The 108,729-nt window shown below is 38.7% G+C and overlaps 1 protein-coding gene across 5 annotated transcripts; it reads right to left on the bottom strand.

Annotated features, from left to right (window-relative positions):
• Window positions 1–3,274: 3,274 nt before the first annotated feature.
• Window positions 3,275–94,247, bottom strand: STK39 (serine/threonine kinase 39). 5 transcript variants are annotated; one of them, XM_032114427.1, is made up of 17 exons: window positions 93,892–94,247; window positions 74,237–74,349; window positions 69,159–69,267; window positions 67,693–67,834; window positions 65,457–65,512; window positions 63,716–63,825; window positions 63,516–63,617; window positions 63,194–63,327; window positions 59,854–59,902; window positions 59,682–59,747; window positions 42,287–42,409; window positions 42,130–42,162; window positions 40,095–40,162; window positions 23,807–23,859; window positions 21,893–21,961; window positions 8,819–8,883; window positions 3,275–4,781 (listed from the first exon to the last, which is right to left on the bottom strand). In XM_032114427.1, the coding sequence occupies exons 1-17, from the start codon at window positions 93,920–93,922 to the stop codon at window positions 4,707–4,709; spliced, it is 1,398 nt and encodes a 465-aa protein (XP_031970318.1). In that variant the 5' UTR covers window positions 93,923–94,247; the 3' UTR covers window positions 3,275–4,706. The 5 variants fall into 5 exon arrangements, with proteins under 5 accessions (XP_031970318.1, XP_031970316.1, XP_031970320.1 ...); XM_032114425.1 differs by lacking the exon at window positions 93,892–94,247 and adding an exon at window positions 93,372–93,628; XM_032114429.1 differs by lacking the exon at window positions 93,892–94,247 and adding an exon at window positions 73,303–73,423 and having other exon boundaries at window positions 74,237–74,322.
• Window positions 94,248–108,729: the final 14,482 nt, after the last annotated feature.

Raw genomic sequence — 108,729 nt, 5'->3', positions numbered from 1 at the left:
TGAGTTTGATTCAACGTCTCAGATGAACACAACTATGAAAGCAGCTTGATAAGCATCAATCTAAATCATAAAACGGCTATAAAACCACATTTTTATGTACACTGCAATGTTACTCTTAGTCATTGAGGGAAAATTAATAACTAAAATGTCACAATGCTCAACTAACGTGCCTGGATATTTCATCAGCTGGGCCACTGTGCAATAAATGCAAGGAAACCAGACTTTGTTGGAGTTTTCGTGGTTTGAGTAAACCTAGCTGTTCATTAGCAGAGCTCATGCACAAGGAACTCAAAGATGTAGGCTCCTGATGCTTTTCCAACTTCTCATTTTAAAATAATTAGCATTCTTTGTGCATGCACATGCATGAGTACATTGCAAGAGAGCAGAAAGGCTGCCCACTTGATGCAGCAGAAAAACCAAAAACAATTGATGAATGAAGTTCTATCACAATTGATTCAGAGAAAAAAATAGACCAACTGCTATTTCTTATCAACAAGGTCTCTCTTTTTTTTTTTTTTTTGCTGCTTTGATAAAATGAGGGAGGATAAGGTGGGAACAGGCGACAACATCCTCTGCTCCCTGCTAAACAGAAATCAGCATTTTCAATGCACTCAATTAGCAGTGTTTTAGGTCTGTGTCAGATTACTCATCAGAGCTAATTGATTTCAGGCACAGGCCAATCTCACCATCCAACATCATTATGCAGAGGTAGGTTGTGAAAAGGAAAACAAATCTCTGATTAACGAAAAGCATGAGGGGGAGGCACACAGCATTCCCTCTAAGAGAAATAACAGTGTTTAAAAACATTTTGAAGGGATGCCTCACAATCAAATTTCATAGCACTGCTCTCAAAGCTCCAAAATTGGAGATATGACATTGGACCAAGCTATGTGAAAAGGCACACATCTTTCACGTCAGGAGAGAACACAGGCGAGAGAAAATTCAATTATGTTTCCTGACTTATTTCCCTGCTCCCCCCCTTCCACTCCCACTCACAAAGTGTGTTCTAGGGCAATAGAGGAAATTGTGATAGTACATAGATAACATTTTAGAAAACAAAGATACTTACCTAGCTAGCTGAACTGCAGTTTGAATGCACAACTCTGTACATGTTGATGGGAATATCTGAGGTCAGCACTTGTCAGAAGAAAGAGATGTGTGCTCCTGTTCTCTTGGCACAAAAAGCATATGTTGCCAGCATAGGAAACAGCTTTCCTGGCCTAACGCCCACGCTGGAGTCCCACGAGATAAAAGGCTGGAAATGTCCCTTCTCTCCCACTCCTTTACACATGCAGTTAGTCTCCAGACCTGGTTCTGTGCTGAGCTAAATTCTATGTTTATATTCATCCTAACACTTTGAAACTAATAAATGCAGAACTGTGTTTTGACTGACTTTCATCTCAGTCCACAGAGCTACTTTCAGCAAGCTAAAGCACAGCAAGCTGGCATGGCTGGCTCCATGGACACTGAGATTAATCAGCCCACAGAGCCTGCAAGTGCCCAGATGCAGGCACTGGCATATAATCATCATACAGATGATTTTATTTTTAGCAGCATCTAATTAAGCCCTATTTTCCTGGCGTTAGAGACAGCTATATGGTAGCTCACCTGTTCCAGCTTCACCTCACTAATTCGAGACCTTTTCTTTCAAACAAGGCAGGTGCTGTAGCTAGCTACATCAGCACCACAACTATTTTGGATCAAGTCATGTCACACATATAAGAACTTTACCCAGCTCCTTAACACTGTTCACATAAATGTGAACACATGAATAGCTGCTAGATTTCTCCCTTATTATTCAACAGAGGATGTGTATATAATATAAAGGAAGCAAACTATTACATTTGGCATTTACTTCTATCATAGCTTGCTCACTGTTTTCTACTGCAATCTACTATATATTTTCACCTTTTTTTAACCTGTATGTACTGAGAGTATAACCTACTTATAAACTTCATTTTAACACACTAAAGCTTTAATTACCCTTTCTTTCTACCTTTTAAAAAATTAATTTTGCTCACATTGCATTTATCCACAATATCTTAGCAGTAAGAACAACAAGAAAAAAGTTTTAAAACCCAACACAGCTGTGGTAAGTAACAGCGCCACAAAAATTTGCTGCCTCACTGAATCACAGAAAGCATCACCGTGTTTCTGCATCAGACCACAAGTGAGCAACAACTGTTACCACTTTATCTTGGTACAATACTGCTGACTGCATCAGTTAAAGCATTACATTCTTTATTTAGATACCTCCTGCAGCCCCAACCAGCACAGCAGATGAGCACTCTTGACAGTTGCTACTCATACCCCAACACTTTTTCCCCAGCTTCTGGGGAGATGTATAGCGAGTCCAACGTGATTTTCATCCAAACACACGTTCTATATATATTCCACTTCTTTTTCTAGATCAGTGAAAACAAAAAGCTTCCCTTTTCATTCACTTCTTTGCCAGAAAAAGTATTGCTCCAGCTAACTATTTTGCAGGTGGATTAGTAAATAACGGTGCAATACTTACAGAAATGTACATTAAAACATATAAAAATAATCCAATAGCAAGGCTCAGAATTTAACTCCTCCCGGTCCTGCTCAGCAGCCACTCCATCGCAGCACTGTAGGTTATCACCTGGGTCACTGGGAGGTGCACGTTTAAGGTACCTTTTTTATTTCCTCACACTCCCACACGAAGGTGAATGACCAGTTGCCAGCTTGCAGCCCGCCCCGAGCCTGCACAGCCGAGGCTGCCCAGAGGCCGAACCCCCGCCGGGGCCAGCCCCTGCCCGCCGCCCGGCACCCCCTGCCACGGCCAGCACGGTGCCCGGAGACACGGTGCCCAGGCCCCTGGGGAAAAGTTCACTTACCGCTGTTGTTCGCCAGCCGCACGGCTGCCAAAACCCAACCCAGTACCAAGGCTCGCCCACCAAGAGCTCTGCGGCCACCAATCGCCCCAAGAGGCCTGACCAGCCCCAAGGCGTCTCACCTGGGCCGCGGACCCCACCCCGGGCCCTCCCGCTCTCTGCCCACACAAACCGGCAGCGCACAGGGCCGGCCGCGGGAAAACCATTGATTTCTTGAAGTAACACCTTGGGAGCCTTAAAAATGGCTTCTGCAAAGCCCTAGAAAGCAAGGAGCCAAAGCAACCCTCTGCCCCGAGGGAGTAAGCAGCATTTCCTCTCCTCCTTCCCAGCTGCTGCTCCCAAACTAAGTAAGGGCACCAACCTTTTGTAATAACAACACTGTAATCCACTCAGAGCATGGAAATTGAAAATACAAATCAGTTTGTGCAATACATCTTTATTTTAGTTTTATTTTTTTAACCTTTGCAGTCATCTTGGAGTAATCATCATGTAAACAGTAGGATAGGATGGGATTACATTGAGTTGTATGCAAATAGTTCTAGAACACCTCAATGATTATGACAAGGCATTATAAATAACTTCTCTTAATAATATATATTTGCCATTTTCAGTACATTAAAGAGCTGCCACTTATCTAGGATTAACTAGGAAGTAGTTTAAATTGTAACCTCTGAGAAACACATCTCCACATGTGAAAGTCTTTCTAAAGTTCCCTAGCTCCGTAACATCTATGTCACAGGTTAGGCAGAGGACTACTTGGGTCAAAGTGTTTTCTTTGTAACAGACTTTTACTTGATCATTGCACAAAGCCCTATTATTTTCACTCCACCTTGGTATTTTGCAGAACTTTAAATAAAGCTTTAGTTCCATTCTTCAAGTTTTTATTCACCTGTATGAAACCAGTTTCTATCATTAAGGGTAAGTCAGATCAGAGATGGACACAGTAGGCTTTCTACCTTAACAACAACAGTTCACAGTAGCTCTAGCTCATAGACTCCCCAATAAAGCATAGTCAAAATACTCTTAACACCTTTGCTACTGTATATCCCCTCCTTGCCCAGGTAACTAGATATATTTTTATATATTGTACCATATGTATGGTACTTCTAGAAAATGGAGATTATTTATATAAGCAGCCTCAGGCACATTCTTAAAACATTAATATCTGCAAGGCACCTCCCACTCCCTTGACAATCAGTTTGTGGACTGTTGTTTTTTTTTTTTACACACAACCAACAAAAGCTTGCTAATGCCAAATCAAATAATTTCAAGAAACCCCTAGAAGTTACCAAATACTTCAAAGACGTATCTGAAACTTTTTAAAATAGTGGGAGCTTAACTGCAAATAGCACATAATCAAGTCAAATAATTTTCTTATTACTAGTATGTGTAATGCATAAATATATGAAAAATAAAATTCACAGTCATTTTTAAAACTAGAATTCAAGTTTGGCTAATAATTCTAAACTTTTATATGTATGTTAATTTCTAAATGTAACAGAACAGAGGCAGTATTATCAACCACAAGTACAGGTAAAATAGTATCACTCAAAGTCTATGAAAGAAGTAAGCTTGATAGAAAATTCCTTTTATAACCAATAAATACAGCCACCTGAGTGCATTTCCACAGGCTTTTCACTTACGGGGAATCCAAATCAGCTGCTAAGAGACATTTAGGAGCATTTTGAAAGTTAACAGCAGCGGTGTAGCTGTGGGCTTTGCTTGTTCTGACTTTGTGAATTGCTAGATAATGAAGCAGAACTCAGTGTGTGGTGCATTAATTTTCCTTTGCATCTAAGCTGGCGTTTTCGCAATCTCACAATTCGGCTTGGGGTCAAGGGACAGACATCAGCTGACACTTAACTGAGCAAAACCAATCAGTTTCACTTCATCGGGAATCTCAGTGCCATCACAGCCAGAGGCCTGCAAGTACAAACAGAAATGTTTAGTATTATCACGCTACAAAGCACCAGGATATAAAGTTTCCCCATCTCGCCCAGTCAGCAAACAGCTTGGTTGAAGGAAAGCTTCAGACTGCTTCATGTAGCCTCTGTCAGTGTCAACCAGTTGCATCCTTAATTTTAGCAAACTCTTGTAGTCAATATTAAAAATTACAGAAAAGAATACTGGAAAATGGACACTGAAATACCCAAATTCTTTAAGCCAAACTTTCCAGACTGGAGCCAAATTTCCTTTTTCATGGGAGTAAATGGTTTTCACTCATGAAAAACAACTAATATACATGTACAGAATCCACTTTTTACCACTGTGCTGTACAGAGAAAATGTCTCATGAGTCCAGCCAGCAAGTTAGTTTGGAATACCAACCAGCTGAATTTTTAAACAAGAAATTGAAGCAGTCTATGAAGAGTAAATACTAATATTTGCAAAAGGACAGCTCCCTCCTGACAGTGCAATCTAGTAACGTACAGTTTAGATTCTTCAGTAAAGCCTATCACAATACAAACTGGCACAAGTGATCAGTTAATTTTTCATATGTAACAGTAAGAATATAAAACCACTTTGCTCAGGACTAAACTATTACTTTAGGTCTGTTTTAGAAAAAATATGCTGGAGGCAAAATATTTTTATGTTTTGATTTTTAAACACAAAATTGGCATCTGTAGGACAAAGTGACTACCTTTTAAATAAAGGTATTTATACATTTTTATCTGCATGTTAGATAAGACAAAATATTAATATAATTGGATTAGAAGTGTGTAACACTTACTTACTTATGACAGATGCCTTCAGATTCTTTCACGTATCACAAAATATCCCCAACAGAACAATTGGTTCACCCTAGAAAAATCTTTTGATCCTTTTTTGCATTAATAGCAGCTGAACCCTTCAACAGAACTGGTTCATGAACATGCACTATAAGGTAAAGAGCTTTCAGACTGTGCATACAAGGTGCACCAAGTGACATAATCCATTGAATTTTCATGACAAGAAATAAACTATGTTGACACCTGTGGAATTATTACATTAGGCTAGTCCTTCAAATTTACTCTGAGCAGACACAGACAACAGAAGATCTCTCTTCAGATAGTATTTCACAGCTCTTATTCCACAGAAGTAGCAAGTTAAAGGTCTGAGATCATCACTCTTGGTAACTATTCAGATATCTGAATGGTTCTTGGATTGGGAATTTACCAAATAAATGCAGTTTGAATTTTGCACTTAAACTTTAATGCTAAAAAGTGCTAATACTACTAACACTGTTCTACACTCTAGCTAGCTATCAATCTCTTCAAAACCATGCTAAGTAACATATCTCGATGCATATAGATTTTTAAATGTCTTCCTTATCAGTATTATATTTTATCTATTTAATGCACCTGGAATCTATTAACTTAGATTTTGTGCTTAGCATAAATACAAATACTATAAACAAACTGCAACATAAAAGTATTCAGTACAGACTGAACACACTCTCTCATTAATGGGTTTTTTCCCCACCCTTTTTGATAAGCAGTCCTTACACAAAATGCACATTATGCTGTGCAATAATTTTGTGTTTCCTTGAGTGTTACCAAGAGTATTTGTATATTAAAGCAGCCTCCTTCCCAAAGTGTGGACAGCTGGCTCCTACAGGAAGTTTTCATTCTGTGTTAGCCAAGACAACTAGGGGATATTTAACACTATATATGTTTCTGCAGAATGACCTCTTTGTAAGATCAAAGATACACTCTTTAAAAAATATGCAAGAGGGGGAATCCAACCCCTGCCATCCAGGCATCTCACTTTAAAAATTTTGTTTATTATTTCAATAATAATTAAATACAAAAATAGTTAAGATATAAACTGTTCCTTTTCGCCCCCAAATATGAACGTTCTTGCTGTGGGAATAGAAATATTATATAGCAGCAAAATACCAGCAATAGCAGCCTTTAAGCAGTGAGATACTAACCAGACTCCATGTCCAGAAATACTAGCAACTAATCCTAGACTAGGGAATACTTTTCAATTGAATTTTCTGAATAGATATAGGATTAGCTACATTTAGACCTTTAATCCTCATTAAATATTTACCAATAAAATGTGTTTTAATCAACTCGTATACAAGCGCTCTCAGATTCAATGAGATCTTGCTAAGAAGTAACAAGACCCAGTATTGCATACCAAGATATAAGAGAGTTCTCATAGGCAACAATTCATTCAGCAACTTCACTACACAATACAGAAATAGGCAGAAGCAGAACATATATCAAATTAATCCAAGGATAAAAATAAATTAGGATACTTCTTGTTACGGTCTTTCCCCATAAAATAAGAACTAGTGCAGGAAACCTAGGTCAAAAGTATCAGGAAGAAACTAAGGTTAAAAATTAACTTCCAGAATTGCTACCTATCCAGTGGAACTTACCTACAGCAGGGACATTGATTTTGGATTGTCTGCTAGTTCTGATTATGGTAAGGAGCAGGATGATAGCAGCATTCACTCACTGGAATCTGAAATACTACGTTACATTGACTGGACCCCAGCAATAAATCCAACTGAATCACCAAAAAACAGAAAAAAATATCCCAACCTAAATTTTCAAGTGGATTTGTTTTCAACATATACAACCCAGATACTATGGGATATTACATTGTGGAATCACAAGCCTCTATTTTAAGTGTGGGATCGAGAAACCCAGACTTCTGCAGAGCCTCTGGAGTATCTGTTATCTAAATGCTCTTGGTCAGATGCCATTTACTACACAATAAAGCCAAGTCAGATGTTAAGGCAGCAAGAGCACAGATCAGCTGCAATAAGAAAAGCATCAGCCTTTAAGCTATATTTATAACAAAGGCCAGAGAAACAAAAGAATTTGAGTTACATGTCTTTATTTTCCTACCCCAACCACTTCTCACAAGGAATGTGGAAGTTCTGGGGATTCTACTGGACTGTAGGGGAAAAATGAGTTCAAATGAGTCAGCTAAAACTCATCACATCTGTATAAAGAATGACATGGGAAGAACAGTCCTGAATTAACACATCATTATCAACTAGGTCTAAAAATGGCTCTCTACAGCCCATCTGAAGCAGCTGCTTTTATAAACAAAGCTGTGATTCTAGAGACCCACTTATCTAACAGACATTCAGTCTAGTCTCTCATGTGTGACTGAGTCACTCTCAGCAAAAGGTGCTGAAAACTAATTGCTATTTGCATACCTAATAATTCAATAGCTTCAGGTATATAAATTTTTCAGCTTCATTTTAGCAAGAAATAAAAACAAACAGCACATCAATTCTGACTCAAGTTTTTGCAATGTAAATTTATTAATATTAAATTAAATCTATCATGCTACAATCAAAGTTGATGAAAATTCAGGACCCGTGGTCCAGGGCACAAAATGCAGCACAGTAAAGAGTCCCAAGCCCAAAGCCACGGTCTGATGACATACATACAGAAGATAGAAAGAGGTGGGGAGGGAAAAACAGTAATGAAATACAGTGGGAGAAAGATCAGCTCGCAGGTGGGGATGGTCAACTGAAAGAAGGTTGAAAAGAAGAACTAAGGAGAAGCAAGCAGTGGAGAAGGTGACCCGCATGCAAGAAAAATGGTGGCAGGGGTTGTAAAAAATGGGATTGGAACAATATGTCCATTAACAGAGGACACTTCAGCCAGGGTAGAGCTAAGGGGGTGGGGGTGAAGGAGTGTTAACCTAGCAATTACAGTTTTCTCTGCTTTACTTGTTTCTGCTATTCTTCCCAGGGGCTTTCTTGCTGCAGTTTCTCACCTAAACCTCAGACTGCCTCAGAACTCATGTGACTGAACCTCCTTCCCCATGCAGTTATGGAGCTGTCCTTTCAAAACAGAGTTTAATCTTTTTGTCTAATACACAGCAGTTTCCATCACCTTACCTGTCAACACATTTATTCAACAAAATAGCTGTAAATGACATAGAACCCAGACTCTATGTGAATATTGTGATAATTTATTTGTTTCTTCCATTGATGCTTTTACCTACCAACTTAAAAGTCAATGTTTTCAAGGCCTTTGGATCATCTACTATCTTCTGTAAGTTAGCAGCAACTGTAAAAGAAAGACACAAAAATATGATTTCAAAAAAATTGCATTCAACTTGACATCAAGCCTTTTCTTGAATCTTCCACTTAATTCTACATACATACATGTCTGTAAATTACCACTTGAATCATTTAATCACTCTCTAGCTGCTGTTTCAGAGGGAAGTTGGGCTGCCATAAATCCTGCTTCCTTTCTTTCGCAGTCACCGATATTTTGTGACTATGTGAACTGATTCAGGGGGAAAATCTGCCTGAAAACCAAATGACAGAAAAAAACCCTACTAATTTTCAGTTGAGTCTATTCCATAAACAGTTAACAATCACACAAATGCAAGTGCAAGGAAGATGGGAGAATCACACAGCCAAGGATAAGGTGATGGCTGGCATGATTTATATCACGTTTCTGCTATAGCCAGGGTCACAATCTGCACAAGTTTCTAGCAGGAGGCTGAGCTCACTGTCCCCTCTAACTGGCTTTATGCATGTGTTTCTGTCCCGTTTTTGGGCTGGCATCAACACTGACACAGACTCTTGGTGAAATGTTACAGCGCACTAGCAGGAAAAAAAAAAAGAGTTAAAACATAATTATGAGTGTGATAAAAAAAGAGATGATCTTCAAACTACTCTCTTAGCAAACATGATCAAGATTTCTGAAGTAACAGCAATAAACACTTGATGAAAAAACTGAATGAACAGAGCCTGAGCATCCAGAAAAGGAAGCTCTATGCTGTAACAGAAATAGCAGGAAGGAAACAATTTACTCTTTGAAAACAGAGGAGGAGAATGCAGGAAATTAATAAACACTTTTTCTATCAAAACACCTAAGTTACATTTTTAATTGGTCTGTTTTAACAATACTGCTACCATTAATCTTGACCAAAAAAAAAAAGTATGGCTGCTTTCAGCTTTGTATGTTTACGGAACCGGCTCCCCAGCTTTGCACAGTCATAGATCCTGGACTAACTCAGACCAAATCATAAAGGGCCTTTGTTCAAGACTGATGTATGAGCACAAGATGTCATCAACAGGATATGAGCATGAGACAAATATTTCACACCTGGCAGAGCTGTTTAAACAAGATTATAAAAAGGAAACGAACAGGTATTAAGTAGCAGACATTTCTTAGTACACTGAATAGGTGAGTACCATAAAGCAGAGCAGCAAGAAAGTAGATGCTGCCCATAAATAACTCTCTCCACATAGTTCATACGGTGGAAGATACACACCAAACATTTGCATGTTCAATGTCCTACTGCTACAAACTTAGGTTTCTGCTTCCTCCATCTTCTAACATTCTGATGACAACATTTTCACTCCCACTGTGCCTGATCATGCACGATCCACTGTGTAATAACAGAAATTCACCTCACAGGGGAAGTACAGTATCTAGCAAGGGAATTTAGAGAAGTAAACAATTAGGCTAATCTACCACTGTTAAATGCAAATCAATTTTCTGTGGGTCTCATTTTCTTTATACAACTAAAATAGCATCAAGGATGTTTTATACACTTGTAATAAACTTAACCAGAGATGAAAGGGTGTTTGAAACTGAAGATGGGACTTAAAAGCAAACATAAGGTACATTTTGTAGAGAACACTTTTTATAAAGAAAAAAATTAACCTTCACAGTTAAATGAACTCAACTACAGGCACTATAATAGAAATTCTTTCCATTTTTAAGCTTCATAATCTTCATTCTAGCCATTACAAACGGTTTTTATTTTAATCACACAATTCACTTCCACAATCTTTTAAGTCAATTTTATTACAGTACCTCCTACCTGATAAAATACATGCAAATAATTATGCTAAAAATAATGCTTTTCATTACAATTAACACTTAGAACCTCATATGTAGGCAAAAAGGAACATTCAGCCTCATAGCTCCTGAAGCCAGGATAGAATAGCTTCGATTTTTGATGTCTTAAAAATCTGTAAATACAATCATGCACTCAAGAGCAGCTCAGCTCTGGCTTATCCAAATCTCTGTAAAAGGTATCTTAAAAAAAAAAAAAAAAAAGAACAAATTCTCTAGCTAGTGTTAGCTGGCTTCACTGAAATGAGGACAGTGCTACAAAACCAGATAGGCATTGGGTCCTAAATCCCAAGATTTCTAACTTCACCTAAATAAAATGTTACAAAAATATGAGCTTCAAGTGCATGTGTATCTTCAGGAGGGGCAGCCTTTTTAATTTAATGCTGAACAGCTGTGGAACAACTAAGGCAAGTCAGTGTGCTGCTGGGCTATTCCCCCCGAGAGCAAAACCCTCCAGCCGCCCTAAGGCAGCTACTGGCAAAGGTATTATTACTGCATTTGCAAACAGCAGCCCATGATCAGCAAGTGTTTTAATGAACTAGCATACAGTGGGGTAAGTGGCATCAGGGATGTCACAAGTCGTACTGAAGTCTTGAAAAGCTCTGACCCTTCAGGCTGATTGATTCTTTACCAGTGAAGAGATTAAAAATTTCCAAGTAAAAATAGCAAAATTAAACTTCCAATATATGTAAATATTTAATGCTTTGTTGTTGTTGTTACCTACACAGTATAATAGAAATTAGTGGTATTTTGGATGGTTATCATTCCTCAAGAAAGCCAAGAACAGTGTACAGTAAAAGGCTACAGGGGACACAGTTTTATTTACTCACTTGTCTTTTAATACAACCCTAATTCAGAATTAGTGGTCACTTCAGGCAAGTAAAAAAACCCAATTAAGTGGAACTATTAGGCTTTATTGATTAAAATCTCCTCCAGCTACTGGATTTAGGCTCTTTTCATTCGGGAAAATTATTTATTAGGCCAAGACTCACTAACCCCCCTAGTACAGTTCATGTGCAAAGTTCTAATTTGGCTTAAATAAGACAAATGAGACTAAAGTTTCTAGATGCAGGTGAACCCAATTACATCTGCAAACAATAGAGAGGAAAATAACCATCCCATTCTCACCACCTTTCCCCACCCTGCAGTCCCAACAATTCTTGTATTGCAAGTCAGTGAACAAAGTCAATTTAATACAGTAACACTCTCCCTAAAGTGAAAAGGAGTTTCACCCTAGGACTTTCTAGACAGGCAGGAATTGTTTTCTCCACAGATACTTAAATTATTTGGAAACGTGAAGAGCATTGTAAAATATATGTCTCTAAGTCTACTTTACACCTTATCTCTAAGTTAAGTATACTGCAGTTCCTATTGACAAAGCCATTTTTCTTTGAAGTACTCTGAAGTCATGTCTTGGATGTTGTACTTGTGAAATTCATAGATTAGCTCGCCCGCAAGAAGCACTAATTGATAATTAAAATCCTGTTGGGAATTCACTGTTTCTACAAGACCTGTATATACTATACTCAACTTTATTTTGCAGAATGTTTCTCAATATGTTATGGCCATGCACCTATAAAAGTCAGAAGAAGAAACATGAACAAGAAAAAATTAAGCGGTGATGGAAAAATCTTTGCCAGCAGTAACCTCAGGTAAATATACTTCAAATCATGCCTTGAAGCAAAAGCTCTCTTCAAACGTTAGCAGCAGGTAGCATTAGCACAAGGGGCTTTTTGTTGTTTACAACAATAAATGAGGTGCTGTTCGCTTTCTTCAGAAGGCTTCTGAAGGACATATAATCAACCTACACACCACAAATCATTCCAGGTTCTTTTGCAGGTTTTGCTCACTGACAAATGGTTGTGCCATTCTGACAAATAAGTGCCTGCACTTGCAGAACATGCAATAGGATAAAAGGTCAAACCCAGCATATAAATATACGCAACACAGGCTGCGAATTACAGATGGAATAAATAAAAAAACTCCACATAACTAGAGGCTTTGGCATGTATATAACAGAAGTTACTCTTTGCTATATGACAATTTTGGCCAACCACATAAATTACAGTTTTTAAATGACTTATCGATATAAGGTAACAGAACAGAAAAAGGCCACCTTTAAGGTCTTACAAATGTAAGAGAGTAACCATACTTCAGGCAGTCTCTAATAGCTGTTCTGCTCCTGTGATGTGACAAAGCTCTCTCTCTGGTTACTTAAAATTCTTAACACAGCATGAAACTTAACCCTAATGGCTTCTGAAGAAGGAGAACTTCTGGAAAAGTTAAAATTAATGAGACAGTAAATAAAGCTATATGAAATACAGTTAAACTATTTCCAGTACAATGCCTACCCAGCCAACTAAGCCAGAGCCATCTGGCATAAACACAGACACAAGCAGAATCTAAAGCTTGAGACGATATTTCTGGGGTGCTCTCAAAAGAATAATGATTCATCTGCTTTTCCATTTTGCAAAGAATGGATGGGCAACCTCAGAAATAGCTCATGAATTCATGCTTAGGTTCAGTAGTTTGCAAAGCTATTGCATATTGTAATCCTGAAATTCAGATATGAGGAAAGGGAAGCATTATTCAGGCACAAAATTACTGTCACCAAAAAAAGGAGAAAAATTATAACCTCTGAGAAAATGAAAAATATTTTTAATAAGTTAAAAGTGAAATATTTTTTATGTAGTCCAAAACTCAGTCTATAAAAAATAGCTACCTTCAACTGCTCCCTACTTCATCAACAGTATGGCTGTTAGAGACAAGCTCAAACCTCCACAGATTTATTGGCTTTCCTGCTGATTGTTTCAAATATTACCTCTTCCCCAACAGGAGGCAGTTATTTTACCATTTTCATCTGATACACAGAGCTCACCATAATTAACTGCCTTGGGAGTCTTCTGGTTTGAGGATTAATGCTGTATTCTCCTGTATGGGTCTTAGGAAGCGGGGTGCCTGAGTAGCAGGATATACTTTTCAGTGGAATTATCACTCCTGAAAATTCAGCTACTGGTAGGGTTTTCCTCCAAAAGGCTGAATTTATTATGCATGCTCTTGAGGCCATTTCACATATTGCAAGAGGTTCACTGCAATCTATGCATTCATTTATATTTCATACTACATAGTGGTTTTCATGCATTTGCAAGTTCAGAACCAAGTCAAAACTAAGTTTTAAAACCTAGCTAGTATTGGATTATAGTATATTATGCAAACAATGAAAACAATCAGTGTTTAGAGCTTTTGGTAACAATTCCTCCAGATCTCTGTCTTGTTATTATGTAATAGCTCACAAACTGTCTGCCTGAAAGATTAAATGGCTCTTCAAAGAGAGATCAAAAAGGTCACTTAAGTGTAATGTGATTCCATTAGTTCAACCATTCAGGATGCTAGTAAAAAAATCCCTTCTGTTTATGTTGTTTGAGAACAACAGCAAGAGAAATATTAAAGCATTTGAAGATCTGTGGTAGCTAACCAGCAAGTGTTTATTGCTAGAGAACTACAAGGACCCAGACATGATTCAGATAAGTAAGAAATAAAAGAAAACAGAAAGATCAACAGCAAACCTGGCTTCTCTTCTGAGGAAGCTATTGGACACTGATACGGCAGAAGCATTAAAAACATTTAGGAATGTATTATTCATGAAGAGGCTGTCATTAGAAATTTATCAAAGGAAGATTAGGGCTCACAAATTTGTCTGATTTCTCAAAGTGTGGTGCTGAATCAGTAGATATAGATAGAAGACAGTGGATATTATCTCCATTTAAACATTTGATACTATGATAATTTCCAACAGCTCAATTTGCAGCCTCACAATCAGAAAACAGATTAAAGAGGGCAGGTACAGGATGACAGAAGACCAAAGCAGTTCTACATTGAAAGGAACACTGAGAGACTGAAAATGGTCTCCTACAGCATCCTAGTGAACAGGGATTCTAGAGAACAATTTCAACCTGCGCCTTCCACAGTTTAAAGTAATTATTAACACCACTTGAGCTGTGTGGTTCATGAGTTCTGAGCCCCAATACTGTATTAATTCCTTATTCTATACAGACAACCTAGGTTTAGGCTCATTCATGTCATTTTAGACATTAAGGACATTAACCAGCATTTGGCACCAGGCTATCTTGTTAGAAAAGGAAAAAAAAAAAAAAAAAGAGAGACTTGGTTGGGACCAAAGCGTTAGTAACTAACCATTACCCTAGGTTATTCAAAAGCATGGCAGAGACATCAGAGTCACATATTCCTGATCGACTTCTAATCACAAATAAAGACTTTAAATACTTAGCCTTGCTCAAACTGGAAAAAAAAAAAGACCCCAACACCTTGACAAAATAATAGCAGACGTCAAACATCTTCATATTAAGACCCATTAATATGGAGTATTGATATCCAAGGGTCACAGGCAAAAACTGGAAAACTGAGGACTGATAAAGTAATACACAAGTTGTAATTTTTCTCTGGTAACTGATGGAAAAATTTGCACCCAACAGAAGCAGTGTATTTTATGAGACAGAAGTACTGTATCCAAATAGAAGGTGAAATAAGTTAGTGCTGGAAATCTACCTATTTCAATTCCAAAACCACATTATTAAGCTCCTGAATTCTCAATTACTTAGTATGGATAGCTGATCCCAAGGTAACATTTTACATTCTACAATCTGTGAGAAGAGGGGGGAAAAAAAAAGGAAAAGACCAAAACTGTTATAATTGGTTTTATTGATAAATTAAAATATTAATACTGCTGGAAAATTGTACCTTTTCCCAGAAACTTATGAAAAAAAAAAGTGGTTGATATTTCAAATTGATTTTTTCTTCCCCCAGAGGATGTGAAAAATGCTTAGGCAAACCACTGCATGTTTAAAACAAACTAAAAGGATAAGTAAACAAAGTAAAAGGATATTCTACTTATCCATTATAAAAGGATAAATAGAATATATTTAGATAATTAAATACTTATCTATTTCAGACCTTGATTCTTCATGTGCCTAATGGAATAGATTATTTAGGAAGGTGAGGAATGAGTACATACATATTTCATCATTTCCCCTTCATTTTGATGATCCTGAGCATTCTAAACCTCAGTCTATTCTCAAATGAACATTTAAAATAAAAATTTAGACCTGCTGCCCAACACTGCTAGTAGGGCTATTTAACAAGCCTGAAATATTACAGTAAACTGTGCTCTTGCATTCTCTATACAAAAGAATTAGTATTTCATTTGCAAAAATGAAAAAATCATTTCCCTGTAACTGAATGTAGAAATCAAGTGCTGGTCTTCAGACACAGGTTTTGACAACAGTTTGATAATCATCTAGATACTGAAGACAGCTCTAACAAGTATCTTCATCACACTGGATTAGATCTGAAATATATAGATATAGGTCTATGCAGAAATAAGGCAGGTCATATTCTGCTATGCATATTATTACTTTGTAATCTCCTCTCCCTATCAGATCTTCACAAGTCCTCCTGTCCCAAGTTCAGCTATGAATTATAGATAATGTTCTGACAAAACTATTAAGAAGATGAAATAGCAGCCAGGCTACTTCAATACCTTGTATCTGAAACTTGAAACAAGGAGAATATATTTAGAAAAGACTCCCTGATGTGATGGAGTTAGGTTCTGAAATAAAATACATCTAGTTTGAAGAACCTCAATAAATCCTTATTTTGACATACTAACCACTGGCAGAGAAGTGAATGCCAAGGAAATAAAGAACAGCAAGTAAATTACTACTGAAAACAGGAACATTACATATATTGCTGCTTTTGCAATTCCTGGTTCAAATTCACAACTGGGTTTTTTTTGTTTTCTTCTTAACTAGAAAGGGAAATCCTTGAAACTTTTATTCAGATCTATGAAGGGCAGGAGACACACTCCAAGCCAAAGAGTTTATCACTTACTGTATCAGGCAAAACACAAACTAATCTCACTAATAACCAGACAGATTTATTCCTCATTTACACAGTTAAGTAGGAAGCAGTGGACTGTGTGTTGAAAAAAGGAACTTTCTTTGAAGGTGCTTTCCAATTATACCTTTTTTTTCTTTAAAATAACTAAAAATTATTACTTGCTTTATCATGGCTGTCAGACAGGAACATTCACTGTGACACACGAACACACATATATGTATGTGTGAAGAATAATTTGCACACCTGGGAGAATTTATAGTATACATATTTATAGTTCTGCCATAACCCCAGCAACAGTGATTATTCACCTAACACAATTTTTTTTTTAACCTTCAACCTTTAAGTTTCCACCACACTGAAAATTCATCACGGTGGGATGAATTTGACTTCTGTGAAACCTGCCAGCTTCACACAATACACTTCCTCAAGTGCACCCAACACTTAAAGTCTAAAATAACTTAGGTGCAATTAGACACAAAACTTCATTAGCTGCAGGTGCAGCTCAGGCTTCCAGAGCTCCTGGCAGTCTCATCATTATGAGTCACCCTTCAGTGCATTAGCTCTAAATGAGCCAGATGTGTTGAAATATTTAAGTCCTTATTTAAACCCCGGGGATTTTAGAGATATTCTTCCACTTACAATGCATTTGCATGTCTTTCTAAAGAGATACTGAGTTATGTACACATGTTGAAGGCACGTAAGTTTCTACAAAACGCCTTAAAACAGAGTCAGGTTTTCATTAAATCTGTATGTTTTCTTTCTGGATAATATACTAAAATTAAACACAAAGTATTTTGTCTATCTAATTTAGTTGAAATTAATTGGTAAGAATTTTCTCATTACAAAGTTTATGGGTACATTGAGCTTTGGAATAAATAAAAATGTGATACACTTAACTAAAAATTCAGTTATTTCACTCCATTTGAGCCACACAAAAAAACCCCAAAACTTCTAAAAAATTTCCTAAATATTACAAAAATCAGTGCACCTCAAAATATTACTGATATTAAATGACAAACCTAAGGTGCCTTCAAATGGTAGTGCTATTCCAGTTACCCACCCATACTGCTCTTTGAGCACATAAATATATGCAGTGTTTTCCACTCATGCAGCTCTATCCCATTTACTAATTACAGTAAGATGAGTTGGAATTAGTTGAACAAAAGCCATCACTTCACTCAGTTTCAGATGACTAATCTAACAAGCCAAAGTAAAACTAGGTATCAGCAGATGCAGAGCAGAACCTAGGAAAGCAAAGGATATTTACTGTGTAAGTCCATGGCTTTTCTAGGAATGTAGATTATCAGTGCCACTATAAGGCAACTGTACTAACAAACTGGGCTTGTGCTTTTTCACTGGTACAGCATCATACTGTTAAGACAGTCAGCTGTTTCAATGCTTTAATGCTTTCAAATGCTTTAATACTGTGATTAATTGGTAACTATATATTACTGCTATATTATGTTTTATATATATTACTTACTGTTTAACAACCCTTGAAATAATGCTATTCTGGATTTGGTCAGATGCATGTTCTCTGAACTCGTGGTCAATAACTTATCCACAGCCATGTTGGGCTTTCTTTGTAATTCTAGATGCCAATTTAAGTTCTGTTTACTTACCAAAGTAAACTCTATCAAACTATTATGACATCTACTGTATTCACACTTCTAAGAAAATATTCAAGATGTTGATGAAAAAGCTTGATACGTTTAAAATATAACCTCACTACAAAATACAGTCTATTGGGTTTTCAGCTGGTTCTTCTAAACACATTAGGCCTTTCAGCAGGAAGCATTTCCTCTGGTTACTAAGTGGGTATCTCCAACATCAAAGACTTTTAGCAGAAGTTAATGTCAGATGTATTTAAAAGTGAAGGTACATCTTCCATGATGCTCAACATTTTCAGAGATACTTCCTTGACAAAAACATCTTTTAAAAGCTACATTAATATAGTAGAGGGCAAATGCACATTTCTTGATGGCATGGATATCAAGGGTTTTATTTAAGCAGTATTCAGGAAGGGAGGAGGGTGGTGGTTTTATATATACTGCAATTTAATAATTGTAAATACACCTTCAGGTTCTGAAATTTAAGCAAGGACTCCAGAAAATTAACTGTAGTCTAAGGCTTCATTGTAATTATATGCACATTATATATACCAGTGGAGTAGGACTGTAACTATGTGATTTTCAACAGAATTGACTGCTGATATGAGTTTTCCTTATGGTATCAAAAATATAATGAAGCATTACCCAATGAATGTTTACCAGATAATATACACATATTGCATACACACAGAGACACATTATCTCAAAGTGAATTTTGAAAATATTCCGGATCTGATTTAATATAGATATTTCAGTACTGCATAAAAATACCTCATCAGCAAGACACCACTGTCTCCAAGGCTTATTCCCCTCTGCAAACACAAACTCTAGTCTGCTTTTAAACAAATGCTCTGTGCTGATTCCCTTGATCCGTGGACCTTCTGTGAAACAATGCTAAAGGAAAAGAAACCAGCCAATCAGACCAAAACTAAACATGCAAGCTGGGATTTTTGCTTCTCTGCAGAACAGGTAGCTGAACTTAAAGTACATCAGAAAGGAAATCTTCCTGGGAAGCCTGTGTTAAGTGAAGCAAATCCAGCAACACTCAAAAGGTGAAGCATGTTGATGCTTAGCAGTGAATTCTATAGAACTTTACATGTCAGTTGTTAAATTCTATACACTAACAATTTCAGCTCACATATGCCATGGCCATACTTTCCCAACAGCTTTTGCTGACCCCTATTTAAGTATCCTTTCAGAAGATCAGCTATTATGCTGACAAATTGTTGAGTTCAACAAAAATAGGTATTTTCACCTTCCTCTTTTGTCTGAGTCTCTACATGTTTCAACATCCATGAAAAGAATCTACAGGAACAACTTTTATGAGACAGTCTCAGAACTTTGTTTTCATTCAGGTTACAGAGGCTGAATTTCTGCCTGAATCAGCTGAAAAATGAAAGGTAATTTATCATCTGCTTTCAATCTGGAAACTAATGGAATCAGTTCTTCTGGTGAAGAAGGTTAACCAAGTTCTTCTATACTATTCCCTTCATCCTATATAGGAAGATTTTAAACCTTATCATTTTGGGTGAACGAGGTGCTAACATAATTTTACACAGAAAATTAGTTTTGTAAGCAGATTTGCATTTTAAGCACCATCTGCTCTCTTATATGACCTCTGGCTTTAAACTGAAACACTTCTTAAGATTGCACTGTTACAGTGAAATATTCTAACAAAATACAACTTTAATTTTTTACTTAATTAAAAGCAAAATCACACTTTGCAGAACTCTTCTTTCAATAAAATATGAAATTTTAAGTAATTTTCTAGGAAGGTAACAATGTCCAAACATACTTGAAAACCTCACAGGTGAAGCAGACACAAGATTATAATACAAATTCATTCAAGAATTTGTGCCTGTGGAGCTTGAGGTAAGCTACATCATAAAAATCCCACCATAGAAACTAAAAAAAGATTAATATAAACTAAATATAAATTAGTGAAATTAAATATAAGTTGATTCATTTCATTATATACAAGAAATTTTATTTCCTTATACTTTCTAGTACCACAATAAAAAAATAAAACATGAAAGTACAGAAGGAACCATCATAATCCTAAAAATCAAAGTCTGATGCAATTCAAAACAGGGACTAAGCAAGAAAGTAAACTTTTATCACTAACTGGACAGTGTCTCTAACCAAGCCTGCTAGGGAAAAGCTTGTTTAAATATTTGTGCTTCTTCAAGGGCCAAAGTCCTATCACTATGGGATGGGACTTTGTCACATGAAGGACATCTATTTTCATTTGCCTTTCTCCCATCATGCACCCTGCAATATGATAAGAAATCCCATTCACGCTGCCATTTCCACAGAAGTACTGCCACGTTGCATTGAAAGAGAACTTTGTAGCAAAGGGAAAATGAAGAAAGGAAAAGATTTCTCACTGGGTCCCAGGAGGACTTGCACTGTAGCAAGTCACCAGCTCTGACTCAGAATGCCACCTGACTGCCCAGGCAGGTGGGATAGCCAACAAATAACAATTCTTTTGTTAGCCAGAATTTTTTTTTTTTTTCCTAAGTGAAAATTCTACCAAAAATATTTTCAGCGGTGTGGTAATGACATTTTTCATACTGGATGTTTAAAGAACAAACTAAGGCCAAGCAACTGCTCTGCCTGAACCCTTAAAATAACAGTGCAGCAGAAGTGACTTTGAGAGTGCCTACAGCCTGTACCATCTGCAAGCCTCCCTAAAATACTTTTTCTTTAGAAATAAAGGTAAAAGATTAGATAGGAATTTTATTTCTTAGATCAGCTAGAATCTATCTGGATTCTGATCATCCAAAAGCAAAAAGTACTGGCTTCTCTCAGAAGGAGTATAACTACAAATGCAGAGAGAGTGTATTTTAGATAATCTTCCAGGCAAGTCATGAACTTCCGGAGTTGTAAAACACTCTCCATACCACTGAGGAGTTTAGTAAGGAAATCTTAACGTACTGGTAAGAATTTTTTTGCCACAACACAAAAACTGACTTGCTTGTATTTCTCAATTCAGTACTCCCTCACCTAGCATATATTATCCCCCTCTGATTTTGGTGACTATACATCTACTGGTCTTGAGCATCCAGAAGAAAGGAAGACGGTACAGAGAAATAAGCACCTCCAAATTAATCATCCTTATGAGGCACTGAATTTCAAGTAAAAGAAAATAATAAAACATTACTAAGCATGGAAAAGAAAAATAAAGAAGTATTTTTCAGCTACCAGAAAACATTTCTGATTGCACTTATTTTTTTTTAACACAGAAATAACAACACTAGGTGCAATTTCCATAGGTCCTGAACAGTCTTGCTCCTCCTCCTATGAACCCAAACAGAAGACTTACTAACTTCAGAGCTGCCAAAGCAGACTTTGCAAAATCCTACTGACAAATCATTTTATTATTGAACAAAAAAATGAAGCTGTCACAAAAATGATCAATCATAGAATTTCAACAATCCTTCAGGACAACTATTTTATATTACCCCTCTCAAACCACTGAAGAGATCTGACTTCCTAAAGCAATCCTTGGACTGGTATCAAAATTGCCTTGTTGATTGAACTATGCATACATGAAAGCAAAATTAGAACAAAAAAGATTTTCTGAAAACCACTATCAGAGAAAACATTTTTTTCACATCCATTTAACACAAACTTGTCACAAGAGCATAATTGCAAACAAAAATGTAATTTACCTATAACTACATCATGGCCATCAACCAGGCCTGCAGAGAACAGTTCCTGAGAAACGCCATCTGCTGTGTCTGTCCAAAAGGTGAAAGGAATAAGTGTAAGAGCCCACAAAAACAACAAGAAGTATCAGTCATCCAATGCAATTTATCAAAAAATGTATTTTAATTCCATCCAAAACACCCATGGAGGCAGGATTTAATTCCTTTAATTAGGAGGAAAAAAGATAATTATCTTATCAGCGTCTGCACAGCAAATCGCACAAGGTAATGACTTGATTCATTGCAAATCCCCTACAGACCTCTCCTGGCCACCAGCATTTCTCCTCTGTTATCTAGCTGCATACTTGTACACATTTTACAAGTTCAGTATTTTCACAACCAAGAAAATAAATAAAGCTTTAGTGTGGTTTTCACTGTTTTCTTTATGCCCTCCATTGTTCTGCATATCTAGACAGAGACATGCTGAATATGCTTTCTTGTTTGTTACAAGTGGGGTAAAGGAGTTATATGAACAGTCATTATTTTGAGATCTAGGTTTTAAATAGCTTTTAAGTATTATGACTCAGGAAATTCAAAGCTTTGGACTGATTTTCTACTAACTGCTGTACCTGAGTGGGTTAATTCCTAAGTCCCTGTGACTAGTACTTTCCCTGGATAAAGACCTTAGAAGGCTTAGATGTAAGTAGGTAGGAACAAGCCTAAATTCTATCTAGGTCTCAACTGTAATGTGGCCCCAACACCAAACATCCTAACGGAGCTCATGCTTTGAGGCAGTTACATGAAGCTGCATCATTTCCTCAAGAAACACAGAGGTGAAAAGCAAGGTAGCTGAGCCAGATGTGGTTTCCGGAGGTGAGAAACACAGCTGCCTTCTGGCTGCCTCAGTGACTGACTACAGAACAGTCCTGGTACATCCTCTTATTGTTTGAGCAAGTAAGAATACTCAAATGGCTTATGTAACTGCTTCCCAACCAACTCTTTTGGCAAACCAAGATGTTCTGCTCCCAGTTAAGTAACAGGCCTCTTTTGTTATTACTCATTGCCAAAATCAACGAGAAGGGCAGGTAGATGACACAGAATATATCCATGCACAGAACTACTGCACATCAAAGATACTATGATTTACTGTGAAAGAAATACCTCTTCCAATCTGGATTTATTTTTAGGTGAAAGCTCTTTGAAGACTATTCTAAATAAAGTGAATACTGACTTCTAAAGAATATGAAATAGGTTCATAGTTCAAAGGGCTGCAATTTACCAAGGACGATAGCTTATTACTCAAAATATTAGCCTTCTGTGCATTTTATCCCAGTAATACTTGGTTTTCTTCAAACAAAGGCAACTGTACAAGTCCTTACAACTCTTAGCACTGGAAAGCCTACAGTTCTACAAGTATGCAGTAGAGTTTAAAATTTCAGTACCAGAATTTCTTTCTGGTGATAATACTAAAGCTAGAGATACAGCTCAACTTTCAGTTGAAGACAGCATTTGAGAAATGGTGTGCATTTTATATTCGTTAATAGACCTTCTTTTATTATAAAAGGGAAAGCAACTAAAATATTACCACCATCACCACACACACCTTTATGGCTACTGTATTCTATTTCCTACGATGTTTTCCAAATGTGAAAATGGAAATATTTCTAGGCAAGATCTTATATACCATATAGATCATTTCAATAAGACATGAAATCGATAAAAGTATACTGTGAATAAAGTCTTCTAATGTATGTATTATGCAACCTTGTCACTAGAATTTACATGCATTTGCAATTCTTACTCCACTGAGGTTCAATATAAAGCTCTGCACAGTAGGAAACATTCCAGAGAGGCAGTCTGCATTAACCATAAGCAGTAATCCATTTCTGAAATACCTTTTTAAGCAGTAAGAGAATAATTCAGTTACAGGAGCCTTACCTCTGCCTGGAGTAAACTCAAACCGTATGTCATTAAGTTCTTTCCTGGAGTTCCTGAAAAACAGTCAGTGCATACATTAAAATGTAATGAAGAACAGAACAACTATTCAGTTCCTACATCCAAAGAATACATCTGGCATTGAAAACCACATTTTTGTAGCGCGTATTTCCTTGAAAATACTGCTCTCCCAAAGCACCCAGACTGGAAAGACTGCATTGCATTTTCATGGCAGTATTTTGGGGAAACTAGCAGAAAAATATGCTTGAGTTGAAAATGCGTACGGTAACATAAAGGAAAAAATTAAGTCCTCTGATAGTTTCATCTTCAAAAGACACTCTGCCTATTGACTGTAATAGTTCAACACAGTTTGAGTCATGTGTACCTTTTCCTCCAAGAGCAACAGAAGATTCACTTGGACTTAAAGCTCCCTATCTGAGCTAACATTTATACAAAGATGTTTAAGAGACAAAGTATCCAGCAAATGTTAGCTGCTGAAAAGCAGCGGTGATGCACAGTTGATGCCTGAAGTGGCCACCTAAAAACAGAGACTAGACAAAAATAAGGGAATAAAGGCAGGTATTTATTTGAAGGGCCTTCAAAGGTTCACCCTGGGGAGTCCAGAGGCTACTGCCAGGATGGACCCCAAGATGGACCGCAGGTCATGAGTTCTTCACACTTTTATGTTTGGTTCATTTGCATAGCAGGGTTAATTCTCCAAGTAAAGCTTCAATTAATGATGTAATTTCCCCAAGCTTGCCCCCCCTTTAGAGGCTTTTGGTTTATACTTTTGGGGCCTAGGATGGTCTGAGTGTCCTCGGAGAGGAGGCCTGGAGAGGCTTTGTTATGTGTAACCAGCACGAGAGAGCAGAAATTAACAGGCTACAAGGAACTTCAGAGTTACACACTAGGCAGTACAGGATTTGAAAAATACGAAAGTTAAAACCTAAGGCATCAAGTGTTTATAAAACCATCTCAAAATGAGTAAATTCTTTCACTGACCACCCTTGTCTCATCAGTGCGGTTCTACCTACACATAAAATGAACAGTAAAATGTTAAATCCCAAGGTTTCCTGTCTTCCTGGTTGCCACAAAGAGTGTTTTAACCAGTTCAGTGTGTGACACAGTCATAAGGGAGTTAATACCAATATTAAAGAATTCCTTTAGAGCCTCATACTGTGCCCCAAGCCTCCATTCCTCGCATGTTTACAGCTTCAGGTTTAGTTAATAATTTCTACCATCAACAAAGCATTAGCCTCTGCAAAACAGACGTCCATCTCATTTTTGGAAATGGCAAGTCAACTGAGCACAGGGAGGAACCTAATTGCCTTAGCCTGCTCTTTTTCTAATGAATAGCTCAATCCACTTGAAATGCTAATAGCAACAGAATTTTGCAGTTCATTATTCTTCTTCTCAGCAAGGAAACTGTATGCAAGCTCATATTTCAGCATACCAGGCCATGAAGTCTTGCTGTGGGAAAACTAAATCCAATAGGCAGGCATATTCAGCTGTGACTTACAGCTGTTATTGCTTGCTAAGTACTTCTAAGAATATTATAGAGCCAAAACCAGCAACATGCAGAAACACAAAACCCAAAATGATTGGCAACACAGACAACAGCAAGATAGCAAACCCTGAAAAATGAGTATGCCACATGCAGTGCTTTAAATGAAAAGTACTCACTCACTGAATCTACTAAATGCTTCAAAGCTGAAGGAGTTTTGGGTTCCCAAAATTCTACTCTAAATAAAGAACTATAGGAATTTAAGATCACTAACACAAAGCTGCAAATAATGAAGCTAGCCAGGTACAGATTTACAAGGCTCATTTACTTCTGCTGTAGAAGTCTGCTGCCATTACATGGAATATTGCACTGTCTATTTTTGTTCAACAGAGAATTAGTATGAACCTCAGTCTTTCCCCCTTTCTCTCTGTCCTAGAAAAACATGGATAGCTTTCTGTTAAAACAAACAATAACAACAAAAAAGAATAATATTAAAAAAAAATCAACTTAAGACCCATCTCCAAGTTCCCTTTTGACAAAAACTTGTTTTCCAAGAAAAAAGGAAAAATGCACAGAAATGTAGCATTATTCTTAAATAAGAAATGTCCTGACTGAATGTGAGATGAAATTCAAATATTCATTTCCGGCACATGCTTTGGAAGAAACAAATCAAGCGAATAAAAACTTTCGCACCTTTGCAGAGGTAAACAAAGTAAGACCCAGATGATCTTTAAGGTCCCTTCCAACCCAAACCATTCTGATTCTGTGACCAAGAAACCTAATACATTAGGTTCCCCAATGATATCTTTCCACAGACCTCCCATAAGTAGAACATCTACCATATAAAAAGGCACTAAGTAATTACAAACTCTTATGAAAATTACCAGCTTTTCACAGCTCTATGAAAGATGAGCTGCTCCTGATACACTCTTTCCTCCAGCTGGCTGCACACAGGGTGTATGTTACTTTGTCTCCAAATTCCAAACTATCCCAAATAAAAAGTTAAGAAGTCAAATCAGTTTATTTTAGTCAAGGTGAAAATTCAATAAAGTTTGATATGTACTCAGCAATCCAACTTTGCTATTGAGAATTGTTACACTGAACTATTTTGAACTTAGGATACTGCTGCTTTCTCTATAATGGTATACAACTATTCAGGAAAGCAAAACAATGGCAGTTTGGCAAGATTAATTTGCTAGAAGCCTGTAAGTGCTTTTGCTTCTTATTCCATTACCTTCCAGACATTTATTGATTTCCATAAATTATGTATCCCATTATATAATCCACCAAATAGAAGATGCACTTGAGTTCTCCCCTAAAAGCTCCTCATGCTCTTTTCCAGCCTTTAGACACTTTTCTGGTTCTAGTTAATGTCACTGTAGCTGCAAATTAGTTTGCTAGTTCCCTTGGTGACAACCGTTTGGATTTGTTGATTTATTTGTAAACAGAGTTTCCAAGCAGCGTTTCATTTGTTCCTTTTTTTTTTTACTTACATCCATTACACTCTTATCATGCAGCAGCACACAAACTTTATTTCTGCTATCTAGAAATAGGATTGGAAGAAAGGCACTTAGTATCTTTGTGATTAATAATTTTATCTTCTTCATCATTTCTTAATGGTTCCTATTTTCTCAAATGCGTTTGTGAAGAAGTTATTTCTATTTTAAAATGCCAACTCAGACCTCTTCACCATTTCTTATAATACCTCTTATGTGCTTCTAGCTCCGTGCCATTACAGACTAATATACCTTGATTATCATGGATAAAACCAGCCCATCCCTCATCTCTTTTTAGAAGTAGTAAATTTTAAGTACTTTTGTGCATTTTATTACACTGAAAGTTGCTTTTCATTATGCACTCACCTCCAAAGGGAAGAATTCCAAATGTTTGAGTAAGGATGACACCAAAGCACACCATGCTAAGACATTCTGGCAGCCATCTTTCTGGCAAAGTAATTTCAGAATCTAGAACTTCTCACTTTGTGAAAGCATGTTCTGCAACTCATCATAATTATTTTGTTTACATCAGGACCACCTGATGTGCACACCAAGACTGCTAGGTCTGATTTTCAAGGGAATAATGCTTCCTCAAGGAACTCGAAAAAGCACAAGGGCCACCCGCTTAGCCCCCCACCTACAAACTTTGGCAATCCTGTCATTAGGATGTAAGAGGAAGATATTTGTTTTGAAGGAAGTTATTTGCAAAACAATGCTAATATTTACCAAAATCAGGATTGGAGAATAAAAAATTATGCAGCTGTTCAGATTGACATGGTTGTACTGACAAAATCATAAGACATGAAAGAGATTCCAGGCATTCACACTTAAAAATAAAGCCTTCAAATAATTACCTAATGATAGCATAATTCCTGCTACAGTCAATTATCTGTGTTCCACATGACTGACAAAAGATCTGTGTTGTTGAATTAAAAGAGAAAATTGTTTGTGTAATGATACAACTGTAAATTAGAGCCATTAAATGTCATTATTTCTTTTATCCTTAAAAGCAGAATGTCCGTCATGTAAGTGCAATTCAAGAAATGAGATATCTTGGAATTAAACTTTAGGACTAAATCATGCTGGCATACTTTGATTATGTATCAGGCAGTAGATTTCCATTTTTTTTTATTACCTTTTTTACCCTCACAAATTTATCCACCATTTCTTATGCAGAGTTATCTAAAACATCAGCTTCTATTTCTGTCTTGGGGTGACTTATTTGGTGTACTTATTTAGTGTAGTGGTTTGGCCCAAAATACTCATTACTGCTTATCTTCCGTGAGATAAGAATTAGGAGAAACGCAAAGCAGGCACAAAACTTGAAAGAATATAAAGAAGTTTATTAACAGACTTAAAAGAAAAAAAAATTGTACCACACCTTCAGAACTCTTCTCCTCCCCCCACCTTTCTCCCTTCTCCCACTGAAAATGTAAAAAGACAACCCTTGAGATGTTCAGTCTGTTTACCACTTCCATAATAACCTTGTTCAATCCATTTAGGAAGAGGAGTCTCTCTTGTCCATGCTATGAAAACATTATCACAACGAGACAGCCGCCCAGGTTGGTTCTCTGCTCGCATGTGAGTCCCTTCCCCCCTGACTTGCAGCTTTTCCCACAACTGCTTTCGAGGGTCCACTCGAAGTTTTTTGGGGTACAATTTTAACGTTGAGCCGTTCAGAAATAAAAGTTCTCTTTACCCAGCTCTGGGAACATTTAATCTCTAAGAACTGAGGTTTTCTCCTTTCCCATTTGGAGCAAAAGTCCTCATCGCTTCCACCTCTCCCTGTTAAAACTTCTCATCAAATTACAGCTGCATCAGCATCTGCCTATCTCAGCACAGGTGCTTTTGCTCACAAGTACAAGTTGAACACTCCACCCCCCCATGCCTTCATGAAATTACAATGGGTACTCTGATATATCATAGCTTTACAACAGAATTTCAGCTTTAAGCATCTCCTCTTTCTCCTCCCTCAGGTTTTCAGCTCTTCACAGCACTAAAAGGGTTAATCTCACCTCGGCCTTGCAGCTGGAATTTTGTTCATCACTGTTGGTCACATGACCTCTGCTGGACAGCAGCAGAATCTTGGCCGCACTGGAGAGGGGGAGCTGCCCATCTGCCCACAGCAGGGCTGTGGTGGGTTCCGCAGGTGGAACAGGGCCCATCGGCTCCAGGATGGCCGTGGCCCGGCCTGGCCTGGCCCGAGCAGGGCCTGGGCTGGGCCCGCTGGCCCCCGCCCGGGGCCCACAGCCACCTGTCCCAGCACGGGAAGTGAGACAGAGCAAGTCTGCCTCAGGGTTTCTATTCTTAAGTGTGCATCACAGAGGCGGTCACAACTTTTAGTGGCTTAAAGAATTGTCCATATTCAAACTGGCCAGCTGATAGGTTCTGTCAGGTCACAGGGGAGCTGTAAGCACCCCTTTCCAAGAACATCACTTACAGGACTATGCTTGGCTAACCCATGACAATTTCACACAAGCTTCAGCATCTTCCAGAGCCCTCAGGGACAGTCTGTACTCCTGGACGAGATGCATCCTACCATAGCTAAGTAACTGTATATTGTTCCTTCCCAATGTAAGAAAAATATTCTCAGACAAGGTAAACCAAAAGAAGTGCATGTGTGCATGTGTGTAAGAACACTTTTTGTCTCTGAATTGCTTGCCTCATTTTCAGACTTCAGCTACTCAGTCATCACATGTGGTTTCCAAAGACTGATGTATGGAGCTAATTGTCCAGGAATACAGGTACTGACAGAATGTTAACCACCACAGCTGACTCATTAGTGGAAGAGACAACAGCAGAATGCAGAATATCTATTCTTTTCTAGAACCAGAAATAAGCTCATCTTTAACCAAAACAGTAGGACTTTATTATGAAAAGCACCGTAACAGTGGTGCCACATGGCACCTTTTATCAGTCAGCCTTTCCCCTCCTCATACTCCTAATAAGTCCCATTCCCACCAGGACAGAATTTTCCCCACCACCAGGGGCTAATGACACTGGCCAAGTCTAAGTCAGTGTGCTTTAACAAAACACACACACACATCACAATTATCTCACTTACATAAAATTTCAGCCCCACAGATGCTCCTACCATCTAAAATTTGAGTTGCATTGAAACTACCATGGAAGCAAACTAAGTTAGAATGGAAAAAACAGGGCAGCATAGCCTAAGGAGCAAGGGCAAGCAGTCTGGCATTTGCAGTATCTCACTGCAGTTGTTGTTGTAATTAAAACCACAGAAAAATTCACATTACTTGTTTATTCAGACTGCAGAGAAAGCAGAAGTTCACATCAACATGAAGTGGAATAATCAGAGTTGTAGGTGGGTTGTACATCCTAGAGCTGTACTCATCCAATTTTCATCTACATCTCTGGGGCAAGATCTTCGTGCATACAACAAAAGAAAAATAATTGAGGGGGGGAAAGTGCAGAAGACTGGGGCTTGCAGGTTTGTTTAAAAAAAATTTTACTCACATTTTTTTTCTTGCTGGAAAAAATGCTGGAGAGACAAATGTTATTTGGCCTCACCAAATGTCACTCAAATTCAAAAGGTCATCTGCCTTCTCTCAATAACGTGTCACCCATTTTTTCCTTCCACTTGCTTAAGGCAGAAAGCACAAGATAAACACAGCTCCCCATGTAGCCTTGTTTTCATAGTGTTAGCTTATTTCACAAGTGTTGTATTTTTTATTAAAAGCAGAATTTTAAGTATTAAATACCTGTACTGATCATCTGTAGTATCTGTTTCTTATCTCGGTTTTGATTAATTAAAACTTTATTTCAACTTTATTTACAGAACATAGTTAATAGACTCACAACAGTGAAATACAAACTGACACTTTATTTTCAATATTATAAAGAGAATGAGGGAATAAAATTTTAGAAAGTAAACATATCCATTCACCCCATATTCAAGGTTTAACCAGGTTTCATTTTTCTATACATTTATGCTCCCTGCCTTACAATTTTCTTATGCTTCAGCTGTGGTAATTTAGCTATTGATCTAGGACAGAGCAAGTGAGAATCCTCTCCTACCTCAACAGAAATCACAGCTCACTTCTTTCCTGCCCCTGCCTCCTTTTTTTTTTCCTTGACTTCTGAAGTCATGGTACTATGCACACAGATGAACCAAAGGAGGAATAAGAGGAAGTCTGTTTATTAATGTAATTTTGTGAATCAGAACTTGAAGGCTCCTGTGAGATCATATAAACACAACAGAACAGAGCATTTGTAAAGAAGCATTAGCCTCCTGAGGATTCGCCACATGCTTATGTAAACCCCTTTTTTTTTAACACTTTCATGCTCAGTTGTCATTTACTAATCAATATCCAGGCTTCTCCATTACAAATTACCATACTATCAAGAGCAGATCATGCCTGTTCAGCACTGTGGAGATGGTTCTTCTCAACTTACTTTTAATTACTTCAGGTCAATTCTAAATTAAATGAAAAGGCATCGCTGCTAACTTTTGGTAAGAGCAAAAGAGATGTTTGAATTCTCTTCTACTTCCAGATTGCCACCAAGAAGAATGGGACTAAAATCTCCCTCTGTATTAATAAAATGTGGTCCCAAAATAAACAGTTATTTGAAGTCCATTAAAACCTTACCATTTACTTCAGTGGTAAATAAAAAAATTTCTGGAAAAACTCCATGCATGAGTTTACAACCTAGCCCCCTTTATATATATTACTGGAAGAAGGAAATATGTTTAGTATACGATGTTTCAAGATCAAGGTATAGGACTCAGCAGCTAAATACACAAAAAAATGCTCACATGATTAAATGCTTTCTTGTCAATTGCCTTGATGACTACTATTTAGTCATCACATGATCTTGGCTAAAAAGCAGATCCCTGAGATGATGCAAACACTTGTTAACCAGTACACATCAAGAAGTAACAGCAACACTAACAGCAAAGCACAGCCATATGATGCTTTCAAGAGTGGAAAACAGCCAGTGTCAAAATGAAACACTGTCATTTGGCTGTTAAGCTGCTGGAATGAGATAGCAGCTACCTGTTAAAGATTTACTATCTGTATGGCACTTACCACACAGAAAAGGCAAGTGTACATTAAAAAATCAGCCACCAAGGGAATTGTTATGGTCACAATCAGATCAGCCAGGAACACTGTCCAAGGCAGCTGACAGCTCCTCCCTCAGGAAAGGTCCTTACAGCACTTCTATCCATAGCTAATAGGTCCAAATTGCTTAAGGCTCAAAAGAAACTAGGGTGCTTTCAGTCTAGTAGAAATGGATGGGGATAGGAAACTGAAACTAAGAAAATGTGTGACAGAAGAAACACAAGAGAACTGATACGCACAAGTCTGCAAAACTATGTTTAACATTTTAAAAGTGACATACATAAGTCCTTTCTCTCAATCCACTGGTTTACAGCCCCAAGTCTACATATCATGACAAAGAAGTGTTAGAACTAGAGACATTTTAGATATATCTATATCCAAATATGCTTCTTCTCTTTTTCTGCAGTTGCTGATGCCAGAGGCTAAATCAGAACATTAAAAGCCCTTCAATTTTTTGACTTGCTATGTTCGTTTCCAGCTAAGTCAAGCAGCAAATTCTGAAACAATATTTTTTGCCTCAGTTATCAGTGACTCATTTCACTGCACAGACAGTGAAAAGCAGTATTCACTTGCATCATCTTTTTTGAGGTTCACACTTCCTACATGCTCTCATGCATCAGCAGGTGGGAATAACTTTGGGGAAGAGCTATCAAGATTTTTTGCAGCAGAGATGGCATTATTGATCATAAGTTTTTTCCTCTGAAATTATTCCTGAAGTAGCATAGAAGTTTTTTTAAGAGCAGTGGTAAAGATTTAACTTCTGAAAAGCATCAGTTTTTAACAAGTACTTGAAATACAAGGAAGGGCAGTACACAGTTATACTTAGAATTTATTAATGTGGTAAAATCTCAATGCTTGGTAGAAACCAGAAGTGATCTAAAACAGTCTTTTCCCTAGAAAGAACTGGAATTAAGTACAGATAACATCAGTAATGTTAAAAAATAATCACCTGGAAGTATTCTGAGAGAGAATTTCATAACAGAGAGGACAACATGCACATGATTTGATCACTTTGTTAAACATTACAGCGCATAGTGGTTATAGTTGCCTTTCTGGATTTGCCTATAATTTAACTTATCCACTCCGAGTGTATCTCTGAAAGATCTCTGTATTTCTTGGTACCAAATATTATTGATCAGTGCACAGTTTAAGGAAGTCAAACCTGTATTAGCTGCATGGCTGAAGTGGTACACCATCTGCCTGACTGATAAGAAATACCAGAGCAACTCAGAGATTAAGCACGCAAAGCTTTGCTTTGTATGCTTCTGCATGCCTGGTGCACAAGAAGAGGGATTATAACCTGTTATTCCAGTGAAAAATTCTTCAAGTAAAGCGCTGAAAAATAGCCACAATGCTTGAAGCAAAATTTCAGTTCCTTAAATCAGAAAGCGTGAAAGGCCAATCATTGCCAGGAGGCTGAGGGTGTTTCAGAATAGAGCCCTACAAAAGTGATTTTATTTATGAAAACAAGACAAAAGACTTACAACAAGTTCTACAGGTATATGGAGTTTTTATATAGAACCTTTTAAGTCCCCAGTGCACAAAACAGGCTTTGAGGGGAAGGCACAGAGAAACTTTTTACTTTATCCAAATCGAAGAAAATTTTATACATGTTGAATCAGAAACTCCCTGGATGGGTGCATCCTTTTAATGCCACTGGCTCAGACTTTTACAGTCCTGATGACCTATCAGTATATTACCATCAGAACCAAAGGAGACTTGTAGGTAAACCAGAAAGACATCTGAGCCACCATAAAAATGATAACAACCTGCATATCATCCATCTAAAAGTCATGGATCCTGACTAGCTTAACAAAAAGAGTGGGAGGCATGGAAAGAAGTCTAAGCTTTGTTGTAAAATCTTCAAAGGTTTCATCTGGTTATCCTGCCAAACTTGATCTTTCCAGCAAATCAGCTTCACCAGCAAAGCCTGCTCCTATGTTAAATCCTTGTCACGCCTGTATCCCAGTGCACCTCCTGTGGCCGTCCACTGGACACACTAGAGGAGCAGTGACAAATGCCTTGTGGGGCAAAACAGAATAAATAAAATGAGTTCAGTTAAAATTTTGCCTTCCCCTCAAAACTATCAGAAGTCACAAACAAACCAACCAAAACCTGGCTGCTTTACAGCGACCCAGTACAGTCCCAGAACACGCCTACCAGTGGAAAGACAGAGAACCACACCACTAAGTGGGAACAGAAAAAATTGTTTCAAATGGTTCCAGCCCTGCCCAATGTACAGCACCACATTCACAGGCATCTCTAGAGCAGATGGATGAAGATGGAAGATGTAGAGGGATTCCTCGTGGAACAGGGGCATATGATACCCCAGGACAGTCTGGGCACCCCAGGGCTGCTGCAGAAGCACCCCTGAAGGGGCCTCAGGCTGCAGATAGGCCAGAAAGACACCTGGCTGCAGGCAGCCTTGAACAGCCTTGGGAAAAGCTACACGCTGGTCGGCTCCCCCGCTGCTTAGAGGCTGTCCCGTGGGAATAGGGCGTGAAGCTTTGTAAAGTAGATAAAAGTGAGTGTAAGTAAACAATAAAGGGAGCACGATGCTCAAATCGTATCGGTGTTCGTATCGTGACTCCAGCCGGCTCCCCTGCACTCGGAACCCGGAATCCCCCCCCGCTAAAGGAAGAGTGTGGTCTCTCAAGGTAAAAGAAGTGTTTTAAAAAGTATTAGAAAAATGTCTAATTAGAATGGAATTTTGAATTATCAAAATGCAAACCCTATTACAGTCGACAAGTAATGTACATGCCATTAATAATACAAATAAAATTACTTTTAATACTGAGGTCAATTCAAGCTTTAAATTGTTTCCTTTAACATAAAGAAGGTTGGGGGTGGTACTTAGGCTTCATTGTTATTTTTTGTTTCTCCTCCTTTTTTTTTCTTTTGTACATAGTACAATAAAATTTCAGAATGGAATAAAAAGCTCTAGCCATTTTAAAATTTCAGTATCAGCAACATCCCCAAATGCAATTCCTGCATAATTTACAACCACAGCTGTGCAGGTTAAAAGCCTAATTCCTTTTCATCTAAATATTTAGACATGCTAATCTTCATAACCTAAATTTAATAAGCAAAAAAAATATATTGATTCCTTAGCTCAATAATTATAAATTTTACATACAAGAATTGTTTTGATAAACAAATATACCATTTCTTTATTAAAGAAGTGATGGTATAGCAATTGCATACAGGATAATCTAGGTCATAATTAAAATAAGTTTTTCAAATTTTACTTTATTTTCAATAAAAACACAGCAAGGCATAAAAACATGCTTAAGTAGTGAATAATAAATACATAATTTATCATTTTTAAAAAGCAAGCTTTGAAGGAAATAATAGATGTAAAAACAAAAGGCAGGATTAGAATCAATAGTTTAATCAAGGGTTCTGGCTTATTGATTTCAGTCATGATTTAATCATGGTTATACAGGCTATTTAAATGAAATCTCCATGCTGTGAAAATAAAATTCAGTTCAGTAGCCACATCCCACACCTCCCTGATTCCCAGGACAAACCCTTAGAGGTGATGGCAAAATAAAGCTCAATACTGTAATTACAGGTACATTTATTTCAAGAATCCTACAAATGGTTTTGTTCATGATGTTTTTTACTGGATCAATTCCCAGACTACAGAGAAGTTTTGTTACTTTACAGCAGTAAATCTACTCCACAGCTGGGAGTTTGTTTGTGGATTTTGTCATTAAATATACTTGATAAAAGAAGCCACTATAATAGCAAAAATGTTGAGAAATACCTATTCTTGGTGAAAGATACACACCAGCCCCACTTCTTACAAAAGAGACTGAAATGATGGAAGTTTTTGCTTAAGAAAACAAAACTAGAAGGATAAAAAAATAGTAATAATAATAAAAAAATTCATTGAGAACTTTGACTTATGGTACTAAGCCAATTATCAAACTCATCCTGCTCCTAGCCAGAACAGATTTTGGGGTTAGCTTGTTTATAGTTTTTAAAGGTTTATTCCTATAAATGCAAGCCTCAAACTTACGTACAAACTTAAGCTCTAATAGGTACCTCCAGCCAAGTACATTTTTCCTATGATTTACATGTAATTAATTTTGTAAGAAAGAGGTCAAAAAACCAGGCCAGTACAAAAGCAGGAAGATCAGCACTTGAGCTCCTGCTCAGACTAGTGAGCAATACCTCATCATCTGTGTTCTGGTACACACAGGAAATCACATTTGACTCAAGTCCTAACAACTCCCCTGCTGCAGTGCTGAACAGGCAACCACCTGCTACCAGCTACTCCTTGGACTCGTGTGTGCCCAGATCCCCAGAAGGTGTATTTCTCATCAAATGCCACACAGTTTCCAGCTACATTAGCAGAAGAAATGTTTTCTATGAAATACACACACAAACATTTGTATGTAAATAACAGAGTGACATTACAGGCAATTCTGCTTTAGCATTTTCTCTACACTTCATTTAAAATAAGCAAAACCAGAAATATTCCATTTGCCAGTAAAACATTTCCATCTTCCCCTTTTATTCTTCCATAGGCTTAATTCATCTAGTGTGCAGGAACTGTATTAATTTAGATCCTGGGACATTCCAAATTACTGTCAATAAATTATCTTCCTGTCACAAGAGTTAATTTAACCATCTTAGATTGCTTCAGATAATTTGCAATTCTTAACTATTAACCATTAATAAGTCTCCTACTTTAACATGAAATATCTCTGTTATTAATCCAAGTAGTCAAATCCTCTAATACTGACTTTCCTAAATCTGTAACGGCAACAGTTTGGTGGTTAGATTGGAAACTTCAAATCAAGGGTGGTAATTCCTCCCCATTTCCTTTCCCTGGTGCTGTGAACAGTCTTGTTGGAGGACTAAATCACAGACAATTGCCTTCAGCTCCTCTTTGCAGAGCTCCTGCCAGGGTCTGCTGCCAAGACACGCGGTGTGCACAGCCTTACCGGAAAAAATGTGGATTACAGATTTCATTCCTCCCTACTCTCAAATACCACTTCCTCCTGAGGCTGAGGATACAGAAGTATCAGCACCTCAATGTAACAATCGCTCTGTCTGGGTCAGAGTTACATGCTGTGGCACTAGATCAAGCCAGTGAGAACCAGTATTTTCAATTCACCGCAAAATTCAAGGACAGTCTCTTAACTACGCTTGAGCTTTAAAACACTAATGGCCTGTATTAAGCATTTAATACTAGAGCCTTTCAAGAGCTTTGCATGGAATTACCTAAAACATACTGCTGATAATTTCCCTTCTGGGGCAATGTACTCTAAGACACAATAGTGCAAAAGATAGAAAATAAATTGGAAATTGCTGTCTCCAGCTGATGAAGTAACCCTGACAGTAGAGAATTTTTTAACAAGTTAGTTCACACTGAGAAAACTATGAAAACAGAAAGGTATTAAATACAAGTTAAGGACAGATGAATCAGTTAGTCTGGATGGTTTTCAACTTGAGTAAGGGAGTTAAATACCACCACTTGTATAAAGAGTACCATGGGATTCTTTAAAGATTATTTCAGACTGTGAGTTGTGCTTCTGATCCACAACAAGGCATTTGCAGTAACAGAGGATGGTGTTAATTTAGCACTGAATTACTGAGTGAGTCCAAGACTGCTCTGATTGGGAAAAAAAATAACAGAACCTGACTATCCAGGTGAAGAATTACTTAAATGTAATTGTTTCTTCTGCCAGAATTCCTCCTTTGTGCAAGTAATTTTTAATTTTTATGGGTACTATCAACCTTGTTCTGGAACATACTGCTAGGAAAAAAAGCAATCATCTGAAATGTGATGGGCTGTCATAGTGTAGCCTCACTGTAGAAGAGGAAAAAAGAGCAAAGCAGAGGAGCACTTTCTTCCTGCCCAGCCCCCACCACCTCTTGTTACTTTTTAAGGTTGCCCATCTCTCTACCTTTTGCCATGTCCCAAATCCCCAGGCACTACTCTTTAAACCTTATGGTCCCTACTCATGAGCCTCATATTAAGTTGTTTCTGCCCAAAAAGCTCTAAATGTTCGCATCAACTTCCGTGACAAAGTCTCAACAGTGCAGAGGGTCAACAGTGAAGAGGAAGTACAACTCCAACAGTGCTATCAAAGGTACCTTGCTAAAGACAATATATATAGTCAGACAGTGGCTGCCCTGAGCTTTGGTGAATGTTCCATAACCAAAATAACTCTTGCCTTTACATTTAAAGAAATTCTGAATACTAGCTCTGAATCTACACTGCTGAGCAGAGAGAGCTTGTAGACCTCATGGTCAAATAAGCCCTTCGCAAAGTGCCAACCAAAAGAAAAGTGCGGTACCTAGTGCAGCCCACAGCCCCACCCTCCCCGCAAACACACACACAGAGCTCAGGTGCCAGCTCTGACCCTACTCACATGCTCAGGCTGCCATCAGAAGCAAAGCCTGTGCAAAGATTTCTAACCCTGCCCACCTCCTACCACTGAGACAGGACATAGCCAGAGCTTACATTGGACAGAGGTTGGCACCATAGAGCATTCCTCCCTCAAAAGCAGGACAGTTAAATTAACCAAACTCTACAAATTACACATCAGATTTTTGTTTTTTTCAAGACACTGCCAACAGTGTTCACAGGCTCCAGAGTGTATCTGCTTTTCAAGACTATTTTTTTCTGTTTAAAGGAAAGTTTCTGATTCCTAAAACTGAAATTCTTGTTTCTTCCCCCTCTACCAATAATCACCTAAACGTTCAAAAGAAATTAATCTAGTTACTACAGCTTTGCTTCTAGGGAGTGGGAATCTTTTCCACCCGGGAATTAAAGAGTATCCTTAAAAAGAACAAAAGTTCATTGTGGAAATGGAAACTCAAGTCTCCCAGGATCAGTCCTCCTTCACTCCTGGCTTAAAAGCTGCAGAAAACTGAAAGGACAATCACAGATGTTTCACTATACTTGCAGGTCTAAAATGTCTGCCCTCTGAATATGCCAACACTGCAAATAACTGAGTAGAAGCTAATCACTCTCTGGGTTTCATGATAATTTATAAATACCCAAAGCACCTCGCTGGTACATCCACATAGCAGTACAAATTGGTCTGTTTGTAAATGGTTTCAGCTACCTGTCAGCAGAAAGATGAAAAAGAATATTGATAGCATAACTGGGCAGTTATGTAAATTGGACAACTAAAATGATCCCAAATAATCTCTAAGTCTTCCCTATCCCCACAACAAAATTCATTAATCCTCCCTTCTGTAAATAACCTTCGGCAGCCATGCAATTTTTTTGCAGCTGTCTCTAGAAAAGTAGTCAAAGAAAAGGGAAGAAAACAGATTTTGAAAGTTGGCACTCATTCTGTGTAATTGGTTTTTTTTCTGATTTACTAACACTTGAAACCAGGACACTGACAATTTTTGATGTTACTGTTTTAAAGCTATTTGTTATGCATAAATCTGCTATTTGTTTCTAACATACTGGTTGTAATTTTCTAATTATTTCTGACTTCTTAGCTTTTTATTAGCATAAATAATATTTAACTTTTCTCCATAGCAATAATTAGGAATTTATAACCCCTTATAGATATCCTGTCAACACAAACTGGATGTAAGCAAGTCTTAAAGTGAGTGGTAGTAAGTTTTTTAAGAAAAAACATTAAAAAGCTATCATACACATAAAAAGCTATGAAAGTTTCATATGAAAAAATAGTTTTATCCAAGAACTAGACTGTATAATTAAGCAATTCAAATCTTAGTTAGAAACTGATTTTAATTAAAGGTAATCTGACTCATTTTAACTAAGTAAAAATTTAAGTCCGACAACATATTTGTACCCATTTTCTAAAATGCCCATCACTTCTCCATACTGGCTGATCAAACTTGCCAGTGAAAAACATTTTAAGTAGGCAACTCGTAATACAGCTATGGTTTATTTCTGTCAGAGGCTGACTGCTGAAGTGTGAAAGAAACTCATTAAAAACTTCTCACTGTGATTCTACATTATAAGGAAAAAAAAAGAAAGAAAATACTTAATGAAGGGTACACTTCGCCTGAAGACACATTCATATTCTGCTTTTCATTTTATACTATTTCAGTAAACAAAAGACAGCTATTACTCTCAGAAACACTATTCATACTGGCCATACTGGGAGATTATGCACTTCAACACTGACTCTATGTTAATATTATGAAAGTAATGACGGAAATCAAGATAATACAGCTAAATAAATAGAAGGATCTCTTACCTTAATCTTAAGACAAGATTCACCGCACATGGAACTTCACTATATTCCTCACTAACAGCAGGCTGAGACTATTAGAGGAAAAAGCAAAAAGTCTTGTAAAGGATGCCAAAGGAAAAAAAAAAATCACAAAAAACTTTCCATGCTAACAGTCTGAAGTTAGCACAGAATATTTAACACATTCTCTAACTCTCAGGAACCCTTTAAACACTTTCAGTACACAGTCTAAAATACAGCTGATACCAGTAAAACTCCCATATTTCAATTACAGACAAACAAGTAATAAATAAGGCCTGCATTAGAGCACTGAGTGTAAGAGCTTATAATCCACCTTGCATCGAAGCAACAATTACCTATTAAATAATATGCACACAGAGAGAATTCCAAACTGCTACTCACATTATTTTTGTGTAACAGTTTTGGTTGTTAAGGAAGTCATCCATCTACCCATATTCAAGGAACTAGCAGCGTATCATAGCAGGTATCACAGCTCAGAGGATGTCTTTCACAGAGAAAAATCAGGAACACTGATAATCTTTCACATTACCACTCCTCCCTCACACTGCAATATCCTCCCCAGCTCACAACTAAAATCTGTATGAAGCCTCAAGCAAAAGTGTATTCTACATACAGAATGCACCAGGCTCCTCTACCCTACTATGATTTCATACCCAACTTGGCATATTGTCACCACTCACAGAACAGCCTGTTCCGAGGTTACAAAGGGTTCAAAAGCCCTCCCAAAATAAAGACTTGCATCACAAATTTCATTTGACATTTCATTTTTTTCAACAGTTTTCCATATCAAAGCTATTAAAAAGTTACACAAGATCCGTATTTTATATTCTGTGTTTTCAGCAAACATTAATGAATATTTGGAAAATTATTTTTCACAATCACTAAAATAAGAGAAGGATTTTTTCTGCTTCAATTAAATTCCTTGCATTCACATAAGCTACTTTATACTATATTATTTCTGCATCTTCAACAGACATGTTATGTCAGTGTATAGGAATGTGCATCCCAAAGACCCAAGAGGCACACACCAACAGTGACAAGATGCACTAGTCTTACTTCCAAGTCATCTTCTAGAGCATTTCAGATAAAAATCAACAGAAGACTTCAAGCAGAGGATTTTTTCTCCTTCATAAATTAAGCAACTTTTTTTATTATGAGTTACCTATATAAACTGAGGCACAAGCAGTAGAACTCTCAACATCTAAGACAGAAAGACTGTGTGGTAAAAGCCTTTCCTTGTACCCAACTTACATAAGGTAGCTCAGATGCTGAAGAACTGTGTAAATTAGGTCTGCAATGGAGAGACTGGGGTCATCAGAGGAGCTAACAGGACCAAATCCAGCAGGAAGCTGCTAGGCTTTTAGAAGATTTCTCTGACACCAACGAAAATCTGAGAATCTAAAACTACAGGTGAAGTGGCAAGGGTCACCCACCCAAAGAAAAGACATTTTTAAAGACCATTTAGTCTGTAAGCCATAATCCTATTAAACAATTGTTTATAGCAGTGATGCTTCCCACACTCAGCACAGGGCCATGAAATTATATATAGTATTTTATTCTTCTGAATTAAATCTAATATGCTTCAGTACTGAACTATTTTAATGTGTATGGAAGGAAATATTTTAATTATAAGCTACGTGTCATGATACAGATCCTAAGAAGAAAAAATTATTTGGAGATGTTCTGGCTACTCCAATGCAGCCTGCATTACCCTGACAGACAGCAATTAGTGTGATCCAGTTATGAAGATTCATTTAAAACAGCCAAACTACCTATCTTCATTAATTCTCCTGGGCACAAACATAACATGATTTTTAAATTCCTATCCATCTTATCCACTGTGTGCTGAAGTTCATTGTTACAGGCACAATGGCATACAGCTCTATCCTCACAAGCACCTGCTATACAAGGCTGCAGAACAACACTTGCACCTCAATTCACATTTTTAACAGCAGACATGAAAAAGAAATCCCTTCACTCAAACGCTTGGAAGAAAAAAAATTGATAAAGACATTTTTACCTCTGTGTTCTCCTCCTCTTTCAGTCTTCGTGACTGGAAAACAAACACAGTGAGATATGAGCTATGCAGCTTTATGCAACAAAGATCCAGAAATACTAACAATTAACAGAAAGAATATCTTACAGAGTATAAATGTCTTGGCACAAACAGAAAGTACCTTTTCCTGAGAAATAGCAGCTTTGCCTTCCTCACTCTTCTCATCCATTTCATCATCACTCCATTCCCAGTCCCCATCTTCTGTTTTATGGAGGTGACCACTGGAACCTGGCACTCGTCTGACCTACCAAAATATTGTTTACCATTACACAGATACCTTTAGTCTATATTGGTGTTCTGGTTAATCAGCAATTATTTGCTATTTTTATTCTATGTGCTTTCATTAATTTGCTGCAGGAGCCACTAACATTCTAATATCTGACCTCCTTAAGCCAGTGGGAATAGCTAAGCTATAGAAAATTCATATAGGGCAACAGGCTTGGATATATTTTACTACCACTTAGGAACAAGCTCAAGTAGATGACAACTGCTCGCTGCTTGAAAGGAAAGGAAGCTATTCAAGGAAGCAGAAGTTACACAGACAAGGTTGCTCTTGGGACGCAAGTCTCAAAAATGTGATTGCTCTGCTAAAAAAGCTTTAAAACATGTAGAGGTTTTAAGAATACCTTAACAGCAAAGTTATCCTTATGAAAAAAAAACAGCACCGGCTGTATGCAGCCTGAGGTAGGCAGGCATGCATCACACCAGACTAGCTGGGCCAACTCTTGTAGATAAACAGACCAATGAGGCATCATAGGACTATCCTGCAGCTAAATCTGAAAATCAAATACTCTTACGGTGCCACATTGCTCTTTTTCAGAGCTGGACAACACGCTTGTTTTTCCCCAGATCATGTTTAGCCCACAACCATTCATCCAATAACTCTTCCCACACCTATGCATTTTGAGACCCTTGAGATGTCTGGAAGCACAGCACAATAACCAGCAGCCCCGACGGTGTTCAGATTAGAATCAGTTTCTCTAAATATTTCACATCACTGAACCAACATACAGTTCCCACTGCAGAATTTCAAATCCTTGTACGGGTAAGCTCCACAGTGCTATAATTTTGTAAAGCTTAAAGGATTTCCTCCTGCTTTTCAAATTTAAGAAAGGAAAAGAAGTTATTTCAGAAAACTGCCTGTACATTGGTAAGAGAATAAAAGGAACAAAACATTCACAGCACACAAAAGAAAGAGCTAATTTGGCAGAAAAGCTGTTTCAGGCCAAAGACAACTAATGGAGAAGATATCAGTAAAAATAACTTTAAAAAATAACTAACTAGATGGTCTTAGCACAAAATTGCATATCCTGTTTACCAGTACCCACAGCATTATACAACTGCCTGGTTCAACTTTGGTTTTGCAGATTCCCATGTGTGGTGTTTTGATGTCTTGCATAGTATGAACACTGATCAGCTTGCTTCTACATACTGTTGGTTGGTGGCAGTGATGGAAAACACAAAAGAGGGGAAAAACCTAAATATAAAAATCAAATTTGTGACTATAAAAATTACGGTGTTTTTCAACATAATGAAACTTAAAAGAAAGACTAAACTGGTATTAGCACTGCTCTAAACCCCTCTGGTTTGCTGCATACCATAACGCGCAGAGAGATGCAGCATGTGACAAATTCCAGCTGCTTCTAAATCCCTTCAGGTACCATATCAGCAAGATGCATGGCATGAAAATAATATAGAACACTTCAAGTCTGAGACGATGAACTTCCAAGGAAACTGTAATGCAGGCATTAATACAATTTTTCCAAAGCAGATTTTCATAGAGAGCTGGGTACTTAGCTATTTCTGTACTGACTTTGGGCCAAGCACACTTTGGAGCTGGCTGGCCTGACACCACAAGAGCATCAGTGATAGGAGCCTTCTTTCAAAACCTTGTCCATACACAAAAAGGTATCTTGATGTCTGTCTGGACTCTTTTCCACTCTTCTCTCCTTCACTTCCCAAACACCCACCTGCTCCTCTCCCTTCCCTTCTGCACATGTAAGACTAAACCAGAGGAAAGGGTGAAGTTTCCAGAGCCTCACCGCACTTCTGTATTTCCTTCAGCCTTTATGATATTTCTCCCTTACATTTCTTCCCTGTACAACCAAATTAGAGTGCCCTACTCAGTTTCTCCATATTTTGTTCTCATTTGTAACTGAGAAGAGGGGAAACCTATGCAGGACACTGGGGGAATACCTTACTCCATCTCTTGATGGACAAATTCTGCACTATTTTCCCCGTTTCCCATACCAAGCTCCTATTGCACCAATTTTAGCCTAGCTGCCTCCAAGCTTTGTAGAAGAAGCTTGTGTGTGTTTGGGAGGAAGGACCAGGCAGACATCAAAGGAAGCAGAAGCACAGCAATTCTTTACTCAGCTGCAATCAGCCCAGGCACAATCAGTGGGCTCTTACTGTCTACATCATCAGGGATCAGTACAGACACGAGGTAATCTAGCAGGCAATGTGCCTGCTGCTTGTGGATGTAATTTATTATCCTTCAAGGACTGAGGCAGGCTTTTGTTTAACAGCACAGACATCTCCCAAATGGCTCTACACAAACCTAGGAGAGGACATCATCCACAACTAAACACATGCTTTTCCAGCACAATAGGATATATTGGTTTACAGACACATTCAAACACTGCATCGTGCACTAATCAATGTATCTTTCTGCTTCCATTTTCAGTTGTTTTGAAGACTTATTCTACACAGAATGATTTTAATGGGCCTTAATGATGCTTGTATCATTTGCAGAGAGTTCTAGTACAAAACTTTACTGATGAAGATGGAATGCATTTCAAGTTTTTAAATAGACCGCCTTTAAATAAACAATAAACAAATGGCTCAAGGACAAGAAATGTAGTACAAAGCAAAATACCGTGTTAAATCAAAGTATTTCCTTGAGAGGTTTCTGAAAGCAAAAAAACAATTTTACTGGTAGTCTGTTTCAATCAGACTGATTTCCACCAGCACACATTCACAGGAAAGAAATTGTAATTTCAGCTAGAGCAAAGTACCCAACCTATTCAACTCTCAAAAATATGAAGTTGCTGTCTACAAAGGTTTTTTTAATTGGTGTGCGTGTTTAACACTTGCATCGCTTGGTGAACTAATTTGCACAATTTTTTGACTAACAAGCCTGGCTTTGCTCACTCAGTTCTGGTTAAAGCCACATAGAATCAGTTAGATATGGAGGGCATGTACCCTCCCTAGGTGAAGGAAAGAGCACAAGTGGCACACCACGCCTGCAAATAAATTGTCTCTTTGTTCATCGTAAACATCTAACTCTAGTATCAGATATTGGATGGAAATATATGTAATTTATATAACATATTAAATTTCTGTTCTGGCTATCATTTGAGATACTGCTAGCAGACTGATACCACAGGCAGCATGCTTGCGTATCACTCCAATAATTACAGCATTAAGTCAATTGAGAATGTTCTATATATTTTTACTGATACCCTGCGCTACAGATCTTCCATTTTACAGAGAGAAATAAAGCCACAAACAAATGAAGCTATTTATATAAGGGCAAAAAGCAAATCCAGACAGAGCATGGAACCAAAACAAACTTCTTGTGTATCTACAAAAATAAGAAGCAAGTTAGTTTAAATTTTACATTGCATGCAGTAGCCATACAAATGCAATTTCCCCATCACTTTCAGTCAAAACACACAACATCAGTAATTCCTTATGCTAAAAATTGTGTATCTCTCAGGAAGTATTTCAGAGGGAAAGGAAAACAAATTAAAACACGCTCAATTCTAATTTGGGTTTTACTGATTAAAATTTTAAATGATCCTTCCAAAATAGGAACTAAACTGAATCATAACTTTAGCTAATAAAAAAAAACAATGAAAGTTCAGTTTTACAAGACAAATTAACACATATTAGAAAACAGATTTCACGTAAGTCAAAAGACACCAGAGAATAAAAAATTAATTTGAATGACTGGCAGTTAAGCTACAGCCAACACAAAAGCAGCTCAGAGCATTGTAATGTAGCAGTTTCTAGGAGGAAAAGCTTAATAAGCCACTGCAACATTACCCCAGCTGCAGAAGAAATACATTATGAACATCAGTTAAAACAGAGAGTGCTTGGACAAATCAGTGCGTCACTATAATGGAAGTAGCAGTATCGTTGTATATGTTGTTCCTGGTTAAAGCTTACTGCAGAACACAATACAGTCACAAATATTTAAGTATAAATTAAGCTGCTGACAGAACTATTTGTCCCCACTCTTTTAAAGCAGGATACAGACAATTTAACATTCCCTGCCAATACTACCATGCACTAGCTTTCCAGGAGAATGTGTGTTTACAGATGAACTCAGCAGCTGTAAATCCCACCCAATGAAGGTCAGCCCTAATCACCCTAACACAGAGAGAACTCCATTAGCAGAATGCAGAAGCTGCCCACATTTCCCAAGGCTTGATGAAAAGAAGGCTACAACACAGGGAAGCAAAACATAAATTGTTGTCCTCTAGGCACTGAATGCTCGCTGTATGTAGATGTTAGAGACTGGGATAAGAAGAATCTATTATTCATTACTGATTCTTTAGCTGCTGCACTCTCTTTACAAATTTATTTTTGTTATGTGACAGCGAAGAGAATGAACACTTTCTGAACATTAAGAATTTTCTACTTCCTTATTCACAACTGCTCAAAACAGCAAAGAACTGGGCCCACTTACAGTTTTATTATTTTATTTCAGTGTCTAAATTTAATAAATAAATTAAAGGATACACTGTGGGATACCAATGCGTACACATAAAGCATTACTGCATTTCATACATGGTACAGCACATGATCTTAGACTACATTACAAATCCATTCTGTCAGTAAGAGCAATATTATACATCCACTGTATTTTTTCTCATTCTGCAGGAAGATGACTGAACTAGTAACATTGATTTTCCCACTATCTAAATTATTTAAGGTATTCTTATTGAACCTCTGGAAACTGAATATTTGCGATGGAGTCCTGGATAAATTTAAACCAGCATTTTTAAACTTTATTCCACAGAAAGAGAATGGTGACCTGAAAGCATGGGAAGTAAGATGCATTTGTGTAAGCAAAACTGATGGCACTAATAAACATTAGTATTGAGTATCGTGGAAGATGCCTTGCCACCCTCCATATACAGGTAACATAGAGCCCAAATTTAATTTGTTCCTAAACTCCTGGAGAGCAGCAAATGTGTATATTCCACACACTTGAAGAGCATCTGCAAAAGTCTTTGTGGAACCCTGACACTGCTTCCTATTAGTTTCTAACTAGAGAATAATCAGTGCTGTTGTTTGTTTTTTGCATTTGTGTATCTCTACAGAGGGCAATCTGTACTTTTTTATTTTTTAAACACATATTCTTCCAGAAATACTGCAGCTTAGCTTTATCTGGAGATAGAGTTGTCTTTTATTTTACCAGGGATGCCCTTCAGCTACATATGCCAGTACAGTAGTCAAGATACAACCAATCCCACATGCCCCTGAGAGCAGTAATGACAAGGTGGTTATTTAAAAACCTCATCTTTTTAATTTTCTGAGTCTGTCCTCATAAAAGCTTAAATTTGACTTTCAAGCAGAAAAAAAGAAAGACCAGTCAACTGATGCTGTATACCTTCACCTCACGCTGGTTCTTATAGGAGACTGGACTCCCACTGTTACAGAATCCCAGAAGATCTTATAGAACAAATATACTTTTCAAAGTATGAATATTTACTTGGTAATTGATAAGGTGAGGGTTTTTGCATAGCCAGTGCTCCCCCTTTTTTTTTTTTTTTTTAATCACAGGTTACAGAAGCTTCACTTCTCATACAACTTCATGAGAAGTATTTATAAAACCAGTTCCCATGCCAGTTCCATGCTAGTGATTTTACAGAAAGAACAATGATGAGGAATAGGACATTACTGAACAATTTAGGTTTTAGCACCACACTTTGCTCTGTATATTATTCTCTCAAAAAAATCCCTAGACCAGTTCCTTCCATACACAGCTTAAGCCTATAGAGCAAACAGATTTTTATAATTTTTACCTTTCACCATCTTGCAAACTTTTCCTGAATGTTTCCTAAGACAAAAAAGCAAATTTCAATCTCCACCCCTATGCATTTATTTTTATTCCAACGCAACAAAAAAAATCTGCCTATCATTGTGTATCCAATCATGGCACAAGCGTTTTGCTTAAAACAGTTACATCTTTAATCACAGCTTACCACCTGAGGTTAAAGGCATGAAGTCACTTTATACAATACATATGTAAGCAAAAGAACACTGTTCTTTTTGTATAAGAACACCTGCAATGTTATCACATTTTTGCAAAAAAAACAAAAAAAACAAAAAAAAAACAAAAAAAACCCCTGAGGTCCAAGACGGCTCATGAATTCCCACATGTTTACATCATCCTTTGTTGAAGAGTTGAAGCACTACCTCAGGAGAGGAGGTCCACATCCAAGCCAGTCTCACAGGTCAGGTGACTATCCTAACCCCTTCACTGCTGACTGTTCTTAAACTCCTCTGAATTCATTATATTGTGAAGTCTTATTTTTATTCTGATGGAAGCCACAAAACTTCTGCAAACCTGAATGTGTTTTATGCATTCAAACCCTTGTTTTTTCTCACCACAATTTAGGGAGGCTATCATTATTAATGGGATGTACCACTACCTTTGTAAAAAACACTCTGGCATTTCTGCTTCGTAGAACTCAAAAGGTGTTAAGATATCACAGTAATTTGGTGTTAGTGTCCCCTCCTCTTAAACCATTCTGCATGCTGCAAATATCATCATGGAAAAAAAACTTAGTCTTCCTTCGCTTTTCCTCCTACTTGGAGAAAAAGTTAGACAGAACTTGCAGTGTTTCATACTCATACGCAGAAACTACTGGAATACTCCCTAGAGGAATCAATTACACTGTCATCTTAAAGTCAAGAAATGTAAGATCATTGTATCTTTCTTCATGAAAGATTACTGAATACAGGAGTCTGATAATTCTGCATTGAACAGGACTTCTTCAGCTTTCTACTGGTTCTGGAAGAGCACCCTTTTTAAGGGATAACACAGCAGAATTCAACAAAAAATAGAACTCTGTTTAAAAAAAAAGACCCTTTGCTTTAAATATTTATGGTACAGGTTTGTTTTTATAAGCCAAACAGTATCATGCTTGCGTGATGACAAGTGTGACACCCAAGGGCACGGCCATCAATTGAGAAGACTGCCACGAAATCTTACCTACACTCCCAAGCGGAGCTATCAGTGAGAGGAAAACAAAGCCATTATCAGCTGAAGAGAGAGGGGATGAGGGAGCACATTCCTGCACCTCTAGAGGAAATGACAAGAAAAGTACCAGTGAATGTAGCAGTGTACCAAGTCCTCACCCACTCTGGGGGATTCCTTGTCCAACACCCTCCCCCTTTCCACTCTTCACCAATTCTTCTACTGCTGGGACAACGCTGCTTAGAGACAGCAAGATGTAGTGGCTCAAAGTAAGACACTATTTTGTTACCAAAACATCTTGTTTACAAGTGCATGTATTCCCTGAACTCCTAATTCTGCTTTCCTTAAACATGAGGTTTTACCTAAATACTGCAACATATTTATTATCTCTGCTTTCAGCCTGAGTCCAAAACTGGACTCTGATTTTGCTTTGAGAAATTGCAGTTTTGCTGAAATTCCAGCCACATGGGAAATGTGCAAATTTAGTAACTCAGTATGATTTTTGGTTTTCAGACATTATTTCTCCACTTATTAGTTCCACTACATAAACTTCATTACTGAATGTTATTAGCTGCAAATAATGCTTTCATTCACATTTTAACAATAGTCCTTTCAGGCATGAACATGCACCTGTGCTGAGGAGGATGTTTTCAATTAATTCTGCAGAGGAGATACATTGCTCCACAAAAGTATCACTTCACCTCAAACACAAGGAATCCCAAATGGCTATCAGGCATGACCCGACAGCTAATTCACACATGCCGAGCAAGGCTCTTTTCTATCCTCTTTCTTTTCCCTGCCTGCTTCCCTCCACCCTTCCAATCAAATTAAGGTGTCAAAGCCAAGAGGATACTGGCAAGAATCAAAAAAAAGCAAATCAAAGATACAGCAAATTGGTGAAGTAACTTAGTACTCTGAAAGATGATGAAGAAAGATCCAGATCTTCAGAGCTTTCTTTTCTGGCTGCTTAGATGAATGCACATCATGACGGTGAATCACTACTAGAAGACTTGCCACTAGAGGGATCACTAGATCCACCTTCATAATCATCATTTTCCAATTCCACCATGCTTTTCTACCATTCAAACTGCTTACTTTCTTAAAATAACCGGAGGTGAAAAAAAAAAGAAGACAAATACAGCCTCATGTAGAGCTTTCATTATTCAGTAGCAGAAACTGTTGGGGTCTCTCCCCCGCCGTGTAGCCCTGGGAGAGGGGCCCTGAGGGCACAGACACGGGGCTTCCCTGCCCCTGCTCAGCCTCGTTCCCATGGGTTGGTTTGTGCTCCCTGCGCGGGCAGAAGGACCCTTGGTCCCGTGACTGGAACAGTTCCTCAGCAGAGCCCCGGCCATGCGGCTGGAGAAATAAACATCTCTGAAACATCTAGCAAGAATCTGTCTGTCCATATATATTTCCTTTCCACGGGACTCCTGGTTTGATATATGCGTGTTGCAGGATCCCCACTGCAACAAATGGTGGAGAATGCGGGCAGAACGATCCCCGATCCCTAAGCGACTGATTTGTGTGAGTAAACCCTGGAAACTTTGGATTCCTCTTCTTGGTTTTGCTTTGCTATTCCATATCTAAACTATGGAGGAACCGTGGGAAGACTCTTGGCTCTCAGAGCCGCATATGGACATTTATCTTAAACTTAAAATGATTCTTGAACAACGATTTGTAAATTTTAGCTTGATTCAAGCTCAAAAAGAACTGAAACACTTCCTGGCATGGTTGTTTAAGAACTTTTTCTATGTTTCTTGGGATTTAATTCTTACCAAGGGCTTTTGGAAAACCGTTTGGACACAGTTAATACTGGAGTCAAAATATATGCCGATGGAAGAATATTTTCGTGAATATTATTTAGTTACTGAGACTGTTGAGCAATGTCAGCTGTGTCCTGGCGAAGGGAAGCCTGGCGCAGGGACTGTGCGGCCCAGGCCACGTGCACCGAGCGCTCTCCGAGCAGCAGCGAGGCAGTTCCCGCGCGTGGGCGGAGCCACGCGAGCCGCAGTGTCGGTGGTGGAGCGAGGAGCGGCGGGACCCGGCGGTGCCTGCCCGGTCCTGTGCAGCGCGTGGTGGAGCGAGCCCCGTGAACGCCCGACCGAGAGGGGCGGTGCGCGGGCGGCGGCGGGCGGCAGCGGCGGTGGAGCGGAGCCGCGCCGAACCGAAACACGCGCTGGAGCAGGGCGCGGGGGGGTCATCGCTCGGGGGCCCGGCCGAGACGTGGGTGCAGCGCCCGGCATTGGCAGCGAAGCTGCGACCAGAGGAGGCGACGCACGGAGAACTGAGTGGCGCGGCCCGGCCCGGCCCGCGCAGCCCCGAACGCGACCCCGGGAAGAGCGCGCAGGCACCAGCAGCCCCGACAATTCCAACACGGGAGCGACCGAAGGAGAGAGCAAAGACGCAGCGAGACAGAAAACAGCAGCCACTCGGAAAAAGGAAAAGATCATAGAAACTAAGATCTTAGGGATAGTAAAATGGTATAATGTTAAGCAAAATTATGGTTTTATAACAAGGTGTGACAACCAGCAAGACATATTCGTGCATAGAACTGCTATTAAAAAGAATAACCCTGAAAAATGCATCCCAAGCTTGGGAGATGGAGAGGTGGTGGAATTTAATATTGTACTAGGGAGAAAAGGGTTACAAGCATCGCAGGTCACTGGGCCTGATGGTGTTCCTGTAAAAGGCAGTATATATGCAAAAAATCGTAGTCATGTTAGACAGTATCTCCATTGTAAGCCCCCCTACAGTTTCCCTTTCCTAATCCCACCTTTCCCTTTTACCCTATGTCCTATTACCCCCAGTGTATTCCCAATCCGTTTTTTCATCCATGGTTTCCCTCACAAAACCATGCTTTTGCCAGTTGTTTCCCCAAAAATCCCTTTCCAATGCCGAGTGGGGGATGAAAAGGGGGAGGGAAGAAGTTAAACCCTCTCCTGCCTCAGTTTCCCCACAAAGCATGCTCAGAGAATTCTGTCTCCCTTCTGTCAGCCCTAAGATGTTCCAGAGAATCTGTTTGGACATTTAAAGACTCAGGAGGGTGGCTTGTTTTGTTCTGAAACTGTTCTTGTTATGTTTATCCAGTTGTTTCATTCTCCTTTTATTAAAATAAAACGGGTGAGGTGTTGGGGTCTCTCCCCCGCCGTGTAGCCCTGGGAGAGGGGCCCTGAGGGCACAGACACGGGGCTTCCCTGTCCCTGCTCAGCCTCGTTCCCATTGGTTGGTTTGTGTTCCCTGCGCGGGCAGAAGGACCCTTGGTCCCGTGACTGGAACAGTTCCTCAGCAGAGCCCCGGCCATGCGGCTGGAGAAATAAACATCTCTGAAACATCTAGCAAGAATCTGTCTGTCCATATATATTTCCTTTCCACGGGACTCCTGGTTTGATATATGCGTGTTGCAGGATCCCCACTGCAACAAGAAACCTCTTATTATAAGGTAGATTTCACTGTCAGCATTAGAGATACATTAAAAAGTATTTAGGAAAACAATCTATTACTGTAGAATTCAAAGAAGAAATTATTATGACTTTCACTTACTTTCAAACTCATAGGCTTGAACGCACCATTTCAAGGTGAAATTCTAATTTCTACCCTTTTCTATTTTTTCCAAGGTTTCCATTTGCTTATGTACATAACAGAAATTACTGTAATACACATTCTGCATTCCACACAGATTTTAAAGAGAAGTGAATTTATTCAAGACAATTTTAGAAATACTACAGTGATCAAATTAAAACTTGAGTATAGTTCTCCAAAAAAAGTTATAAATTAACATGAAAATAATTAACAGATCTGCCATTTTTATAAAATCCAATTTTCTAAAACCCCAGTGTTTCTATTTAGCCAGTTATCAAGAAGCAGCATGCATTCAACCAGCCTACAGCATTTAAAACTCCAGAGCTAGAGACAGACTCCCAGCCTGTGACTCCAGACACAGCTCAGGCAGGATGGATCCCGCGGGCTGCAGAGCACTGGCTGTGGCTGCCCTCTGCTGCCAGTAAATCCCACACAGCCCTGCTGGGATGTGCATCCCTGACACTCACTTTCTCTTCACATACTGTCTGACTTTAGCTGCAGATGGACTGCTGGAATAACCTTCTCATGGAGCTGTTTTTCAGAGCTAAACAGAAACGAACTATTACTGTTCCAGCCCTTCCTTCTGCTCTGCTGGCCTTAATCTACTTGTTCTGGTTAAAACCTTGAACTTTTCAGCTCCAGCCATAATTTTAACTCCTTGAGCCTAGAGCACTTTTCAACTAAATTAATTCCCCTATAATATCACTGGGTAACACCACCTCAAGGATGTCCTGCTACCTTCCTTGCAGCTCTCCCCAGGAGCTTACAAGAATATCACCAGTATCAAGCTCGAGCGCAGGGGAAAACGAGTGTCAAAACAAATGACACATAATTTGTTTTGGTACTGAATTTCTGAAACCTTTACAAGGTCTAACCAGGAAAACATAGTTACTTTACACTTTCTTCAGATGCTTGAGCCTGGGCTCTTTTTGTTTTTAACTTCCCCCCCCCCCCCTTTTTTTTTTTTAAACTATGAGGGCTAAATATTTAGTTTCTCCACATAAAAGCAAAAATTCTCACATACCTATTCCATCAGTCTTTAAGCAAGTGGCAACAGGTGGGAATGCTGCTTCTGAGCCACCTTGCTTTTAGAGAATCCTCTTTGTAATTCATCTGCCTGCATGACTTTCCTAGCAAACTTCCCAAAAAAATACAAAATTACAAGTAATACACATGCTCCCAGAACTCCTTGTTACCTTTATGAACAAAGACAGGCAGAAGGGATGTCTTTTCCAGAAAGGAAACCCCATGGCACTAAGGTGACCCAAGCTAGCCAGCTGTTTCTGCCTGCATTGACACAGTATTGATTTGGCCTATAAACTGGGAAAGTTATTAAATAACAACTAATTCCATTAAGACACTTTCACTTAGGGAGCTAATCCAAATCGAAGAAATGCTTTCTGGTATTGGATGTCATGCGAATGAAATGTTTGAGGTTTAATTTCTCAGAAGGTAAACAGGTAAAACCAGCACCTTCCTGCACATTTTCAGCGACAGAAAACCAAATCCTTACAAAACAGGCCAATAAAATAGGATTATCTTCTGCTTACTTGAAAGGTGTTCTTCCTGATCAAAGACTATCACCAGCATCATACACACCCGGACTTCCTTTATCCTGTCTTAATTCTTTAATCACGAGTCCTTCAACAGCACTTTTAAGAAATCCTCCTCCAGTTCTGCAAGTTTCAACAGCTTCGATAAATACTAAATACTTAAAGCTACTGGTCTAATCAGAGAAGTTCTCATTATACTCCAACCCCACATCAGTCCAAGTTCAAGATGGTTTTGAACAAGCCAACAGGTCATATACACAACATTAGCTAAGGAGCAGATCAGTGCAGTTACACAAGAGACAGGGACTCACTGCAAAAATGAATTCTGAAGTGGAACCGTAACAGCCCATGGACTGGAACACACCTTCCAATAGAGAACGGGGCTATGTTTTAACAACTAAGATGAATCATGTCCGAGCTTTTAAACTCTGCCATAATAAGTAATCCAAGTTATTTCAGATGTGCATATGGATATCTGAAATACAAAGGCACTCAACTAAGCCATGGGCTGTTTCAAAGCTCACCTATTCTGTAACAATTAGATCCATTTGAGAAGGCACAAAATCCAGCCTCACAAACAACCACACCAATAGTAAAAGCACCCTGTGAAAGAAAAGATGGACAAACCCATATACTGCATGAAGTTCCTTGCATCTAATGGCACAACTACATGCTGGCAAAAACACTAACCTATCTTCTTCCTTTATTTGAAACGTTAAAATAAAGCTGGTGCAACTGCATGTTTCTGCCCCTTAAAACACTTTCCAATTCTACTACCCACTAATGCCGGCACTGCATTCTGATTATGTGAATTTCTGTCAAATTTACATTTTCAGAAAAAATGCTTTCATTAAATTTCCCTTCCAACAACTTCTTGAAAATAAAAAAATCACCTGACGTGTTGGGGTCTCCCTCCCCACCATGTGGTCCTGGGAGAGTGGCCCTGGGGGGGAGACACGGGGTTTCCCTACTCCCTGCTCAGCCTCGTTCCCCATTGGTTGTTTTGTGCTCCCCCGTGTGGGCAAGGGCCCTCGGGTCCCAGGATTGAGCAGTTCCTTGGCAGAGCCCCGGCCATGCGGCTGGAGGAATAAACATCTCTCTGAAATCAAGAGATCGGTCCATAGATATTTCTTTTCCACAGGCCTCGTTGTCTGATACACGTGTTGCAGTATCCCCACTGTAACAGACATTGTCTGAGTGGCAATTTTTCCTTTTTTTTTCAGTAATATTCAACCATATAAACACAGTTCCACTATTTATATTTTTAAATTTGTAGCAATGTTCTGGATAAACTGAACAATTAATCCTCTGCAATGGAGGGCCCTCCCTCACACAAAGCCTTGCCAAACACATATTTATAGTTCAGCTGCTGCTTTCCAGAAAAAGGGTTCCAGTATAGCACGTGTGTTATACGTTAACATTATTTAAATAAGCTTTTTTTTACGTGCGAAGAAAAATTAATATACAATTATATTAACAATCTGAGCTCAAGATCATGTTGCTCTTTGTTTTTCAACTCAGCTGGAGTCCAGCTGTACCAACATACATCACTGGTAGGATGTATCTACCAGATGAAATCCATTACTGAAGCAAGGAAATGTTGCACTAGTGTATCTTGCTGAGATGCAATCATGCTGTTATAGCTGTCCAGGAAATCTGTGATATAATGATATTTTTCTCATTAAATGCACGGGACTGATGATTTCTTATATAATGAAACATGACCATCACCTTAAAATAGCTGTACTGAGGAGCTAGAATTCCAACCCATCCATAAGGGCATTTTTAGTGAAGTATAATAAAAACTGGTATCACTCACATTAATCATCATTTCATGCTGTCACAGGTTTTTCCCTCTAATGTAAAACTCTCAGCTATAAAAAAAGCTTTTATTCAGAGCACAATGCAATACCACCATTCCAAAAATAGAATTTAAGCCCAATTATTGCTTAGGTGTTTTTCTTTACTAGCAGCACTTCAGACAGCAATAAAATGAAATGCAGATACATGTTTTTCCCTGTTGACTTTGTAGAAGTGGCAGTCATGCAGGAGATTTTAAAAATTAAAAAAATAGGATTATAAAACCATAAAATTGACCCAGGGCCTTTAGGCATATAGAGTACTTACAGTTATAATTAATTTTTTAGTGTGACAAGATTTGAAAACTGACGGTAGAACTCTAAAAGCTGTTTCAAATTTCAAATTGCTCTATTCCAATACAGCAATCCTAATCACAAATGGAACAACTTAGTGTTCAGTTCAAATTAAAACTGCTTCAGCACGTGTTAATAAATAGTATATGTAAACTCTTGGTGAGCTGTTTTATGCCAGCAGTGCACACGGCTCTCATCCAAGCAGGACAGGGCAGGCTGCTCTGCCACCACACCATCTAACCAGGCAGAGGCACGGGCTGTCAGGGCTCCTACATTTATATCCATGACAAAAGTGTGGCTTCAGAGCACGTCCCTGCTTACCAAACCACACTGAGCTTGGACCATTCATCACAGCCTTCTCCCCAGCTCTTCTTGACACCAGCAATGCTCCCACAGGTGAGCAGTCTCATTAGTGAAATCCACAATTGCCAGTAAGAAGTTGCACGGTGTAACACTCACTCCTGTGGGTCAGCACCAATATACATCTAACCAGGTCCTGCACAGGAAGAGGCAGGACATGCTCCTCCTGGATGAGTGGGTCAGCATTATCCTTGATTACTAGGCTAGGGCAAGCAAGAAGGACATCATTTAAAATTTAGCAGAATCAAAAGCAAATGAAAAAATGGAACAGGGGGAACATGTGCACAAACAGCTTACAATTCTAATGTCAGAGTATTTTAAACACACAGTGAAGACATTGCTTAATTATCAAATTGGGGCTTAAAGCAGGCCACATCTTTACAGCACCAAATGTTCTCCTCACACATACAAGACCCGTGGACCTGCTCTTAGGATTTCACAAACAGACCCAAACTCACATTTAGAAAAAAATAGTCAACTATAAACTTTAAAGGCAGAAGCAAAACATGGGAACACTGTGTCAAGAGAGAAGAATTTAGAGTTAAAACTAAACTGAGGGAGGAGTTCTGGGCAACAAGGCAAAGCAATTATACAAGTGGTAAATGGAAGAAAAATTAGATTACCAGAGGGCAGATCTGACATCTGTACTAGCAGTGGTGCTACAGATCATTAGTCATAGGCATTTTACACCAAGTGCTACAGAAGATAATTTAAGCAGTGATGACACCAGCTCCTTCCTATCTATTGCCCCAGTGACATTAGTTTTTCAATTACAGGGGTTACCTCTTCCAAGAGCAACCTCTTAGACATTTTACATGTTAATGTTTAAGCAACCAAACTCGACTTACACAAGCTTTTTAAACAAAACCCCAGAGTTTTATTATTAAAGTACATTTATATTTTATGGTGTCTTAAAACAGCAGCTACATGCAAAGTTCTAACAAGTCAATTAAACTTTAAATCCCCAATGAATTTTAATATTGTGTTCTTCTAAAATATAAATAATTTAGCATTTTCAGTAGATAAAAACCAAATACTTCTTCCATTTATGATGTAATTAAAGACATATTAATTTGTCTCCACCACTGTATAGCTTTGATTTCTTAAAATTCACACCTCTTTCAAATTAAAAAGAACTGTCAAAAAAGTCATTCAGAAAATTATTTCTGGTGGTGTACAGGAGGCTATCATACATTCCCTTCACAATTCCAAGTGCTATGTTATCCAAATAAATAAGTATACCTGCGTGCATGCAGAAGTTAACACACAGTATCTAAAGCTGACCCGAGGATACAGCTGGGACACGAAACCTCAGGAGCCACACACTCTGGCAGAAGCCTGGCTGGTACCAGCACATGCTTAAATCACTCCTGCACACCAGAGGTGTAAACTGAAAACCAGAGCATGGTTTTCTCCAGCTGGATCATTTTTTACGTGGGCATTGCTGCCACCACACGGCCAAACCCTGAACTCCTCCTCCGCCTCTCGCAGGGGCGAACCTGCTCAGCACAAGAGCCCTGCCACAAACCCTCTCAGTACCCCTTCCTTCTCCAGCCTCTTAGAGCCCACCGTCAACAAGTTTCCAAAATTCGAAGGAACTTGGAGCACTCAGATCTTGCTGTCTCTTCCAAGTATGAGCCAGCAGCTGTCAGAACATTTCAGTGTTGTAGAATTACGCCAAACTAATACTCCCAAAGACAACAGAAAATCGTACAAGTGATGGTCCGGGTAGCTGCAGCCTAACTGATGTGCCAACAAAGGCTCAAACACCTCCTTTGCTGAAATACCCTCCTCAAAATATCCCCCCAGAAAGCCTGCTTTTAGAAGGCTGGATTCAGCATACTACTCTGTCACCTGCAGAGGCTCAGGAGTCTCCGAGCAGGTACCTCATACTGAAGAGACATGGTGTGTGAAATCACGACAGAAAAGAAAAAGGGAGTTCCATAATTTTTCACACACAACAAACAGGAGTCTACATTCATTCCTGTTTCTTAGCTCTTCTGAACTGCTTCATATTTAAAGGTTTTACAATACTTACCTGTTAGGAGTTAAGATTTTTGTATTCTGCTGCACATGACTTGGTAAGCTCATTTATACAAGTGACAAAGGCACCACAGAAATACCAGCATATGCCACAGCTGTGGGTTTAATTCTGTCACCCATGGACTAAGGCTCCACTGGTCTGAAAAATTCAGCAGCACTCCTGCGAAGTTTCGACCTGACTTTTTGGGAATAATATTTGAAACAATCCAAAGAACCAGGCAGTTGTCAATAAATACCATTTATAGTATCTTCACCCTTTCTCTAGGTGATCAATGAAGATATGAATTCTGCAGTTTATGAACCTATATGTTTGCAGGCCACCTTTTTTCCCCACAACTACTTCACCTGCAGCTTTCTAAGAGGAAGTGAGAAAAAAATCGTATCAAGTATGACGAACGTCATGTATCATTTTGACAAGGCCAGAAAGGAGGTCAAAATGCCTCAGGGCTTCCTAGAGAAAGCAAGGCTGCAGAAAACATTCATTCAACATTCACTATCTCTGAATATTACATTAAAAGAATGGCTTAGTCAGCCAACTAAAAATGTAAGGCAATTGAGGAGTCCTTGCTTTCTCCTCCACACCAGTCAAGAATAATATGTGAATGCACTCACCTTTTTTGCTCTTTGTGCTATATTGGGTGTTCTAGTGAGAAGCTTTTCAATCAGGTATTCTCTATTCTGCAAAACCAACATTTGTTAAATTAAAAATCATTACAAGGAAAGAAGAAATTTCACATAGATTTTAAGGCAGAGCAAAATTTACTCATAGGGTTAAACGTTTTACCTTGGCTTTCTGGAAAAATTTGCATTTTAATAGTTCTGCTGCTGTGGGCCTGAAAGATCAATAATAAATTAGAACAGAAAACAAAGACCCCTCTCAATGAATACAGTACAAGACGTTAGTTAAACGGTACGTCTCTAATACTTTTGAATTAGTACTGTATGAATGGGGAATGAATGATCATAGCTACAGAATTAATTCACACGAACTCACTTACCACACATGAAAAAAATTAAGCCTCTCTATGGCAAAAATACCAAAAGAGAGAGGAAAAAAGTCTCTTAAGCTGTCAATTTCCCCCCCTTTTTTGTTCAACACAAATGCATTTAACCTTTAAAAAAAACAAATAAGATAAACAAAAAAAAACCCACAAAAAAAGTCAGGTATTGTTTTCTTCCCCAAATGACTCTACAAATACAACTAAAACTTTGCTCCACAGCAATAAAAGCATAATTACATTTTCCAAACAGCAGCATCAGTACCTCCTATGGGCATTCTTTTACTTGACTGATGTCAGCAGGTATTCACAACAAACTATACTGACACTATTAACATGATGCATAAACCAAAGAGGGTCATCAGGATCATCTTCCACTCAAACACACAAATACAAATCAAAGCAACAGCTGTAAGGTAAAAACTGGCACACTTCATTTTTACTTTCAGTTCTGTTTAAGTCTGTTTCAGCATTACCAAGAGATAACCACAATCTCACAGCTACCAAAGTGATTCCAACAGCAGGTTTTGTCTCCCTAGCTGCAGGGATCCAAAAAGCTACTTATTTAGCCAAAGCCAGACTCTGGTACTGAAGCAGACTCTGGAGAGAAAGCAATGCATCTCTTGGAATGAGGTAAAATCATCCATCATTTCCATTAGGAGCCCATACCACCATCCAGGACTAATTTTGACATAGCTAAATTTAGGGAAGTCAAAATCTTCAAGATTCATAATTTCTAAATAAGCAGATGCAACATCTGCTCTAGTTTTCCATTTGAATTCCAGCAAGAGATTGAATATAGCACAAACAAGGTAAGACACTGAGAAAACTTCCATTTGGAAAAATCTCAATCTCTAACAACCCCCAAAATCTGACCTAGTTTATTTCTTCAAGGACAGATCTGAAAAGTAAGTGAGCAGAAGAGGAGTAGTAAATAGTCTGTACATATATATCAGCTCACTCCTGCAAGAAATAATGAAACAACTCTTGACATTAACAAAAAGAATTCAATTTAGACACAGACAGTAGGTTCCATAGAGCATGTATTTTTCTTCACCTCCAAAGTACCAAGCTCTACAATAAAGGAGTTCTGATTAGTGGTTCTGTGGAGACCACCAGGCTCAGTAGTAATTCAGACATGTATCTTGGATGAGCAAAAAGGAAGGGAAACTATTAAAAAGAAAAATCAGCTTCTCTGTCAAAGTTTTAAAGTTCTCAAAGTACAGTACCATCACATCTCATAACATGGCTATGCACACTTAAAAGCTACATTTTAGTAAAGTTTTATCCAAACTAGTGTTCTCCATTCCTCTACCATTAATTATGCCAGACACTTCTGAACTGGTCTGGACATGCTTTCTGGCCCTGTTTTTCCACACAAGCTGTGGCAATGAATTGCAGCTGAGGACTGTGAGCAGCATCCTTGGCACTGGAGAGAAACACCCACACACAAATCCCCAAAAGAAAAACATCATAGTCTCAGACAACAGCAGTGCAATGCCAGTCCTAGAATTTGCCACAAAGAGCAAGGACTTCTCCCACAACTGACATGACAGCTACTGGAGGGATCTCTGTGCAAAATTACATCCTGGCTTGTGAGAAATGTGAAAAATAGTGATGATCCCCTCCATATAAAAATAATTGCTCTATACCAGTACAGAGTAACTGGCACACACATCTAAGCATCTATCTGCTAGCCTAATTGTTCCATTCAAGGCAATCCTGAGTATGAATATATTGCATGTGTTTTAATAAATGTATAAACTCAAATAAGTACCTTAAAAACTAATGTTTCAACACTGATGCCTTTACTGCACATCAGGTAACTCAGCATCATGTATTCAAGGAGACAAGAAAAACTCCTTTTATTTACTTCTCATTACGTCATACCAATTTAATCTTGCCCTGAAAATTGCTGGATAATGGAAACTAAAAGAAGCTTGATTATCAAGAGCTTGATTATCCATTATTATTATTATTCATTCCTATGTGTAAGCAGCCAAACTGCAATACTAAGCTTAAAAGCATCAGGACTTGCTACTAAGACCAACAAGGGTAAAGGGTTTGGGAATCTGAAAGCAGTAAACAAATGATCTTCGAGTGAAATAAAAATTTTCAAGTATTTAAAGAATAAAGATGTTGCCACAATCTTTTTTCTTAATTATACTGGTTCTTCAGCATTCCTGCTGTCACTTTTTCAATTTGGCTCCCTACAACCACATCCTGGACTTAGGCTAGTATTACCTCAGGAAGTATACACCATAAACGACACATACAATCAGGATTGCTCTCTCAGAAAAATCTTTCCCCAGAAATACTCTGAAACTCTAGAAAACAGTGATATACTAAATACCTTAGGAATTAATGTTAATTAGAATGTGCTTCCTAGAACTCTTCAGAAAAAAAAGCCTAAAAAAATGGGTCTGCATAAAAATGAATAAATAAATTAATCACTCAGGGAACTTGGGACCTCAACAATGGTTTTAGAATAGATGTTTAATACTTTCGTCATCTTGGCTATTCAAAAAACATAGCAAGAAAGAACAAACAGCAAAGATACCATGACATGCAATTCCCTACATAAGCATGAGAAAAACCCAACAAGCTTGAAGGCCCTAACTTTACAGTAAAAAAAATAAACACATCTTAGTAAGTAATTTTCTCTGGAAATATCCCAGTTAAAAGCAACAATAAGTTGATGTCACAAAATGAGAAAAATTAACATAAAATTATTTATTTTTAATTTCTTTTAAAGGCCAAGAGAATGATATATTTGGTTACCAACAGTTCTGCTGATCAATCTGAACAGTCTTGTTAGACTTGTGCACAGTATCAAGATTTATATCTTGCTTCAGATGAGAAATTAAGATGTAGAGCAAGGACTTTTGTTTGATCGGAGTTCAGTTCAATACTGTGTTTAAGTATAAACATATTAAGTTAACAATCAGAAGAAGTAAACTTAAAGAACAGTTAAGAGGCAATTTCTTCTCCTCAGATGGAGGTGACTGAAGGCTGCCATTTACAAAATTCAAATCACACATTTAAAGATTATGTCTTAACTGTAACTTAAAAGTAGTCCGTATATTTTTAAAAATAATTCCATTTTACATGGCAATAGTGACCTACCTTTTGGAAGGATCTTTTTGAAGGCATAACGAGATTAGTTTTCTAAAGGATTTGCCATACTTTTTCATCATCTCCTTGTCCTCTACACCTGTCTCTAAAGTGGGAGGGTCATTTTGAAGCGTTAGCATTAACACCTAAAATAAACCCAAAAATGAGGTGTGAGCAAAAGCAATCTGAAATGTAGAAATTAGAAGAGAAAAAATACTACACAGAATACATCTATTTAGATACCCTAAGTTGCTATTGAAAATGAAGTAGTACTAACTACTAGCAGCATTAATAATACAGCTAACAGCATTAAGTAATACAAAGTGACTGTTACTTTCATAGGAGGGTATTTGTGATAAGGTGCTGCTCCTGTTGCTAACTCAATGGCTGTTATCCCAAAACTCCACATATCGGCCTTGAAGTCATAACCTCGCACCTGAAACAGAATCAGAAGGGAAAACCAAGGTGGTAATGTCTCAAGTTCCAAAATTAAAAGACAAAATGTTTTAAATTTTTTATTGGCATTAGAAATACCTGCTCCATTACTTCAGGTGCCATCCAACAGGGAGTACCAACAAATGTTTTTCTTACTTTGTTACGAGTAACATCACCTCCAGTTGCTAAAAATGCACTAACACCAAAATCTGGGAAAGAGGAGGAAAGTTGAAATCTGTTAAACTACCAATAACAAAGCAAAAGTTTTACATTTTAGAAATTAAGTCAGCTCCTAAAGGTATACTTATAGAAACTCTCCATTGTAGAGCTGACCTTTGCTGCACAACAAACTGTTCATGAAATCCTATGGAATAGATGGTATAGTTTTATCACCTCACAAAAACATCCTCGAGTTTAACCTCTCAGTATGTGCCTTCCTGAATAAGGTTGCAAAGGACTCCAGTACATCTGTCACTTAAGGTTTTCAAATATGCACTTTGTGCCAAGGTTTGTATCTGCTGTTGTTCAAACACAAGGAGCTTCTTCTGCATAGCAACTAAATATGAACATGATTTGAACAAGAGGGAACATAGTATGTAATTTAAATTCTTACAGGAATTTGACAAGTCAAAGACAATCAGCAAAGTCATCAATAATATGTATTTAATAGTAGATCAGGACATGAATAGCTTTTTCCAAATTCTAAAATAGAAGGGGGGGAAAAAAAAGCTCAGTGTTCTGGTAACTCATTACTACATCAGCAATGGCTGTAGGGGAGAGGTAGGTGTGTAACTGGAAGAAAAAGCAGGTTCCCAATGTATGCAGAAATACTGTCAATTTTTAATGGAGCTTTATGTATTTTCAACTGTACTATTTACAATCCAGTTATACTGATACAGAGTAGTTTACTATAGACTTCAATTTATTTCCTACTGCTTTCCTATTGTTACTTGATTTTAAGGCTGAATAAAAAAGCCCTCCAGTAACTACAGAAAAATGTAGTTTTATCATTATTTGACACTGGCATATTAAAGCCCTTAAAATACATGTTTACATGGTACTTTGAAAGCATCATTTATACAAAAATTACAAGTTCTGTCTACAGTCATTTTTATTAGCGAGGGCTTTCAGTGCTCTGTCACCCACTATAGACTGTGGAAGGCCTGGCACTGTGCTGGGGGAACAGGCAGGTATCACCACCTGCTCCCTCTGTTTTCCAGATAATCTGATACCATTCTGAGAGATGGGATATGAGCCTTGCTCTTAGGAGGCCAAATAATCTTATTCTTACAGACTACAGCTCAAGAAGCACATTAAGGCACTCACAGGACACTGAAGATGCTAAACTGCATCCAACAGACAGCACTGCCAGACAAATGGCAGATATGCCAAAAATAATTCCCAGCGAGATATATCTCATGCATCTCAGTGACTAGTTAACTTATAGTCAAAGTCCTTATGAAGGACAGTATACACAGATTGTTGGATCCCCAAGAACTATTACAACTACTTGCAGAAAAAAAAATGAAATCAACAGAAATATCAGTTTCTACTATTTGCAAGCTGTTTAAAGTTCATGGGTGGATCACATGGAAACACTAAGAGGACATCAGAAAGTTCCCTTATATATTTGATGGGACACAGAGAAATACTGAATAATTTCTGAGTCAAGTATCATTAATCAAGAATCCTGAAATCTGAAACTGGGTAACTTGTGGCTACAGCACCCCAAAAGGAATAGTTAAAAGCCAACAGAAAAACTTCTGCCTTTGATATCAGTTGGTCCAGCTTGCAACTACCTTTTTCTTTTATTTATCCATTACTCTACCACCAACATTACCTGCTATTTGTACAGAGCCATCCTCACCCAGAAGAATGTTGCCAGCCTTCAAATCTCTACAATGTACAAACAGGGGTTAGCATGAAAGTGCATACTGCACATTTTATGCAAACAAATAAATACTGTACACTTGAATAGTTTCAAAAGACAGCATATTCAGATTTAAACCAGAAAAAGGAAGCTGAAGCACAAAATATAACTGAATAACATTAAAACAGAATGCAGAACTCAAACTCACAAACTTTCAGGTATAAAAAGACCAGAATTCAGCTTTAGCATAAAATGAGCAGAATTCAGGGATGGTTTTTAAGAAAATAGGTATTTAGGTCCAAAGTCTGTTTTACCACCTTTTACAAATATATTCTCACAAACTGAAAGCTTCCAGAGCTTTAAACGAAGAAGTAATGCTTTTTCACATCCAAGTGCACCACTAATAAAGAAGAAAGTTGAAAAAAAATTCTCCTCTTTGATCTCTTCAGAGAAGAGACCTATCTTCAAGAAAGGTAAATGCACTGTACATTTCTACCCAATTAAGCTGTTAAAGCTCAGGAATCGCAGCCATATTTTGCTATAGGGTATAGTGATGAAATGTTACTTGGCATTGAATGTGTTCAAAATTTAGTATGTGCTTAAGAGTTAACAATATCCATTTAACACACTCTTCACATGTAATGTTCAGAAGAAAACTTTGTGGTTGTTTTGGTTTGGTTTGTTTGGTTTTTTTTAATAGAAACATGTACCCTATTCTTAATGCACATTTTAATACTGTCATACAGAATCTATCATAACAAGACTTGAGAAAATTAATCTTTCCAAGTTTTATTGAATTTGCATTACTACTGAAAGGTAACATAACCTGTTTCCTCATATATAAATACAAGATACATATATATATAAGCATATAAAAAAGAATGTACTGAAACAACAGAACAAGATCCCTGAATAATTCTGAAAACATCTCCAACTAACAAATGCCACCTGACACAGTATTCCGTGAACTGTACCACAGCATTCACCCATAATGTACATAGGAAGTTGAAGGCACAGTTTTCAACTTCAACAGGACTTCTGCCCAGTTTAAAAAAGGAGAAATCTCAGATGTATCATACAGATCTCTCTTTTTATCTTAAGGTACTTTAAGAATAGACAAGGGGAATTCACAAATCTGACCTCAAAGAGTCCTTGTTATCCTTAAAATCTCATGAATGTGCCCTTCACAACAACATCATCTTAACAGAATACTGTGAATTAAGATCTGAGGCAGATCTTTGGAATTCCAGACCAGAAGTCAAAATAACTGTACTTTATTTATCCATTTATCTCAATTTTCTCTCTGCAAAAGGAGGAAACAGCTCTTGCTTTACATCAGTGACAGTTCGTTTATGAGATATAAGAAGTACACATAAAAAACAGTTACTGTGCTACATCTGTACCACCTCCATTCTGAGAGTCCTATCTGCAGCAAACCTGGTTTTAGGATAAAAGAAACAGAGCTTGAAACAGCTTGAAACAGAGAATCCACTGCTGGCACATTCCTTAGAAGAAAAATTCACCTCAATAAAATTAATAGGAAGGTCAGAACACACTTCCAACAATGAAACAGTGGGAACAACCTCTGGGTTCCTACAGTAGATATGTACAGACCACCCCAAGGGATCTGCACAATTTACATGGAGGAAGTCAGTGGAGAGAGAATATACAGAAGACAGCAATCATTAGATGCATATACACTAAGATGCAGTTCCACAGTACCAATCCCAGCTCCACATGTGGCCATAAAAAAAGGTCTGTAGAGTTGTGATAGATATTTACTGACTACCAGGAAAAAAAATCATTTCGCATTTTGACAGGAGTCCCCAAGCACCCAAGATTACAGGTTTACTGTGCAACACAATAACCAAGTCACAAAACATATCCCATAAACTAGAAGCAGATTAGGTAGCTGGAGCACCAGCAGGAACAGGACTACAGACCACAGTTCTGGCATGCTTATCACAGCACAAATCTATCCAAACTAGAAAAGAGAGATAGGATAAAGACCCAGGCAAATAGTAAATACTAGTGACAAACTGCAACCAAGATTACAGCATCTGCTCAAGCACTTGATAATTCCTGATTACACTTACGGTATGTGAAAGAGGCAATACAACTTGCTTAGCCAAGCCACTGCAGCTGACCAGAATCAACAAGCTACAGTCAGTTTTGAAAATGCTTTTCACTATGTATATGCTCCTACCTGTGAATTTGCCCATTCCTGTGTAGATAGTCTAAGCCCTCCAAAACTTCTTTAAGAATTGTTGCTATTATGGGTTCTTCAAGCACACCATTTTTGTGCTCTCCTCTGTTGACAATATACTTTATTATATCAAGCATTGAACCTGTATTACAGATCCAGGAAAGAAAAAAAGTATATACAAAGCATTATCACATCAGATTCTTTAGAAAGCTGTATTTCTTCATCCTTTCTACACTACTGCAATTTAAATCTTTGCATGTATGTGTAAATGCTTCATGTAACTAGCTCTTAGAATAAAGCACACCACTAACCCATCCAAACGAGATACAGAGCACTGCTTTTTGTCAAAAATACTGAAACACTTAATGATCCATTAGAAAGATCTGCTAACAGCTTGCCAAGCAACCACTTATTAAAAATTCAGGAGTACCCCATATTTGAACAGATATGTACTGCAAAGATCTTGGTTTATTATCCAGTTTAGATTACGGTTCATGTGTTCACGATGTAAACACGCAGCTGCAGGTTTGGAAGGAGACAAATGCAAACAAATGATAACATTCCCAGTGACACACAGTTTGACATTGAACTTCAGTTATTATACATTTCAAGGCATTTAATGGAAGCATTTTGTTTTTATCCAGGCATTATTCAACAGCTCACAGTACATTTCTGTCATGAATCACTAGTTTCTCTCACGCTCTGGGCTCGCTATTGCTTGAACTGACCAATTCAACCAAATGCGACACAAGTGTTACGAGCACTTCCCATCCTTGTTTTCCAGCATCATAGTGAAGCAGCCTGCTGCCATCAAGACTAATCTTGAACAACATCGTGTAACAACCAGGACCATCACACCTTATTTTGGAGCCTCTCTTTTCTAAACTACAAGCACATTAAGCTCAGCCCCCTTTTTCCCTCTTCCAGAACTAAATAAGAATTTTATACCATTAACCATCATCATAAAAAAATGCAATGAGTGTTTGGTTAGCTTAAGCAATAAAAAGGATGCAATACGTGTAATACTTGGCCCAGGATGAATCTTGCTTGAATAAGGAATGAGTAATACTCACTATGAAATCAGAAATATATGCATTTTTATAAAAATACAGGGGATCCTAGAGAAACTCCATAAAATATCAGATTGACAGAATTGACTTAATTCCAATCAGTTTTCCCTATACAGCCTTAATAGAGAATTTTGATATACTGATTCTGAATGAAAATTTAATTCTGTTTATGTAACTACTGTATTTCAGTAATTCTTAGCCTGTCCTATGAATACAGATATACAAACTTTGTAAAGTTGCACATTCCTGCTTAACATGCCTACATCTCGAGATTCATCCTATGTAGTGTCTACCCCTTCTCATTAGTTAGTTTAGATCAATGAACTCAAAGGTAATACATTAGGGAAAAAATCCTACAATTGCCTTGCATCTAAACAAGTAAAACCAGTAACTTACCCCCGCTTAATAGCTTCATAACCAGCCAAAGTTCATCCTTCACCACAAAAGATGTGTAATAGGTCACCACATTAGGGTGATTGCACTGACTCATTGCTTGAATTTCTTTCTGTAAGAAATACAAAGCCCAACACAACAGAGCCAGCTATCAGTTTTGCTAATATAAAGTTTAATTTCCAAAGTGAAATACTGTAACAGAACTAAAGTATGTACAGAGTATGCACCAAGGCATTAAAACATTTTAATTTACCTAAAGATCTGCATGCAAGAAAAAGCATTATTGCTAAGAACACGAGGGAAGTTTGGCCAGGAGATTCAGGCATAGCTACACCACTTTTCTTCTGAGAACAGCAAAGAAATTACTGACTGTTAAAGTCTCAAATTCACAGTAAGCAATGAAGAATGAGTAGTGTCCAAGAGCTGACAGTGTGGGTACAGACTGGACAACAAAATGCAAGGCAAGATCAAAATCTACTGCATTTTCTGTTGAAAGGGGATATGAGAAGTACCATGGGAACAGGTAGGAAAGGAGGAAGGAAGCTGTCGGACAAAGGACACAGCACCTGTGGCTCAGCTACTGTGAGATGGACAGGTGGACACAGAGCCGTGCAATCAAACAGAAGTGGAGAAAAAGCAGTATTACAGACCAAAAGTCATAGGAAACAATTGACTAGAGGAACACACAGTCACCAACAGATGCACAACGTGGCACTACCAAGTAACACCATCTATGACATGCCACAGCTGTACACATTAAGAATGACTGCCTTGTATCTGTTAATTCAAGCAGAGTCCTTTTTGTATTCACTCTTTCACATAATTGCTCTGCAACACCTTTCCAGCCGCTCTCATTCTTCTGCCAATCCTTTACACAGAAGCATGAGGCCTCTTCTGTACCAGAGGGTTTGGCCTCAGACCAACTTAAGCTGCCACAACCATACTTCTCCCTGAAGAAGAGGCCCAATCCATCCCCGGTGCTAGAGGACATGCTCCTGGAGGGTGAGCCAGTGCAGAAGCCACTCCAGGTAAAAACAACTCTTCCTCCTCTCCTCCCTCCCTGAAAAGCAACTGCTTTGAGATGGACTGTGTTTCTCTCTGACTCAACAGCACTTGGGCAAGTTAGGCACCAAGCAGATCCCGCTTAGGTTAATTAAAGCTGCCACAAATGCCATTTTCAACTTTCAACCTCATTTTAGCAATGATCTGAAAGAGGTTTTTTGTTATTTGCAATGCACTGAAAATCACAGCTGATTTCTAATAAAAAGTTAATTATATGTATTAAAGACTGGGATTTAATCTCATGGTGCTTGTTGGTATTGAAGTCAGGCTGTACTCTGACACACATTTCAGCTTGTTCTGTTGTCCAAAGTTGTCCTCCTCAGACAACTTCTGAACCCTGAACTACAGAAAGAAGAATGCCTGGATAATAAGTCAATGAGCCTGAATATTAAGAGCAATTTTTGAGACAGGTCCCCCTCATCCCCCAGAAGACAGTAGGTGGAAAACAGAAGACAGACACGTGGGGCACATTTCCCTATCCCAGAAGACACGTCATCTTAAACATAAGACAAATTACCACCTCAGGTTCTTAATTCAGCCTCCCATTCCAAACCTTAACTGTAACTCTCCCACTCCTGGTTACTATTTAATTTCTTACACTGTTTTATTATTTTTCTATGCTGGTAATACAACAGTGACTCAAAAAGTCCACCTGACACCACTGGGCAAAAATGCACCTCATCTATTTTTCTCAGACATTAATAATGCAGAAATATAACTAATTGACTGAGATAAGATTCACTATCTTTAACTGTAAAGTGCTTTGAATATTTTACCTCCCTGCATCAACTCATGGGCAACAACTGAGCTACCACAGTAACCATGGCCAAAGGCACCTTGTGTCTCAGCTTTCATGACTTTTTTTTCCAAAGAGTCTTTGCAAAACAAAAATAAACAAACAGAAAGTATCTCATGAGAGATAAGGGATGAAATTTTAGTCAGGAAAGAATTAATTTCAGACTTGCAGTTCTAGAAAGCTCCTATCACAAACAGAAGAGTAAGCCTCCACAGACTTCTGTTATTTGCCTGTGGCCCGTGATATGCACAGATGAGAGAGAAAAGCATTCACTTAAAATACATTTCCAGGGAAACAGCTTGCAGCGGAACATCCAGGAGAACATGCTGGAGCCTTCTTCACATTCATGTCACCATAGACATTCAACAGCAGCAAAGTAACAGCAATGTAAGTCTCTTCCTCATCCCTCTCTTCTCCCTGGCTTGCACAAGCACAGGCGTCTGTGTGCTGCACCAGGAAAAATGCTCAGGTTAAAAGCTAACCTCTTTCAGCCAGGTTATTCCTGATCCAGTTTCACTGAGCAGCTGCATAAAAATGTCTTTCAGCCTAAGGGCAGGTGGGTGACACAGTTAATAAGCAACTGCGAGACAGCTCCTTCCCATGCTCAGCCGCAGCACCCAGGCCGGGCCCAGCTCCCGGTGACCAGGCAGGTGCCACCGCCCTGCGGGTGCCTCCCCAAGGCCTCCTCCACCTGGGTACGGCCCCTCACGGGCCAAGGGCTCCTCCAGAGATCCTGCCGCCAAGGGCAACCCAGAGCAGAAACACAAACAGCCCAGAAAATCTGTTCAATCAAACAGCCATTCTACAGAACATTCTTCAGATTGTAGTCTTGAGTTTTTGATTGTTTTAGAACACTGGAGGTAAAGGAATGGGGAAGATACCCAGTCAGGACAGTACTAAGGACCGGACTTCTTCCTTCGCTCAAGGGGTTAAGTTACACTTAGGTTACAATAGTGAGAACACAGGACATTGCAGGAAACAGAGTATCGAATTTCAGGAGTTTGGCAGTTTGTGTAACCTCAGTAATATTTAAACTCCCTCCCACACTGCCTTTCTATTTTAATTGACACTGGCCCAAATCCTAGGTATGCTTACATGGGCACCAGGCTTGATGCATTTCCACTTCTCTGAAGGCCACACAGCTGAGAATTTAAGAAGGGCGCCTGTGCACAGTATTCATAAGCACTCAGCACCAGCCTTTTAAAAACCAACATGTTCAGAGAGTTTTAGAACATCCCTGTGCCAATAAAAACTGTTTCATCAGAAAAATAAGTGATTAAAAACTGATTAGACTCAAAATTTTTAGACTCAAATTCTGCCAAAAATGCAAGAACATTCTAAGTACTATCAACTGAAATGAAAATGTTAGTACAGTTGTAACAAGAGTTTTGAAGGTCAATTACGCCTTTTTCCAGAAAAAGTCTCTATTTTTCAAGCAAAATTTTAAAGTTTCTCTAATAGAACTGAGTCATAAGTATACTGAGCCTCACAGAAAAAAGTTAATTATGTATGTATAATGCATGCACATATGTGTACGCGCTTCTTTAGGTCTCCTAATCAGGAACCAGGAAAACCAGATTTCATGTTCAGATCAAAACAGGTCAACAAAAGAAACAAAAAATCTGAGCACAGAAAAGCAGAAATTGACTTATGCTAAAAAATAAAAAAGATGATATGGACAGTTGTCTTTGTACCAAAAGAAAGCAATATAGGACCAAAAATTCAAGACCTACTGCCTCGTTTGACAGACAGTGGAGACATGTCAACAGTAAAGACACTCAAGCACTTGGGAAGGTAACTTTTTACAAGCTGGTAATTAACTGCAACCATTTCTCCAGACCGCATGAATTTCTCTTGCAGATTTTTGGCAGTTTTGTCTGGCTTTGCTTGTTCGCTTGTAACATTTTAATTCTTAATTCCCAGTATAAGATCAAATTCTAACCAAAAAGATCCAATTTTGACCATTTTATGTTACAATTATTAGTATTTATCTTTTTATAGAAATGTTCTTTGGGGACTGTAGCTGTTAATACATCATGCACCATCTCACCTTGGGCTGTTCTCTTTTAAAGACAGTTCAGAATTTATCTTTTGAGTTTTCAGTTGACAGAATCCTCACTACCTCAGAAGTAACTTCCACTACCACAGTCCTCGTAAAAAGCACAACAATGTCACATACAAGCTGTCACATAAACTGAAGGCGAATGCCATCAATCACCAGGGGAAGAGCATTTTGGGTCCTCCACTGTAAAAAAGCCATTTTATCTGAAGAAACTGGACGGACCATACCCTCTGTATCAAATTCAAGATAGCTTTTGCACTGGCAATTCCCTGCTGAGGAGATCATTTCCTTCAGAGGCAGGAATTTCTGCATTAGAAAAAGCCCACAGTCTCTAGGCAGTAGTATAACCTGTGGAACAGAAGAAAGTGTTCTCACTTTTAGAATGGTTTTGTGTCCTTCAAATCTTGTTATGCTGCCTATATATAAACACGCATTAGTCTCATAAGCACCTAACTAGGAGCATTAGAAAGCAATAGGTTTTGGGGTTTAACAGTTCTTTGTGACTTTGTCTGGATTGCCATAACCAGTGCAGAGGAAAAACTCCTGTGGTTCCTTTACAAATGGCCTCTTACAGGTCCCTTTCTTCTCTGATCAGTGGCCCAAACAAGTAACATTCTTCAAACATTCTTGTTATGGCCTATCGGATGAATGTGTGTTATTAGCTTTAACAAAAGTTTCCTTGTGTAGATGGCAGTGTAGCCATTCCTCCTTTTCTCCTTAAAAGTTATCATTACGAAATGATCCAACATGTTTTGGTGCTTTAGATATTTTAAGGAGACCTACTAAATTTTACCTTCATATTTTTAATCAGTGTTTAACCAAAGGAAAATATATCTTTCCTCAGTATTAAAAAAAGACAGACAACCAGACAGTAATTTCTTATAAATTGAGCTTCCAGAAAACAAGAGTTTAGGATCTTCCCACAGTTATCCCAAGTTGATTATCCCAAGATTCAAGTTTGCACATCTCATTTTTTTGACCTTAGAAAATATACATTAGAAAATTGTATCTTTAGGCAATGGTGTAAGTCTTTCAGATCATTTCCAAATCCTTCTGTCACATCCTACATAAAATTCTAACCTCACTCTTGGACCAAGCAAAAAACAAAGTCAAAGCAGAAGGTAAGTTTCCATGTAACATACTGCCCCCTGATTTACTTACAAGTAATTCATCCATACTGGTTTGGCATTTTTCTAAGTTGATCCTCTTTATTGCTACACGTTCTTGCCTGGGTTTGCACAGCGCTGCCTGGACAACTGCTGTAGCACCGCTACCTGAAAAAGGGCAGAAAAGGAACAGTCTTAATGTAATAGGAGCTAAACCAGCGACCAGCGTAAGAAGCCCATACTGACAAAGAACTTCAAATCTGCTGCTTATCCTTTTTCAGTGCTTTCCCCACATGCATATCTTTCCACTAGCAAGACACCTTCCACACTAGTCAGATGGAAAAGAAAAACCTGAAAGTTTCTTTTCCATCCTCCATAAAAAATTCCAAAGTCAACAACTTACTTATCAAGACATAACCACCACCTCAACGCATTTCATAGTTTGGGAACCATTACACTTCCGTCTTTTGATACACCTGTTTTAATCAAGAACATGACCTGCATGATTGATACAATTTAAAGTGTTACACGGAGAGGTGGGTACTGTGCTTTATCCAATATTATTTCTATCTGTTCTTTCAGGTCAGTCCCTGTTTAACCAGGCTTTTTGTTCCCCTATCCAATGAACAGAAAAAAATCAGTAAACTGTACGTGCCAAATCTTCTACAGTTCCACCAGTGTTCCTGCTCATTCATCATGGCTAGAGTAACACTCTACAAAGAGCATGCTGATTCTTGTGAAGAGCACAAGTATCACACCACCAGTGAGAAGATGCAGGTTAGTGAATGGCCCAGCAGAGGAAGTCGCTCATGCTTACTTGGCATGCAAATCACATATGGTCACACAAATACACTGATAACAAAGCCCATGGGAACTGAACAAATTTGTGGTAAAGGAATAGAATAATTTTCTCTAGTACGCTTTATTTGTGAACCACAGGAGTAAAAGGTATTGTTGCTTCTTTTATCAAGCACCCACTGGCATTGCCCCAGTCAGTATTGCCTCACTAAATTAATGAAATGATTGCAAGTAATATCCAGAAGAAGTTTAGCTCAAGTTGCACATCTTGCTGCCATGTCAAATACAGCAATGTGTGCTTCCTCAAATAATTGCATTGTGCTCATGCATGCAGAAATCTAAAAGCTCCCAACAGGCTTCTACCTGTAATTCTAAATATTTCAATATAAATTATGGACTTCTAGTAAGTCATTTGAGCAGCATGTTATATTGGCCTGCTTATAACCTATGTTCTATTTATTTGGCACATCTTAGATGAATACAAATTGTGAACAAAAAGCCTTTTATTGTCAAGCTCTACAAACGTGGATTCAGTTACCAGCTGACTTAAGAACAATTGAGAGCTTTCCCCTCAGCACATCTGAAAACAGCACCAAAAATACCTCATGACTGAAAGTTATTGCACATGTTTTAATTGCTATTTGCTTAGCTATTTTCATGTATTTTTGGTTCACATGATGTTTTCACTCAAATCACAAAGCTTTTTAACTGTGCATGAATTTCACGTCTAAATTCTGAGCTCATCTTTAAAAAAAAAAAGTCTCTCAAAAAAAAAATAACAGGACTAACTAGTCATGTTTCTGCAGGATGTGGTCACAGACAAATATTGACATGTCCTGTTCTGTCTGCTTACAGAACAAAGCCTTTAAAAATTCCAATAATGTAGGTAATAAAAGACTTAAGAGATTTTAAAAATTAAATTAGACATCCCAAGGAAGAAACCACTGAGTCAGCACAATTCAGCTACGGTAAGACTCATCTACATCACTTTAATGAATTCATCATTCAGTAGACATCGAGACACAAATCCTCTCATTACTTTTGACTACACAGATGTACATTGAAACAAGAGAAATAATATTTTTAGCTATTAAGTCTACAGGAAAAAAAACCAAGATCTTTCTTATGTATCTTTTTCATCTATGCCAGTAGTTTTATCTACTTGTAGAAAACAACCAAGATCCTTGCTTTTAAAATACATTTGTATACAAAGGTCACAAAAAAGACAAACAGAACAAGCACACAGAGAAATTATTCACCCAATGCCAGGATAAAATCTTGACTGCTTCCTCAAGTTATATGACAGCAAGTAACACTTCAAAACATTTTGGAAAAATTAAATTACAAAAAAAAAAGCACATTTTTCTGTGTTTTCTTCTCAGACAGAGATGACTTACAATGGCATGTTCTTCACCACATTACTAAGATGCGCTGACAATAAAGAAAGCTTTCTAGGTTTAGACTGACACCAACATACCTCGTTTCTTCTTTCTCCTGCTTATTTAATACTCTAATACACAATACACTCTAGTTTGAGAGTAAAGTGAACTTGTGCAGTCTTCATTCTCGGTTGGACCTACATACATATAAAACCTGTGTGGAAAAGCAGTCTCATGTACTGAAGGAGGAGACAGACACTAAGTAGCTGTATGCCTCCTTCCTCTTAAAGATGTTCTCTGGCTCACAAGGTGAACCACCAAGGATAAAGGTAAGGAAAACCTGAAGCTTTCACATCTGGTCAGATGACTCCTTTTGTCTCATCAACTAAACAAGTAGAAGCATGAAGTGTTCCAGAGGAGCAGCTATTAGAAACCAGACTACCCAGATAAGCATTTCAGTGAAGAGCTAACAGACTACAGAAGTAATGCACTATCATACAGTGAAACTAAATTGTCACAGACAACCACTTAGCAAAACAAATTAGGATCACAGAAAATGATTGCATAGAATAGATTACAGTCAACCATTCCTTGTCAGAAGGTAGGGCTTCTTCAGATACATTGTACTTTATGAGTCTTCCAAAACCCTCAAAGCAGAGAATACTAACTACACCATAACCAAAGCACAGTTTGACACCCAGTCTCTGCTTGGGAAACTGATACACTATAATGAAAGCTCAGGCTGGATAAACCATGAAGCCTTTACATCCAGTTGTGTCCTGCAGAAGAACTAAACAAAAGGATTACCCATGGTCAGACTCAAAAAAACCCCCAGCTTTGTAAGAATGATGGGGTTTCCCCACTACTGGAAAAGTCATTCTGTTACAGACAAGTTCTCTTTACCAATATCAAAAGTTAGCAGTGAAATAATGCAATTTCAGACCACATCAAGATGCCTACTACTCCCATTTCACAACTGATAACAGGTCAGAGTTTCGTCTTGTTCTGGTGTTTTTGCTGCCATCCTCTCTAGTGTAAGCATGCCCTCACAGCCAACCTGTCCCTTCATGCTACAGACCATGCACTCCCTACTATCCCATCATCAATGCAATAAAGCCATTAGAATTGCTTTTAACTATCTGAGTTCACACAATAGAAACCTACTCATGAGCTATTACATATGGCCACACTTCACCTCTTCTGAAAGAATGTAACCTAAAAGCAGGTTTTTTTCTGCATTCCACTTTGCACATACTTCACAGAGAGCATATAAAAACTCCACAAATACTCATCTGGGATTTAAGCTTATCTGAACAAGTTCCTTCAACTTGTTCTAAACTTGACATAAAGGCATTTTTATCTCTCTCCTTTACTTTTAATGTGAATTTGACCCTTGCAGAACCTGACTTGGTGAAGAGAATAAGGATATTTGAAAAACTGTGATCAACAAGTGATATAAACATTCTAGTTTTAACTACTCTCCACTAGTCAAGTCTCAAAAAGACAGATGGTGAGGTGAGATGGTTGGACTATACCACTTGCACATGCCCACATCCTTCATACAAGGATGTGACACTTTATTTATCCCATTACTTATAAAGGTCTGACACTTTCCACTTACCACGGCACAGTAACTGTATTTTAAATAAATCACAAACATTTCTTTTCAATTTTTTTCTTCTCCTTAAAAACAAAAGTTGGTAACCTCAATAGACCATAATGATTTACCAAGTCTTGTCTTTAGTTGCTCAGCGTTAGTCTCTACAGTATTTCAGCACAAACCTCTTTTAAAGATTTCTGCAGTTTAGGTCACTCTAACAAAAGAGACCTTCCCCAATACCACAGTGGTTCTAACTTCTGAAGAGGAGGATGAAACTTGTTGATAATGGTAGGTTTTCTTGTCAACTAGGTATATGAAGGGTTAGACAGCAGGGGCAATTGGAGAAGACTAAGTATCTTATCTCAGAATCTATAAAGTTTTACATACCAACCTATACCACCTGCATTTTTATATATTTCTTCTGTTACCCCAACATATAGAAACGTCCTATTAAATGTAGCTGATTAGTGGACACAAATTTAAAACCAGTCTCCAATCCACGACTAAATTGTAGCTATCTGTAAAAAGCCAGTAGTGAACATAAAAAAAATCTATGAAAATGGATGAAGCAGCAATGGAAGTATTTCTATTTAATCTCCCGCAACATCCTATTTCTGAATAAGAGTCTCCTAGGTAATTCTTAAATGCAACTCCTATACCGTGTAACTGCAGGATTCCTTTTACATGGAGCACAATGCATTTGTGCACAAATCTAGATTAGGCTTCTACTCATGAATACATGTGGAGTGTTTTTATGTAACATAAAAAGCACCTGTGCTTATACACAAGCTTGGAAAGCTGTGCTGTATGCGGTGTACATTGCATGCCATATTCTGTCGCGTATTTCCAGATCACTAAATCAGCCCTTCAGAATACTCCATAGCAGCACTGGGCCAAACTAGAGTCTTCAGTTTCGAAAGAATGAATTCTGTTGGTGAAAAAGCAATACTTTTGGTTAACAAAGAGAGAACAAATAATATTTAATTCCTTTCAGTTTCTAGCTTTTACCCCCCAATACTCTAGACAACTTTCAGTATTACTCACTTTCTTTCATATTACTTCCACTGATGAAAAATAAGTTAAAAATCAGCTGAGTAAAGCTCATTTACACCTCCATACTGACCTCTAAATCTTTCTGAAACTTAGCTTCCTCACAGAAAATGAGTCATTATTTCCCTTTACATCTTCACATGACAAATACTTGAGTTCTTAAGAACCTCACGATAATCATATAAATACAATTTACTAACAATTCCTGTGTTCTTAATTCATGCTGGGTTCAAATCTCTCTCCTTATAGCTCACTTGGATACTACTTTGCTTATCCTAGCAATTATGACATAATTCACTTAAAATACACTAAGTGCTACATGAAATCTATGCCCACAAGTAGAAGTGCTACTTTTGCATTTTCAACATTCAACAATTAATCTCTTTAATTCCTCATTGAATTTGTTTTGCAGTTGGACATTTAAAAACATCACTACTACAGCTACAGAACCAGTGGGTTACTCAACTGCTGTATTCACCTTTTTGTGGGAAATTACCTTTCACAAAGTCTGAGATCCAGCTTATCCCATACTACTTTTTAAAAGCCCATTGCATAAACAATCCAGAAAAACCTCTCCAAATACGCTATACAGATATTTCTGTGATTGCAGTGAAGTCATAAATAGCCTAAACGTCGATGTCAAAATGATTATACACTATAGAAAAATTCTATGCAAGCATTAAGACAATCTGTGCTAAGACACAGCAAGCTTCAGCATTAACCAGGTATCACATTCTCCATACAGAAGGAAAAAGGCAGGGGGATTCACAATCAGCAATAAACCCCCACATGCAGGAAAAACAGCCACAGCAGGGAATGACCTAGCTTTTTGAGCTATTCTCTTTATTTCCTCACTAAAATAGTAAAAGAACTGGTTATAACAGATGTTTTGCCTAGGTAAATTATAGAAAGTATTTTGAGGTTTGCTATGTTATAGCTCCCTGTCAAATCTGCTAAACAGAATAAAATTTTCTGCCAAAAGAACATGGGAATAAAACTACTTTCCTGAACACAGAGGGTTCTAGCATCAGAGTACAGCAAATAAGTGTCAATCACAAACTAATTATTCAGGAAATAAGACAAATTGAAACTGTACAAGAACATAGAGAAGCTCTATCATTGATCTGGAAAATAAAAGTCTTACTTCCCTCCATCAGAGAGCCCAGACACACCATATTGCAGGATCTCTTCTGAAACATCTCTCTTATCTGAAGAATAATCAGCTATCACCACCAGCCATGGTTAAAAGAATTTTAAGAGTTCTACTCTCACTGACAAAGGTATTTAAGAAATGTGGCTAGAAAGTGAAACCAGATATATTTAGATCTGATATACGTTTATTTAATAGTGACTGTGTTCAGCTTCAAAATGAAATATCAGACTAAGCGATGGCTTTTTGCTTTGAGACACTTTCTTGTTAAGGAGACTTCTGCCTAGAGCCATACAGAGCTCAGCACTTGTCAGCTTGATACAATGCCATCAACACACTAAGATCAGACTGAAAAGTCCAAGGATAACCATTAACTATGTTTGGGGCATTCAAGTAAACCTGTCAATAAGCACACAGTTAGAAAGTGAGGATAAAAAAAAATAGAGACTGTGCCCACTACGCCCTTCCACCTCACAACTGCCCTCCCTCTGCTCCCTCACCAGCTCTCCTAACAGAGACTGGCAAGTGCTGATGTTAAACCCCAGTCTGAGATATTTTTTTGTCACAGAGGCTTTTTTTAGTACAACTCTATTAATAAAGTAAAATAAATGAACCACCAAAAATAAAGCTGCTGCATTTGTTAAGAATATGGGAGAAACAATAAATTAGTGCTGGCTCGAGGCAACACTTTCTGTTGAAGTTCAGTAGAAGTAACACCATGCCTCACTACAAGAGAAACACATCCTGCTACCCTATACAGTCATGTCACATACTGCACTGTCTTGCCTTTGAAGCTACAGTAGTAAGACATTTAGTATCCCAGCTCCTTTACCAGTTCTCCTATCCACTATACTGTATTTAGTGCAGAGCATTTCAACATTGGAAAAATTTTATCCCTATCAATCATAAAAATAATAAAACACCTAATAAAAACACATTCCTTCTCTTTTTTTAAGAAGATACCAACAAAGGAATTCACATCTTTTGGGTATAATAGTGTGCCAATAAAGTTGAGTGTCGACTTTTAGAAGTGCATCCACAATGCCTCTCCTTTTGCCTGTCTCTGAATACAAAGCTGCCTATACTCCAGTCACACATCCATTCTTTACACTGAAAGATGTAGACTTGTTGCAAGGAAAAGTGGAGTGACACCAAAAATCCAGGCAGCTTAATGCTCATCTGTGTATGTCATCACAAAAATTAACTTTTAACTAAGTACTTTATGGCCTTGAGTGTTCTTACATCCTAGTCATAGAGCTCCCAGGGAGCCTGGATGTTTCCAGATCTGGTATGAGAGCATCTTCCCATTCATAAGCAACCCACACCATGGAAATGTCAGCATCACAGCTGGTAAGGAAAACCTAAACAAAAGCAGTCCATTTTCAATAGGTGTTATTTTCTCCCTGAGTTGTTCTTTAAAATAGATGAGTCATCTAAATAAAGTTGAAAGGGAACTGTCTAGGGAAACCCCCTATTATAAACATCACTCAAGATTAAATAGCTTTTGCTCTGCTCCACATCTCAATTATCTTCATAAGAAGTGTTATTTATAGGTGAAAAATGTCTATATAAAAAACATCCACAATCACCACTATTTCAGACTTTGGAGTTATCAGAACTGGAATTTGCCTTGTGGAAATGTCAGGATAAGACTGCTGTGACCACAGGCCCTGCTCCTGACCCCTTGTAATGTGCTTAGCATAACTAACGCCACTTTATAAGGCAAGCAGGTATTCTCTGTGACGGAACGGGTCACATATTCATTCCTTTCCCCCTTATTCTCAGGCCCTGAAGGTTCTGTGAACCAAGTAGACAAACCAAACAGATTTCTTCTTCTTCTCCCTACCAGCTTCAAGATTTCTGGGCATGACGGCAATTACTCCCTTCCTTACTGGCACTGAATATCCCAGGTCCCAGTGCTGGTGACAAACCTGTCACTGGGAAGCACAACAGCATACGGAGTACCAGAACTGCCCATAACATCAAGCACTTACAAGTCCTGAGTAGGGAACTTGGACTCAAGCTGCAGGTGGACAGTGAGACCCATGACCCTTGTGGCCAGAGATGCTTCCATCATCATCTGCTACCTCTGAGGACTGACTCATATCTTTCATATAATCTTCCAGTCCAGATTATGATTGTTATATTGATACAGCAAACAGTGTATTGGGTTTCGACCCAATCTGCAGACGGTCCAGGTGAATAGAAATAATAAGTTAAGTTGTATTATAAATTCCATATTATTCAATTGATAAGAAACTGTAAGTTAGGATCAAGGCAATTAGAAATCTTAAGTTGTCATACTATAAATTCTGTATTATGCTACTTATAAATTGTTTTAAACTCATTCTGTTTGTAGAAATCCTGTGCCATTCTGATCATAACTTCTGTGTTATAGTAAACATAATATCTTGTTAAGAAAATAAAGCTTAAATTGTAATTACATTTTAGTGCCATCATCATTCAGCTAAGGATCCCTGAAAGAGCCTCTCTGTTGCTTGATTATCAGACTCTTTGGAGAAAATAGATCTTATTCTCTGGTGCACAGTTTGCGTCTCTTACACCGCAAAATTATTCTGCTTACATATGCTAAAAAAGAAGGGTATGGGGGGGAACAACCAACACACAGAGACAACTTAATAAATTCAGCTGAACCTAAACCAAACAAGTAAATTAGCTAAAAACATTTAGTTCTGATCCCAAAAAATGTTGAATCTTTCATAAAATATGCTACTTAAAACATACAATATATTAATGGGCATCAAATAAAGTATCTCTGCTCTAGTTTGCAGAACTTACGCTTTCCTCACAACTTCCACGGCTTTCAGATCCGCTTAAGTTATCTTACAGCCACTTTATACACCTAGTCTGCTCACAGTCCTTTCACTATCACGTTTCCAAAGTTGGGATTATGAAGTAACATAAAGGATAGCATTTTAAGAGCTTGAAGAACGAAAGGGTATGAAACTGAACTGAGCAGTGAAAAGTTAAGTTCTATACCTGGAATGATCTCTCCTTTCAATCACATTATCTTCCATATGAGCTGCTATATTAAGAAGCAAAAAAAGAGAAATGTGTTATGTATAAGGGCAAAATAAACTCTTATATTCAGTATTGATTCAATATTAATTTTACTCTAATTTACAGAAGTTGCAGAGCAGGAATTGTGAATACAATACCACCAAGAAATAGCATGTATCACATCAGACAACAAAGAGGGTGTTTAGCGGTACTCACCTAATGAATACCTAAAATGCCTTCACTTTCATATCAGCATTTAAAGGTAACTTGTGAATTCACCAGACTTAAGAACTAGAAGATACGTGTGCCAGTGAAAAATTAGTAACATGACATGTAACAGTTCAGTATTTGAAGAGATTTGAAGGAATATTTTTCTTTGGGCATAATGAAAAAAACCTAGCTATCAAACTAGCTCAGAAGACAGAGGAGAGAAAGAAGAGCTCTGAGGCACACGAGGCCTTCTCCAGTTATGGAAAAACTGGAGAAATTGTGGAATAACTTTTTTTTTTTTTTTTTTTTTTTTTAAAAAAAGTTGGTTTGTAACCAGATCCACTCTGGCTTCCTTCAAAATGAAAAAGAATCCAACTTCACTCACACTTCAAATTTGTTAGGGAACAAGAAACAAAAAGTAGCATCCCAAGACCTTGCAGCAGGCTCTTTCCCCCACGCTGCCACTGCTCCTGTGGCACAGCTGTGCTGCACGCCCACCTGCCCAGCACGCTGTGGGCAGGAGGCAGCTCCTGATGTACATACTGTGTTGGGGCTGCCATGTGATAAGGACATATGTGGATGTACAGTACTCCACATGAATGTATCCAACAAATCCATACTCATTCTGCATTTTCCCAAAAAAAGCATGAAAAAGAGTGAAGGATACAACTTGATTTAAGAATTTATGGATTTTATCTGCCATGTTATTATCCATTCATCGTCACATGAGAAGAAACATGGATTCTGATAATTTCATTCTCCCCATTGCTTCGTCATCAATATAGAAAACATTATTCTTCGCATCTGGAAGGCAAAACCCACACTGCAAATGTCTCTGCAGAACATGGGAGAAGAACTTGGTATCTGGTATTCGCTGTGGAACCAAAAGTTACCCTACCAGGATACCATCAGAACTCCACAGAATTCCCTGACACAAACAGGGCAAATAGAAGATTTGCTATGCTAAGTTAGATCTCTCGCCCAGAAAAAAGCTGTTAAAAAAGAATTACTATTCACTTCTGAAGTAGCACTATAAACAAATTCTGGTGTTGATTTAGTCAGCATATTTTATTGTTTCTCATTTAGTTTGAAAGTAAACACTTGGAACAATCCTAATACCATGAACACAGTATTTTCCAAGTCTTCCGGATGTCACCACATAGTGCATCATTCTCTTCCAAGAATGAAGAACAGCAATCTACCAAAACAAAGGCATTATTGCTACTGTAGTATCATAAAGATCTCTAATTAATACAGCAGTGCTGAGCTACAAATCATCTTCAGCTAGTTAACCCCAACAAAACATGCCTCCCAGAATTTGAGTTACTGTGACCACACACTACAAGCAGAAAACTTACCTATTTCTCATATATTGCTCCTCATGAAACAATGGAAGAGTTGGAGCAATATAAATACTATCAAATCATTAAATATTCATTAGGTGATTCTAATCTAATTCTAATGAAGTTCCTATTATTAGTCTGAAGTGGCTTAGAGTCTGGAAGCACAAGACACTAAGAAGAATAAATTATAAGCTTAAATTCAGACCCTGTAATAAAATGTCTTCAGAGCAAAAAAGTGAGAAGGAAAAAGCAACTTTATAATTAAATGGCTGTGCTTCTGAATCCAAGTATGTTGCTTCTCAGAAGTCTAAAGCAATAGCTCAAGCTTATGATCTTGTTCATGTTACTCCTAAAAGACAGAAACCATGATTAACAAATACACAATATTTGTCTGGTCTGTTAAAGTAACTATTTTTGTACCATTACCCTGAAGCAGGTATACTTGGCAAACAGACATTCAACATGGATCTTGACTTTCAAGACCTTTAAGTACAGGATTCTTCTGAAAGCATGAAAATATTCAAATTTTCAGCCTGCTTCTCACTCTAATTTCTCTAAGTGCACAAGCATAGCTCAACTTAAACGCTATGTAGCATAATCATTACATCAGCCTTATAGGACATTCTCAAGTTTCATCTATATTTAACTTACAATCAAAATACCTCAAAGGCATTTAGACGTCCACAGGAATAATGAGGCTAATAAAATTACTCAGAAATTGTTATTTGTAAAGACAAAGGATTAACAGAGACAGCTAGTTTATCACCCTGAAGTTTCACTGAACTATTGAGTAAAACCACATACTTAGTCAAATACCATGGGCAAAGGACTGAAAATATTAACTCCACTCATGCCACAAAATTATTACTTCAGCTAACAAATGGAGAATACTGTTCAAACTTTTCACTGAGCTTCCCTTGCAAGCAAGCCACAGGACTGTCACGAACAGCAATCCTGGCAAAATGTACCTGGGAATTGTTTAGAGGGACTCTTTAAATCCCACCATCTTCATCAGCATTCTCAGCATCTCACCACTGCCATAAAAATTTTCTATAGAAGAGTCACCTGTCAACTGAAGCCTACATAAATGCCAGGAAGCATGCACACTTCTCCATGAAGATTAAGCTGCTTCCTCTTTACTACCATTCCCCAAGGATCTATCGCCTGAAAGGTAACCAACTCTCAAAGTAACTCTGACTTGACATCAGTTTCAGGAAAAATTAGATTCCTCCAGCACTGTCAGGTACATGATTGATAGCTTGTTTGTTCCTCTATACTCCCCTTGTTTTTTATCATTAAAACATTTTCTGCCTCAGGGTAGGGTTGGGTTTTTTCCCCCATCTTTTCAGTCCAGCACTCTTAGTCTCCCAGGCACCCCTTCAATACCAAAGGACAGTCTCCAGCCAGAAGCACTGTGCAGGAGGAAGCTGCATCACCACCACAGAACCCTAAGGTCAGCAAGGGAGCACAGCAGACCAACCCCACCAAAGAAGGCAAGAGACAAGCAACTTGTTGTTGAAACTGCTTGTTTCATTTACAGAGTTGATCCCACAACTACACAGAACCTAGAACAGTGCATATAAAGACTGATAGATATGTATGTATAAATATATAGAGACTTTTTCCTTCTTATAAGGAAAAAGTAAAGTTTTAGAGAAAATTCTTTTCTCAAGAATTTGGTTCCACACCAGTGTCGCCTCATCCTGATACTGCTGGATAATAATGTTCTTACACCCACAAGCTTCAACCACACAACCCTTGTGCACATCCAAGACCTTCAAACTTAGCAAGAAATGGTGAAATCTAGTAGAGCTGTCAGGATTTCATCCTACTGGAAAGGTTGTGCTGTAAAAGGCAGAAATAAGGAAAAATCCACTCATTCAATGCAGCTCATTCTTTATTTACATACGGTAAGTAGCATCAACATATATTAAGTATGATTTTTTGGGGGGTGAGGAGAAACTCACCTTTAATTTTGGGCACCAGAAAATGTCCTAGTGACATTTTCCTGCAAGCACAGTGCTCCTCTGCAACCTCTGCTTAGCAGTAGCCCAGTGACTTCAGCAAGCCCAAGAAGCTAACAAGAGTAGCTAACTTAATTTGATTTTTAGAGCCCATTCTTTAAACATCAAGAGCTACTATTATTACTGGAAGAAAAAAAAGCTTCTATCAACTGCTGCCTTACAGTTCCAAATTATTTTGGAAGGTGAAATGACGGAAGAGAAAGAGAGAACCAAGGGAGGGCACACAAAAATGCAATATGACCTAGACAAGTAGCCACTATATGAGCCACCCGCATCTCCTTTGCATGGAGAGCTCACTGCTTTTCCCCCTCAAGCCAATCAGAACAGATGTGGTTTTGTTTCCAGTTAACAAAGAGAAGCTCCATTTGACAAACAGATTCTGGAAAAAAAAACAACTGGTCTCAGACCTAGTAGAAAGTGATTCTTCACTGAAAGAAAATAAAATAAAACAGCTCTTAAGTTGTTTCAAAACAACATCTGACCCAATCTAAAATAGCTCTCCCACATCTGAACTTGGCCCCCACCATCAAAGCACAATGCTGGTTACAAGAATTGGTTCCACTCTAAAGACGCAAAGCCTTGCTGTTATAACACTTAGCAAGGGGCAAAATCATGCAATCCCTTCAAATTTCTACACACTCCCAGTAGAGCGGCTCCTCTTCCAGCACTCAAACAACTCCTGTGGAGCCAGGACTTTCCAGGCATCAGAGGTATTGGGCCTTATCTGTAAGAAGAACTTGGATGGAAGGGAAAGAGGAAGTATAGGGAGAGGAGAGCCAACCAAAAGGGAAGTAGGAAGATTCAAAGAGCAGGAAAGCATATTTTCTGTAAATTATCATTACCTAGCACCAGCCAATTGCCTGACTTGTTGGTATATGTTCCTTTAATCTTCCAGATAACAAGGTAACTTAAAAACAAGGTTTATATGCTGGTTACTTGCAATCAGGAGAAACTCAAAGGAAGCTTTTTTTTTTTTTTTTTTTTTTTTTTTTTTTTTTTTTTTTTTACAATTTACAATTAATCTTTTAATCTTTTTCCTGACAGGTCTGAATTCCAATTGCATTAGTTAACTTTTTCAAAAAATTCACTAGATTATATAACAAAGTTTGAACATTGAATCACTTCAAGTCTAACCTCTTTGAACCAATGAAAACTACAGCCATGTACAGCTGTGGCTCAACTCTGGGTATTTCTAATGCAGAAAGTTCATTTTCATTCAAAAAAAAAAAAAAAAAAAGCCAAGACAAAGGTCCCTTCCCCAACACTACCATGTGGAGACAAAGCAAATAATTAACAGCTTCAAGCTCTGCACAGCCTCATTAGCAGCACAGCACTGTGAATGTTCTACAAGGTGTTTTTAAATTGCACCATGACCACCTTTACCCTGGCAACTGAATTAAAAGCCACTCCTTATTAAAATACTAAATGGGGATTTAATATTTCCCCAGTTTCTACAGATGGTTTTTAGCAGACAGAAAATCTCAACCAATTATTTCCCAAAACGTAAAATTTCATTTACAAAATTAAACTCTTCCTGTCGAGTTACAGTTGTATTAAGTTACAAATAACGTTACGAAGGCTGTATTTAGTATGTGCATGTACAATATGCTTAGGCTGCTGTAGTAACTTTTAAGATTTATTGGTAAGGAATAGAATTTACTTCGGAGCAGAATTAAGGCAAGCATACCATTCTTTTTTACAAATTTGGTACAAAGACCTTAGGTAGCATGAAGTATTACTTATCAAATTTTGCAGCTTTTCATGCAGGAATTTTGGAGGTTTTGCAAGAGCAAATATGAAATTTTACCATATCTTTAGTTGCTAGTGTGGTATTTCATTGAGCACAGTGTGATTTCTTTTACAGTACATACATAAAAACTACCGCAAAAGAAAGCCCTTCAAATATTTTAAAGCATCCTGATTAAGCACAGGGATAAGAAATTTTGGAAAGTGTGAATGAGACACAAGCATCTGATTAACAGAACAACACAGAACTGTAATTTTACCTCTAACTATAGAAAGGCTTTTCAAAACAGCATACAGCATTACCAACGTGAACATGGGTTCCTAAGGATCATAATCAGAGACCACTCTACACAAAGATCACTGATAACAACAAACATAGGAGAGTCTATTCTCTGTTAGACAAAGAGCCATTAGCAATACACGCAGCAGGGGAGGAAAAAAAAGTAAATAACATACCCCGGAAACACCACCAAAGACCCCAGAGCCATTATCCAAGCCATAACCTCATTCACAGGCTGCTTACAATAAGAACCATAAAATCAGCAGAATAGTCTCGAATGGTAACCTGTTCTACTCAAAATCCCAACACATTTGACTTAGAAACACTGCACCTTTTGAGGCAACAAACCACAAGATATTCTTGAGCTCAAAGTTAGAAAAAAAAAGGCTAGACAAACACACAAGTTCAACTAAGGTAACTCTTTAATAATTTGCAGCCAATATAGATAATCTGTCCCGTAAAAGTAACCCTTTATTTCAATCTAATTCTGGCTGTTTCCTAGCCAAATTAATTTTCCAAGTCAGTTGCAGCAGGAGAGAAAAACATAATTTTATAATGAAAATTAGCACCCAACCGAATCACAAAATAATCCACTGCTTCTGCATAACAGAATCCACCTTCCATCAGTGCAGGATGACAAAAAGTTACATCTGGCAGAGAAGTATCAATTCCAAAGTAGCTTTCCAAACTCAAGTCAAAGCCACTTGATCATATTAAAACCAAAACAAAAAAAAAATAAAAAAAAGAAACCACCACCCAAAATAAAACAAAAAAAAATCAACCAAGATTTAATGCTGCTTTGTCTCATCCAGGTGATGTAGAGCTCATTACAACTTGAAAGGTAGAAAGATGATTTTAAAAAAATCAAAACTGAATAAAGTGTTAATGTTGATTACCATTTAAATGTTTGTTCTGTGAGATTTATATTGCTTCTGAAGAAAAAACTCATATATGTACATGATAAATTCAGAGAAATCAATTTCAGTTATTTTATTCTGAATACTTGGTTATAAACCCAAACTGTGTAAGAACACCTCTCACAAGTATTGTTTTTATAAGCTGCTTTTTTATAATCTAAGTCATATTAATCTTACCAAAAAAACCCAACAAAAAACAACAAAACCCCCTCCATACATATTAAAATCCACTGAGCATTTTAATGCATTAAAATCTCAGATCTCCCAGGTCTTCACTAAATTAAATCTGGCTCTGCCTTAATAGCAATTACAGTTCTTATCTATGTAACTACTGCCAGAAGGTTGGTTGGATCCTCCTGTCCTAACAATTAGGAATCCCCTTCTAAGTGCTTTTGTATATGGACAGCCTGTATTAATCTGAATTAATGTAAAAATTCCCTCTTTATATATTTATAGAGCACAATCAGAATGTTTTTTTCACACTCCAGAAAATATAAGCATCTAGGCATTAATTGGAAGAGCCTCTTCCTTGCATCAAACCTATCAATCACAAAGCCATGCAGCAAGTCAAAGAGGGAATCTGATCCAGCAGAAAACTGACCCAGCAGAAGAACTAGTTCGCTGTCAGATCAATGCGATCCTTTCAGCAGCTGCCTGTTAGAGCAGATTAAATGTATCATGAAACTGCAGACAAAGAGTTTACAGAGAAGTGGCCAGCCACCTAAAAAATAAAGCAGACTTGGAATAACATCTCATAAGAAGCACCCCTTAAAACTAGTATTTTCTCCTCAGCCAGCACTTGAATCTCCCAGCCATCATGGAGGATACAACAGACAGAAAAATTTTAAAAAGCTTTTTCATTGGAAATCTGTATCATGTGGCCTTGGTTTTCAACACAGCATGTGGCTAGATAGACACAAATGAGCAACAAGAAAACTTTGTGTTCTCACACAGAAGAAGAATAGAACTTCTCCAACTGCTAAATCCAAAGGATAGAGATGGCCCACAAGACTAACAATTACTTTCATTTTATAATCCCCACCAAAACTTTTAAACACCCCTAAAACAGCCATTCTGCATCTGTGCTTTAGTTACCAAAGAATCTAAAGTCTATTCTGTTGGGAAGCATTTTGATAAACCAGCATGGTGTATCTTTCCTCCTGCAAAGCCCACAACGGTGCTTCAATGTCTTTTTATTTTTCTCATTTAACTGGGAAAGGGCTGTTTGAACTGAACTGACGCTACCAAACTCCTCAGGGAGAAGTATGTAGTGCTTTCCAGAGGTGATCAGCTCTGTTTCAGCAAGTGGTAACTACTGTTCACAATGCAATTAACCCTGGCACAGCCCATGAAAAGGGTTGCTGCTGAACCAAGTTCAGACCGCGTCATTCTCTCCTCCCTCAGATATAAGAAAGATTCTTCAAGAGTCCCTTACCACATTCAATAAAACCAACATTCATCCTACAGCTCCAAAATTATGTCAGCATGTGGTCAAACACATAGAATTTACAGGAGCCTTGGTTGGGTAGGGTTTTTTTTTTTTTTTTTTTTAGAAAGTGGGATGGGGTGTGTTTGGTTGGGTTTTTTTACTATTTTTAATAGTATCCAGACCAAATTTAATCTCGTGGTGAGTCTCCTGTAAATTAAGAAAACAAATACAAAGTGTAATGAAAAAAGACATATTTGACTAAGCACAAGATTTTTTAGTCAAGTGGTACAAAATACATCTCAGTGACTTTGAAAGAAAGTCATGGAAGAAACCTAAGTTTAGTGAAATTATGGCAGGCAAGTTCAGTGTGTCCAAGAATCTGACTCAATATACCCTGACCTCAATTTACTCCCTAGGCATTCAGTTAAATAATATTAATATTTAAGAGCACCCATAGGTAACTAGCAATAAAGTTTCTCTACAATGATTGGTATCTGCTAGTCCGATTTAGCATCCACTTGTTCAACGGATGTATGTAAATATATATTAGCAGTTAGGATTACAGTTTACATACCAAAAGATGCAAGCTTTTAAGCGGAAAGAATAAAGTAGAAAGGAGTTTCTAAAGGAAATTCTCACACAGGCATTCTACAGGTACTGTAACAGAAAACAACTATTATTTAAGTAACTCATATGACTCATATTACACCCTAGACAAAGAATAATCCAACACCTTTGAGGCCTTTTTCACCGTAGAAGAGGGATCTACTCCTCAGCAAAGATACACCTTTATGCTAGTAGAGTCACTTCCACTTGGCTAACTTTGATCCATTATCCAGACTGAGAAAGACAAAGTCCTCTGTCCAGTAAACCCATACTTTTGGGGGGCCTCCATAGGCAACACCTGCTCAATACTCATCCAAGTCAGCCACATCCAGGGACCTGAACACCTGAACCCTCATCCCTCCTTAGTCCCTATTCACAGCCTAGGAAGTACAAACAGAAACACAGAGGTACCACCTGGGTCAATAAAAAGCCATCCCATTTTAAGGAAGAAGTACTTTTCTCAACTGTTTTGTTTCTGCCTGTGGAAAATAAAAAGCTTAATGACAAAGCTGAGTACACACAACTTCCAGATCGATAACATGCAGTTCTCGTCAGCCTGACAACAATTAGCAATATACTGAAGATAATCAACAGCATCAGCAGGCAAATCACCTGGACTTTTCTCACTTAAGTGGCCTCATTTGTAAGAGACAGCAATCAGTCTTAGAGCTGGTCTTTGCCATCTGCAGTATTCGCTAGAAGTTTAAAATGTTACATACAAATAAAAGCAAATTTTCCCAAAGTAGATCATTAGCAACAAGCAGCATCTAGGCCAAGAGATGAAAAACTTTCCATCGCACATACTTTCAACAACAGTTAGCATTTCACAAGTAAAATTCAAAATAACCTAATCCAAATAAAGGGAACGGAGACTGAACACATCTGATCTGCATTAGTTGGACACGTGAACAAAGTGCTGAAGCACACAACCAAGAAAGTCCCCATCCTCCAGGGATATGGGAGGGGGCCAGCAGACGGGTTAAACTTCACATGGCAAACCGGGTCAAAAGCAGGTTGGCTGGGGTGAAAACGAAGCTGTAATCCCCCGCTGGCCTCACGTGCCACCAACGGGCATGGGGCCGAGGGGCACAAGCAGATGTGAACAAGATGAAACAGTGAGGGAGAAGGGGAAATAGTTTAAACATATATGCGCATAGATGTATATATACTGATTAAGAGAGAGGCGTCACGTGAGCAGCAGATCTACGGGTGAGATTTACCTCCCCCATGAAAGCACCGGAAAAAATGCAGAGTAATCTAAGCGGATGCACGCACATGTGCGCATCCACGGACACACAGCGTAGACACATAAAGCACCCAGAGAGCATCTGCGGAGTTGCCGGGGTCCCAGCGCAAACCAGCAGGGCAAGGCTCGAGTGACGATGCAGGTCAGTGGCACCTCCACCGAGCCGCACCGGGCGGGGCGCGGCGGGTTCTAGAAGGAGCCGCCGCCCCCCGGGGCTGCCCGCTGCCGGGCGGATAAAGTTCGCAGCAGCCACCGCTGCAGTGCCGGGCACGTCCGCCGCAGTGAGCGAGCCCTGCCTGCGGGAGAGCAAACGCCGGTAGGCCCGGAGCCGGCCGCGGCATCCCTGCCCTCCTTCCCCGCCTCCGCCCCGCCGCGCCCCCGCTCCACTGACCGATCACCTCCTGCAGCTCGTAGGCGTCCCTGCAGATGGGCCAGCCGGCGGCCGGGGTGGCGGGTGCGGGGGCCGGCTGGGGCTGCTGGACGTGGACCGGCGACTCGCCCTGCTCCGCCATGATGCTGCCGGAGCGCCCAGGCACCCGACGACCTTCTCCAAACTTCCCCTCTAGCAACACCTTTCAGCCGCGCTCTGCCTCCCGCCCGCCCTACCCGCGCAGCCGGCCGCCCGCCCGGCGGAGGGAGGAGGCAGGGCGCCGAGGGGGAGGAGGCAGAGGCGGGCGTCGCCGCTGGCCCCGGCCGCTCGCCCCGCGCCGCTGCGGAGAGACGGAGCCCGAGCGCGGTGCCTGGGCCCGGCGGCCCCGGACGGTGTCGGTGCGGCGCCGGCAGAGCGAGGCGGTGCCCCCTGACGCGCCCCCGCCCGAGGGAGCAGCGCGGGCGCTCTGGCGGAGGCGCCCCGCGGGAGCGGCCCCGCGCACCCCGGTGGTCGCCGCCTTCCCCAGCACCTCGTAGCCTACCTGCCAGCCTGCTGGCGGCAGCTCTGCCCATCGTCCTTCCCCGCTCATCCCGCGGCTCGCTGGCATGCTCTGTGCTTCTGGAAGCGCTGCGAGGTCCTGCACGGGGTGGCGGGCCGAGTGTGTGCAGGCCACGGCCCTGCCCGCGGACTGCCGGACCCCGCCGGGGCCGAGCGCGGGGTCGGGGAGGACTGGAGGGAAGGCACGTCGCGTGGCGGATGCTAAAGCACCTGTTAGGCCGATAGCTTAAGCACACAGGCTGCTCTGCAGCACAGCTCACATACAAGTGTCATTGCCAAGAGCGCCGCTGCTGCGAGATGACATGTATTCGAATTTGAGGACGTGAAGAAAGCATTTGCTTTCATCGGTTGTGGTGCTGCAGTCCTGCAAAATGGTTAAATCACCTTATGACGAGTGGCCCTCTCCAGGATGAGTAGGACAGCTGCACCATGTCGCCTCAGTGCCAGCAAGAAGGACTGAGGAGAGTTGAAAATGCTCCCCTTGGCAAACCAGAACCAAATGATTTAAACAAATAAGAATAATAAATAAACTTCTCTAGTGCTTCCCATTTTACAGTTGAAAAAAAACCAACCTGGGGTTAAATGAAATTGCTGTTAATAGTATGGATTTTTTTTTTCTACTCTCTTAGTAGTGTCAAGTGTTCAATGATATCATTAGGGTTTTACTTACTATGAAGTAATTTGGAAAATAGTTTTTTGTGTAGTCTACAGTCTCACTCCTACTTTGAATGCTTTGCATTTTAAGATTTACAGAGCTCTGAGAACAGTGGTAACACAAGATTTCCATATAGTTCAAAATCTTACTTCCTCCTACAGAATGAATTTAAGGTAATTAGAACGAATACAGTATGCAAGCAGGAGAGCCATAGCACTGTCTAGAAGAACTGAACCTCACAAATTGTTAGGAAGGATGATGCAGCGAGATTTAAAGTCAATAAAAGATACATGTAACAACACCTGCTAGCTACTTTATTCAGTTCTAGTTCAGTTTTGGATAATCCCCTTTTACTAACTAAATTTTTTGTGTGGTTAATTCAGTGAGGACTCAGTTAATTGAAGGTTATTCCAAAGAGGAAAGTAAGTTACTTCTATTTTGTTGTGTTGCTGAGAAAGCTGAAGGAAGTCCTAACCACTGCTTAATGATTCATCAGAAGGTATATCAGCAACTTGCAAATATTTGTGCACTGCACTTCCATTTTCTCACAAGCAACAGTTCAGCTTAGTATAGAGACTTCTAGCAGTAGAATAAAAATAGTGCATTTTTGTGCTAAACTAATGATTACTCTCAATCTCATTTTTAAAAGCTAGGTGATTGAAGTATTTTCCTATATACAAATTAGAAATTATTTGCCACAAAACTAAAGGTCAGTGAGACTTGGAAGAGGAAGTATTAAGTTGTCATTCAGCATTAAGTTTAATGCCAAGACTTTTCTGCCAGGAATAGCATTTAAAAAAAAATAGTAAAAGAGCAACAATACAGGCCAAATCAATCAGTAGGGAAAATGGGTTACTCACTATTGATGGAAAACAGCCAGCTTTTCCATCTGTACTCAGTTGTTGGGGGGGAGGAGGTTGGAGGTGGCTAGTTTCTGAGCCATGAATTTCTGTGATGCTACTGCCATATTACTTTTTAAACTGTTGGTTAACGTCTGATACCATCATATTTGTTTTTGTCCTGATTATTGTCCCAGTGTGCCCAACTAATCCCTACAATTGGGTATTTCTAGAGTGCACCTGCATTCTGTAATTCGTTGAAATGAGCAGGTTTTACAGGAGGACCCTTTCCGGAGAGCAATTTCATAAGCAGTCGGAGCCGTGGGAAGCGTTCGTGCGTTCAGGGCACAGCTGGCGAGAAGGTCTCGCCGCTGCGAGGGCAGCGCGGGGCCGGGGCCGGCCCGGGAGCCGCGGGGCCGCTCGCCCCCTGCTGCAGGCGGCGGGGAAGGGCCCTCCAGCCCCGGCAGAAGGCAGCGCCCTTCTCCGCAAGGCTTGCCGGACACTGGGAAGAGTAGCAACCTGCCGGGTTTGGAGGTTCCAGAGAAATCGACAGGACTGATGTAAAAATCACTGTTCTCCGAATTGATGACAGTTCAGAATGGTCCCGTCTGAATGTGACTTGGTCTTTCTGAGTGCCTGAGGATGTAGGATTCCATGAGATTGGGTCACTGAGTCCAGTCCCACCCAAATGACTGATTCCAAAGTGATTGAAGGCTTTACATGGCCAGGCTACAGTCAAAACCGGCAATATTTAAAACCATGTAGGCCACCATGGCAGAAGAGTTAAGCCACACTCAGACTTTTTGAAAGTTCCCTGCAGTACCCTCTCCAGATGGGACAAAAAAGTGTTTAGAGCAAAATAACTCAGACTCCATTTCTAGGTTTGCAGAATTTAGGCAAGATAACATAGGTGCTTACAGCAACATTGCAGACCAACAAATTAACTTTGAATGTAAGCATACCTTAAGATACATCTAAGATAAGCATAAAATACATATAAAATCAGATACAAGCATGAGGACTGCAGTTTATAAGTAATGGTATGTATGCTAGTAACATAAAGGGACAGCATCCACCCAAACCACTTTATTTCTGAATAGAAAGGCAGCAGATGCAGCCAAAACAGCAATATAACCTCCCACAGCCTAACCCGGAGCAAGAAGGATCTCTTCTCTCTACTGTCACTTAGTCTACCTCAGAGAAATGAGTGAAGTAAAACCAGCCTCTCTTCCAAAAATGGCCTAAAAATGCAGTTATGAGTATCACGTACAGCAGCACAGCTCTCTGCAATTATGTAGGTAAGGTTTGAAAGCCTCTAATTTATTAGCAGTGAAGGATGTCTGTGCTTTAAACAATGTCATGAGATATGACACACAACAGCAGCTGGTGCTGATGGGAGAAGACTAAACACTTTCAACCTCCCTTTCTCCTCTAGTGAATACACAGTTAAATAGGTAACATGCCATTATTAAATCTTTTTCTTAGGTATTTTTTGTTAACCTGGCTTTCAGGCAACAGATAGAGGAAATGCTCACGTCTTTGTCTCAACCCCTTTGAAAGTGAGGAGTCTCGACAGGCATATTGAAGCCATAACTTAAAAAGAATAACGGAGCCTGGGTGAGTTTCTCCGCAGAGCTGGAGAGCAGATGCAGCCTCAGTGTCAACAGAGCTTTTCCTCAATGTCACAGGTGGCTTTGCATGGTAGGAACCCCTGTTATGGCAGCTAAGCCTTCACATCCACCCATCCAGCTTTTCAAACAAGGCCATGGGAACACATTGTGCCGTTAACTTGCTGTTGCTGCCAAACCACCCAAAACTTTAAAATCACCAGCTAAATACTACTAGCTCATTCCAGCACCATGAGCCCCAGTGGCTAATTACCTAAATCATGATGGCACACCAATCATTATACATTTCAAACATTCAAAATTCAGAATTTTGCATCCATTTGGATTATTTACATGCTAGCAATTCAGGTTTTGGCAAAAATAGCCTTTTTGCAACAAATGCCTTTTGGAACCCTCAGAAATCACAATTTCCACTATGATTATTCGAACGAATTTAAGATAGAGTCACCATGAAAATGACAGTGAACTAAATATTATTCTTGCTTTTGAACTACAGTTTAATACAATTAAGTTGATGTGGAGGTGTCTGGCTTGCTGAAACTTTTAGCAGGAATAAACTCTCCATAACTGTAAATGATTAAAACTCAAATACATGGAAGAGTTGATCTAGGAATTTCTATGGCTTTCATCACTGTAGGATATTAACATCTCATGCATATTAATAAATTAATCCTCACATACAAAAAGACTGAGGACTATAATTACCTCAATTTCACAAGTGGAAACAGAAAAAGCTTAAGGGATTTGCTAAAGGTCATAAAAGAGCTCTGTAGCAAAACTGGGAGTGTAATACATATTTTCTAAGGATGAGATTTCACACAGCCTCACAAGATCAGAGATGTAATCTGGTTGACAGCTAGTTCCTGGTTTAGTTCATCTGAAAGGATTGGCTAGTCACCGGGCAGCCAAACAAGCGATAGACAGAATAAACAAGGGAGACCTGAGAAAAATGCAGCCAATAGTGGGGAATAGGATATGCCACCATTTAAGCAGGAACACAGTTTCAGCTTTGTTAGATGGTCATGGAATGACCAAAACAATACCTTAATTATAAAAGGCTATTCATTATTTGAGTAAATTACCCTAGCCTTTGTTCATTTTCTTTTTATAGGATCAGGGAAGAAAGAAACAGTTCGTATTTTACTGGAAAGCTACAAGCTTCAATCCAGCAATGTTTATAAAGTGCTCGAGTTCTTGGGATTTAAACATTTCTAAAGGTCTTCCTTTTAGTTTTGGGGATGTAAGTTGAAATAATTTTGTAATCTAAGTGCCATTAGTGTGCCTGTATATGAAACTCGACCATTAAACAAAAATCATGATTACATTTAGATTTTCCTTTTTTTGTTGTTGTTGTTTTGTTGTTCTGGGAAAATTGGGGTCTGATGAGCAGTGCTTCCTGGGAAATCAAAATGGTACTTAAAACCAAAATAAACCTTGTTCATATTTTATAATTACTCTCTAACATTATGATTTACAAATGAGAAATTAAATTGTCCAATGCTGCTGGCTAAATTTCCCCTGAAGTAAGTCAACAAGATTCCCAGTCCAACTTAAACAATATGAGAAGCTCAGGCTCCTGTCTCTCGGGGCAGCTTGCTTGGCTTTTACAGGACTGGCAGAGCTCCTCAGTCTAGGCCATCCTTGAGGAATAAAGCTGTTTAATGAAGAGCTTCTGCTTGAGCAAGTCATGTCAGGGAACAGCAAGGGCTGGGCTGCCCTGGAGGGCAGGGGAGACGGGAGTTGCAAGTACCAGTGAGGCAGCAGGGCCAGTGGCCACACCAAGTAGGAGACATCCTGTCAGGAGCCCAGACAGGCCCAGGGATGGCAGCCAGAGTCAGCTAACAGTCCAGTGACTGCCAGGGGAGTCTAGGCACAGGGCAGGTCCAAGCTGCAGCTAGAGAACTCAGTCAGCAAGGCAAGGTCAGGAGCATCAGGGTGCAAGACTGGGCACTACTACAGTGTAGTAGGCTCAGGCAAGGACCAAGCATAGCCACAGCATTGCTCAGGCAAGAACCACAGGCAAAGGTCTGCGCTTGAACACAGCAGAGGACCCAGGAAGGGCTTCTCATAGCTCTGTCTTGCAACTTGGCTGTTTTCATAGCACCTTGATCTGAGGTTACAGAGCAGCACTGTGTCTGAGCTGGCTTGAGTACAGACAGTAAAACTCTACGTGTAGGAAAAGAGGTTGCAAATCCAGTTGATGTGCTCAGAGCCCTGGCAACCTGGGCTTAGCATCAAGAAATCTTGAGTGTTTCTCTTGTTAGGAGTGTTTGCCATACCTACCATTACTCCCCAGAGTCATGGGGCAGATCAAAAGTACTGTCAGTGTAGCTTCAGATTTTAATTACAAAAATTGCCTATTGCTCTAACTCCCTCTACTCTAATAAAGTGCTGAAACACTGCATGTAACTACCCAAAGGGGAAAGTACAGAAGTTACCATACTTTCCTGTGTATCAGCTAAATCCTATAAAGCTTCCTGGGTTAAGACAAGCTATGGAATAATGTCTGAAACAAAAACCCAGCAACATGGAATAAATCCAGCAAATGAGTAGTCTCCACTCTAGGAAGATTAAAATACCAGTTAAGGCATTAAAAATAGAGCTCAAACTAAAGAAAAATCTCTCTTCCTCAGAACAGTGAGGTGCTTTAAAATTCCTAAACACTTCCTTTCTCTCTTCTCTGTATTTCCTAGAATGTTCACAGTATTAAAAAAATTGTTTATTGACTCAAAAATTTTGATGTCAGTGTTCTTTTAAGGACCTTTAACACTTGCTTTGGATCTTGCATCATTTGTGTAATTCAGAAAAGGAGGGTTTAAATGTAGTATTATAAATTACATTCTTTTCTAACGCATCCCTTATTGTTTTTATGATTTCTTTAAAAATCTAATTTATCCAAGAATAACAGAAACCTAAACGAATCAACATTGTTTTTTATAGACAAGAAACAGAAATTAGGTAGTTTAGGCATAACCTTTTTTAAGTTTTACTGGCGTATAATTAAAATATACAAAACACACTCAGCAGACATCATTATTCACAGATGATCTACCCATAAAAGCCCTACATTTAGTATATACCAACAGGTATAACATGCCAAGACAGAACTCCTAATTTGGTTTCCAGCTTTGCCAGTAGTAAAATCAACAGTGCACAAACATCATGTACTCTTGTTTAAGCAGGCTTTTCTGTTACATCCTGTAATGCATCCCCTGCAAATACAGCAATCAAAGTCCACGCTCTGACCTGACACTCTGGCCAGTACAACTGCACCTACAAAACTAGTTATAGCTGCAGAAACCACACTTTGATTAGTTCTGGTTTTTATGCTTATGTAAGGGTGCTTATTGTACTGATGTAAAAGCCTAATTTTGCCAATATACTGAAAAATATACTAGGAAATGGTGCCAGTAAAATGCAAATTATCTCTGTTGGTAAACAAGTCCTAGCATAGGCACAGCTTTGTTTTGCCAGTGATTACACCACCAACACATGGCATGGTGCTGGTATGAAAGTACTCACTGATATAGGGCATGCCACTTAGCCAGAGCATCAGCTGGAGCGGTGTAGTTCTGGGATGTGATCTTTGAGTGGCACCAGAGAGAGCTGTATGGGAAGAGGATGCTACAAGCCAGGCAGCAGGCACGGCTCACTCTGGGATGTGTAAGATTCAGGGAGAATATTGCAGCGTAACAACCAAAAGGCAAGAATGGTATTTGATGGGAGGAGTGGGGTATCTGGAAGCTCTGGTACAATCGAATATCTAGATAATGATCTTCGGAGGTCCCTTCCAACCCTAACAATTCTGTGATTCTCTGATTCTGTGATCCAACAGTACAAAAGGCAACAGGAAGATACTTAAACAGAGCTTTCATCTGAATCTGTGCTGTTAGTGGGAAAAAAACCCCACAACAAACCAAAAAAACTCTTGGGCTATCAGCTCCTTTCCCACAGTGACTAAAAATTCTTTAACACATCATGCACCTCGACACTGTTTAATTAAAATACGTTTATTACAAACTTTTATTACAAAGTCATGAGCAATATGCTACACATATGTTTGAAATGTATGTGTGCAATATCTTTTAACCAAAGGAAAGTGAAACTCAAAGGAAATATGCAACCTGTCTGAGCTGTGTGCCTTTATGAACTTACCTTGGTTTCCTACAGTTGACTGGGTTGTGGCTGGAAGGTCAGAAACAGAAACATCATTCCCAGTCTTTCAATAGTCCAGAATTTGGCTAGCCTGCTGACATGCTGAGACAACTGAAGTTATCCACTCTAGGAAGAAATCTGCAGAGGGTGGAAAACATGGCACTGAGAACCAGCACAGTTTTGAGGGAGGAAAGGTGGCAGAGCTCTAAATCCAGGTGGAAGAGCTCTAAATCCAGGTGGCAGAGCTCTAAATCCATGAAGACTGGCAAGTAGTCCTAACAGTAGCACTAAATGTCATAAAAGCCCTGAAAGTCTTAGCTTCCATGAGTGAAGAAAAGTAAAAGGCAGGCAGGTAAATAACGATTTTAAAAAAAACCAAAACACACAGAAAATTGACTCAAACAAAACGTGGTTGTCAAAAATATATCTGAAGGGCACACCTTACAAAGATAAAGCCATTAGCACAAGTTGGGACAGGAGGTGCCCAGCTCCACTTAATTATTCCAGAGCAAGATCTTACTCATATGTTTATTTTTTTTAAGATAGCAGAGTGCTCATCTTTAAGATAAAAATGTATTAAAAATTATAGGCTATATATGGATTTAAAAAGCAAACAAGATATGCCACACCACAAGTTCAGTGGAGACAAAAGAGTATTTCCTGAAGGAAATAAAAAAAAAAGGGGCATGGGTAAAATCTTTCATAGACCTGTAGATGCTGATGGCAAAAATATACAATTTAATATTCTCAATTTGCTGGAAGAGATATGCAAAAAGAGTATCTCAACTAAGCAGGTGATTGACAAAGTCAGCCTTTTTTAGCTACATAAATACTCCAAGTTGCAGTTCGTGTGGCACAAGTTTGGGGAGATCACAGTAAAGCTGGTCATCTTTATCCCTTAATTTAGTAGACTGCTGAAAGTCCCTTGAAAGTAATACCATCCCTATTGAAAAGCATTGCGGGGAAACAGTGTCAGATTCAGTTTCATTGATGCCATATCCTGTTATTTGATGGCACAAGGGATAATTTGACAGTTCTAACAATGAATCATTGGAGGTAACCTGGAAACATTTTTGATAGAAAACTACCAACTAGAATACTTATAATGGAAGAAGCTGAAGGCATAAGAAGAGAGGGAGCAATTATCAGAGATGACAGGTTAGGTCATCTCCAACCAGAGAGACAGTCAAAGGAAAAAGGAACACATGGCACCTTACCCAGCTCCCAAAAAGGTGTGAGACCAAACGCATACAAAACCAGATGTAAGAATAATGGCTTGCTGCAGAACTGAGGCAAGACCACTAAATCTCCCGATACGAAACAAGCAGAACAAATGAATTTTCTGTGTCAATAGTGGCAGTGGAATTTCAGCTGAAAATCACTGTCATTTTAAAGTTGTTAGCCATCTAAATAGACTTCATTTATCACATAAGCTTTTAAAAATATTCATGTATTTTTAAATCTGCCCAGAAAGAAATTTTAAGCATTAAAAACAGCTAAGGACTTTCCTATGGTCATTTATACCATCCCAACTGAAGGCTACAAACTCCCTTCTCTGCCATAAGCTTTTTAGCAAGCAGATGTTTGAATGTATTCCAAGAATGTATTAATACCGTGGTTAAGGAAGACTCGATGGGGTTTGTATTTGCTTTTAAATCTGATAGTTTTTCTCTAATAGGCAGAAACATGGTAGCCTTTAATAATGGCAAAAGAAATTAATATTTCCTTCGCCGTCTTGTCAAACAAAGAATAAAATATGAGTTTGGTTTTGTTAATGCTTCCAAGTCTCCCAGCAAGTGAAAATACATAAAGGGCTTTTTGTTGTCTCCCACTTAAAGGGACAAGTTTATGTTGCGTCTTTGATGTACTTCTGAAGTTACATACAAATATATTTCACTGCTTGAAACAGTGCAATATGCAAGCTCAAAACATGCAGGAGTTACAACATTTTCAAAAATTATCTATTCTGCTGCAGTAAAATGCTACTATTTTTAATGAGATAAACAACATAAAAGTTTTCTTTTCAGACAAATTGTGTGCATATTTATTGATATTCTTGGACAAATTCTCCAATATGAATGCTGTACTGAACAATTAGAACAAGAGCATACTGAGAATATATGTTTACTTTTTAGATTCAGATCTTGTCCTCCGAATGTCTTAAATCAAATAATGAATACTTACACTTTTAATAAGTGCTTTAGATTCTGGGCTCTAAAGTAAAAAAATTAACTGTTCTAGGCTTACACAAGATTTTCCCCCAATACAAATAAAATAGTTTTGGTTATGTTTGCTTGAATTAACATTTGCACTGCAGATAGTACTAGTCCTCTTTAAAGCTTCCTAGAGATTCTGGCAAAATATTTATCCAACTATGTAACTTCTGTGAAGCATTGATATATGAACTAGTCAAAAATCAGGAGGAAGGTCTTAAATCAGTTTAAGTAGTTTCTATCCCAAACCTACCAATATTTCAGATTGGAAAAAGAAAAAAAAGGAAAGGTATATTTGCAGGGAATGTAAAGGTGACTCATGAGAGGTGCAGGACTCAGTCCTAGTGTCTAAGGCACACTGGATACAGTACAAGTGATGCACCAGCATATGAATGATGACACCCTTCAGGAAACTGTCCCTGCTGACTGCGATGACCCCGAGCTGGAAATAGTGCTGCTCATTCACCATCACCAGTAGGACTGTTTTCTTAGGGCACACGTCCAAACACATTTAAAAACCTGTGTACTCGAATGACAATGTGAGATCTTTCAACAAGCCTCAAAACTCTCTATTACTTTTAAATGAAAATTGTATATTCTGCAGAGCTGGGCACTGATTCAAGTACTAGATAAATATATTAGGCAGGCTGCCTTCAGCCATGGGAATTGCAACCTGACATACATTATGAATCAGGAAAGTAACCTGTATTGATTTGTATTAGTGCTGATCTTATATTCCTCAGCAAGTTTCAGGTGACATTTCCTCTCTCCTGATGAATTATATGTTCATATTGCTTGTAGAGACAAGTCAGACAAACACGAAGAACTATTACTTTCAAATGAGAGGTTTCAAAACAGAAAGAGCTAATGTTTTCTCAGATTTTGAAGCATTTTAACCTTGTGCCCCTGAAAGTTGCCAAGCTGGCTAGCCTGGATGCTAGAACCACTTACTTAATGGAGGAAGAGTAATACTGCAAGGCAGGCAGACAGGCTTCCTTTGGTTGCAGAATCAACACAGTCCCAGGTTCTACCACCCCATCAATCTCCAAGGTCTCTGCAGTGACTGCCACAGAGCACCATTTAGCAGTGCCCCCAGATTGCAAGGAGAGAATGAACTGATTTCTCTCACCCAGGTTACAGGGCCAGGGACACTCTGTAGTCAGAGGCAAATAGGCCTATCTTACCTGCAGACTGTCAGTTTATAGGTTTGCGGGTTGATCAATTCTCTATAAAAGATGTAATCCCTCATACATGTCCCACCATAGCTTTACATTGCTTTCCTTACTCTTCCATAAACTTTGATTACTTTTATTTAGGCTTATTCCTGGGACTTATCACAGACCAGGGGATGAGCACACATGCATTTAGGTGCATACAAGGGAGAATATGTTTTCTGTTTGGTTTTAGCATTGGCTGTATTCCCAGACTTGAAGCTTTCTGGAAGGTGACTGTGTACATCTGTGTCAATCAGGGAGCAGCAAGGACAGGGTGATCGGGGAGCTGTGGGTGCTGGTGAGGCAGCAGGGCCAGTGGCAGGGGGCAGTCTGGAAAGACCCCAGCCAGGTGAGAAGGGCAGGTCTCACAGCTTTTCACAGCAGGCTGGTTCAGGTCACCAAGCCATGCTGTGTCAGAGTGGGCCTTGAGCACAGGCAGTGCAATCCCTGAAAGGCAACATTTCCTGGTGATGCGCTCAAGGCTTTGTTTTAACTCAGTTTTGTCCATAGGGAGTTCAGGTTTGCAAAGGATAGGGGCTGCTGGTTGGACTTGTAGTCAAAGACAAAGCAGTGCTCCTTGACTTGGGTCAATCATATCTAACAGAGCTCCAAAGCTTAGGTCCTCACAAGTGTGGTAATGTTGAAGAGAAGCTGATGCAGGTTAACATTTTGTACTAGTTATGTTGTTGTGCTTAATTTTTGGTAATCAAACCAAAAAATTCTGTGGCCATTTGTGTAACTACAGTTAAATTTTTCAGAATTCCATTCACGCATGGGGATCCAGAAAGTTCAAAGCTGTGCCTGGCTCCTCCTAGCACTTCCTAACATTGGTCAGAAAATGTGCATCAATATAATGTTTCTCCCAATGTGTATTCAGTCCACTGCTGTTTTATTTATTTAATAATATTCTTTATCCTATTCTCAGCATGTTACCTGATTTCTAAGCCATCTTTCCTTGTCCCTTCCTTGTCTTTTCCTTGTCTTTAGAAAAAAAATAAAAGGTATAGGTTAACAGCAGAATCTGAATGCTGAGAACTGCCATCTAAAATATTTCCCTTTAATCAGAAAGGACATCTACATTAGACATGCCTGAAACAAGTCTTATAAAAGTCTGTATTGAGGTAACAGAGGCAGAAAGAATTGCTGAAGGTTTACGTGTTCAAGAAAGTTTTCAGTGTATTTGTTTGCAGCAGCTTTATTCCCTGGTGAATACATGCATTCATAATGAACGTGCAACATAATTTAGTTGGTACCCAGTGCAGTTAACAAAGCTCTTTGTAAGGGAACTACAAAACCAGATGGATTGGTAATGTGAAGGTACTCAGAGAAGTTGCAAGCTACTGGAATTACCCTATCCCCTTCTGTTCCTAACATTCTCCTTAGAGGGTTAAATAATTGTTTTGCAAAGCTCTTTGGAAGTGTGTAAAACTCCACCCTGCTATCATGCCACCATACCAAAAAGATAAATCCTTACACAGTTTACCTTACTTCAAATACAGTATTTGGCATTAAATGATTTGTTTAAACTACTTCTAATGCTTTGATTTTTCCTTCAAAAGATACCCCAGTCTAGAGCTTACCCTTGGACTTCAAACACTCCCCAGAGCCCAGAGGGATGGAGAAACACAGACACTGCGTTCTCCCAGAAGAGCCCAGTTCTCCAGTGGGGAAGGGGCAAGCTTAGGCACAGGCAAGCGAGACAAATATAAAACAGATGCACAAGAAAAAATGCTCTTCCATTTCCACCATCCTATGGTATGCTTGCTGAGATATGCCAATGGTTGTGGGAGTTGCTTCTTGGGGCATGGGCGGGCTGCAGTTTGCTCCCACTGAGTGCCCTTGCCCAGAGGAGCTCATTCAGTCCCCTTGAGACAGAGGCATCAGCTCTGCAGCAGGGACTGCTGAGAGCTGCGAGGGTTTCCAATCTGGCACTGTTGAACGGAGCAGGGATGTGTTTTTCTCTGATTGTACCAAATTAAATTGGGATTATGGAGCTGAAATTTATATCTATTTCATTATTGATTTAATAAAATATTCTATCAGAAAGCAGAAATTGTGGACCATGTAACACTTAAATTGATAAATTACTTAAATAGGAGCTGAGAATGAAGTAGCAAATTTTAATTAATTACCAACTCTGAAAATTATGTCCCCAGTTTTTCTTCATGGTATATGTTCTCAGTCTGTTAATGGCTTTTACTGTAAGAAGTGCCTCAACATAGTTCTCATATGCCACAAATCTTAGAATCAACCAGGCAATCTCTCTGCAGTGTCATTATGGCAACTTAAGTGACTGTCATAAAATTTTAAAATAAAAAATTCTTCCCTTTTTGTTCCAATCATCATTATTATGATTCAAGTGTGGGAGAGAGTGAGGGAAAGAAGAGAAAATGGAAATCACTTCATTTTCCAAAATCATAGTTAACGGTTGGACTCCATGATCTTAAAGGTTTTTTCCACACTTAACAGTTCTATGATTCTAAGGCATGTATTTATTTTAATCAGTATTACTGTAATTTGGGCCAAGGCTATTTAAAACCTGTCTCTGGCCTTTTGTCTGCATTTTGGTTTCAGAATACAATTTTTTGGGGTGGGATGTCTCAGAATTTTTTTTAAGAGACCTCTGGGTTCTAGCTCATGTTTCAAAGCAATTCTTTTGTTCCTAACCAGCACTGGCTCCATTTGGGAAGGCAAACAGAAAGTAACCCAAGGGGTGGATACTACTCTGCATAACACAGGTGTGGATACAATATTGCTGCTAGCAAGAATTTTCCTGCTTCTCTCTATGCCCGTGGGATAGTTTTCTCTCTCATGAAGAGATTAGCAGAAGTTCTGTAAACCATGAACACCTGCGACCTTGTAGAACTTTGTTTATGGTACAGTAGGAAAATATTTTGACAACGGATGTTTTAGGATTTCTAGCCAATCCACCCAGTGGGTGGCTGATCCTTGTCCAATTAGACTATGAAGAAAAAAGTCTATAAAAGAGTTTGTAAAATAATTAAATAAATCAATCTTGCTGCACAATTCCTGCCTGTTGGATCTTCTCTCCTCCTCCCTATGGCTGTGGGATACAGTAATATTTGGTACAGTAATACGCAGGTATTTTAAAAAGGCAGAGGGGATCACATGAAATCAAAGCATGTTACCAGAGTGAGGTTCTTATACAAGATGCACATGTGCCTTCTTCAGACATAATATAATTCACCTTCTCAACATTCAGGCAACAGAATAATGCTCTCTAACTCAGTTAATCATTCTAGTTGCACTTTTCTAACCTCTCTATGTCTTATGCAGTGACAGTCAATCTTGCACATATTGAATTTTCCATTAAAATACAGAGACCTCATTCCTGCTGCCTAAACACTACCTTCAATTTCTACTTAGGTATTTGTCTCTCCCAAACCTTCTACTGCTTCCAAGCCTCAGTCTAGTCATCTTTAGTTCAGATGGCACCCAAAAGCCTTTAGATGCTCTTCTCACCTGAAATCTATCATATTACAATAGTCTTTTCCAGCTTTTATTGTCACAAACTAATTGAAGCTCCCAGATTAGTTTTAAGACCAACACGCATTGTACTGCTGCCATGAAAATCAAACCATTGGGTGCAAATCAATTGATTCCTTAGAGGAAGGCTGGAGGTGGCAGTCAGATGGCTGTCACCTGCCTGACCTCCACAGCAATGAAGAGGGATCTCCTGGGAACTCAAGCAGGTAGTTCCCTCCCTCCTTCTCCACTCCTCTGGGCAAGATGTGTAAGGCTTGACCTCTGACATTTTTCCTGACCCTTTTTCTGTGGTACTGGAGTGATAATTGTTCATATGACCTTGATGTATTAAATGAAATTTCTAAGTATGTAATATTTATATTTTGGATAAATATATTTGGATAAAAGTATCCAGTAAAGCAATTTTACATATGAACTTTACATTTTGATAGTGAAATTGCAGAGAGAATGTAAGGGAGGCACCATGCCTAAGCACACAAAGAAGCAGGTAATAGGGTACCCACCTGTCTTCCTGACATTTTCCATAGGATTGGATTTTAAAAGGGATGCTGTAGTCTGTGGGGATCAGAGCACAGTACTTTTCATAACTACTGCAATTCTGACAAGCACC

This window comes from Corvus moneduloides, chromosome 7 (genome assembly GCF_009650955.1).
Source record: "Corvus moneduloides isolate bCorMon1 chromosome 7, bCorMon1.pri, whole genome shotgun sequence".
Classification (NCBI taxonomy): Eukaryota; Metazoa; Chordata; class Aves; order Passeriformes; family Corvidae; genus Corvus; species Corvus moneduloides.
The sequence above is the reverse complement of the archived record's forward strand: the minus strand, read 5'-3'. Positions and strand labels throughout refer to the sequence as shown.

What these genes read in the sequence shown, in the direction of transcription:
- STK39 (XM_032114425.1), bottom strand. Translation starts at nt 93,492, where the DNA reads ATGGCGGAGCAGGGCGAGTCGCCGGTCCACGTCCAGCAGCCCCAGCCG. An exon ending in TATGAAGCTATTAAGCGGGG is followed by an intron (nt 67,835 to 69,158) that starts GTAAGTTACTGG and finishes TCTGTAATACAG; the next exon opens with GTTCAATGCTTGATATAATA. An exon ending in AAGAGGAGGAGAACACAGAG is followed by an intron (nt 40,163 to 42,129) that starts GTAAAAATGTCT and finishes TTCCTCTAATAG; the next exon opens with TCTCAGCCTGCTGTTAGTGA.